Source organism: Brachypodium distachyon, chromosome 3, assembly GCF_000005505.3.
Source record: "Brachypodium distachyon strain Bd21 chromosome 3, Brachypodium_distachyon_v3.0, whole genome shotgun sequence".
Lineage (NCBI taxonomy): Eukaryota > Viridiplantae > Streptophyta > Magnoliopsida > Poales > Poaceae > Brachypodium > Brachypodium distachyon.
The window spans coordinates 5,538,347-5,677,805 of NC_016133.3; the positions used below are offsets into that span (position 1 = coordinate 5,538,347).

Below are 139,459 nucleotides of genomic sequence, written 5' to 3' on the forward strand. Positions count from 1 at the left end.
CTTCACGAGAAGACTACGAAGGTTTTCATGATCTGACGACCGCCGTAGCTGACGAAGAAGCGGAACGCACGATATTAACGAGGAAAAGGAGAGGGAAAAGAAGAAGTGAGGGGAGCGAGAATGAGAAAATAACACAAAAACCCTACCTCAGAAGCACTACCGCGAGGAGTCAAGTTATAACTTATCGAAGGAAGGAAAAGGCCTAGTAGTCACATTGTAATGTACTTGTACTGAATTGCAATGCAAACTTTGTACTAAGTGAAATTATGTGTGATCGATGTACTTTTGTGTATGCATGTTAGTACATGGCTTTATCACTCCTAAAAAGTCAATCCAAAATTATAGGTATTATGTGATGAATTTTTTAAATTAAATTTAGCACAAATACTAGACAAAATGCATTAATTTATTCATCAAACTTTCACTTTTTTGTTTCATCTGTTGAATGTGACAAGTACATGTCTTAAAACACTCAAAAGGACAGGTTTTAAAACTTTAAACGTTCCTGTAATTTAAATTGGTACAAAGCTCAACAAGTATAGATGCACATCAGTAACGGTCGGCTAGTTAATTGCCCGTTACTGATGTGCATCTATACATCAGTAATGGTCGTGTACTTACCAGACCGTTACTGATGTAGATCATCAGTAACGGTCGCCTTGCGGCTCGCCCGTTACTGATGTATAGATGCACATCAGTAACGGTCGCGTGGGAAGGCGACCGCCACTGATGTACTTGGTCATTTAAAAGGAAGTACCGAAACCCTAACCCGTTATTCCTCTCGCTTGCGCGTTGCTTTCACAGCCGACCAGCAGTGGGCTCTCTCCTAGCGCGGGCGAAGCCCTGCCGGATCTCCGTGCCGCCGCCGCCACCGTCAACCTCCTCTGCGTCGAGCCTGCCACCGCCTCCTCCCCCGAGCCCGACGCTACCGTCGACCTCCTCCGCGCCGAGCCTGAGCCTGCCGCCGCCTCCTCCCCCGAGCCCGTCGACCTCCTCCGCGCCGAGCCCGAGCCCGCCGCCGCCGCCGCCCCCGACGCCATCCTCCTACCCCGCGACACCGTCCGCCTCCTCTGCCTAGGTGCGCGCTCCTCTGCCTCCCTCTCCTCTGATTTCCTATTCTTTTACTTGTTCTAACCCTAATTTGATTTAGGTTAGTGTTAGAGTTAGAGTAATTTAGTTTAGTGTTAGAGTAATTTAGATTAGTGTTGCAGTAATTTAGGATGCAAACAGTGCCTAATTTGATTAGGTTTAGGATGCAAACATGCTGGTATTAGGGTTAGGATGCAAATAGATTTTGATTTTGATTACGATTTCATCCCTGCTGTTTAATTAGGGTTAGGAATTATATACATCAAGTCAAGAACATCAAGTTTGTTTAGGTTAGTGTTAGAGTAATTTAGGTTAGTGTTTTGCTGCTGTTTACTTATGTGAAGTAAATCATAAGTTTAGATTATACATGCTGGATTTTTTGCTTTGGAAAGTGCTTCATTTATGTGAATTGTGGGCCCGACCATCGTGTCGGGTCATTGGAGAAGGGGCCGGCCATCGTGTCGAGGGGGTACTATGCGGGCTGGTTTTTTATGCAGGTTTCGAGCTCCTAGTAGACAAAATTTGCTAGTTTTTTGGCATAGGTCATGCCGAAATTTTCGGCCGATATATATTTGATGGTTTCGATGGCATAGGTACGAAATTGGAAAGAGTAGCCAGAAATCAGTTCTTGAGGACGTAGCTCCTGATGAGGTAGATCGTGTCGATGAAGAGTCTTCATCAGGAGAGCAAATTGCTAGCTCTGGCGACGGTAGCTCTCGTTCAGAAGAGCAAGACAACGAGCGACGGATGGAAGAGATTAACCCGCAGCCAACTGCTTCTACGGCTAAGAAGCCAAGGAAGAAGACGCCGAGGGGGAGCCACAACTTGAAGGAGTTTTGCTACGTGGTCACCCGACACTCTGACAGAGGCCGCCCGGAGTCGCCTGAGAGGGCACAGAAGGCCTTCGCAACCACCTGTGAAGCCGTTGCACATAAATATTGCAAGATCACCAACTAGTGGAATGACATCTCCGAAGTCGTTAGAAACACGTGCATGGCGGACGTTGAAAAGAGGTTCCAAGTCACTGACGAGTGGCGCGAGCGATTCCGAGCGTCCATCAACATAGCAGAGCGGAATGGTCTTGCTACTTGGAAAACCACCGCTAGAAAGTGGATGAACAAACCCTATGAGATCATCAAGAAGAAATGGCCGTCGATAACTGATGAGGCCAATGGGAAAAATTCAAGAAGGAATCGTCTGACTCTGCCTTGATTGCGAAGAGTGAACGTATGAGGGCGTTGCACACGAGGAAGCCGTTGAACCACAGGCTAGGGAGTGCAGGGAAAGAGGTGGAAAAGGAAGGTCTGGCGCAAGCAGGACCGAATTCTCGAGGCATCAGGCAGGGTGCCTCCAGTGCATAACATTCTGGAGGATAAACGTGCTAGAGAATATGCACGTCAGCACATGACACCAGAGGAGTGGGCGGGCATTGAGCCAATGCAGCCGCCTGTTAATTTTTTTACGGTAAGGGTTCACGTGCATTAAATTTTTTTGGCGTTAATTATGACACTCATGATCCATATATATTCACGTCCTGTGTTATATGATAACAGGAAAATGCCCACAAATGGGAGGAGAGCAAGAGTTTAGAAACATCCGCCGACTCCGTGCAGAGAAAGAGGTGGGAGTCGTCTGTGACCGCCGGCTTGCAAAAGGCGGAGCACACGGGCCGTGTTCTAGGGGAAGGCGAAGGGGCCTGCTGGGATGATTATTACCCGCCTGCTCCGAGGCGAAGCAGGGTCCAGAAAAAGCTCCCCGCTTCTGCTGAAATAATAGAACAAGTTAAGGCGGAGGCGTGAGAGCAGGCATCTATGGTGTGTCAAGAGGTGTCAAGAGAATATGCAATGCAAGCCGTCCATCATTTGGTGTTAGCATTGGCCAAAGACCACCCCGCCCTTGACGCCATACTTGGGGGAGGAGTGGACGGTTTGAGGAACCTCCCTCCTCCTCTTCCTCCTCTTCCCCAGCGAAAGAGCACCCCGCTGAAGAGCAGTGCCGTCTCCGACACACGTATGGAAGACGATGACACATACACCCCAGGTTACAGCCCGGCTCCTAGCATGGACAACCCCCCCGCTAGCCAACCGGACCCAAGCGAGCGCATTCGGGATAACGATCCGGGTCCGAGCGACAACATCCTTGTAAGCATACTTTTCAAACTCTTTTTCACTCCTTACCTTCATGAATAAAGATCTTACACACATATGCCTTCTTCTTGTTACGCGCAGGCACCGGTGAAGTGTCATTTTCATGTAGACAAGCCTGGGAAGCCTGTAGGCGCCATTGGCCGCCTGATGCCCAGACAATCACCACCACTTGTGCACGGCATTCTTATGAACGACACACAAGTGAGTGTGATGGTGGACTCCGTCGTCGAGGAGCATCGTGACTATGCTATCCCGTTACCTCCGGAGGAAGGCGTGGATATCATAGGCGGTTGTCCAAACTACCGCATTATGTGGCCTAGGAGCATGGTATCTCTCTACAACCAGCGCCTGCCCTCTATGATTCCATCTCCCTTCGCCCACAAAGGTGCTTCTCAATTGCCGCTCGGCCTTTCCCCAAGGATACTGCCTCCTGTCGATGCCGGCGGAGATTAAGAGCGGGCAATGTCGATGCCTCCACAACTTAAAGATAGCCAGACCACAGCGTCGGCACAGGCTGGAAGTGTCCCTCCTACCTTCTCTCTCTTGGGTGCTGCTGAGTCCATGGGTGGCCGCAAGATCGATGACAAGTACAAGGCAGAGGAGCAAAATGATTGGGACAATAAGAGGAGGCATAAAAAGAGGGGGCGTGGCGGCAAGACCATCAAGGACTCCTCGAATGTCAAGCAAGATGAGATGCACTATGTGCCTGACATAACTGGAGCGTGGGAAGACAATTGGCCTGACATTCTCATGAAGAACCCCCGTCAAGGCCAGAGATTCGAAGACGGATCCTATTTCGTGGCTAGGGAGTTTGACCGGGTGTTTATTTACTATCCAGGAAGACCTATGCTCACCGAAGATTCCCTGCGTGCCGTGTCCAGAGAGATGCAAGAGATTCATCAGTTCTACATGCAAGCATCAGCTGGTTCTCAACAGCATGCCCAACAAATCAATGTTCGAATCCCACAAGACTATGACTTCTTTGACCAAGAAACTGGGAGCATTCAGAAACGTCCTATCATCTTTGGTGTAGAGTTCAACGAACTAATCCACCTCTTCAACCGCCAAAAGCTTGATATCAACCTCTTAAGGCTGTGGTCTGCCTACCAAATAAGAGAAATGCGGCGAATGGAGGTCAAAAAAGTAGCCATTCTAGACCCCGCGGTGTTCAACTACGGTGACATCGGTTTTGAGCCAGAAAAGGATTCCTCAAGAACCCTGACGTTTAAATACTTGGTGGCATGTCTGGAGAAATACGTTGACCGCGACTTTATTCTCTTCTTCCGTAATTTGTAGTAAGTTGAATTTTATATATGAAACCGTTTGTTTTTTTCTAATTCAATCTTTCTTATACACCCTTAGATACTAAAGTTTGTTTCTTTTGAAAACAAAGATCATTGGGTGACACTACTCATTTGTTTGCCTTGGTCCGCGGTGTACTGTTTCGATTCACTACTTCCGAAGAAGAGTGTTCGAGGTCGTTACTGGAAACCCATCAAATCACTCATTAACACTGCCTGAAAAGTTGCGACCAAGGGAAAACTAGATGGTAAAAGCTATAAAGACGAGCCTCACCACAACCACAGGTTCCCTTGCTAGCAACAGCCGGCTGGCTGTGTGTACTGTGGCTACTACTGCTGTCACATCTTTATGGAGAATGCCAGCATGTTCAAGCCTGAGTGGAAGGGGTCAATCGCGGCTGTGGAAGAGTACTGGCGGCCCCGAATGACAATGGCACACCGACCTAAATGGGTCGTGTATAACATTCAAAGAGAGTTCGCCCATCTCATCAACAATGAGGTCATCAAGTCTAGTGGGGACTTCTACGAACGCGTGGAACAAGTGGTGACTAGGGTTCACCCACAACAATAGGTTCAAACTTGATTTTGTTATGAAATGTTGACACTTTGTAATCAATGTTGTGAAGTGAGATACATTTGTATTCTTTATATGCTTTAAATGATGTGGCTCTGTATTTTTCTGTGCTGTGCTGTGCTGTGTAGATATACGTGCTGTGTTTTTTTCTGTGTATAAATGCTGTGTATTTTCTGTGGTCTCAATTTTTTTTTAATTACTGAAAATGTATCAGTGTCGGTCGCTCGTCCGACACTGATGTGGCAAAACGACCGTTACTGATGTACCAATCATCAGTGATGGGCGCGAAAACGTAACCGTCACTGATGGTGGACGGTCGCAGCGACCGTTACTGATGATACCCATCATTACTGACAGGAAGTTAGTAACGGCGGCCCGACCGTTATTGATGTCGTTTTTCGACCGTTAATGATAAGTTTTTCTGTAGTAGCCAGGAAGACGAACCTCACCTTGATATGCCGGCCATGGGGGCTGCTCGGCAGCATGTCATGGCTGCCCAGCAGATCCTGCGACGCGCACTGCTTCGTGAGGCGATGGAGCTACCGAGCTAGGTTGGATTGAAGCACGCCGTGGTGTCCTTGGCGAATCTGTGATGTGCCTCGAGAACACGCGCGCGGCCTCAGGACATCCAAGTATATATTCCCTCTTTTTTCATGAATGTTTTGCATTTGGTTTCCTTAAGGCATGACTTTGTCCAATTATATCTTTATTAATATGTGATTTATTCTCTGTCTTTTAAGTGTGCTAAATTAGCACAGAACAAGCGTATGTTCCGCACACAAAAAAGGTCAGCATCTCCGCAGCACCGGCCGTCCTACAAAACGCAGCAAAGGACCGTACCTTGTGACAACCCGATGCAAGCCCCGGTTGCCAGCCTCGATCCCGCCAATACCGTCCTATGAGGCGCGCCTACGATCATCTTATTTAATATCGTAAATGTTAATATATTTTGTATAAACTTTGTAACTTAGTGACTTAGAAAAAACTAGAACATCTTATATTTAGAAACTGAGATAGTACGAAATAAATGACATGCAAGTAGTTTCGTTTCGACTCAATGAACTCTCTTGATCCCAGTACACACGACGGCGATCGCAATGTATGGCCAGAATTGAGACCAAAATATCATTAGAATCGCCTGTGCCGGCCTCCACCATGCCCGAACTCCGCCGAGCCTCTTCACCAGCATCAACTCACTGGTGAAAACTGTCACCATGAACCAGACGGTATCGAGCAACACGAGAGCTGTGATCGCGCAAGACGCGATGGCCATCGTGCGCGCAACAGGAGGTAGCACCACGTATATCCCAACTGCGAAGGCAGCACATAGGCTCCTTTCAGCGCTGGCCATGAATATCGCGGCGTAAGCGACCGACAACATGCGGGAGGCTATGTCAATTACGACGATCCTCGCGTATATCAGACTTGTGATCGATAGGCTTGACAGGACGAAGGCGAGTATGTCGGCGACGATGAACACGTCGAAGGCGTAGTGCCCAGCGAGCGTCGGAGAGCCACCATTCTCATGGTCATCGGCACGGTAGCCCCCGGGCAGGGTAAAGGCCACGGCGAACGCCACCGTTGTAATCAGAACAGAGCTGATGCCGACGGTCTGCGTGGCTTCGGTGATCTTCTGTGCTGCTTCCTTTTCGTTTAGCCCCCTTTGGTGGAGTAATTTGTAAATACCATGCACAGCACCGGCATCTCGTAGCAACTCATCTATCATAACTCTTCCATTCTGCAAAAATATATGGGATCAAGAACACAGACAAGAAAAAAGCGAAATAACGAGTATAGGTCAACGAAATTACATGCTGTGTGCATCAGCGAAATACTGAAAGAACTACATGCATTTAATCAAGAACAATTAATTTCTTACTAATGCGTATTGAATCCCTAGGGGCATCAGGGTCGATGAAAGATCACGCGGTGTTTGCCCCTTGTTGTTTGTCAGATCGAGCTTGACCAACCGATTTTCCATCAGAAGATTGAAGATCCATAGGTTCCCGACCTGCACCGCGAGGTGCAGCGCAGTATTGCCATCATTGTCCTGCATGTTCATGAACAAGGATCCAAAATTCTGGTGCTTCGACCTGCAAGCATATCTAACAACCGGCTGGCTTTCTTCAACAACGGCGACATGGAGGAAGGTCCGGCCGTTGGCATCACGCAGCTCCGAGCAGTCATGGCGCCCGTCGAGCAAGACGGAGACTGCCTTGACTTGCTTCGTGAACGCGGCCACATGTATGGGAAACGATCCATTGCTGTCTGGCTGATACGCCAAGGATGGGTCGGCTGCTAGCAGCAAGCTGATCGCCTCGTGCAACCCCCAGGATGAGGCGAAGTGGAGAGCGGTACTTCCAGTGGGTCGCTCTGCTTGTTTGATGAGATCCCTGTTCCATTCCAATAGCATTTTGGTCATCCCTGCAGTCGATCGCTTGCAATGTTCAGCGGGTTCGTCACGAAAAAAGGACAAGCAATTAAATGGGTTTTTCCTTGAATTTGTATAAGAACCCATGCAATTCCACGTGAGTTATTTTGGAACGGAGTGAGTACAAAATTTAACGATAGGTCACGCGGTGCTTCATGACAGTTTATTCCGAACTTACGTGGTTTCTGCAACTTTTGTTTGAAACTTTGTAGAAATGTTACCTACGTGCGGTGCCTATGAATTCTAGTCAATTAATTTCAAGTTGAAGTTTCGTAATGCGGACAAATTGAAAACTAAAATTTTGGAATTTATGTAACTTCAGTTGTGCTCAAAGTACTTCCATGACTTAAATTTGAACAGCAATTTTCTAATGGACCTAGCACTAGTGCAAAATGGGCCATTCGCGACCCCCATCAGTGGCGTGTGGAGCGGACACGACTTTGATAGCAAACTATCAGTGGCGGGTACACCTCCACACGCCACTGATGGGACGACGATGGCCCATGTCTCGTCCCCCGGGGCAACCATTAGTGGCGGTCAACAAGGAAACTGCCACTGATACCAGACTATCAGTGGCGGTTAAAATCTAGCAAACGACACTGATAGGCAGGTTATCAGTGGCGTTCTTTCAAGGTGTATCCGCCACGAATGGTTGGCGAGCATCAGTGGCGAGTCCTACGTTGCGTCCGCCATTGATAGCTTGGCCATATAAATAGGCCGAGCGGCGGCCGCTGGTCGCACGCTGCGCGTCTTGTTGACCAGCTGCGGCCGCCATTCTCCTTCTCGACGGCGGAGCGCTGCCGTGCCGGAATGGCGCCGGCCACCACTACCAAGTAATCCTTCTTCTTCTCCCGGCCCGGCCATCTTCTTCTCCTTCCTCCCCTTCTTCTTCCTCTCCCCGGCCCCCTTCTAGATCTCCCCTGCGCGCGCGTGGCAGGCGAGAAAAGGTGTGTCTCCAGCTCTTTCAAACAAGCGAGCTCCTTCTTCATCACCTCTTGGCTACTCCCCAAGCATGCCGTCCCCTGTTGACCCTTCGGATTCCCAAGACTCTGAATTAAACTCGTTCCCTGCTGACGTCGATGGCGCAAAAAACACCCAAGTGTCACCGCCATATGAGAGAGCACGCCTACCCACTAGGCAACCAAGCCTCCCTCCACCTCAGATGGAATCACTGTTGGGGGCCGCAGAGTCAGCGTTTGGCTGCAAGATCCCCCAGGTCTACAAAGATGAGTAGATGAAAGTTTCCAAAAGCAGGCGAGGCAACACAAAGAGAGGGAGTAAGGAAAAGGGCTGCACAAAGGACACCGAGGAGAAGGGCAAGGATCCATTTCATGTGCGAGAAGTCGATGAGAATTGTGAAACAAGGCCTGATATTTCAAGCTTGGACCGCTTGCCTCAATATGGGTCTAGATTGGATGATGGGTCCTGTCTCGTGAGTAGAATGGGGGACAAATATCTCATTTACTACCCTGGACGACCGATGGTAGGGCCCAATAAGCTTCACGAGTTTTATATGAGCCAATCGAGGGGTTCTGCACAACATGCCTAGCAACTAAACGTTTCTAGTGCTAGAGGACTATGGCTTCTTTAACCCAGTAGAGGGGGCCATGCAGAAAGGTTCCTTCACCTTCGCACTGGATTTCGTGGATATGTTTTACCTTTTCAACCGCCAGAAGCTTGACAACAGCTTGCTAAGGCTGTGGTGTGTGTACTACATAAGGGAGACCATGCGGATAAAGAAGCACGATGTGGTCGTACTAGACCCATTACCATTTTCCTACCAAATGATCGGTCCTGGAGAGCATAAAGATGTTTCAAGAGATATGTCGCAATTGTACCTTCAGCAAGCAATGCTCAAATACCGAGACCGCGACTTCATCCTTTTAACCTACCATTTGGAGTAAGTTTATTTAATAACATATATCTATTTGTTGATCCACTACATTGTTATCCTTGCCTATAACTATTTGTTTCTTTTCAAAACAGGGAACATTGGGTCGTAATAATCATTTGTGTACCGTAGGGCACGGTCACATACTTCGATTCACTCTAAAAAGGCAAAGATGAACCACAGCGCCATTGGGGACCCATCAGAAATCTGATCGATTCGGCTTGGGATTTAGCAAAGAAGGACAGATTTCCTACCTATGGCAGGCCTAGGCTCCAACACAATTATAGGTTCCCCTGCCTGTAACAGCCTCGAGGCACCGTGTACTGCGGCTACTACTGCGCCCACCACATCGAGAATTGGATCACCAACTTCAAGCCCGCATGGAGGACGTCATTGAAGGAGCTGCACAAGAAATGGAATGAGGAGATGCGGGATATACACGTCAGGTTGGCTTGTCTACAACATCCAAAGGAACATGGCCAAGGTAATCAACAGGGAGGTGATTGATGACGCGGGCGATTTTTACGCAGGACTGGTTGTTCGGTCATATCCTGCTTAAACTTTGTAATCCATTCATGTAATACGATGATTTGCATTTGTTGCCTCTAAAACTTAACAATGTAGTGCTGCATGAAGGTTTTTTTTATGCATATGGATGTTGTTCTGATATATATATATGCTCTGGAATGAACTGTGTGATTTCTGTGTATAATTCTGTGCATATCTGGTCTATTGCTGTGTATATTAACCTGGAAATTAAATAAATTAAACAAAAAAAATTCAGTGCCGTATACCTATCAGTGCCGTATACCTATCAGTGTCGGGCGCTGACCGCCACTCATACTCAACTGCAACCGTCACTGATAGACTATCTCGGCCTGTCGTGCGGCTCGCCGGGAACCTATCTCTGTCGGGCCGTACGGCCGATCAGTGTCGGTCAGGTAGACCCGACACTGATAGGTATCCCTATCAGTGGCGTGTATTTGACCCGCCACTGATAGCTGAGCTATCAGTGGCCAGAAGTCAGTGGCGTGCGGCCCGCACGCCACTGATAGCCAATTTTGCACGACACTGATAGTCTGTTTTGTACTAGTGTAGGTCCAGCATCAACTGTCAATCACATTTTGGGATGAGCAAAATTTGTTTTGTTTTATGTTTCTGATAAACAATTCGCAATTGCTTAACGGGGTTAGATATTTAATTCGGCAAAGTATCCGGTGAAAACCACCTCTACGGTGCAAACTGTGAAAATTCCACCGAAAAAAGTTCAAAAAACTCTCAAAAAATAACATATGTTAGAAAAGTGATGTTTTATATATGTGTAAAATTTCAAGTCCGAACTCAAATTAGTTTGATAGCAACGAACAAATTCTGCATGAATAGTGGTCTTTCAGTGTTTGACACTATTCATTGTAAATTTTTCTTTTTAATTCCTTCCAAATGCTTTTGCAGGTTTGTAGAACATCACACCCCCAACATATGGTATTTTTGTAGAATTTTTTGAAAGTTTTAAACATGACTTTTATGAAGTTTGCATGATTTGCACCCCATTTAGACACAAACGGACCATTTAGTACTCTATCCCAAATTAGACCGGCAATCAAGGTTATCTCGTACATATAAAATTATTATTTTCTGTACACATAGTTTGAATAATTTTTTTTGTCTTTTTAATAATTACATTACATTTTCACTCGCAAAACATAATAATAATTACATTACATTTTAGAATATATTTTTTTATCTTAATTACTCTAATTTTACTCCTAAGTCTACACGAGTTGAATTTGTATTAATTACTCTAATTTGATTTATCTTAATTACTATATTTTTATTTATCTTAATTACTCTAATTTTAGAGTATGTGCGTGCAGGTACCATAGCACATAGAGTATGGTGTTAGGAGCACGTACTCTAGAAAATTATCCAACATTATTAGAGTAGCATAAATCTATATAATCTATAAAATTGATTCACACTAATTGAAATTGATGTTTGAAAGCTTCACATGCAAAGTGTACACATCACCATTCACATCATGCACAACATGAGCATGCAAAGTGTCCACATCACATCTTATTCATGTGTTGTAAACCACTAGAAATCCATTTTGGTGGTCCCTTCAATGATTTAATATTTTGACACATTGGATTTTTCAACTTCACGTTGTCTATAACTAGTTCACCAAGTACACGTATTTTCATGATATGTATGTCAATCTTTGAAGATCTGCACAAATTCAGGTTGACGAAGCTTCACTTTTTGGTTCCTCGAAGTTGTTAATTTTCATGTACATCAAAACTACTCATATTGTTTTGCTGCATATGCGTTATGAATGATAAATTTATTTGTCTTACAATATTCATATTTCTTTTGCATTAAATTATATTATTACCTACCATCATATCCATATGTGCATATAAAAATTTTCACGGCAACACACGGGGAAACACCCAGTTGCTCTAGAAAATTGTGCAATAGGCTCGTATCTCGGAAACTCGAGGTAAAAATCAAGCTAATTTTTTTTAAATAATACGAATATTTTAATCATTTCCGAAAATAATACGCGTTTTTCAAAAATCTCAAAAATAATACGGCCTCGGGCTGGGCGAGGCCGATTGGGCCCAGTCGGCCTGGCCCAAGCCGAGTAGGCCCAGTCAGCCTCGGCCAGGCCGACTGCATGTCGCCGGTCTAGCCCGAGGGGCCCATTCGCTCCAGTCGGCCTGGCCCAGGCCGACTCGAGCCCAGTTGGCTTCGCCCAGGCCGACTGGCCCAGTTGGTTTGGGCCAGGCCGACTGGATTCAGTTAGGCCAGTAATTCCATTCTTCCTGCGCCGATTCGAAGTAATTCTTTTTTTTCTTCGGATCCTTCCGGTCTTTTGAATTAAAATACTCGACAACATGGATAAAAGCAACACGCCGAATTCGATTGGAAGTAATTAGTCTTCGCCGCTAGTTCGTTGCATGAGCAACGCATACACGACCGAGGCCCATTTTTTGTCTCGAATCCTTGCGGTTTTTTGATAAAGAGTAACATATATCGATAATTTGCTGGACAATTTCCGTGTCGATTCTTTGCGGTTTGTTTGAACTGAAAGACTTGACATTTGGATAAATTAACATACATCGATAATGTGCTGGTTATGGAACCAAGGCACGACTAAATTAACATACATTGGTAATACCGCAATTGAACATAATTAAAGATAGCAAATACATTAGAAACACAAGCACTACTGAGTCCACTTAGGCCATTTTCCGCTCGTATCGCCACGTTCTTCTGCAGCCTTTGCCACGGCGGCCTTTTCTCTTTGCCTCTCCCTTTCTGCCTCACGAGCATCCTTGCGCCTTCGTTCCTCCTCTTGCATCTCAAGCGCTTTCTCCCTGTTTTTCCTTAGTGCTTCGTCAATCCAACGACGTTGTTCCTCCCTATGCTCTTTCATCTCTCTCTCTTGCTCCTCCTTCTCCTGAGCTGCAGCTTTTTCCGCACGCTCCTCCGCGTGGAAACGCTGCCATGCATTTCGGGACCTTGTTTTGATCTCTTCCACCGCCCAATCCGGCATCTTCGTGTCAATCCAACGATACCACATGCATAGGGTGGAGGAGACTACAAAAAGGCCTACTGTTACAAATCCGCTATGACACAGAAAACATGTTTTAGAACACCTAAATGTGCTTACCGGACGCTTGTCGTACGGCGAAACCGGGACAGGTGGTTCATACTCATAGTTCGCGCACATGAAAAACCTCATGCTCAGCTTATCTGAAAAATCTGTCACCTCCTTCACCTTGCATAGATTGCCGCACCAACACCTGAGATGTTCCTCCCCCCGAGGCAACATCGCATCTTTCATCCTCCTCGGCCTCTCGCCCTGGTCCGAGCAAGGCAAACTCATTTGGGGACACTGGAATATTGGAAAAAACAGTAGTGGGAAGAATGCTTGGATGACTACCGGAGATGAGGTATTTATAGGCTCTCAAACTCATTCTCCCGCCACCGTTTCCCTCCTCTTTTTCCCGCCTGGTTTTCCCGCCTCCTTTTCGCGCCAACGTTTCCCGCCTCATTTTCCCGCCAGCGTTTCCCGTCTCGTTTTTGCGCCACCGTTTCCCGCCTCCTTTTCCCGCCTCCTTTTACCGCCACCGTTTCCCGTCTATTTTAAGTTGTCGGTTTAAATTTCAGTCTTTCTATTGCATATGTATTTCAGTCCTGCCGTTATTTATATGCAAATGTAACTTGAATAAGAATGCGAAAATTAGTAACATGTCTCTCTCATACATAGGACCTACATCCAAATATCAGGCACGGCGTCTGGGACGGCGTTCCGAGGGTGCCTGTGGCGTGGTCCAGCCATACCTATGAGGTGGCACTACGTTGCGCGGAGGAATCACGGACCCATCCTCAGGATACTGTGTATCCTCCTGTGTGGGGTCTGGTGGCGGAGCACTGAACATCCAGCTGTGTTGGACAGAATAGTCCTCTCCTTGAGCGTGATCCTGCTCACTACCCCACGAGGGTTCGGACAACGACTACTGATGCCCGTAAACTGACCCAGATCAGCTCTGTGCTCGGTTGTTAAGACAGTACCAGAACCGTAGTAAAAAACAAACTTCACTACACCGGACATCTCTGATGCCTAAAAAAATGTTTAGACGCGTCAAATACTAAGCAGTACGGCATATTAAAAATATTAATACGCGACAAATACTAAACAATACGGCATATAAAAAATGTTTAGACGCGTCAAATACTAAGCAGTACGGCATATAAAAAATATTAAGACCGTCAAATACTAAGCAGCACGGCATATAAAAAATATTAAGACCGTCAAATACTAAGCAGTACGACATATAAAAAATATTAAGACCGTCAAATACTAAGCAGTATGGCATATGAAAAATATTAATACGCGTCAAATACTAAGCAGTACGGCATATAAATGTTTAGACGCGTCAAATACTAAGCAGTACGGCCTATAAAAATTGTTTAGACGCTCAAATACTAAGCAGTACGGCATATAAAAAATATTAGAACGCGTCAAATACTAAGCAGTACGGCATATTAAAAATATTAATAAGCGTCAAATACTAAGCAGTACGGCATATTAAAAATATTAATACGCGTCAAATACTAAGCAGTACGACATCAGAAAAAATCTATTCTATCAAAATATATTACTACCGGCCATAATATTTAGACGCATCAAATACTAAGCAGTACAACATTAACAGTTGTCCAAAATAATGAGCTCTACAAAACGCTAAAACATACTTCTATATATACATACACACGTATCCTCATAAATATATACATTATAGGATAAATACGTGAGAGATTAGGATTTACCCTTGAAGCGTGTGAACCCCAACCTCGAGCAGCCTCACAGTCACCGGATGAGCACCACCACCACCTCCAAACTCCTCCAAACCACCACCATTGCCCCAACTTAGCAACATGAAATTAGCTCAAAATGTTCAACGAAAAGATTAGATCAAGGTGTCATTGGGTGCTAAATAGCAAGGGGATGCAGTTTTGTGGGTTAAACGGGATCAAAAATCACTCATTTTGGCAAGAATTTGGGGGCATTTTTGAGGAAGAAGAAGAGAAGAAGAAGAACGCAAGGTGCAGCCAGCAGGAAGAAGAAGAGGGCTCGGTGGACTGGGCTCGCACGATGGGAAGTGAGGAAAGGAAAGGAAAAAGAGAAAAAGAAAAAAGAGAAAAGGAGTTGCGGGAGGCCTGTCGGCCAAGGCGAGGTCGAGTGGCCAGTCGGCCTGGGCTAAGCCGACTGGGCTCAGTCGGCCTGGGCCAGGCCGACTGGCTCGAGCGGGCTCCGCGCGCACGGCAGCCGCCTGTAGTCGGCCTGGCCGAGGCCGACTGGGCCCAATCGGCCTCGCCCAGCCCGAGGCCGTATTATTTTTGAAATTTTTAAAAAACGCGTATTATTTTCGGAAATGATTAAAAAATTCGTATTATTTAAATTTTTTTAGCAAAAATCAAGAGCTTCTGCGCTTGGTCTAGAAAAATCCCTATCGATTTGAAACAAGTACTCCTAACTACTCACCTTCGCTCTTAAGAACAGCCGCATGTAACGCACTTCGCCCGTCCGGTCCAGAGTAGGAGAGGGCATTGTCTTTCTCGTGCAGCTGCCATGCAATGCTGAAGTGACCCAGCGAGACGGCCAAATACAACGGCGAGGCGCCATCGGCCGGGGGCACGCGAGCTAGCTCTGGGTCCACCGCCATGAGCCGGTCAACCAAGTCCCTGCTGCCCAAACGGACCGCTTCGTGCAGCGCCGTCTCCCCCTGCTCGTTTTGCATCCTGAGGAACTCCTTCGCCTTCTCGCCGTCAACGTGGTCACTCACAGCACTTGCAAGAGCTATGAGATGAGTGACCATTCTACCCAGTCCTGCCCGGGCGGCAGAGTGCAATATCGCCTTTTTTGTTGGTGGAGAAGAGGAGGTGGCTGGACTTGCAATGGATCGCCGTCGCGCTCTGAGGAATTCCTCGCCGTCTCCCCTCGAGGCTACCACATGGAGAACGGAGTCCCCTGCCATCGTAACCGCCTCGCCAGGGGTCATTGCATATGACATCTCCACATGGACGGCGCCGGCGACAGCTTCCTCGATGTGCACGACGACGTCATCGTGCGCCTGAGGCGCTGCCGCTGCATCTCCTCTTCTGCTAAGGAGACGCTCTATCCTCTGCCAATCACCGCGCTGGGCGGCCATGAGCAGTTCGGGATGCGGCTTGAAGCCCTCATCTTGCTTGCTCTGCAGGTTCGGCCGGAGTTTGATCTGTGTTTTCTGGAGCAATTCTTGCTGCTCTGTACTAGTGGCACTCATGGTGGCTGATCCGGCCTAGCTCTCACACCGTCGTTGGACGTATGTATGCGTGTGACACCGTATGTGGATGGATTCAGCTCGACTAGACTTTGTGCGGTACTCCATCCGTCCCATAACTAGCTCTAGCTAGTTCATATTCGTACCAATTTTTATGGTACGGAGGGAGTATTTGGCTACTTGGCTGACTCAAAGTATAAAGAGAGAATGCGCTGACCAATGCAGCCACCAGAAAATGAGATTCTTCCTCAAACTTCACGTAGAGGACGGTGAGCTAGCTTGTGCGAACCAGTGGGAGCAGTTCGCCTTCCTGTCAGGGAATAGGATTCCGCCAGCAAAAGTTCAGTTCTTTGCCACAGGGAACACGCGATCATTCTCTATGTTACTCTCGTGTAACTGCACAGCAATCACCAATCAGAGGCCGGATCAATTCTGGCCACTTTAATGTGTAGCCACTCGAGATATTTCGCTTCTGCACACGTTTGCATTCCATTTCTGAGATGGGCACGGGCCATTGGCTCAACAAGACAGCAATTCGTGTCTTTCAGCTTGTTGGTGAAACACGCAAGCCCCTCTCCATGAACCATAGGAGGATACGATCCGAACCATTGTTCGTCCCTCTGTGATACTGTCCCTGAATTTTCCAAGCACTTCGGTTCACTTGGGCTAACATAGTAGTCAAAACATGCCAACTGAAAGACTCAGATGGCAGGCGACAATAGAAGCATTGGAAGTTTGGCAAGTTCCGACCGTGAGTCAGAAGGAAATATGTGGCGACAAACTTATTTTCCACCTCGTTTTAACTGCTACTTCTACTTGTCAAGGCTCAGCATTAAGCTGGTAGATTTTCAGGCGGCAATGGCAGTACCAACACACACACCGCACTAGAAACAGCATGAATCTAAGCAAATTTCAGATTTTTAATCTCGTATGAGCAGTGTCCTCAAGAAGAACCGTGCATACTGAAGTTTACAATATAATTCTTCTGAACACTTATAATTCTACACGCCCCCCTCAGACGTGCGAAAACACAAGGACGGCTGCGATTGAAGCGTGCCCCTTCGGCCGTTAGGTCAGTTTTGTAAATATCGCGGCCGTACAACCCAATGTATCACCATCGAAAGCCCATCCGGGTCACAAGGGGTTGTAGGCGTATACGTACTCGCATGGCGTACGTCTGTTGTGGCATAAACAAGGCAGTATCGATCCACGGACCATGCCCTCTTGGCGAAGAAATTGATTGTTCCCAATTGGAATCAGATTATCGCAAGAAAGGACAGGCCATGGGTCCATGAGGAGGACGGTGATTGGAGGGGTCGGCCGATGGCCATGGATCCGTCAGAGGGCAGTTGGGAAGAAGGAGGCGGCTTCTGGGCCAGAAAAAAATAACATCAGAATTAATCTCAGCCGTTAAATTACAAGAAGCACGGATGGGATGTAACAGCCTGAGAGCAACACTTTACTTTTAAGCCCTTGTTGGACCTGTTTGTAATTTAATTAATGTTGCCATGACATTTACATTTGCATCCATGCCATGTCATATCCATCTTTGCTATGAATTTTAAAATCACCACTTCAACTTGTTGTTTGAAATCTTGTTGTTAGAATTTGCTAGAAGATTCAAATATGAATCTTCCCTCTTTCTCTTTTGGGTTTTAAATTCCTTTTTCCTAAAATTGCAAATGACATTTGAATGGGTTTTGATTTAAACCTTTACCCCCATTTGAATATTTACAAATTTGAATTTCTCCTACTCCTCAACTTTCAAAATGGTATTTGAAATTTGAATCAAGAAAACAAAGTACAAACAAAACTATTTGCAAAAGAGAAAACAGAAAAAGGAAAAGGAAAAAGAAAGAAAAACTTACCTTCTTACCTTCGGCCCGAGTCGGCCCAGGCCACTCGGCCCAACTTCTCGCGCGCAAGCAGTCCAACTCGGCCCACTTCCTCTCGGCGCGCCCAGCGTGGCCCAACTTCACCTGCGCGCGCCGCGTTACGCCTCCCAACAGCGAAGGCGTATTTCGGACAGCTTCTTCCTCTACGTTTTCTTCTCCGAGCAGAGGGGGCGCCCGCGCCACGTTGACAACGACAGCGACGGGGGGGCTCCGCGCCGCCTATTTAAGCAAGCCGCGCCTCCTCTCAGCCCTAGCGCAAGGAAATCCTAGACGGGTCCTCCTCCCTCCTTTTCTGCGAACCGCCGTCGCCTTCCTTTCCGAGCCGTGGGCGCCACCGCGTCGAGCCGCCGTCTCCGTCGTCTTCAAGCCCGGCCGACCGCGTCATGAGATCCCCGACGTCGACTACTTCCTTGGGGCGTGAGGAATTCCGCCGAGATCGACGTCAGCCATGCCTAGCTCCTCTTCTTCGTCTCCGGCCGCCGACGAGTCTTCTGCAAATTCCGGCGAGCTCCCTCCTCTTCACCGGTGAATTCTTGCTCGGTGAGCTTCGCCACGTCCCCGCGCACCCGTGCCCCCTCTCCTTCCTCTCTTTAGCTCACCGTAGCTCTAGGTTGCGACGACCGTGCCCGGGACGCCACCGGCGAGCTTCCGCTCCATGCCTTGCCGGTGCTCCAGGGAGGCTTGCGTGGTGGCCGTCGAGCCACCTTGCCTCTCCCGGTCTTGGAACGATGGAAAGGCTGAGCCTTTGCTCCGCCGTGCCGTGTGGTCGCCGCCGACGAGCCTTGCCGTGGCCGCCGCACGCGCCCGCAAGCCACCGGCTCCCTTTGGTTTAAAAGGGTATGCGCCCTATAGCTATCGAGATCCGATTCGTAGCCCAAGTGGTAGCTTGTTCCGTCCGTTCGTTCCAGATCCGCGCGTCGCGGGTTCGATTCCTCGCCGGCATGGGTTAAACCCCCCCCCCTTTTTTTTTGGATTTCACTGGTCACTGACAAGTGGGCCCCATGGACCCACCTGTCAGCGACTTGGTGCACTGCTGCGCCGGGTGAACCGAGTCATGCGCCGGAACCGTTTTTTTTTTCGTTTTAGTTTTGTTTATTTGCAGAAAATGTGTTATCTTATTTAAATCCTAGTAAATGCACGCTAAATCCAAATTGGGCAAACCATATATGTTTTGGAATCAGAAAAATGGAAGGAATTTAACTGTGCAGCTAGATTTCCACTTTGAGGTTTCGAATTTCAAATCTGTCCCAGATTTGAAATTCAAACTTATAAACTTGTGTAGCTCCTAATTTAAAATTGGTAATGCTTTTGAACCTTCTGTAAAGATGTAAATTATTCCTTGGAACTTGTATTTTATGACCATGTTCACTGTTTAGAACTTTTGGGTGAAGTATAGCTACTGCTATCATCTATCTTACTAGCTCATGGATAACCTAATTCACGAAATGCCTAGAACTCTTGTTAAAGTTGAATGCATCATCTTATCACATGCCATGCATTCTTGTTTGCGTATTGCACTCTATGTATGCTTATTTATCGTACCTTGTGTGTGTTTGGATCTTATCGTTAGCGTCTACGCCGCACTTCGCCGACGAACCAGGTTCCCACACCTACTCGGACCCCCTCTCTCGGTGCCCAGCGACCGAGGATCCAGGCAAGCAGCCATTCCTTGACCATGTTGTTTATACCCAATGCCTCTCTCTCATTCTTGCATTAAGTTACGTTCTAAGTCTTGTCACGTTGCCTCTAGGATTGCATAGCTTTTAGTCTGCTCTACTCAAATGCCTTTTGTCTTGTTACTTGTCCTATTTGTTTTATTGCCCTACTTGGTCATTAGAAGTCTTGCTTCGATTGCTAGTCTAGTTTCCTTATTTGGGGTTATACAATTGCTGCATCCACATGCTACTTCCTGTATTTAAAATTGCAATTATTAAACTGTGACCTGTTATTACCTGCAACAACGCAACGATGGGAGGCCGTGCTCACGCGTTGGTGATTTGTTCCATTTGTTCCATTTTCGCCTAACCGCTCGTGGGTGAAGTTATGGCTTTCCCCTCGGCCTAGTACTCGTTTCGTAGCTCTTCCAGGGACCACATAGTTCGGGCGTTCCTTTGGCATATCGCATATACACTGGTGTGGTGTTGGAGATTTATTGGTACTTTGCATTCATATAGGGCTTGCGGCACTAGTCTGGAGTGGTTATCTTGCGGGCTATGAATCGCTACCAGCTGTCCTCGCAACTCTTGTGTCCGTACGACGCTTCGGCCGGGCTCTCGTTTCGGATAGACTCAGTTGGGTGGTCCCCTGGATTAGTTGTGGGGCTTGGAACCGCCGTGTTGCCCAATCCTGCCGACACACGCCTTCGTGTGTTCCTTCTCGAGTGGCAATAAGGGTTGGACGAACGTGTACGGGTAAATTGGTGCACCCTGCAGGGATAAATCTTTCGGAAAGCCGTGTCCGCGGTTATGGACGACTTGGTTGGTCATTACTTGATCATAGAGAACTTAATCCAACTTAATCTCAAAACTTGAGTAGTAATTAGCCTTAATCTTGGATATGATTAAAACTGCTTGAGTGTGAGTGCCTTTGGATCATTTCCTCACAAGGGGTTGAGGGGGTGATAAGAGGTTGCGTTTGATTGGTGTTAGTTATTAGAAGATCACCTTACTTAGTAGACGCTTCTTATCCTCTAATTAGACGATGTCATTGGTGTGTCTCTCCAGATATATTGCTGCTGCATAACCCACCATATTTATCCATCCTTTGAAACTTGTTGCATAATTAGATTAGTTCTCCCCGTAAGTCTTGCGAGTACTTTGTACTCAGTTGCCTTGCAACGTTGTTTTCTCCAGACTTCCCAGAGGAGTAGGTGAGTGGTTACTTCGTGGAGTTCGACGACGACAGCTTCGACGTTTAGCCAGCAGATTCCAGAGCAGGGTTCTGTAAACTTGTGGCGGGCTCTCCTTTCAATTTCAGCCTCTTAGACAATAAATGTAATCTTGTTCGTACTCGGGCCTAATTTGCTTCCGCTGGTGTAATGATGATTGTGGACATGTGTCCGTGAGTTGTAATAACTTGGTATTTCACTCTTTGTATGAGCTTAACTTAATCTTGTGTCGTAGAGTGATGTTATGATATCATTTTTGTTCCAACCTGCGGTGAACACATTGCTTGTATGTTGTGAAGTGTTCATCGTAGGGTGGCACTGGGGCTTAACTTATGTGCGAGTTAGCATTTTGGGCTAAATTGCATAAATTCGGTCCCGGAGTCTCACATGGGATTACAGGCAAGCCGCGTTGACGGTAACCAAGGCAGATTCTCACCTCGCACGCGTCATTAATTAATAGCAGCCTTAACAGAAAAATTACAAAAAAATCTAGTATTTGCCGTTTCTACTCCCGAAGGAATTAATGGCCCAGCGTAATTGTAGGGGCAACTAACTATATATTCATTTCGTTTCCTATCCGGCAATTAGGCATGCATGGCAGTTAACTCCACTAAAGAGCCGAACTCCTGAGTTAGATGGCCGCTTCAGTTACGAGAAAAAAAAAAGGAAACATGGGGCTCGTACAAGGGAATCGGGGAGATCAGCCCATCAATTTGAAGAACGGACCAACACGGAGGAAATATATGTGACTATGTGGTTATACAGGGCTTGCATACGGATTACGATAAACAACGGAGGACTTGAACAAAAAACATAACTTAAACACAAAGACATACTTCATTTATTATGATAGGGTTGCAAAGATTACAGTCCTCTGACAATCTGCCAGTAAAATCAGGGATCTGTTGCTAAAAAACAACCATACAAGGCTGTCATCGCAAGGCTCTTGTGCGCCTTGCGACAGCCAGATCCCCATGAACACCAGGCATTCCGAGGAACTGCAAGTAAAAAGCAACCCTACATGACTCCACACAGACACTACAGAGAAAACAGTACACAGGACTCCCACAAACCCAAACTCAATAACCATACCCACTAGATAAGTCGACAGACACTCCGGGCATCAGCAATCCTGGACACCAGCGTCCAACGGCCGGCGATGCCAGCAGTCGGGGTCGTGAAGCTTGAGAGCAGCCATTGGCGCCTGGACACTAGAGCAACCTAAAAAACCAGGAAAGCAATGAAAAATGACACTGGACACTAGAGCAACCTAAAAAACCAGTAAGGTCTATAATGGCAAGGAACGGTTCCTGGATGGAGGGGCAGGATGCCAGTGATGGCAACCAGATGCTCAAAAAACAGATTACCTCCTGAGGGGTTGTTTGTGAAAAAACGAGCATTTGGCTAAATGCGCCCTCCAAAAAAGACCGGACCTTGAACAAAGTTCGAAAGCCCACCACGGCCCTTGCACGAGCCAAAAAACTGGCTAATATGGGATAGACGGTTGTGCTACCGCTGCTAAGGACGTATATCTGCATATGGAGGCGGCTGACCCATTCAGTGTACACGAGTCCAGCCAGCAATGAAGCATCTTTTTTTTAGGAAACCACACTCTGGTGCGCCTATTTGTATTGAGAAGAAAGGCCTAAGCCGACAAATACAATGACCGAATCCAGTCCACAACAGAAAGAAAAGAAACACAAGAGGGAGAAAAATCCCTAACAGCAAAACTAACTACTCTCTCAGCAAACCCACAGTCATCCACCTCTTACGGTCCTCGTCGATGTCCTTCAGGAGCTGACTCTGCGGGAGGATACGATCATGGAGGATGCGATGGTTCCTCTCAAGCCAGAGGCTGCGAAGGGTGAGGAGAATAATGCCCCCAAACGACTTACGGGAAACGATCGGCCAAGCCAAGAGAGTTCTCTCCCACCAAGACCGAAGACAGTCGGAGAAGGAAGGGGAAAAAGACCCCAGACCTCTGGCAGACAAAACTTCGAACCAAACTTGGCAAGACCCCGGTAGAGCCGACGTTCGCCTGTCCAGCAACAATCGCGCAGGGCAGTCCAAGCGAAAAGCTGATATTTTAGGGGAGCCTTGGAAAGCCACACGAAGTCGAAGCGCTCAGCCGAAGCACCAAGGAATAGGGCCCGGTAAGCCGACAGGGAGGAGAAGGTCCTGTTCAAAGTCCACTTACACACACAGGAATCCCCCTCCTGAGATAGAGGAGGCATGAGGGAGAGACGCTCCCACAAGCGCAAGAACTGCCCAATCGCAATGAGCGAGAGCCCACCACGAATGTCCGAAACCCACACGGCCATGGCCAAGCTAGACGCCACCGTGCGCGAGAGAATCGCCTTGGGCCTAATCAAACTGTAAAGAGACGGGGCCATGTCCTCAATGCACTTGCCGTCAATCCACCGGTCCTTCCAGAACAAGGTTGAGAGCCCATTACCCACCTGCGAGGAGCAGGAAGCATGGAAGAAGGAGAATTCCATACCTCCGCCTCCGACCAAGGAGAATCCAGCGAAGAGAGATCCGGAATCAGCGGTAAAGCCGGGCCAGATCAAGAGAACGACACCGTAGAGCGCCCGGCCCTAAAGCGGCAGCAAAGAAATTATGGGCCGCCTCTTCTGAGGCCTATTGATCAGACGAGACCACACCACAAATAGACAACCGATGGATGAAATTGCGCTTTCTATGCATGGCAGCATGGGCATGGAAAAACCAGGTGTTAGCATCGCCCTCTTTGAGCCACAGAAGCCAGGATTGCTGGCGAGCAATGGTCCGCTCAAGGGAGGCAAGAGCAAGGCAGTGCCACTTCAAGAGCTTACGGAAGTTCGCCTCCTCGGACGAGAGGGGACGCTGATCTTGAGCCGAGTCAAAATGCAGGATGAGTTCATGCGCAAGACAGAGCTGCAGCTTGATATTCCCTACATTACGCTCGCTCCACTTGCGGAGGCCGCCAGCTGTAGCACGCAGGCGCCGATCGAGATCGAGCAGCGGCGTAGACAGGCATGGCGGCACCGAGGTCCACAGATGAGCAACCTCCACCGCAAAACCGGGCATAGAAGGTCAGAAACTTTGAAACTGAAAACGGCGCTTGAGCGACGCAGCCGGTGCCAGGCTCATGAGCAGGAGTGGTCCGAAACGGAAGGGGAGGCCGCGAAGAGGATGTTGTCAGGGAAACGCAATTCCCATTCCACAGATCCAAACCAATGGTCAAGCTTCTCCCAGGTGGGGTTATCGCGCTCATTAGACCACGTGAACGAGCGGCCAACAAGCAGCGCATCCTTAAGGGCGAGCTCATTGACAAACAGCCTGAAGAGGCGAATCCAGGAGCGACGGACATTAGGGTTGTTTTTATCTTTCGGATCAAGCAAGAGATTAAAATCTCCTGCCACTGCCCACGCACCCAGAAAGGAAACACGAAGCTCACCCAGTTCATCAAGAAAGACATGCTTGAGCTCGTCGTCTGTGGGGCCATAGACCGCCGAGAACCACCACGGAGAGCCCCCACGCGGACAAACACGCACAGAAAGAGAGAAAACACCTGGAGAGAGGGAGTCGAGAACCACACGAGCAGACTGCCAAGCAATGAGAATCCCTCCACGCGTCCCAACAGCCGGGAAGTAATCAAACCCATCGAAATGGGCATCAATTAAGGAACAAAATGTCGAATGCAGATACAAACTCGAACTTGGACTCGATAAAACAAATGATAGACGCATTTGATTGAAGAACCACAGCCCTAATGGCTCTACAGCGGCTCGGGTCATTGAGACCCCGGACATTCCGCACAAGAAACGAGAGGTTAGTGTCTTCCATGAGAACGACCCTACATCCACAGAGCAACACCAATTAAGCTGGTGCATCCTCCACTGCAACCCAGATTATAAACAGAGTAGCAAGCGCCTCGATGTCCAATGGCGAAGCGGATGAGAGAATTTCTCTTTGTAGTGTTGCAGATCAACGTTCGTGAAGGAGTAGCTTGCGTCGGATATGCCAAACTTGGACATTAAGACACCTTGTGCTTTGCGGACCGCCGGGCAGGACGCCATGGGGTGGCGTGCAAGGCGAGGGCTGTGACGAGGCGAGAAGCTCGGCGAAAGAAGCTGTCGACGACGCTGGATGACCGAGACGGAGAGGATCGGCTAAGGCGCAACAGCCTGCACTGAGTTGACGAAGGCCAGCAAAGGCTGGGATGCAATCTCCGCAGGCATGGGGGCGGCGGCCACACAATCTCAGCATTCATCGAAGAGCTCCGGCCCAAGTCCACCACCTAGGTGACGGCCTGAGCAGGAGTGGAGTCCCGCACAGGAGCCAGCAGGCCTGGCATGACAACAAATGGCCCAACAGTCGCAGCGGCCCGTGCCGCGAGGGGTGGGAGGCCCACCACCGCGGAAGGCGAGCATGACAACCACAACGAGGGGGACGTTTGCGTACCCACGCACAGACCACCATGCAGAGCAACCACGCCGACGTTAGAAGCCCGAAAACCCGACACGCGTGGACTAGGAGGGTCAGAACCACGCGGCGGAGATGGGCAAAAGTCCCCGGTTGGGTGTAGGGGCACAAGCGGTTGGGAGGAAAACTCCATAGCGTGACCATCCATGAGCGATTCCTGCAACAGGGCGACACCATAGGAGTCCGTGATCCCCGTGGGCCCGGGAGGGCAATGCCCCACTGCAGCCCGCGCAGGCAGGGAGCAATCCAGAGGGGAAATCGCTACCCGTTGCCGGCGACGTGGGACAGGCCACCGGAGAAACCAACAAAGTGGTAGGAACCACCAACGACGGAGGAGCCGCCTGCAAGTCCACCGGCGACGAAAGGCGCACAACCGCGGGCGCCGCCGGCTCCTCCACCAAAGGCGCAGAAGGCTGGGACACCACCGACCACCACACGCGTTTCGTGGGCTCACGACCGCGGGCGTTACCACGTCTATTTCTCTGATGCTAACGCTTGTGCGAGGGCTGCTGGGCTGGGATATGCGGCGGGCACTTGTCGGAACCGTCGTCATCGGATGGGCGGCCGTTGTGACCGATGTTGCCATCGTTCCAACGACCGTCCAAGGAGCGATCAGAACTGGGCTCCCGAGACGCCTCCACTTCACAGACCGAACCGAGATAGGCACTACTACAGAAAACCCCATCCGTGATCTCCCTCCAGTGGCGGTTAAAACGGACCAAAAAACACACCACCATTGGAGGCCTCTCGAGGCATCCACGAGCGCCACCAGTGGCGGTGAATATTGTCCTGAAACAAGTCACCGCCACTGGTGGTCCATCACCAGTGGCGGTGTTTGTCACCGCCACTGGAAATGGCCATGGAAACCCTAACAACCCTCGGTGGCGGTCGTAAAAAAGACCTGCCACTGGTAGGCCACCCGATACATGATGGTACTACTCAGTCTCCGTGACCTTCCCTGAACCCCTTAAGCACGCCCGATCGTTCGTTTAGTACTCAACCGAACGGGGAACGCACTGAGCACTGAGTAGTAACCACCGGTAAGTGGGGCGGCAGAATCCTTTTTATGCTGGTCGGAACTCATGTAAACTAGCAAGGTGGGACTAAAGATGGGAAACTGGTGGGAGAGAACCAGCGGCGGGCCTCAGGTTACCCGCTACTGCTAAGGCCTCCAGTGGCGGTTTATTTTTCCGCCCGCCACTGGAGGTCACCAGTGGCGGTTTATCCGTACACCCGCCACTAGTGACCTTCCTATTATATAAATATTGTGCGAGCCCGAAGCAGTTCGAGCTCACGCGTCTGTCTTGGACAACCTGCAGCTCTGCTCCTCACCGGCGGCGAAGCCCTACCAAAATTGATGGCGGCGGCTCGAAGGTAGCTTGCCCCCCCCCCCCATCTCCTTCTTCTTTCTCTCCCTTCTTCCTCCGCTTCTTCTTCTTCAATTTGGCCAAAAAGCCATTAACGGCGCGGTGGCCGGTGGTGGCAAATCCGGCCCCGATCTCTCTCCAGCGGCTCTCCCGGGCTGCCCCCGCTTTCTGTGGAGCTCCCCCTCACCCTAGTGAGGGCCCTCCCTCCCGGATCCCTCTCTCTCTCTCTCGCTTTAATTTTGCTCCGATGAGCTCCCTCTCTCTCTAGCTCTCTCTCTTTGCAGCTCTCTCTCTCTAGCTCTCTCTCTAGAGTCCATGGCCGCTGCTGCTTATGGGGGAGCTTAGCCCTTGGGGGTTAGCCCTAGGGTTAAGCTTAACCTCGGGACCGGTGTACGTGCATGTTAAGCATATTAAATGTGTGTTGACACCGGCCTTCGTGCCATGTATTTCTTATGTGATGTGATATCGGCCGTCGTGCCGATGTGGGTGGGGGTAATTTGTTTTTGATGCAGGCATCGAATTTCGTAGTGCAAAATGCTAATTTTTTTAGCAAAGGTCATGCCGAAATCTTCCATTTTTGTCGATCAAGCTGATTTGTTTATTTTTTAAAAAATTGTGTTGTAGCTCGATGGGCCGTGCTTGGATGTACGAGGACAAGTTACGTGTTGAGTGGATAGAGCGGCTGAAGACTTTTGTCGATGCTGGCGTGGAAGGTATGCATAGGAAAGGGAGTGATAAGATGTGTTGTCCCTGTGTGAGATGTCGGAACAGCAAGCTGTACGAGCCAGAGGATGTCGAGATGCAGTTGCTCATGCGGGGATTTGTGTCTGGTTATTCAAGGTGGACTTCTCACGGGGAGGATGGCATTGAAGTCGATGACGGCATTGAGATGGAAAACATGGAGTCTGACGACCAGCCTAGTGAAGAAGCATACTGTGGCGAGGCTCTAGTACAGGACGTTCCAACCGGTAGGATGGTTGAAATGCTGGACGATCAACATCTGCAAAATCAGTTGGATGACCCCGAGGATGAGAGGATGTCCCGTAAGTCCCAACTTTGCTTCGCGGTGAGCGCTCCAGCAAATGGCGCGATCGTCCATGACCGCAAATCAGTGGGCGGGCCTGGAGCCTATGTCATAGAAGCAAGAGGCTGCACTCGTAAGGCCTCATCTTTTATCAGTTGGGCTTCTTATACTCACATATAAGATTAACACCGAGCATGTTGTTTTTTGTATACAGGGTGCAATGGCAGAGTGGGAGTCGGATGGCTCCCACTCATCTATCAACCAACAGTGGGATGATGCCATCAGCTACGCTTTGCAACGAAATGAGCACGGGGGCCATATGCGAGGTGTCGGTTCCGAGCCCTTTCGCAGGCAGATGGCGAAAGAGCAAGGTTCCTGGAAACGCAGAAGGGCGTCCAGAAAAGAATAGAGCTCAGAGGAATTAGATGAGAAGATCCGGGTGTTGGCGAGGGAGGAGCTCAGGAAGCTCATGCGGCATGCAAGGGACCAGCGTGACGTCGACAACTTCATTGATCACGGTGTTTTCCCGCCGACACCCATCCAACCAACCCCACCCACACCGGACCCGTCCCCGCTACCCAATAAGAGCACTTCATGCTCCGGCACCAAGTGCCAGCTTGACCCTCTTGGGCCATCCGACGAGAACCTCACGGTAAGCGTCTTCCCGCGCTACGAAAAATAGTGAAATACCACTATCATGCTCCAATCTATTAATGATGTTGCCATGTTTGTCATGCGAAGAAGGGCGTCAAATGCCGGCTACACATGCCGACGGTGGGGAATCCTCTGGGCACACGCGGGTTGCTGATGCCCCGTACGGCCGTGGTGCACCACGTGACCCTGCAAGACGACATGGTCAGGGTGCAGGTGGACTCGATGCTCAAGGGCTTCGAGGACGAACTAGTCCCTTATCCTCCGCACGAAGAGGCGACGACCCTAAGGGATTGCGTCAACTCTTGAGCCTTCTCCGTCTCCATCTCCATCTCCGTCGCCACGCCTCGGTCCGTCTCCACTCACCCGGCGCCTGACATCTCCGTCGCTGCTTGGCGCCTCACCCGGTCCTTTGGACTACGAGCCCGCGGAACGAGACTTCTCACCTGCGGCAGAGTGCAGCAACGACAATGCAGGCCAAAATCCTCCGTCGCCGCCCAAACCCGAAGCTCCGAAGCCATCCGCACCAAGACCCGTCCCTCGGAGAGCCGCAGCACAATCGGCCCCGTTGGAGCCCCGTCCAAGTGCCCCATCTGGGATGCAGGTCCCCCATAAACCAGATAGTTCTGATTTCCTGAGACGCAGGAAAAACAAGAGGGGGACAGGCGGCAAGGCAAGCAAGGGCTCCTCCAAGGAGGGGAAAGAGTCGTCTTCTAAGGGAAGAAAACCAAAGACCGCGCCGCAGATAGAAGGGATTTGGGAAGAGCGACAAGACATTCTGCAAATGCCCACCCATCCCCGTGTTGGAGTTAGATTGCCTGATGGATCTTATTTCGTGGACAGGCGATTCTCCCAATTTTTGTTGTTCCACCCCGAACAACCGATGGTGTCCCAGGAGACCTGTATCGCCTGCCACGGGAGATGCAAGAGCTCCATGAAAAATACATGAATGTGGCATCATCAGGTGCAGACCTAACAAATTTGGAAATTAGGGTTCGAGTGCCAAAGCATTATGGCTTCTTCGACTCCAATACGGGGGAAATTCAGAGGGAAAACGACGTTACCTTCGGCATTGACTTTCTCGACTTGTTTCACCTTTTCAACTGCAAGTGCCTCGACAACGCCATATTAAGATTGTGGTGTATACACTACACGAGGGAGGGCTATAGGGTGAAGCAATATGGGATGGCCGTCGCCGACCCCCTTCTCTTCAACGCCACTTTGCTTGGTCCAGACCCATTGTAGGCCAAAAGTAGAAGGTTGGCCATTGCATACCTCACTCAATTCATGTTGAAGCACAAAGACTGACGTATTGTATTGATATTGTACCATCTACAGTAAGTTGTTTTCAATTCGCATGAATACATACATCTTTTTCCGTCGGAAGACTTGCTTGTTATATTATTTGGCTAATACAATGTGCGTCCTTTTGAGAAACAGCGGCCATTGGGTGACAATCGCCATCTGCCTCGATCTTGGAGGGGTCACATATTTTGATCCACTACGACGCAAGGAGAATGAACCACAACGTGACTTTGAGCCGATCAAATATGTCATCGATGCAGCCTATCGCGACGCGGTGAATGGTACGCGATGCCTAGTTTCAGCCGCAATCGTGACGCTCCCCTCAGGCACACTTTCAGGTTCCCCTACGAGCAACAGCCTGAAGGATCCGTCTACTGTGGTTACTACTACGCACACACTATTCAACAGTTCAGCAACAACTTCCAGCCGAAGGGGAAGAAGACTTAGGAAGAAGTGAGGAATTGGTTTCTGGCCAACGCCGAGTTAGGGCACAACTCAGACATTCTCGTGTACGAGATCCAGAAGGACATCGGCGAAATCCTCAACAAGGAGGTCCTCAAATCGAGCGGGGATTACTACGGCGGCGGGATTGTCGCCAAAAGTGGCTAAATTGTGTGGAACACTTCTATTTGTGGCTCATTCTTTCAAACACTTTGTATACATGCATGTGACTTGAATGTTTAACTCGTGTGGAACTTTGTAATATATTTGCTGCTATTCTGTTTCTTTGGTGCTGTATACTGCGGTGCTGTATACTGCGGTGCTGTATTTCTGCTATGTGTTGTATTCCTGCTATTTCTGTGCTACAGGAATAATTATTTTTATAAATAATTCATTTATTTATTTTCGGCAAAAAACAGTACCAGTGGGTATCTTACCCTTCTTGAGTCCAAGTCTCGAAGGGCGCTTAGTCCACCCAATCTGTTCCGATTCCGGATCCGAATCCTGATCGCGAACAATCGTGGAAATCCCTATTTTGTTTTTAAAATCCAGCCAAACCTGGAAACGAGCCCAATCCAATGCCCGAACCAGCACTCTGAAAGCAGTTGCTCTACTTTACTGGTTCCACGACAAAACTCAGGAAGCATGCAACCGTGCATTTCTCGATTGGCACGTGTAACCGCTAGACCTGACAAACCGAAAAGTGACCCATCCCAGAAAAACTGGATAAGGGAAAATTACTCCAAAGACCGCCACTGGAAATGTCCAGTGCCGGGTAATTTGTCCACCACTGATGTACTCTACGCACTTTTCGGGTGGTGCCTGAGGAATTTACAGTGGCAGTTTGTAAGTCTTCGGTGGCGGGTATTTTACCCGGCATCAATGATTTCGGTGCAGCGGTGGCGGATATTTTACATGTCGGAGCGACTCGAGGTCGCAAAGTCGGCGTCATCCACCCAACAGTAATCCTCGAGAAGAGATTCCGCCAAACGCAATTCCCAAGCATGCGCCGGGAGGCCACGGAGATCGATTTAGACTTTTCTGGTGAAGGAGACAGAACTGCCATTTGCATGCCGCGACCAAGGACGAACGCGGATGGAGAAGCCCTCCGCCCGAATCCTCCCCGACGCCGCCACATCCCGCATGATCTGGCCGGAGCGGAAGATGAAGTAGGTTCTGGATGGAATGCGCACACCGTAACATCGGCAGTCGAGAGGGAGAAAGCGCGTCGGACTGCGTCGGCGGCGTCCCAGACCTTTGCGAAGCCACGTTCCACAACCCCCACCAGCGCGCACTGGAGTTCGCCCTCCAGTCGCACCATCTCCGGAGTAGGATCGATGATGCACCTCTTGGAGGGGGCCGGCCGGGGCAGCGGGGCAGCAGCCGCGGCCAGGGACTGGTGAGCGGCGAACAGAGCGGCCAGCCCAGGACTGCGAGGAGGGGAAGGGTTGCGGGCCACATCCACCCACGAGCGACGCATCCCGGCGCCCGCGTTGCCGACGGCGCTGGGGGCGGAGGGTTCAGGGAGGAGCCGTCGAGCCTTTGGGCTGTTACCGTGCTCCCCGTGAAGAATTGTTAGGAATACGAGCGCAGTGCAGCGGGGAAAGAAATCCTATACGACCCACGCAATGAAGCATCTTGTCTGGCTAAGCAAGAATGTCACGCCACCAGAGATGCAATGTTGTGGTTGCCAATCATGTTGCAGAACTGAATATTAAGGCCCTCCAACTTCCCCATGTTGCACAACTTCGCTCGCAACTTCTTGTGAGTACGGTTAAAAGCCGCGCTCTTCTTGTGAGTAGGGGCGGCAGGATAGGCACAACTTCGCTCACAAGAACAGCTGCGCTCTTCTACGAGATGGGTGACCATTCTACCCTGTCCTACTCCTGCCCGGGCGGCGCCGTGCAACGGGGTATCGCCTTTTTTGTTCCTGGCGACGAGGAGGTGGCCGGACTTGCCGTGGATCACCGTCTCCCCTCGAGGCTACCACATGGAGGACGGAGTCCCCTGCCATGGTGATCGACTCGCCGGAGGTTAATACAGCAGCTTCCTCGATGTCCACGACGACATCGCGCACCGGCTGAGGCGCTGCCGCTGCGGCAGCAGCGTCTCCTCCTTTGCTAAGGAGATGCTCTAGCTGCTGCCAATCGCCGCGCTGGGCGGCCATGAGCAGTTCGGGTTGGGGCTCGAAGCCCTCATCTCGCTTGCTCTGCATCTACAGGTTCGGTCGAAGTTTGATTTGTGTTTTCTGGAGCACTTCTCTGTGGCCTCTAGGGGTAGTACTCGTGGCTGATCCTATAGGAGCGGACTTGCACTTGCCCAGCATGGAACGAGCTCCATGTATTTATCCCACCGTCCTCCTTCCACGAGGCTAGCATATCCGCGGAGCGTTTTTTTTTTTTTTGACTGCACTCCGCGGGGATTTGCCAGCATAGAACGAGGTCTATATAAAGGAGTACACATTTTCTCGAATTTTTTTAAAGGAACACACACTGCTGGAAAGGTTGGCTGTAAAATCTACTTATAACACCAGTCTCGATGCAAAGAAGAGAAAATGAAAGTTTCAGATAGTACGGAGACCCCTGTTACGCCGGGCAATGGCCTTTTCCCTATCCCACACCACGGAGCCACAGCCCGCAAGTCGCCGGCTCTGAGCAAAGCCAGGAGGACGGGCGCGCAGACGGAGGGAACGCCATCGACACGATGCTTAGCTAGACACGTGCACGCAGCAACATGTACATCAAACAAGCAAATGAAGATCGAGTGCATGCTGCATTCGCGCACGCAGGACTGCCAGAACATCAGCTGGCTACATACACATGCTGCCAGTACTCGACTGCTCGGCAACCGAGATGTTGTCGCTCACTGGACCTCGACCTCGGTGACGTTCCTCTCCTTCCCGGCCGCCGGCGCGCGCGGCACCGTGACGTACAGCACGCCGTCCTTGACCTCCGCCGCGATCCCGTCCGCCCGGGCGTCGTCCGGGAGCAGCAGGCTCGCGTGATACCACCCGTAGCTGCTCGCCGACCACCACTCCTCCCCATCGTCGTCGCCCCGCACCTCATCGACCCTCTTCTCGCCCCGGATCACCAGCGTGCTGCCGCCGTCCTCGACCGTGACCCGCACGTCGTCCTTCCCCAGCCCCGGCACCTCGAACCGCAGCCTGTACCGCTCCTCCTCCTCCCGCACCTTCCCCTGCAGCGGCCGCCACCGCTCCAGCGGCCGCCGCAGCGCCTCCGCCGCACGCGACAGCGCGCTCCCGAGCCCTGCATGTTTGCACGTGTTAGTTTAGTTTGAGAAGATTAACTCATATGCTGATGACGATGTTGTCAACTGTACTGTGCTGTACCGTTGACGAGACGGAACGGGACCAACTGCCGGAGGTCTCTCCAAGGCCAGCGGCGCGTGGCACCGGAGCCGGAGCGGTCCTTCACGGCGACCTCCCGGCGGTTCTCCTCTCCTTCTGATGGAGCCCTGGCGGCGGTGTCTGTTGCCACCGACGAGAGCAAGCGGCCGTTCAAGCCTCCAAGAGAAGCAATTCCCTCCGGCGCTATAGCATACGCCGGCCTAGCCAGAGCCGGTGCGCGGCAGGCAAGGGCCTTGTTGACGCACAGGCGAGCTAAAGCCAGAGCCGGTGCGCGGCAGGCAAGGGCCTTGTTGACGCACAGGCGAGCTAAAGCCATCTGCCGGGAACAAACTCTGCTCACAGTGGAATCGCACTGCGTTGGGTCGCCTCTACTTGCCGGTGCCACTAGCAGGTCGAAGTGCTTGAAGAGATGGAGACGCGCCGCATTATAAAGGAAGGCAGGCAGCAAACAGGAAGAGAAGCCCAGAGAGACATCTGGGATTTCTGGAAGGAAGACGAACACATCCGAAACCTTCCAGCAGCGCCCAAGGAAACAAAGGAAATTTAACACTAGCATCTTTGTGATACGACAAACGAAACCGACCATAGATAAGCACACGGATACCACTACACAGCCACATATCGGGGGAAGACCACAAAAGGTTAAACGAAAAAGGAACACGATTAGGAGCATATAAGAAATTTATGTTACAGTTACTTAAAGAGAGGGATGCCATCCTGTCCCCAGGACAATCCATATTCATCACCCACAAGCTTGACAACCAAAAGTTCCAAAGTACTTTCCACGGATTCACAGCAAGATTTTAAACGACAACAACACCCTTAAATTAAGCTGCTAATCATACAGGCCTTCCTGTTCCCAGCCATCCACGAGAAAATCTACCATTTCCTGCCATTGCAAAACCGAACATGCAGGTAAATATGTGGTTTTATTTATGCTACACAAATGCAAAAAAAAAAAGTAAGATGGTAATGCAGGTTTGCATGAGATCTTACGCCAAGAGGGATCGGCCGTGCAAATGCCTTGGTGCTTCCTAGCAGGCTCTCATATGTAGCATTCCAACTACAGTCAACAGGCACAGACGTGATAAATGGACCAGCGTCAAGTTTGTGTTCAAACAGTGTAAGATAAGGACTATCATTGGGAACTATCCTAACTGGTTAATTCATAGTATTAAACGAGATGAGTTCAAAACAGATATTACACAAGATTCTGCAATTTCAAAGTGTCGCTAGTTGCTACCACATTGATAACCAGGAAGCCAACTAATGTTTATGGATATTGCATATGGTGGGAATCATAGTGCAGAACAGCTTATGGTAACCAGTCAAAGAAATGGCACAAAAATTAGTACACGTTGTTTTCTAAGCAGGTACTGAAAAGGGTACTTCGAATGCTATGGCATACTAGTAGATTATTTGGGTTATTTCAAACCCTAAGGATATTCCAGATCTTTGAGCTTCCATTACAAGAAATAAAATGCAGGACAGTTACCCTATTTTTGGTTCTCGGGTCTTTTGACGCTGAGAATGAAGCATTCTGTTTCCAACCCACTGCTGTCTAGTCTGGTTCCATAGTAGAAGGCCTGTATTGTACGGAAAGGAAAAATAAATGATCAGTGAAACTAGTGGTTTCTATTGGTTTATCACAAAAAACATAAGAAGACTGATGCGGCCTGTCCACTGCCAGATCTCCTTCAAGATCATGATTTGAGAGGCCTGAGAGGAAATGGTTTACCACCTGGCTGAGTAGCCACTGTCAGCAGTTTGGTACGCTTATCTCAAGCCATGAATTTAGTTAAACAATTTCAGTGACTTATGTTTCCAGATCATAAAGCACATGTCACAAGAGCAATCGGTTATCAATTAGAGTACCATTATTATGAAGATGGCTAAGATTATCATTTGCAACCATGTCTAGCATGCATCATCTATTCAAGTTGTAGAATTCCATGGTCATCATTATTAAACAAAAAGATAATCTTAAGCACAACCACACCATGCTGAGACACAATGTAATGAAAGTATACAGGACGGACATTTTGGATGATTAAATGTGTTTACCTTGATTTACAAACTCTTTTGGGTTGCTGCTACTTCCAGCTCCATGCTGATCACTTGATTGTGCTGCTGTGCTGATGGAAGACACACTACGCTGTGATTGCAAGGCACTGTTCTCCATTTCTGGTGGGCTTGTACTCCAGTAGTCCCCAGACAAAGTACGATGCTTTATTGAGCGCCCTTGAATCTTTAAACCTTTTGAAGGCTCATCAACAGCTATTATTGGAGTAGGCTTCGCACATCCAAAACAATTTCTGCTCTGTTGCAAATCAGGATTGACCAATAAATGATTAGAACCAAGTAGTTGAGGGAAGTTACACAAAGAGAAGAAGGGAAACGCTTGTGTGAAACCTATTGCGAGATCAACTACACTGCTGGACCATTAAAAGTTTTTGCAGCAGTCTCAGATTTCTCAACGATTCTTTTCCTTTTCACATTGTACTTACACTAAATGTACACACAGAGCCATAAATTGAGGCAAGCTAGAGCGTATAAAACGGAAATTCAAAACAAAGTGAATAAATCATTCGATATTATCTACAAAAGAAGACAACTGTATTCCCCCATCTGCAACAGACCAATAAGTTAAATCCATACAGATTAAAGTAGAAGTTTCTCGATATAAACTGTTACTGCAGGCATCTGCCTGGCCCAGCTATGAACACCCAGTATCCTTATCCAAACCATAAGTTCAGAAAAGATAATACTTTTTCTGCAAGCATGTAAATCTACATGCCTAATTGGATCACGTGGGTGACTGGATTACGTGCACACAAAATGGGATTAACAATTTTCTATCCAAATACAGACTTCATTATTGCCGACTGCGCCATACGACAAACTTCCCTAGAAAGCTCCGGTTTGGAAGCTTTCGGGGGGGTAGGCAAGAAAAAAGAACTAAAAGGAACCTAGCAGCAGACCAAAAGTATCAGTCTGATAACCAGCATTGCTAGAAAACCGACAAACACCATTTGAGCACATAGTAGTTACGAGCAATAAGACATGATACGACATCAAGCAACCATCATCATCGATTCCAAACAACTCAGCCCTCTCAGTAACCGTTATTGATAACCAGCATTGCTGGAAAACCGACAAACATTCTTTGAGCACATATTGTGACCACGAGCAAACAGACATGATACAATATCAAGCAACCATCGTCGATGCCAAACAACTTACCCTCCCAGTAACCGTTAACGATGTCCGGCATGAGCTGGTCATCTATGTGGATACGGAAACCTTAAATGCACGTGTAAAACCCACCTATAAACAATAAAAGCAGATACCATTGCAGATTGACCGGTATCTCTAACCAGGACAAATTCCATCGAATCAACCGCAGCACGCGACTGCCTACCGCCAATCAAATCACCTAGGTCTCGTTGCGTGACCAGCTCCGAGAATTCGACCAATCCCAATCAACTACCGATCATCACTCAATCATTCAAATCAAACGGGGGCATCAAGCCATTCCCCGCGTGATATATAGACACCGGCCAACGTCTCCTCCTCTAGTCCCAGGCACAGCACAACACGCTCAATTTCACACTACCAATCACGCCGCCGCCGCAGCAGCAGCAAGCAAGCCAGCCGAGTATCAAGCGGAGGAGAACCCCGAGCTCGCTCGGGGTGGAGGGAGTCATACCCTACGCAGGCGACGAGGCGACGCACCCACGAGGAGAGGGACCCGCAGCCTAGCAGCATAGCATCCGGCTCGCCGTCCAAGGAGGCGCAACAGAGGGCAGTCCACCAAACCCTAACCCTAGAAACCAAAGGTCTGGCCGGAGGGGATCGGCTGGCTGTCCGTCCCAGACTCGCAAGCGCCGCTGCTCTCGCACACCCCACTCTGTCACACACACTCACCTTCCTTTTTCGAATTCGATCGATGATTAAAGGGGGCGGGCGGGGGGGGGGGGGGGGGGGGGAATTAGGTGGAGGAGTGCGGTACGGTAATGGCGGCTTCTTCTTTCTTCTTTCCTTATCTGCTTTTGGGTTCCGTCCGGGGAAGAGGAAGAAATCATTGCGCTTGGTTGGGGGCTAGGCGCCGAGCGTGCGTGGCCAGGTAGGCCTGGAGACTACGGGGAAAGCAGTCCATGACAGGTGGGGCTTCCGGCTTGATCCGGACCTGGATTAGTTTGCGAGAGCTTGTCGTACCGGCTTAAGCTAATAAAGCTTGGGTTCGCAAAAATCCGTAACCTGACGTGCAAGGTGCAAAATCAGTTGCCTGGACTTCACGGTGGGCTTGCGTGCTAGCAGGACGATTAGGTTTGGTGTTGGCTTATCGGACGGCGTGCCGTGGAGGAGTCCTTTGGAGGCCCAAATAAATCCAGATTTGAGCATGTCTCGTCTGTGTTCACGGTTTGATATTCGAGTTTTTTTTTTGCTGAAAAAACCGCGAGAGGATATAGAGCTTCTGCGATACGACTGCTTTTACATCTCATTGACGCGTACCGTACGGAAATTCGGACATCGCCGCTACACTACTCCACAAACAACCTTCACGTGTGATCCACCAAACGATGCGTATGACGCCCCTATCTTTTCCGTTCCGTGAGAAAAACAAGATCAGTTCACCGATTGTCAAGAAAAAAATTGTCAAAAAAAAATCAATAGTTCACCAGGTTTCATAAAAAGAAAAAAAAAAGGATCGCCGGTTTTTTTTTGAGGGAACCGTCACTTTATTAATGAGCCAACAAATGGGGGATACAATGGGGATCAGGCGATTCTACTAGCCAAATATATCGGCCTTCCTGTCGAGAAGTCGATGCCCTCGCCAGCGTGTGCGCCTCCATGTTTGATGCTCTGCCTTCATGCACAAACTCAACGGAAGCAAAACGAGGATAGCATCTCTTGATCTCCTGCAGAACTAGGGCGAACCGGCCCAGGTTGTCACCCATCAGAGCCATGATGACCTCGAGGCAGTCCGAAGCCACACGGAGGTGAGCAAGCTGTAGATCTTCAGCAAGGGAGAGGGCTTCCCTACACGCTAGCGTCTCCAAAGTGCCAGGATCGTTGATTCCAGCGATGACCTGGGCAGAAGCGCCCAGGAACCGGCCATCCATGTCACGGCAGACAGCGGTGATAGCTCCAGCACACACCTGCTTTGCAACGGCCGCGTCAACATTGATCTTGGCATGATCTACCGGTGGGGGTAGCCATCTCTTGGTCGGCGCCGGAGCCCCCGCTCCCCTGGTGATTTCTCGACTGGGTGTCGAGATCTTTAAGTCATGGAGGAAACTGTCGATGAAAGCATGAGTTGACAGTGGGCTCTGATAGCGATCCTCATGAAGAACCTTCCTCCTAGCATACCAGATAGCCCAGAGGGTTACGAAGCACCGTGTCAGCTCTTCATGTGGCAATGAATCAATCATCGTGAAGATCCATTGTTTTGCGTCCGGCTCTGACGTCCGCTCCATATGCTCCCAAAGGCTCTCCGGCGCAAGTGCCCAAATGCACCTGCTCATGTTGCACTCAATGAGGGAATGGCGCCAAGAATCTGTTTCTCCACAAATTGAGCACACACTTGAAGCAGCCATATTGCGGCTATGGCGGACATCGCCAGTGGGGAGCGATGTCCGACCCAGGCGTCACAAGAAAACCGGTAGCTTGGACGGAATCTGAGTTCGCCACAAAGAAGTCCAGCTCTTCTCCGTTGCCGTCTGGTTAGAGGTCGTGACATGCTCGTCCAGCCACGCTTCTCGCCTGCGCTTAGTATTCACCAGCATGCGGTATGCGGATCTGACCGAAAACAGGCCAGACTTCTCAAAATTCCACGCCAGAAATCTTCCATGTTGCGGGTGCAGATCGGGATGGATCGGATCAGCTCCACGTCCATAGGTAGGAAAATTTCATTTAGCTCATGGACATTCCAACGAGCTGAAGTAGCGTCGATGAAATCTGACACTCGAACCGGTGCCTCCTCCGATCGACACGCCAGCGGTCTCATAGCAGTGCCACGAGCAAGTTGACCACGACACTGTAGCAGGCTAGCAGCCCAAAAGGAAAAGGGTACTGAGCCTCCATGGACCATGCTTTCTTCTCAGAGTTATATGGGCCGAAGTTGTCCTGACAATCTAGCTGTCTCCTGCGGAATCGGCCCGCACAGAAGAATAAACTGGGCTGGCGCGCCAAGACGAGGGCAGGCATCGTCACGGCCTGTGTAGGCTTCCTGACGGTGATAGCGAGGCCTGCTCATTCTGAACACGCATCGGTTTCTGAAACAAAGAAAAAACTGAACATGCATTCATCTACTCTTCTACTCCGTAAGTCCGTATATTCCCTAAAAAGAAAAAACTTCATACTAAAGGAAAAAATGTTTCGATAATAATATTCTGTCGCTCACGTATATATTTGGTTGGTGCTTATATGATACTCGCTCCGTCCCATCTTAAGTGACTTTCATATTTAGACGAGCTTAACTCACTTGACATGTGACAGTATTCCAGTATACTCCAGCTATACTATAAAGAAACGACATGCCGGAACCAAAGAAGCAAAACGGCGCATGTGTAGCCCGTTTTCTTCTTCTTCTTCTTTTGCTTGGCCGCTGAATCATGAGTTGGGGACTAGCCCTATCATATCACCCAAAAGAAAACAAAGAGACCACCCAAATCTCCAAGGATCAATCTGAACAAACAAAAGAAGATTCCAGCCTCTGCATATGAGTGATCGGTGCTCTACGTAGCAACTGCCCCGCTAACATGGCTTTTGGTCATAAGGAAAGGAGGAAAAAACCCGAAAGAAATACAACGTCAAGTACAATGGAGTACAGAACACTAGCTGGCTGGCTGGTCCTAATTTATTTTGCTCCTGATTCGCATGCATGCTTAGCATATATACTAACCCGTATACAGCTACATAAGCAACGCACCTACTAGTCAGAGCCAGAAATGGATATGGGAATCTTCTCGCCGGCTGCGAACGTGCCCTGCCTGTCCTAGCCCGGCACCAACCCGTTTCCGGCCCAAACCGACCAGGATCACATGCGCAACGCAGAAACGACCAACCCATCATCCTTGCAATTGCAATTGCATATGCTCCGTAGTTGCATGGTTCAACGGCTACGCGCAGGCCGTCGCCGTCGGGGACCGATCGTGCAGTGCAATCAATCCCGTACTTGTTTCACCATTCTTTCGTCAGAGGCTTCCTGTTCTGAATCATGGGGTCGGTGGTGTACCCGGTTGTGCGCAACGTGTAACACACTTTTTCTTGGACTTCTTTTAGCTGATTTTTTTTCTTGGACTTATATTACTCCCTCCGTCCCATGTTAAAGTATCGAGATATTACACGTATCTAGACGTAATTTACTATATAGATGAATGTCCAGTTTTAGACAAATTTGAATCATTTAATACGGGACGGCAGGAGTACTTAAGACCATGTTACCCTCCATAAATAAACATAGAACAGCTGCTCCTTTTGTTCCTTAAATTAAGACGTATTTTTATTTTTTGACCAAGGATTACCCCATGAATGTGCGGCTTATGTGATAGAAATCACCATAAATAATTATTTTTTAATACAAATGCAATGATATCAAATTTATTTCACAATAAAATACACTGATAGACTACTTATTGGTCAAAGACTCGGTCAAGAAAAACAAAATAAGCCTTAATTTAGGAACAAAGGGAGTATATGCATAGAAATTGTAAGGACTGAAGTGCAAGATGTGAAAAATATGAAGGTGTTTTACGCAAAGTTGTGATGTCATTTTACATCCCAGCAACCTAGAACAATGGTCCCGACATAATACAATTGTAGAGAAAACTCTCCGTTCTCATGCCTTCCATGTTATTATTTAGAAAAGACGGTACTCCTAGGGTCAGTAGTATCTTACAACGTTTGACTAATTATATACCACCTTCGTTACTAAATATAAAATGTTCTCACTTTGTTTTAAGTCAGATTTCTTTAGTTTGACCAAATTTATAGAAAAAATGTACCAATATCTGCAACTTCAAGTATACTGGAGTATATTGTGGTTTTAAAAGTTCACAGGTGTGCTCTAACCGGTTCTAACTTTAGATTCGCCACTAAATTTAGGTAACACGCACTCATTGTTTATCGTATCGGTTGACATATTCTGTAGCTCGTAAAAATATGATTAATTGTTGCTAAAAACCCCCACCTAATGGACAAATAATCATATTTTCGTTCTGAAATTTCGCAAGTCATGTTGTACCACGTGCTACGCCTACGTTCTCAATTTGTGCATATTTGTCTTTGATTTGTACTATAGGGGATGTATCCCAATTCCTCGTCGCAATGGGAGGGGAGGAGTTAAATTGTGAAACCGGCGACCAGACGCATGCCGAGCACCTCAAAACGACAGGGTGGCGCAAGCTGCGCGCAGCGGCAACACAGTTGACTTTGACTCCGTCCGTCCGTCCTGCTCACGCAGTCCCCGTTGCCTGCCGCTTCACGAACGAAAGCAAAGGAGCCGTAGATGTTTTGTTTCACACGCGTGGCCGTGAAAATTCGCAAACCCGTTCCGCCACCCAACAACAATCTTCTACAGCGAACAATTAATCACGGTTTTCAAAAGAAAAAAGGAGCATTTGAATCACAAGGTTTCCATCATCTTTTTCTTACGAGAAAAGAAAATGAGACCGGGGTGGATCTGTATGTACAGAGGAAACCTTCCCGGGGAGAGAAAAAGAAAAGGTGCAGATCTGGTAGCAAATCTTCTTCCGCTACTCCTAATAATCACCTACTCCGTTGTACAGAGACCCATGCCATGCCAGGACAGAGTCAACAGCCTGCCTACCAAAGCAAACCAAAGCAACCAGACACCAACGGCACAGGCAAAAAGAAAACAAAAGAAGAAGGAAGAAACAACAACACGGACGGACGAACGGGTTGCCCTTGGAAGACTTGAACTCTAACAATCTAGCTTTGCAAACTAATCGAGTCGAGCACGGCGACTCGCTACTGGCCGCCGGCGTTGGGAGGTCAGTAGGAGTAGGCGGTCCTGTGCACGGAGCGGTCGCGGAGCATGCCGCGGTACAGCGCCTCCCGGTTCGCCGGCATCCGGTGGTGGTCCCCGCCCGCGCTGCCCCTGCACGTCGGCTCCGAGGGAGACGGCCTGGCCGACGACGACGACCTGGCGACGGGCGGCGCGGCGCCCTCATTGTCGACGACGCCCGCCGCGAAGCGCACCCGCTTCTTCTCCCCCTTCCGCCGCGGCCGCCTCTCTGCAAAACACGAACGGAAAACCAGGCGAAGCGCTGCACACGTCAGGATCGATCGATCCCCGTAATCGGAGACGAAGAACCGAAGCAATCAAGCATCGGGAAGGAGGGTCTCGTTAGTCGTCACCCACCTGAGTTGGAGGAGGAGGAGGAGAGGCAGGGGCGGAGGGACGCAGGCGAAGCGGGGACGTCGTCGTCGTGCTCGGCGGGCTTGGCGAAGCGGCGGAGCGAGAAGAGGACGAGGGATCCCGAGAGCGCCATGGCCGTGGCCGCCGCGAGCGCGAGGGAGGCGCCGATCGAAGACGACGAGGAAGACGAGGACATGGTCGCGAGCGCGGTGGGTGTGGTCTGGAGGCCGGGGGTTGGAAGGCAGGCAGGTGGCCGGTTTCTGTTCTTCTTTCTTGCGCCTTGACTCCTGGACAGAGTCCTCCGTTGGTTTTTGGGCTTGGGTGCCTGGTTTGGTTTGGTTGGAGCGCCGTGGGGTGGCTGGCAGGCGCTGCTATATACTAGCGGGGCTGCTAGCCCCGTGTTTGGACTGACCGCGACGACGGGTTTCCTTCCTTGATCGGTACGATTTGGGTGGATGTGGGGCGCTGGTAAGACTGGTAGCACTTAGTGACCTTCCATAAATTGTGAAAATGTTGCCAGCTCCGATGAACGTTACTGAAAATATGGAGTATCAAACTTTAGCCAGTAAAATTATGCTAGGGTAGCGCTAAAAATCTGAAGAGCATAGCGTTAAATTCATCACATGTAACATTGTTTCCGATCTAATTGATATGACATATCCGCACAAGGCAACCGATATGGTCTGGTGATCCGCATGTAACTGGGACTTTTTGATTTGCCCTTTTTTTTAGCCGATACGGTATAGTATAGCTAGTTATTCGCATGTAAATCGGACTCTTTGATTTGTCGTTTTTTAGCCGATACGGTTTAGTGCAGCCTACTTATCCACATGTAACTCGGACTCTTTGATTTGTCTTTTTTTAACCGATACAGTCTAGTGCAGCTACTTATCCGCACGTAACTCGGACTCTTTGATTTGTTGTTTTTAGCCGGTACGGTCTAGTGCAGCTACTTATCCGCATATAACTCGAACTCTTTGATTTGTCGTTTTTGAGATAATATATTTAGTTGAAAGTTTTTTTCTCCAGTGACTACTCAAAAAATTGAATTAAGTATGAGCTTTATTTGTCCCACAGAATGAAATGCGAAGCCCGCTGGTATACTCCATCTGGTTGGAGACCGTGGTCAATTGGTCATGGACGCATGCGCCAACTGTTGCACAATGCTGCTAATTATTTCCCCTAGTATGGAGTAGCACCGAAACCGATGGCTGCAAAAGACTCTGCTGGCTAACCACAGCCCACAGGGTTCATCTTCTTCTGTTCAGGAAAGTTCAAGATCTTGCTGGAGTAATAAATTTCACATAAATTGCATGCATGCTGGGCTTTATTCGTCTTGGTATGGTGAGTGCGAGTTACCCACACCCCCACGTTTACACAAAAAAAAAGTTACCCATACCCTGTGTCTTCTAGTGGCACTATGGAGTGAATGACATTGGAAATAGACAGGCTGAGAAGTCGGCAGAAGTCATGGCAGATTGGCAGTCATTGTTCATTTCTGAAACAAATGAAGCAGGCTCTAATTATAATACGCCAGTAGTACTATCAGGGCATGTCAAATGGTAGAGAAGATTATCTTCTCTCATGTGTTTCATGTTATTTAGAGAAAAAATAAAACATGTTGCATATTACTAGGTTATTTTCTAAGGTCTTATGGAGTATACAATTAATGTTTAAATGAATAAAATTAATTAAATAAATGTGAAGAAAAGATGAAATCTAGTACTCCTCCTATCCAAATTAGTTGTGCAATTTTGTTTGGATGCGAAGTATCTAGATGCGTTTCAGTGTGTAGGTAGATGCGTATCTAGACAAAGTTGCGACAATTAATTTGGATAGGAAGAAGTATAATGAAAATAATCGTCTCATTTTCTTTATGAATAGATCATCTCTTAGTTAATAGAAGGCGTTCTATGTGGTATTGTTAAAAAAAGTCCGACATTATCCCATTTTATATGCCTTTATTTATTTATAATGTTTAAAGTTTCAAATTCTAACAATTGTACTCTTGATTTTTTTTTTATTATACCACTTCTTTGTTTAAATCTGAATGCCCAAACCCGTCCTCGCGACCTTCATCACCGACCCGTCCCCGTCTCCGTCCCCGTCCCCGGTCGCGGGTTTCAGTTTTCTCCCAGCCCTGTCCCCATCGGGTTTTTCATCCCCGTCAGGGAACCCAAACCCACTAGCATTTCAGCACCAAACCAAAGTTGCAGGAGCAACTTGAATGAAAAACAACCAGTTTCAGCACCAAGATAAGACAAAACATTATAATTTAGGCACCATTTCACACATATAACAATATCATATACTAGTTCTCACATATAACAACACCTTTTGGGATAGAAATATGGGCTGTATCGGGCCATTTTTATGGCCCACATTGAGTTTTCGTGAGTTTCATGGGTACCAGTTTGGGGAGTGCTAGACCGGGTTTCAACCCGTGAAACCCGCTGGGTTTCACTTTTGACCCATGAACAAACCCGCGGGGATTAAATTTGATCCAAACTCGTCCCTTAATGGGATAAAAACCCGTGGGTTTTCGGGTTTCGGGGCCCCATTTTCATCTTGAAGCATCCCCGACTGTGAGTCTGTGACATCTTATCGATTTATCAGGTGACGCCATACAGAAAAGCAAAATAGTCGTGTAATAAGGCTATTGTTGTTTCTGAAAAATTTCCGGACCATATAGAATGACCTCAATAGCAACGTGCTCTCTTTCGTCTCTCTGCTAGTTCTGTAATCTCTAGTGATAAATCAAATAAAATGACTTGTCGAAAATACCCGTTAGTGTTCGACGTGTAATCGTATATTTTCTCCGATCCTAAATTGTTGTCGAAATGTTACGTGTATCTAGATGTTTTTAAAAAATAGATACATTCATATTTGGACAAATTTGAGTCAAGATTTTAGAATCAGTAGTATTTTCTGTTCTTAAAATCCACTCGCCTGGCCCGGTACGTTCCATTTCGCCACGAACGTGGACGCGACACCGTCTCAGATTTGTCACGGTCTATGTAACTACGTTCACGCGCTGTGTATCTGTACGGCCCCTCTCCCAGTCTCGCGTATGGAAGGCACGTTTCCTGAACATCTCTCTCTCTGGATCGAGACTCTGAACCTGTTCAGTGAGGACTAGCGAGAAAGGCACGATGCTTTACACCGTCTTGTACCTGTCAAGACCACTTCTCGACTAATGGTTCTCCTTTGCGTTCCGACCCTTTTCCGATTTCAACCCGTGTCATGACCAAGAGCCAGATTAGCAAGTGCACCAATCAGGATGCTTTATTACCCGCGGTGCAAGGTGACGTAGTAGTACTTTTTTTTTTGTGTGTGGCATGGCTAAACCGAGGTTTGTTTGTTAATCGTCCGATGATGAGGTGGGCAATGTTGAAGCACAAGAAGATTGGTACAAGTGCTTGACCAAAACATTCCCTTGTCTAAATCTGAATGAAATAATAGGACTGGCTTTTAGACATCTAACGATAACTCAGAGGTGAACATTACAGCACGTGCTACTGTGCTAGCTCCTGGGTATTTTGTAACGTAAAAAAAATTGCATGCAAATGTTATGACTCGTAAGTTTTTCATAATTGTGGTGTTCCCAACACAATTGCTTAGAATCTAACCTCGAATGAAGCAGGGTTTATTCATGTTCTTGGGCCTACCATGCCCAGTTCGTTTGAACTGCTCGATCTGAAATTGGCCGTGTGGTGTGCAAGGCATGGGCTCCGCCAAAACGCAAAATATGGTTGGTCAAATTGTGGCCTTTGCCTGCTTTGTAGGTAAGTCTAGGAGTCAACGACTCACCTTCTTTTCTTTTTTCTTTTTTAAAAGAAGAATGTGTATTAATTGTAGCAGGTTTTATTAAAAGGGCCGACTCGGCCCATCAGAACAGTTCCAGGGACAGAATCGGGCAACACACCCGAACTCACACAATTTCTAGCGAAAGCGGAGATGCCATGGGCAGCACCATTCGCGGATCTCGGCGCCTTGCTGATGGAGAAGTCTTCAAAGGATCTGAGTAGAGTTGCCATCTCCGCGGCAAGCATGGAGATCGGTGACCGACCCGACGTAGGAAGAGAGATCTCTTGAGCGAGGGACTGGCAGTCGGTCTCGAGACAAATCGGCCCCGTGACAAGATGGCGGAGGGCCAGCAGGCCTTTTCGAGCTTCGAGAGCTTCTGCTGCGTCGGCGCTGCAGCAGGAGAAGGAGCCCGCCCAGGCCGAGGCGGTAGTGGAGCCGGCGTGGTCGCGGAGGATGGTGCCCCAGGTGCCAGTCCCTCTCTCCTTGTCGAAGCTGGCGTCGACATTGAGCTTCAACCATCCCCGTGGCGGTCTCGCCCAGGACACGAACTGTTGCCGGGGCCTGCTGGCGAGGTTCGGCAGGGGTTGGGAAGGCGTCTTTCCCCTGAGTTGCGCCGGGCAGGCGGGAGACATTGGCAGCGGCTAGCTCAGACCAAGGAGCAGGGAGACGGACGCCTGGATGGGGCATTCCCCTTTTTCAAAGATGATATCATTCCTGTGGTGCCAAGCTCGCCACCACAGCATCAACAGTCTTGCTCTGGTTTGTTCATCCACAGACGAGAGGAGAAGGAGAAGACCATCTTTGCCTGAGAAGTGAAGGTTCTTGTCCGGGGGGAGCTTCCAGAAGCTTCTCATTGCAACACGGAGGGCACGGGCACGGGGGCATCTCATGACAGCATGCAAGGCATCTTCATTCTCGTGTCTGCAGATTTGGTAGGTTGGGAGCTCGTTTGGGATGCGCCTAGCCTTGTTCTGCTAGACGGTGAGAGAATTTGTCGCGAGCTTCCATCCAAAAATCTTGATCTTGGGTTGAACATCAGTGCCCCAAATGATATCCCACAACGGCCGGCTTCCGTCAGGCTGATTGCTATTTTGTCCGGCGGACAGGCTCTCACAAAGGTCAGCAAGGGCCAGCCTGTAGGTGCTGCGCACCGAAAAATTCCCTGAGGGTTCATGATGCCAAGCAAATCGGCCCGCCACTGCAGCACTTGGGAGAGGGATACTCAAAATAGCCGCAGCATTAGAGGGGATGAAGATGTCCCTGATTCTGTTCTCCAACCAAGTGCCCGTGGTCTGGTCGATGAGGTCTGACACTTTCCTGAAGCGGGAGCGTTCGAGGTTAGCAGCAACTTTGAGATTTCCCCTGGGCACCCAGTTGTCACGCCAGATGCGGATAGACCGGCCGTCTCCCCCTCGCCGGATGAGGCCTTTTTTCAGGAGTTCCAGGCCATGTTCGATTCCCCTCCAGCAGGGCGAAGCGTTTTGGATGAAGGCAGTGTCGGTGAAATTCCCGCAAGGGAAGTACCTGGCTTTGAGGAGGCAGGCGCAAAGGCTATCCGGGGAAGTGATGAGGCGCCAAGCTTGCCGCACAAGGAGCGCTTGATTGAAGAGGCGAAAATCTCTGAAGCCCAGGCCGCCTTGTCTCTTCGGAAGGATGATTTTGTCCCAGGCGAAACAGTGAATTTTTCGCTTATTCTCTTCGTCGCCCCACCAAAAGTTTCGAGTGATGTGCATAAGGTCGTCGCAGAGACCAGCCAAGAATCTGAAAACACTCATAGCGTAAGTAGGGAGAGCTTGAAGAACAGCTTTCACCATAGCCTCTTTTCCCCCAGCCGACAGGTTTTTTTCATTCCAGTCGGAGCAGCGCTTCTGGAACCGTTCTTTGATGTTCTGGAATTTCCCATTTTTCACCTTCAGGAGTCGGTAGGCCCAGCTATTTTTCATCGAATCCCTTGTTTGTAACATTGAGGATTGCATCGACAGTATCTCCTTGAGTAGGGGGGCAAGCATTGCCGAGGAGGATTGAACATTTTTCCGGGCTGAGGAGCTGGCCTGTGCCTTGTTCATAGTTGTTTAGGATTCTTTTAATCGTGTGCGCTTGGTCAGCAGAGGCTTTGAGAAACAGCAGGCAGTCATCGGCGAAGAGGAGGTGGGGAATACCTGGGCTCGCTCTGCAGATCTTCAGTTCAGTCAGTCTGTTCTCGGTGATCTCACGTTTGATCAGGGCTGACAGACCCTCTCCAACGAGCAGGACGAGGGAGGGCAAGAGGGGGTCTCCCTACCTCAGGCCACGGGGCGGACGGAAGGGGGGGAGCAGCGTTCCGTTGAGCCTGACGGAGTAAGTGACAGAGCTGACACAGGACATGATCCAACGGATCCATTTTTCGCTGAAACCCAACTTGCGAAGAGCTTGTTCGAGGAAGTTCCAGTCGATGCGGTCGTAAGCTTTTTGCCATGTCCAGCTTGTAGGCACAGAACTTTCCTTTTTCGTCCTTGCTTTTTTGGACCGTGTTGAAGCATTCGAACGTGATGATGGCGTTGTCTGAGATGAGGCGCCCTGGGATGAAGGTGCTCTGCGTTTCAGAGACGATGACGTCGAGGAGCGGTCTCAGACGATTCACCAGGCATTTGGCGACGACTTTGTAGACGACGTTGCACAAGCTTATGGGTCTGAAGTCTTTGAGCTTGGTTGGGTTTTTTGATTTTGGAATGAGGACGATCACTGTGCTGTTCACCCCTTCAGGCATGATCCCGGTGTGGAAGAAATGCTTTACCGCTGCAATGATTTCGGAATTTACTGTGTCCTAGTGTTTCTGGAAGAAACGGGCAGGGAAGCCGTCCGGGCCTGGGGCCTTGTGAGGCCCGATTTGAAAAGGAGCATTGCCGATTTCTTTGTCAATGAAGTCGTCGCACAGCCTCACCTTATCGTCTTCGCTGATTTTTGCTTCCATTGCACTGAGGACCAGGTTGGGGGAAACAGAACTGTCTCTTTCATAGAGCTTGCTGAAGAAATTGTTCACCAGGGTTGCAAGATCGTCCTCACGATCAATGATCATGTCGTTGTCACATTGAAGCTTGGTGATTTTGTTCTTCTTTGCCCTCCAAGTAGCTTTCCTGTGGAAGTACTTTGTGTTTCGGTCTCCCGAATTTATCCAGTCCGTTCTAGACCTCTGGTTCCAGTGGATTTCCTCCTTATCTAGCAGATCATCCATTTCAGCGGAGAGCTTGGTGAGTGTTCTGTGGGAGCTAGCGTTGATGGAGTTTCGGAGGCGGCCGATTTTCCCACGGAGTTTTTCGATCCTTTTAGAGATGGCGCCGCAGGATTTCTTCCCCCCAGCTCTGAAGGTGTTCCATGGTTTTCCCCAGCTTCTGGCCGATATCACCGAGGTCGCCGTACTGGATTGGTGGTCCCCACGCGGTCTCAACCTGGAGCGCGAGATCCCCTTCCCTTTCCCAAGTCAGCTCGTACCTGCGGCTGCGATTAGCGAACATCACCGCAGGAGGGGTATCACAGGAAAGGAGAATAGGGGAGTGATTAGAGCAGGTGCTAACGTTGTGGCTGACCTTAGCAGTAGGGAAGACGTTTTGCCACTCCGAGCAGGCCACCGCCCGATCGAGTCTCACCCGGACATTGCGATGGCCCTGTCGGTTGTTGTCGTATGTCCAGTCTGTGCCCGAGAAGCCCAGGTCATGGAGATCGCAGAAGGACAGGATATCGCGAAAGTTCTGCATCTGTCTCTCGTTTCTCTTGGCGTTGGAGAGATGCTCGTGTTGCCACATCGTTTCGTTGAAGTCGCCTATCATGCACCAGGGCGCCTGCCCCATAGGTTTAAGGCGACGAAGTAACTCCCACATGAGGTGATGGAGATGAGCCTGAGGCTCGCCATAGACAAAGGTGCATCGCCATGTTATTTCATTTTGGGTAAGGGATACAAAGACATCGATGAAACAGTTCCCAAGCTTGTTCAGAGAGACATGGACGGAGTCGTCCCAAAACAGCGCAAGTCCGCCGTCCTTGGTGTCGTTGCAGACCTTGATGGCATTCTTTAGACCAAGACGCCAGCGTAGGTTCTCGGTCACATTCTTCCTTTGACAGGTTTCAGAGAGGAAGACGATCTTAGGCTGATGCAGATGGACCAAACGAACCAGATCCTGAACTGTCCGTGGACGGCCCAATCCACGGCAGTTCCAAGCGAGGATCGTCATTTCTCCTGACAGGCACGGTCCGTTGTGCCTGTCAGGTGCCGGCGGCCCCGAGGCCGGCTGCCTCCTTCTCGGCAACCTTGCCGATCTACTCCCCTTCCGTCTCTCCCTGTCCCTCCTCTAACCCTTTATCGGTAACAGAGAAAGAGACATTTTTAGTGGTTTGTTCGTTTCCCACAATGATGTCGAGAGACTCAGAGTTCTCTGTCGCATCAGGTAGCGGATTGGACTCTTCAATTTCTCCGTACTCCATGTCTCTCAGTCTCTGCAGGCCGTCGGCACCAAGGCAATCTTCTAGCGATGGCCAAAGGCTAGAGGTCCTCTTGGTGGCTGGCTGCAGGATGGCATCTAGGACTTCTGGCCTTTAGCAGTGTTGGTGGCATCCTGTGTGGCTTGCGTCGGGGCAGCCGGCGTCAGGGGCGTCCTGTCCTGGACCCAGAGCTTCTCAACCTCGGATGCCACCAGGTTGGCAATGGCATGCTGGCGAGGTGAGTGTAGTGGCGGTGGTTGTTGGGAGTGCCCAGGGAGGGCAGCTTGGCGATGGTGCTGTCCAAGACCGGTGGATTCCGGCAGGAACCAGCGTCTGGGGTCGTCCAGTCGGGTCGCATCAACGCCGAGTTCGAGCTTGTAGCCGTCCCTCTTGAGGTTGCTTGGGATCGTGTAGGTGTCAGCCTTGTGCCCGATGAGGCCGCAATGCGCGCATAAGTTGGGGAGTCGCTTGTAGAGGACGGAGACGACGACCTCCTCGTCGGTGATCTCATCCAGCAAGGGGATCCACCTTTGAAGCGCCTTGTTGATCAGAAGAAGAACTCTTGCCCTGACAAACTTACTGCAAATATCCCCACGAGCATTGTTATCGATGGTTAGCAATGTGCCGATTTTGCGGCCCAGGTCTCTGGTTAGTTCTTTGTAGATGAGATGAAAGGGGATGTCTCTAAATTGCACCCAGATGGGGACATGGAAGAAGGTGGTAGCTTCTGGGTCGTCGCCGTCCTTCAGGGCCTCGATTAGGACGACGTCGCCCCTGTATCTCCATGGTCCATCGTGAGTGACATGGGCAAAGTCACCCTCCTCGGTGAACTCCAGGATGAAGCGCCTGCTGCTCAGAGGGAGAGAGTCGATGTTGCTGCGAATCTTCCAGACCCTTCTCAGGTTGTTGACGATCTCCTTCGAGGTAGCGGTGAGCATCGTGAGGATGATGCCCACAGCCAGGAGGCGGGAGCGCCTTGAGCTTTGCGCCTTGGTCATGTTGATGACGATGGCCTTTCTTTCTTCTTCAGTGCCGAGCTCCAACATGAGCTCCTTGCCCTTGCGCCGTCGGGCGGCGTCGTCCACTTCCTCCCTGGGGAGGCGAGAGGTCCGGAGTGAGTCGCACCATCGCCGAGGTTCAACAGGGTGGAGCTTCTCCCCGCCGGGGGGGGGGGGGGCTCGGCGGGGGAACGGTTGTCCCAGCCGATCTCACCGGGGACCAGAGCCATGGGGTTAGCGGTCGAGCAGGTGGAGGGCAAGCTGTGGAAGGTGGGGTGGTGGCTTTGTTCGGGGTGGGGGGGGGGGGATAAATAGTCCGCCGGATGGTGGCGACCATCATCAAGAGCAGTAATATGCGAATCAATCGCCAGAAACGGGCGGGTGCGTGGGGGGATGGTAAAGGCTGTGGTTAATGTGGTGGGGGGGGGGGGAGCGCTCGGCGGGGGTTTGAAGGAGGGGGTTAAGGCGGGATTGGAGGTGGGAAGGCCAACCGGCCTTTGCGTGGAGGGACTGGAGTTGGCAGCAGGGATCGATGACTTGAGCACTTGCCTTTTCAGGCGAGTGAAGGCAGCGAGCAGAAGGGGATCAATCTCAGGGTCGGGATGGGTGCAGGCTGGGGATTGGGTTCCTGGTAAGGTCGGGGGAATCTGGGTGATTTCAGGTGGGGGCGGCGAGGTGATTTCTCTCTGGTTCCGGCGGGATTCTGGGCGGTGGTTCTGGGCGGATCGCCTCCGGCGTCGCCCGGGAGCCAGAGCGTCTCCATTCCCTTTAGACACCGGGAAGGCGACTCACCTTCTTTTCAAGCGTACATTCTCCATCTTTTTTTGGGCATGGTTTTCAATTTGTTTGGCGTCGTTTCCTCGCAATGGGTCACTTGGAGATCTCGGTCAAAAATTGGTATATGAAAATGAGTAGTCAAAAGTTTCGGCTTCCCATACAATGCTTGTATCCTGGGAGACTTGGAATGAGAGAAGTGTGCCTCGATCATGCTGGCAAAGATAAAGCTCGCCGCTGCCAACCCGGTGTCCGCAGGCGCAAAACGGTTGGGTTCTTCGATGTCGAGAGTAGGCATTTTTGTAGACGCTGTTTGTCGTGCTTTTCTTTGCCTTTTCGTGCTTCTCTGGTCAGTTGCACTCTCGCTATCTTTTAATGAATGGATCGCCTCTGTTTCGAATGAAAAAAAAAATCACAAAGAAAGGATTCGGTATTGCGTCCCGTATAAGAAACACATTTCTGGCGCTTAAATGTTACTGATCCTCCAAACAATTTGGCACGAAAGTGGAATACGTCATAATCGGCCTTGAAACATTTTTTTTAATACACTCGGGATCGTCCTTGAGACAATTAGGAAAAATGTTACTCCTACTAAGCAAATCCACAGAAACTACTTAGGCAAATAACTCGTGATTTCACCAATATATCGCCTGAACCACGTCGCCTCCATAGCATCTGTGGCATGATTTAGTAAGTCAAAACGCGCTGCCCGGCCGAATATAAAGAAAGTAAACAATCCGATCCATTGGTGGTGCCGGCAGGCATGAAACCGGACGCACGCCCACTTTCTTCTCCGTGGCTTCTCGATAAAGAACTCATGGAAACGAAAACAAGAGATGTCGCTAGCAGCAGCGTGCCTACGCTCGCACGCACTCCAGCCAGCCAGCAGCTGCTATGCTACGCTATGCTGGCCAAGGGATCCGGCGAAAGTGACACCCGAAGGTTCGGCTCAGCTTCCTAAAACTAAAACATCCATCAGCATCAGCAGCTCGGACGACGTCACGTACCCGACCGAGACGACCAAAGCCCGACCGGACCAACCAAAAACCCGTGGCTCGCGAGCTCTCTCTCCCGTTCACGCTTCGCGCGCGTCTCCAGCCTCCCTTTTTTTTTGGCGTTGAATTTTTTTTCGGCCGTCCCGTCCCGCCGCGGGAGCGAGGTGGCGTCTTCGCGTGCCTGCCCTGCCCGCCGGAGAGCCGTCGCCGTCGGCCTCGGGGACACTTGTCTCCGTCTGGAGCCTCCTGGTGTGCCACCTGGCCGGACAGAGGGACACGTGTCCGCCGCGAGGAGTCTCTGCGCACCCGGCTTCACGCCACCTGGCGCATCGTCGGTCGGTCGGTCGGTCGGGACACTGATAAATCGAGCGAGCAAAATCTTGACCAAACTTGGCCACTGCAGGTTAAGCAGCTAAAAGAGCACGAGGCAGGATTGGACTAGGGGGGAGAAACAAATATGCAACGTGACGGGAGGAAGCGAGGAAGAAGCCAACCGGACCAGAGAGGACCTTTTCACATTCTCTGTCTGGTCGGGTCCAGGTCCACCGTCCACGGCTGTTTTTTAGACATACGGTCATACGGGGAGGGGAAGGCTCTGGTCTGGCCTTGGCTGAGCTTCCAGAAGAGGTCTACGAAGGCAGAGACGGGAGAGCTCCAGATTGCAGAGGGGTTGTTGGTCTCTTCCTGATGCTGCTTCCCAGCTCCAGCCATAAAAATCGAGTCGCGTAGAAGAAACACGTGACTGATGACAATAAAAATAAAAATCGAAGGCCTCAACGAGTCAGGGAACCGGAATTTCACCCTCGATGCTCAACAGCAAATACGAGGAAGCATACAACGTCAAAAAAAGTTACTCAAAAGCGTAGCAAGCAGACCAAGAAACATATCAAGATCTTCGAGAGGAAAAAATAAGCTGGGCAAGCAACACGCTTGGTTCAACCGCTCTGATTAGACAATGAGACTTGACAATGTTCACAAAGGAAGCCCACGAGGTTTAACCGGCCTGTCACAGATAGCTTTTTTTTTTTTAGAACAAACCTGTCACAGATATAGCTTTCCGTCTCAGAAGGTGTACGTCAGCCCAAACACGACCCAGGCCCAATATACTAGTGAGCTCCGTGCTTCCATGAACCAAGTTTGCCCCGGCCCAATATAGCACTGAGCTCCGTGCTTCCGTGAACCAAGTTAAACCGGACAGGATTTGGGCTAGGCCGCCGCTTTAAAAGTTCGAGGCGTTAAGGCTTCATTTCCTCTCGCTCAAAGTTCGAGGCGTTTTGGTTGATAGCATTCGGCCTTCCCTTTGTCAATCTAGTCATCATAGTTATCTGTTGAAGATTTATGGAGAAGATTTTTTTTTTGGAAGATTTCAATGTAATTCTTAGTTATAAGAGTTACTTTGTAGTTTTGCGGAATTTTATCTAAAACAATGTACCTATAATGGACGTTGAGTTTGAATAAAATTACAGGTGATTCTAAAAAAATACTATCAAAGATTTTTCCATCTTTGTGTACTTATACATATCTAAATATTCAGAGGTAGCCTTTTCCAAACACGCAGAAACCCTAGCCACCACGAAAAAATCCTAGCCACCGTTTTTGGAGGAAGTTCTACTAGTATTTCTATCTTTTTGTTAGATTTTTGTGTTATGTTGCCTAGAAGATTGACGTCTTGATTCCCTAGAAGATTGGCCAGTTCTTTTTAGCTTCCTGAACCGGCTTCTCCGAGAAGCTGCCCTCCCCCAGCTTCCTGGAGAAGCAGCGACCTAAATTTAATTACGCTACCAAACTAGGTTGGTCTAAACTTGTTTGGATGCCTGTCTAAATCTCAGATGCGACTTCTGCAGAAAACTAGGTAAGGGTAGCTTATAGGAGAAGCCGGTTTTAGAAGCCAAAAAGAACGCAGCCTAGTCTTGTCTTGCATAGAAGTCGCAGGTCATGGTGTGTTTAACAATCTTAGCTTCCCATTATGTGAGGTGGATAGCTCATGCGGCTTTTCAAAACCTATAGGGTTAATCTAACTTGTGCAAATATGGTATTCTACAATTTCGTCACCACATATACATGGAGAAACGTCAAGAGGCAAAGGATGGATTTAGAGAAGTTGACTTCGAAGTACCATGATATGGATCTAGAATTTATATGCACGGAGAATGTCACATAAACTACATAATCAATACTGCCTTGACTTGTTTACGAGTGATTTCATAGTTTCACTGTGTTCATTGAATCAAACATCCAAGTCTACAAAGCACCCAATTTAAAATGTGCTATCAATTAGATTCTATAAGAAGGAAGGTTTCACTTCCAAAAGAAAATCATAAAACTTCAACCTCGATTTTCAAGAGATTACAACATAACTAAACCAACTATTTACTATAAGAAAAGATTCACATGGTTTTTTTTTTCAATGTGATAGCTAAACATAAGAGTTGGAATTAGAGCTTTGAAAATCAAATCGAGCTCCTATATATTCAAATTGTAATGAATGGTGATGCACCAGTTAATCCGAGTCATGCAAAAAAAAGCACTAGTCACTCCGTTTCAAAATGTAAAGCGTAGAACTTTTATTACCTATCAGACTTTCTTTCAAAGTGCCATGAAATTAAATACATTTCACAGTGCATCTAAGAGCAAGAATAATAGTGGGCTATAAACTGGTTACAAGAATTAAATATTATTTTGATGCTTAGTTGGAGGAAAGAGAAGAGGAGAGAGAAAAAAAGTGGGCTGTTAACTAGTAGCCAGCGGCAACACGTGCTCCTAGGCACCTTGTGAGACTGTAATGTGAGCTTGCTACTAATAAAGTAATGTTTCTTATAACCAACTTATTATACATGCTAACTATTATACTACTTAAAGATGACATGGCAATGCTTACAGCCAGTAGCAGGCTATAACTATTAATCTTGCTCTAATGATCCTCATTGACACTATAAATGTTGATATTTTTGTTACTACAAGAGAGTCAATAAAAATTGTACACCTTGTATTTTGAAACCGAGCGAGTGCTACGAGTTTGCGCAAGGCACTGATCGGTCGGCCGTAACATGAACCCATAGACCTAGATGTAAAGACCATACCATTGGGCTTCCTTCGATCCATATTAATTGTCTTAAATTTGCCTAAATATAAATGTATCTATGTTTAAAAAGCGTTTAGATACATGTAATATTTCGACAATTAATATGGATCGGAGCTAGCACATAATAACAAGTGTTACTCCTGCGTACTGCTCCTACGTACCAGCCGTGGAAAAGGATATATAGATTGATCGATAATGACAGATGGATTAGCTAGCTAGAGGTAGACGTACGGAACGGGAAGGGGAAACAAATGGGGGCTCGAGCGATTAATTCCCGTATGAATATGACGGCTTCATCATTAGATTAGAGCCCAGACTAACCACCAAGGAGACAGCCGTATTAATGTACGCAAGTACGTGTGCGCGTAGGCGTAGCCTAAGTAGGAGCAGTACCTAGCTACCATGCAACCTTCAAATTCTGCTTGCAAGGCACACATATATGTGTTGATGAGAGTAAAAACCATCCTCTAACTTTGAACTTTTTTTGTATGGAGTGAGAAATTAAGTATATGTATAAACGAGAAAAAACAGCCGTGTTTTTACCTCTCAGTCGATCCGGTTGGGAAAATTAGTCGAGTTTAACCAAGCACATTCCGCCGCAAGTGAATTCCATTTTGACCTCAAAGGTCCTCAGCTTTTACCTAAACTTTGTCATATTTTATATTCTTGAATTGTGTCTAATTTGTGATAACTTTTCTTGAAACGATAAATTGGACCTGTCTACTAGGATGGCACTTGGCAGCTAGCTTATATATACTGGCCAAACAAATCGAACACATAACATAAAAAATTGTGTTAAGTTCATGTTTGATCGATCGTTTGGCCACTTCGATGTTAGATTTATGAGAGAATGTAGCAAAGTTTAAAAGAACTTATAGAATTTAACATGATTTAATGGTTGCACGTATGAGTTGTCCCCCTATCAGTTATCCCATAAGCAAGGTTCCAACTAAATAAAGTTTTTGCTCTTCATGTGGTTAGCACGTTTCACCATGATTCGCCTTGTGGTACTAGAAGCAAGATCGACATCAAACTACTCAGGGCCGGCGACCTTTCTTCTTGGACCATACACCAGCTCGATCACAGGGCAAACGGCCAACGAGAGCCGGCCGGGGCTGCCATTGGACACAACCCAACGGCCATGTCGAGAGGCCGGGCCGGGGTCACATCTCTCTTAACCTCGATCTCTCCTAGTTAATGATGATCGTTGCATCGAACATCGATCATCGAATTGATTAATTAGGAGAATTGAAGGTAGCTATAGCATACGTACGCACCTATCTGCGTGCTACCGCGCGTCACACCACACTCCACGTGTACGTACTTGCAAATTAATTCAAGGATTATGCGTCGTGATCAGGTGCATGGTCGTTTTCCGCCATGACACGACGCATGACAGTCGGCATTTGCCTGACGCCGACCTTGTACCATATGAAGGAGCTAGCAAAGATGAGAGACCGAGCTAGCTAGGGTCAGTCGAATTAAGAGGAAGAACGGCGACGACGTCTGATTGGGAAATGCTTGCTTGTTGTAATTAATCTCTCTGCTCTGCATGGACGCATTGATCGATCAGCATCTGAGCATCGTCGATGGAATCGAGAAAACGGCCGTAAACTGCTGCATTGGATGCTCTAGCTCTCGATCGAATGAGACGGACAGGCTAACTAACTAGCGCGAGCATGCTGATCGAATCCGATATCCCCTATGTACTGTACGTACGCAGTACTGCGTGTGTGGTACGTAATTAAGGTGGGGTTGGCGGGGTCGATCGCCCCGTCTAATCTACTAGCTAGAAATGGATCGGCTGAGATCTTACGTACGTAACGTTCAGATGCACCTATCATATTGTACGTGCACGGGTGCATGCATGCTGTATCCACTTATCTGCATGGGGGCTTTGTCGATAACTCCGATGTGCAGGTCTTCCGCTTCCACTAAATGTTAAGGGCTTGTTCGGTTGCAACGTTTCTTGCCAGGGTCGAGAGGGATTTAGGGAGAAACTGAACTAAAATTGCAACAATCCTTGTCAATTGAACTACTCCCTCCATTTCGGTTTAAGGGGCCAATCTCAACAAAATCCGATTTCAGATTATGGGGCCAATCTTCCTTCCCTTTCTTCGAAGCCATCGAGCGTGCCTTGACTGCTGAGAAAAACTGCAGCCCATTAATTACAGGAAGTGGAACGGCCAGCATGCATACTTCCCGATAAAAGGAGTAAATTTCATAGAACCACACTTTTTATGTCCGTGGTATCACAAAACCACAGTTGTTGCTAACAGTCTCACAAAACCACAACTCTTGGGGCAGAGAGTCTAAAAAAACCCTAATCTCAATGAATAGCGGCTTGATGGTGTGACCCGGGCCTACAAGTCAGTTGCCACGTCAGCCTTCCCGACCCGTCTCCAATGCCACCCGGGCCCACAAGTCAGTTGCCACGTCAGCCTCCCCGACCCGTCTCCAATGCCACCCGGGCCCACAAGTCAGTTGCCACGTCAGCCTCCCTGACCCATCTCCAATGCCATGTTGTGGGCCCGGGTTGTCAGAAACACCATCAAGCCGCCTAATCATCGAGATTAGGATTTTTTGAGACTCTCTGCCCCAAGAGTTGTGGTTTTGTGAGACTGTTAGTAACAACTGTGGTTTTGTGACACCACCGTCACAAAAAGTGTCGTTCTGTGAAATTTACTCCGATAAAAATTCCCTCCTCTCACGTACGTTGCTCCTTATTTCCACCAATCGTTAGAGACAGTTGTGGGGCTTTTGGGCCGATTAATACATTGCATGCGAACTGCCAACAATTAAAGCAAAGGAAATCCACACAATCGGGCTTAAAACAATTGAGAGACCAGAACAGCCTTGGTTACGGTGAAAAATCAGATCGGCCCGGTATATCGAAACGGAGGGAGTAGCTCTAAAGAAATGCATGTTTGAGGAGAAGGGGTGGCTAGAAGTAGGCCTGTCATTGATTTAAAGTCACTGGAAAAATTGCCTCCGCAGATGTCTCCAAGGTATTTATAGGCAACCTCTAAATACCACAGCGGTGCAGCCTGCTGGCTCTAAAACCATCCACAGTCTTTAGAGCCAAATATGTCTGTAAGTTGGAATTCACAACTCGCTTAACGTAGAGGCAACCTCTGAAGAATAAACACCAGTAAAATAGAAGAGAGAGAGTTTGAGAGCGAGATCATGAGAGAGAAGAGAGGGGGACAAGCTTTTTTTTTTTTTAGTAAGATGTGTCTAACCTCTGTTGCATTTTGTGACAATCTTAATGCATGAGATGGGTCCCAACACAGAGCAGAGTTTCCTCTAAAGACTGTGCATGCCCTAAGTGGGCACACTCGCGTTTGTCCGTGGGCTGGCTGTTTCTACTAGCATAATTTATACGGGATGCTGCCCTCTTAACTTGTTCATACATATGCAGCGTCCATCTGCCCACACTGTAATAATGTTTCATACATGCCAAGTTGTTTTCCTCATGTTGAGCATGTTTCTTCCGGGGTCAAAGTCTGCAACATCGATTTCCTGTTCTGCTCTAGCCCAGTGAGATTTTGCTTGTACTAAAATATTATCTTAGTATTGAAATCTTAGTGCCACCAAGTTAAGTGTCGGCACGGCCGGATTCTTGTCCATTCAAATCTTCGTCGGGAATGTTGAGAATATAAATACGTCTAGCCTATTTTCATCAGTTCAGACTTTTGGTTTAGTTGGCTAGCGCATCAATTTAATATGGTATCAGAGCCAAGAGGTCTCAAGTTCGAGACCCTGCTCACACAGTATTAAAAAAAAAGATTCTGCGGCCTACACCGAACCCACGCTAAGGACTAAAATAGACTAGACGTGAGAGAGAGTGTTGAAAATATAAATATATTGCCTAGGCTATTTCTATCAGTTCGGACTTTTGGTTTAGTTGGCTAGCGCATCATTCTAAGAGGGAAAGATGTCTTCAATCCAATAGGACTGAGCTTCATGCTGGAGCTACCAACATTAAGTTGTTTTCGCCACGTGTTCTTAGTTGAAGCTGTTGATGTTAGTCCATTCCTATTCAACGGGTTCGTTGTATCGAAGTTAAAAGTGCTGATTTAAGTTGGCAGCATTGAGCTGTTTCAGATTTGAAGTTAGTCTGGACCAACGACTAGTTTTCTAGGTGTTTCCTATAAAGGTATCTCGGCCCCAATTCATTTGGAGACTTCTGCTCAATTGTTTCCCAACTCCCTATGTTTGCATACACCCTTCTCAAATCCCAAAGTTTATCTTTTTCAGGAATCCCTTCAGAGTGAGATTGAGTCTTATCTGAGCTTCAAGCTAGCAACACCGAATCCAAGCCAAGCTTTTGAGACATGCATGTTACTCATGGCGATTGTCCTCACCTAGCTAGATGACTAGGAGTGTCGCTTGAGAGCCACAAATTGTGTGGATCCACCTCAACATGGAAATTGAAGGACAGAGATTCCCCCGAAATAAAAATATACCACAAGTTATTGTGTCATGGAACGTGTCCAAAGCTCAAGTTGAAGCGGGTGGACCAACCCCCCGGAACAAATCCAATCCTCAAGCCTTTGGTCATTTCATTCTTAGATCTAATTTTAGTTTGCATAGATCACATTTGCTTCAGTTTGCTTCGTGCTTCATTTTTAGGAATAATTTTAGTTAGGTAGTTAAATCAGAGAAAAAATAGTTAGAAAAATGGAGATGGAGATTATATCAGTTTTCCTTCGGTTAACAATTGTTTCTTGAAGATAGGGATCAGTCCTTAGACGTCAAAGTCAAATCTTCTGTATAAAACAGAAACCAATATACTGCATGTTCCCCATAAAAAGGAAACCAATATACTCATTTGCTACCACCGTTCTTGATGAAAACAAGTCCATCGTGCCGATTTTTTTTCTTCCATCATGTGAACTGAACTTTTCATGTGAAGTTCCAGTAAAATTCAAGTGTTTCCAGCCGATGCATGCATTGAATTCACTATCAAGGAAAGTATAGCTATTGTGCAAGTTAATGGCTCTTGTTTCAAATGGTGAGCTTGCTTACTTTGCTCATACTGTATTATGTATGCGATCAGCGCACACGAAAGAGAAAGCTACCATTGGAGTCAATAAGAGTGCTTAATTAAAGCCAGCTTTATTGCATTGTCTCCCAGATTTGTCCTTTGGGCAACTTTATTGATAGAAGAAAAAACACGATCGCCATATATGTACTAATGCACAGCTACCCTTATCCTACTTACCCTTATTATTTCCTTCACGAACAGCACTTTGATGTTCAGATCTCAGCGTGCGACAACCGTCTCCTAATTGCGTCCAGGTTGGATATATAAGCAGCGAGATTAATGCCAAATGTAAAACTGGAAAGTGCCCAACTACTTAACAAGGTCTGATGATCGTGTAAAGACTGGTGATACCAATCCCCGACTTTGTTTCAAAAAGCATTAGTCTTTGTAAATCACTGTCTAGATACCTCGCATTTCTTTTCACTCTCATAACCCACAATTTTGGCAGTTATAACTTTTTCTCGGCATATTTTGGTAAAAAGTAACGTAACTTGACATTACATAAACTGTTTTGCTATTTCTCAGACGACAAGAAGATTGGCTACCATGTCGACCAAGAAAAATAACCGTTTCTAAATCACCTGAGCTATAGGCACTCCTATTGATAATCTGATGGTTGCACATTTTCTTAAACGACGTATAACTCTCTCTGAAGGGGCAGGCAGTACAGAATGCTTCGTCTAATAATGATAACAAGGAAAAGAAATGTGCAACACGTATGCAATTGATAGTTTGACGGCGGTCGTTCTTCCTTGTGCACAAGACAAGATAGTTGAGCAGCTGGGGTGTTGTGAAACACAATAATGATCAAGAAAACAATGGAGGCATGCAGGCCAGACAGATTCCAATCCGGCCGGAATCCCGCTAAGGTCCAGAGTTCTGCCGGAAACTAATGATTTTTGCAAGCCGGCTCTCACCACATATGGTCCCAAGACCCAAATCTACTCATACACTATGCCAGCAAAAATAAATAAAGAAAACAAATATTATGTGTGCGACGAGACCATAGAAAATGCTTGACACACACCTTTTTTTTTTCAATAATAATGACGTTTTCTGGATAAAAGTCCATGGCAATAATGTATATTAACTGAAAGTAAACAAAATAACAATATTTTTAAGAGTACTCTCTTAACAAATCTATTGACATTTATTTTCATATACAACCCAGCTAACTTAATCTAAATCTAAAAACACAGAAATACAGACGACATAAATTTGAGATTCATGGCTTGTTGAATTCTCCAGAAAGTCAAAACACAAGAAATCCCCAAAACATTACTCCCTCCTTTTCACAAAGGTTGGCGTATTTTGTTTCGTTAAGACAAGTCTTTGATCAAGAAATACTCTATCACTATGTAAGTTATATAATAGGAAATCATGATCATTAGAAAAAACTTTTAAAGACAAATCCATCGATATAAATTTCATATATGAAAAAACACATATCAATAGAGTTTTCATCGACAAAGCCTTGTCCTAACGAAACAATATACGCCAACCTTTGTGAAATGGAGGGAGTAGTTCGAATGCTCCACGTGAATTAAAATTTAAAGAGATAGAAAGCCCATGCAAGACGCGCAGTATTCTTCTACAAAGTTAGAAGTGCTATGAAATTAGGGTATAACAAAGAATTCCATATTGGAGAGCCTCATTCTTTTTCAAAACGTCTTTTGTAAATCACTGAAGGAGCGTCAAATTTACAAGATCATATATTTATAACAGAAGGACTGTGAAATGGTCCTGATTCTTAGACTTTATGTACTGCCGCCAGTTTAAAAGTGATCTGCATGTACTTGCCACGAGGAAAGGGGGATGTGAGGTGCAGACAGTGTCAGAAGAGGAGATCAGGTAGGCACAGAAGCTTCCCACCCAGCAGAACCTGACACAGATGTCTGTGGAGACCCTGGCAAACCGCAGGCATTCTGCACTGCACATACCGCCTGTTCCTCATTAACTGAGTCGACAGGGGCAACAGACTCCAGCAAATCTGATTCACCTTGGCACACACAGAAAATAAAATAAAATGGGAGGACGGTTGCTTGGTGAAATATGATCACAAGGCTACCAATTATTGCGGACTAGCTGTTGGACAATTCAATGTGGATATCAGCACCAGACGGCCTAGGGACGGGTGTCCACGGCCTAGTACTCTTGCCGTGCACATGAAACTGCAAGGGAGCAGAGGCTTGGCACAGGGCATCTCGTCTCATCAGCCAATTTATGGGCACAGAACTAAGAGCAGTCCATTCAAAGTTACTGCACTGAATATTTCAGATTGTACATACAAAAAGACAAGAAGGCACATAAATATATCAATAGCCAAACTTCAAAGCTAAGCAAGATGTTTTGAACGAAATTGCCAATAATAATAAATGATCACAAATTCGTAAACAGAGTGGCAACCAGTTTAGGAGAAGTGCTGACTACGTCAAACAAAACAATCAAGCGTACAGTCTGGCAACCAAGCATTTTCAGTAGAGTCCAAACCACTAAAATTATTAGGAAATGGCTAAAATTAAACAGAACTTCGGGCTCAACCAAAGCAGATTTTTTTTGTTTTTGTTTTTGTGTGTGCACAAGATCGCTAGCACAGCTAAATCAAGGAGGAAAAGCTGTGCATACAAACAGAACTACTGCTCCAACCGTCTTCCTGTTTCAGCTTCCTGACTTAGTCTACTCCTGAAAATACTACAAAGGTGTGAACTTTAATACATTAGCACGTTCTCCACCGAGCAATGAATTAACTATAACGCAACAGTCAACAATATGTCAGAACTTTTAATTTCTTTCATCGGCAAACAGCATCAACTAACAATGACCACACATCATCGTCATCACCAGGCTGTACATGGAGCTAACCTTAGACAAAGCTTAAATGCCAACCAACTCCAAGCAAGGAATTCCAGAGCTAAAATATCAGGGCAGAGGGAAGCTTTGCCAGTTCTCGAGCAAGTCTTACTCGAAACCACTCCATAAAGTCTAAACGCGATCTACACTCACTTAAGAGCAATATTTTGCTGGACCTTTCCATCCCAAATCCTATCACCCAAACAAAGCTGGGTGTTGAAAGACAAAGAAGGATTCCAAATGAGGCAAAAGAAATTTGAAGACGCCAGTGCACACAAGCACAAAATGCCCCAGCACACTGTTTTTCCATCACAAGTCTTGCCATATCGATAAGCTAAAAGGTCTTACCATATCAGTCTTCGTAGTTAAGTACCAAGTCCATGCGTCCGATGGCACTCAAACAGATGATTGGACATTTGGACCACGGTCCCTAGCTAGAAAGGATCAAAATAATCAAAAGATCATTTTTCTATTTATATGGTTCCACTTTACTTACACATGCCCTGGATGTTAGTATCATTGTAAATTTTCTTTTAACTCGAGGCTTCTTTGAAGTACTATTTGTACTGCTGGATCGTTAATATAATCGCAGGATCTTTACCTTTCATACGAAGAAGAAAAAACTACTAGCTAGTTATAGGAGCTTAGGTGAATCAAACTCAGGGTTGCCCAGCCCAAACAATAAATGTGGCTGCCCACGGGCGTAGGTGAGCGTGTTTACTACCGCTGTACTAGCAGGGAAGGTGGTTATGCTGTGCAAGGCTATGCATCTACTCAGTTCACCGACAGTCCACTGCAAACCCTGCGGACCCCCGTCAGTTGCCCTCCCCTGATTTCGCTCTTCGTCCCTATCTTCTGCCTTAGTTTCATCTTATCCCTAGACGCACGCTTGCTATACTGGTACTAGTGACCCCAGCAGCAAATACCCCTACTCTCCAGTGTATACGTTCCATGACGGCCAGTGAAAACTAGGCCAATCATCTCTCTCTTCTCTCCCGCTTCAGTGCGAGTGTGTGGGCGCGAGACACTGTGCTATGTACTATTTGACTACCTACGCATCTAACCACATTTAACACGGCAGTGCAGAAGCAAGTACAGGCTGGGCAGTTTATATCAGTCAGAGCAGACCTCTCCTTCCACCCACAACACACTGGGTGTTCAGAGGTTCACTCCCTCCTCTGACAGACAAAGACAAATGGTGCAACCCAAGAAGAAGTTTCGTGGAGTCAGGCAGCGCCACTGGGGCTCTTGGGTCTCCGAGATCAGACACCCCCTCCTGTAAGCCCCGACCCGTAGCTTCAATTCCCTCTAGGTTTCTGTTAAGATAACTGTTTTTTATCCTTAACAAGTCTAAATGCACGACATGTTTTGCAACTCGTGAAGTAAAAGGAGGGTATGGCTCGGTACCTTCGAGACGGCCGAGGAGGCTGCACGGGCTTACGACGAGGCCGCCGTGTTGATGAGTGGCCGCAATGCCAAGACCAACTTTCCTGTTCAGAGGAGCAGCACTGGTGATCCTGCCCCAGCTGCAGGCCGGGATGTCCGGGGTGGCAACGGTGGTGGCAGCAGCTCCTCCTCAATGAGCAACCTGTCCCAGATCCTCAGTGCCAAGCTCCGCAAGTGCTGCAAGGCACCATCTCCATCCCTAACCTGCCTTCGCCTTGACCCTGAGAAGTCCCACATTGGTGTCTGGCAGAAGCGCGCGGGGGCCCGCGCTGACTCCAACTGGGTTATGACCGTGGAGCTCAACAAAGGGGTGGGGCTACCCAGCGATGTTGAGGCGCAGTCCACAATATCAACAGCAACAACTTCTTCATCGGTGAGTACAATGGATGATGAGGAGAAGCTCACACTGCAGATGATCGAGGAGCTGCTGAGCAGGAGCGGTCCAGTTTCACCTTCACATGGAGAAGACGAAGGCGACTTCGTCGTCTGAAAAGCATGGATGAAACAGCATAACAAGGTCGCCATCCAAGATCAGGGTCCCGTAGGCTGGTTGGTACAAAGGCAGTTACAGGTTGCTTCAGTAAGATAGATATGTCTATTACTCAAGCCAAGTGACAAATATTATATAAGTTTGCAATTGTGTGCAGCTATATATTACTTATATTGTTATTACATATGCAGTCACCATCAAGATACTTTGTTACACATCAATGTCAGTTATATAGTTTACCATAAAAGGAAATAAATATTAGTATATTACCTTTGTTCATCCCTTTGTTCAACTTCAGACACCAACATTGGACTCTGTAGAGAAATCTAAAGAACACGATAAAGGTGATATTTGTGAAGGAGACATCAGCTTTATATGACATAATCATTTCTAAAGACCATGACTCTGAAGTCTAAAGGTTTGTGTATACAAGAAAAAAAACTATTTTGGTGTATTTAAGCCAAGTGTGTATGCTTTTATTGTGAGAAGATGCATAGGTCAGGCATTAAGACAAACCAGCAAGCAGCCAGGCAAACAAATGCAATTCAGTGAGAAGAATTAGATGCAAATTACTTCAGAAAAAAATAAGGATCCATCAGATGCCTACACCTTGGCATTGTGTCTCAGCTAGGAGACAATCCAGTCACATGCAGAACGAAGGTAATATTTCTTAGCTTTCACTTCCACACCTCCAAAGAGACATGAGAATGATATATTTCAGAAAGCTCCCTTGTGCCAGTTAACATTAGCATATTACAACAACATTCTCAACATCATATATTTATACTAGTGTATTTCTGGAGGGGAGTTTTAGGATTTAGTTCATGATTCGAATTAAATCCTAAGAAATCCACCTAAAAAAAATCCCTTGGATGCCTGACCCAATCAAGCCTTTAAGGGTGTGAGCGATCAGCCCAAATGCATGGACCAAAGAAACATAACTTGTGGACAGGTCCACAAAAAGACCTTGAGAGTCGTATTTGTCATCATTCATTAACTAAATGCAAAAAATAATAAGTGATAATTAATCATTCTATGTTAGCTAGGATGAACTAATGCCATAATGACCAACAAATTTTTTGCCTTCAGACTAGGAACAACTGATAGTAGTCTTGGAGTCTCAACTAATAATCAAACAAAGAACAAAATCAGTAGACAGCTCCAGCTCACGTCAATAATGCATTTAAGAGGCAGCGTCATACAAGGTGAGTTAGCGAAAATAGTTTACATATCGGTGGCGGTGGTCATCCATCAAGGTGATAGACTGATAATAAATCCCACAAGGAGCAGTCATTGGCAATTTAGCAAATACTGAACTGGAAGAACCTTAATGACTAGGGCTTGTTAGTTTGGAACTTTGGATGCTAACTCAGTATTGACAAGTCAAAAGACTTTATATATGCGTGTAAAATGAAAAGATAGACACAATCAAGAACGATGAGCAAGATCCCTCACATTCGTTTTCTTTCCAAACTTCGGAACATGGAGCAGTGACAAAAAAAGAAGAGCTCTAAGATGAGTCTAGAGGTTGGTACAAAGCATGCAGTCAATGCTTAAGGGCCCAATCTGTTAGTTAGCTAGTCATTATGTACGAGTACGATTGCATCAGAAAGGAAGAAAATAATAGCACATAGATGGGAAATACTCCCTCCGTCTCATATTAAGTGACTTAAATTTGTCCAAATATAGATGTATCTATGCCTAAAAAGCGTTTAGATACATGTAATAGAAAGTCACTTAATATGGGACGGAGGGAGTAGCTGCCAACCATAGTTTCTGCATAGTGAGTGTTTAGGTCATAGAATCATGGCATTACATGAGTTTGGGTTTTTAAGATATCGTTAAGTTGCTTATTTTTATCATGTTCCTATACATGGGATAATAAATGAAGACTCGCTGTCTTTTATCTTACCTATATATTTGCCTCACTCACACATTTTATACGAAGTCCTGTTTGATGACTTTTATTCGTTCAGCGGGCTGTAGTACTCTTACCTTTGAATTTCCCAAACTCTTCTGCGTTACTGCCACAGTTTCCATCCTCACAGGGACCCTTCTTGCAAGAACTAAAAGCTTTTTCCACCTGCTTCTTTAGCCAAGTGCATGTAGTATTTTTTTTCGAAGTCATTCGTCTATACTTTGCCACAAGTCCCAATCTATTGGGTATGCATCACTACATAGTACATACCACTCTTCAATCTTGATGCATAATTATAAAACAGAAGCACTTGAACCTAACACAACAACATCGAAGGAACAGCTGTACCGGGATTTATACCCTAACTTGCTCTTCTTTCATCATTCATATAATTCACATCGGCATACATAACATGCATGTGTACTACAGGGTCAGATTTGTATGCAAATTTGGACCACTCCGCCATCAATATCCAATAAACAAGTTACACAAATCAAGAGATAATAGTGAATTATAACATGAAAAATATAGTGCAGAAGGCATCAAGGGTAAGTGAATAAGTTTGGTAAGTCTAGCCTCATTGTTCAGAAGAGTGAGAATATGACCGCCCAATTTTCCAGTATTATGTGTTCCATATTTTGGTACCACATTAGCAGGTCAAGGAACTTTCATGTTGCAAAAGCATGAATTAAATATGTCCAGCAAGATAGCTGTGGTGGTCCTCTGACATTAACTCTACCCTTTGCTTCAATACTATTCAAACCAATCAGTGATGTCATCTTAGTTAAGATTGTAAAGCATAGTGCATTAAGTAACTCTTCACTCTTGTCATGGTGATATTTTCATGTCCTAGATCTACCTAAAATGGTTTAAATAAGACCACATGTACATATGATTCGAGTATGTACTACAGGTAGTCGTAGTTTCTATTATCAACAGTCTGTTGGTTCCACATGATGGAATCGACGGAATAAGTTGGTGAATAGAATTACATACAGGACAGATCGTGTTCTAATTAGTCTAGTAGACTCAATGAAGCATAATTTGCATTTGGGTGACTGTTAGTCTCAACATCATGCTTAGTAGAATGTCTGTTCAGATTGTAACAAATAATTATTGTTGAACTGAAAGAGCAAATGGAAAATAAAGGAAGCAGTCCATTTAATCAGATGGCTAGTTTTTTTCCTTGCAGTCATTCGTAATAGTAATTAAAATGGAACCTCAATCTAGTTGTAAAACAACTAGCAGAAGGATGTTTAATTGTTTATATTGCAATTTGAAGCAAATGTAGAGAATTCTATAGTACTCGTGATTCCACTAATTTGTTTTATACTGCCAGTGTATCGTTGGAACTATTGCACTAGTGAATGATTTTCTCAATAAAAGAAACAAGCATATGTTAGTATGTTACCTGAACATCAATAAAATATGCAGGAAGCAAACTGAAAAAAAAACAGTGGATAGGATACTCTCAACAAGGGTGTTAGTCGGAGATGTGAAGAAAATCTCTAAATTAGCGACATTCATCAGAACAGTTACTTATCATCAAATGGTAAAATTTTGGACTGGAAGATTGAAAGGAGCATCAATATAGAGACAGTTTACAACCCATTCTACACCTTTGGTAAGGAGCAAGGACAACAACTGGAGTATAGAACCAAATTTGCCCCTTTGAGTAGGTCTAAGTACCATAGAACAGTGGTCCTAGTATTGTGCTTCGCTACTGATAATAGGGCCTATTAAATTGTTTGTTGACGCTTGATGTATCCATATTGTGATATGTTAAATACCCTCACTGCTCTTGTAGAAGTGTTCACAAATAAGAACGAACCTGATATCACAATACTTATTTGAGTATTCACTGTTTAGCCATTTTAACCATATTTGATTTCGTATTTGAGCTTTCCTTCATTCAGATTATCCAGAATCACAGAACAAAACAAACTAGAACCAGCAAACCATTAATGCAACATTGACAAAATGAATCGAGAGAAATGTAAAATCGTAAATCATACCATTTTTAGTCGATTGCATTTACACATATGGTAGCTTCCTTACATTCCCACATGAATTTATTCCAGGCACTTGCCCAGAGGAATCATCTTAAACTGTTTGGTTAAGCTGGCCTAGAAAGTGCCTGAAATTTGAGAAGTTCAGAATTCTGACTTCCGAGCTATCCCAGGAAGGATGAACAGATGCACTGTCTCCTACAGATTTAACCTTGAATATTGAACAACAAAGCCATATAATCATAAAATTGTCTCATTTAAATAAGATTAACTGCCTCTCATTTATGCATCATGGTCAAGAGCGGGCCCTGGAACTCAATTTTCTCTTCCTATCAATGCCAAGAGAGATGCCACTTGTGTAATTTGAACTTGCGAGTTCCCGGGGAATGGGAGCCCCTGCTGTCTTCAGAACCTGAGCAAGCTCTCTGAAAAGTTTTCTATCCTCTTCATTCACAAAGACAATAGCCTTGCCCTCCTCACCCATTCTAGATGCTCTTCCAACTTGGTGAACATATTCATCAATTGAATTTGGCATGTCAAACAATATCACTTGGCATACTTTCAGGAGATCCATTCCACGTCCCAAGACCCCTGTACAAACAACAACAGATACTTCTCCTGTGAGAAACCTTCTCAATCTTTCTCTTCTCTCTTTCATTGTCTTCTCACCATGAATAGAAATAACCTCCAACCCAATAGCAGCAGTAAGTGCTTCAGACAAGAGATCAGCACCAACTCTGGAACTCACAAATATGACAGCAGGAGGTTTGAAGTGCTGCTTGCTCTTCATTATCTCAAGTATCTTCTGCTTCTTCTGCTTAGTCTCCACCCAAATGACCACTTGTTTAACTGATTTGTTTGGTCTGTTTGGGTTCCCACAAGAAATATGTATCATATTGTTAGCCATTGAGTTTGACAGCTTCTCGACTTCAGAATGTATTGTTGCTGAAAACATCATAACCTGCGGACGTGAGAGTGCCCGAAAGATCTGCATGGCCTGATCTCTGAATCCCCTCTCTAGCAAGCAGTCCACTTCATCCAAAACAAATACTGAAACATCATCAAGGTCAACATTGTGTTTCATGAGGAGATCAATTAGTCTCCCAGGGGTACCAACAATTAACTCGATACCATTTTCAATTCTATATATCTGCTGAGCCAAGGGATCCCCACCAACGACTAAAGCAGTTTTAAAAGGTAAACCCTTTCCTAGCACTTTTGCTTGCTCTTCCACCTGCAGGCATAGCTCTCTAGTTGGAGCAAGGACTATAGCCAGTGGCCCTCGCTTGCTCGTACATTGTTCTGACCGTCCCCGTGAACAATGTGCAATTATAGGAACTAGAAAAGAAACTGTTTTCCCTGAACCAGTATCTGCAGAGACAAGTAAGCTTCTATCACTTAAAGATGCAGAGATGACTTGCATCTGCACTGGAGTAGGCATAGTATATCCTGCTGTCTCAAGATTGTGCACAAGCTTTTCAGGAAGACCACAGGAAGAGAAACACATTACTGGATCAGGAATAGCCTCACCCTTTACACAGATGTCAAGTTTAGTTCTCAGGGAAGCGATCTGGCTGGCGCGCAAACTCGGTATATCAGGAAAATTGTTGTCCCTGACACAGAAGCTCTCATCACCAAAAGGAACATCTACCCGTACTGGTGCTTTTACTGGCGGCTTTGTTTTAGCAGCGATCCTAGCAAGAAGAGAAGTTTTGCATTCCACACTGCAGATGTCGTCATCAGTCTGATCACATATATATTCACCGTATCGACCACATATCACGCAGCGAGGCTCCCCAGGAAGAGCTTCTCTCTGCTCAATGCATCTTTCCTTCACTCGTAGATCTGTAAAAGTAACAAATAGCAGGAACACGATGTTTTGATTCTCAGATTGGATACATGGAGCAACAGAAGGCGAGCATTTACTATTACATGAAAGAGGCACAGCACTGCAGGTGATGTGTCAAGAAAAAGGCTGGTCTTATGTTCGCAAGAAACTATGGCTTGAGAAAGAACATCTTTTTTTAACATCAGCTACTAAATAAAAGGCCATAAATATTGTCAACACAGACAAGAAATTCAGTTATTGGATTCTCAAACTTCCAAGCACCAACTACTGAGAGACTAAATCTAAAAAAGGGACATATTTCCTTGGTAATGCATTCTGTGAGGAAAATCTTGGTTTTACTTAATTTATTCAGTTTGCCAAAAATTGCTATTCTTATTTTTTGTAAGACCTCGCCAAGAGGGCAGGGTATCCCTGCTGATTCATATAGAAGACTGGCCTAATTTATAAGGAAAAGTAGATGAAAAACTATAGAAGAGCGTGGTTGCTTAGAGAGCAGCGTGCAAAACCCTGACACCTAGAACACTACCCAACAAAGCAATTACGCTGGCATCCCTGCGTTGCCCACCTGCACCCCCCCCCCCCCCCCGCCCCCCCATGCCGGCAGGCACCATATTTTTTCAATGCAATTACCTTCCAGCTCTTTACTAGCATCAGATGGAGCAACCAAGTTATCAGCTGAATCATTTTCCACTTGCCCCATCCAGTCGATGGGGGAAAGAAGTACCAGGAACTGCATAGACAAAAAAGCACAAAGGAAACTAGATCAGACACCTTCAGCCATAGCTACAGCATTAATTCAGAGCATCATCAAATCCCGATCCTGATCGGTCTAGATCGGGGTTCGAACTCGCTGTCCGGTTCACTACAGGCACAAAGCAGGAGACATACCGCAGTTATAATCGATGCCGTAGTCACAATGGACACTCGATAATGCTGTCTCCAGCACTGCTTGATCACCACCCCACTACCATTGATGCCACTAAGGGAGGGGCGTGGCACAGCGGAGATGTGCAGGTGGATGGCAGGGTGGGAAGGAGCAGAAGGGAACTTTAAATCCAACTTGAGCCTGCAAAACATTCAAGGAATTTGAACATAAATCCTGAAATTCCTGCGTACTTGACACACTGTCCGCTGTCCGCTCACCTCTCGCCTGGGCGCGTAGTGAAGAGGGAGGCGAGTATGAGCGAGAGACTGGAGGAAGCAAAGCTACTTCGGCGGTGATGCGTACAGGATCCACGGGCGGAGGACCCGGTAGGGCAAGGTAGGGCGGTCCTTGATTTTTGCCTCGGTTACGAATTGGGGGTGATTAAGGAGATGAAACGGGGGGCTAAAGGGCGTAATTCCTTCGTGAGGTGATGGGAGGAGAAACGGCCGGGAACGAGAGAATCCGAGAGATCAACCTGGTGGCGGGCGCTTAAGCGAGGAGGAAGACGAGAGACGGAGCGGGGGCGCTGGGGCGCTCGGCAGTGGGATGGGGAGGGAGGGGTGGCGGCGCTAGCTCGAGGCGGGAGACGAGCTACGGGGCTGGGGCGCTTGGCATCGCGACGGGGAGGGAGGGGTGGCGGTGCTCGCTCGAGGAGGAAGACGAGCGACGGGGTTGGGGCGCTCGGCAGCGAGATGGGCCAGGGCCGAGGGAGGGGAGGTTGCCGAGGAGCTGTAGAGCTCTCTCTACAGTTTGCATTGAAACCAGATGCACCTCTTTGTTTTCATGCAAACTAATAGCGCTACAGTTGAACAGGTCGGTAATGACTCACTACTTGATATACACATACTCACAAGTCACAACACATCTGATTTTTTGAATTTAACTTCGACATTTTTTTAATCTCCTCTCAGAGAAGCACCAATTTGATCAGAAACAATATTAGAATAGTTACCACACATTTAAAAATACATTGATGCAAAAAGTACAAACATGCATGAGATGTCACAATTATTGTGTATGAATTGTTTGTTATTCAGATTAGTCCAACACAAGTTAATACAGCATTGTTAGATGTTCATTTGTTTGTGCCTTTGGATTTTTATCTGTGTTTATGATAAGCTAAGATAATTTTAAATATCACCTACGATGGCAATGACTATGATTGATGACAAAAATACTTTTCCAAAAAAATTAAGTCCGTGATGTTTCATTTATATATTGTTTGGTGTATCCCTTTGCATAAGTTATTACAATTTTTTTCTCCTGTACGAAATCATTTCATAAAAACTAGGTGATTCCCCGCGCGTTGCCGCGGAAAATTCTATTTGCATATCTGTAGAATTGATGTTGCATGATGTGCATATTTGTAGCCAAAATTGATGTTATGAACACATAATAATAAAATGATCAAATTCAAAAGAAATATGATGATAATAAAATGATGAAATGCAAACGAAATATGAACATTGTAGAACCATAGTACTTGTGAAATTTTTAGGTGAAAAGTCTTAGGTGATAAAAAATTAAATTGTGTAAGGTGCCACCAAAATGAATTGCTTGTCGAGTTGCATGACGTGCATGATGTGGATGCTGATGTGGGTGAAAAGTCTTAAGTGATAAAAAATTGAATTGTATAATATACCATCAAAATGAATTGCTTGTCGAGTTACATGATGTGCATGATATGGATGGCCATGTGGACACCTTGCATGTGTAGTTTGCAAACATTAAATGCACCTTAGTGGGGATGTGGATGCATGGTGAGGTGGATGATGATGTGGACACCTTGCATGTCAAGTTTGCAAACATTTAATGAAAATAGTGGGGATCAACTTTATAGATTATATAGATTAGCAGCGGAGTGGCTACTATAATTAACACATGCATATTTGTATTTGTAACTTTACACCCGAGAAAAAATTGCAGTAGATGTATTATTTGATAACTCTTGTACCGTTGTTAATGTAACAATGTTTATGTTGAGAAAGTCTGTTTATTATGCCAAATATCTACAGGTGTGTTTATATTTCAGACGTCAAGTTTTTAAACAAAAGGTTTAAATCTGAGTTGGTAGTATAAAAACCGTAGAATCAGTATCTGGACGTCATCCCTACTCCCCTCTCTCCAAAGTTCGCTCTGTATCTTAAACACAATCTAGATCCAACGGCTGAACAATCTACTTATCCCTAAATAAAAATCAGGCGCTTAGATCTAACAAACCCAAATATCGATTTGATCTTTTAAATATGTAAGTATAGAGATATTTCTAGAAGCAAAAAAATATAACTATATACTTACTCTTATAAAGTCCTGACTTCATAATCCACCTTCATGTGTTTTATTCTTGTGCGAAACATTCGATTCTTTAAAATGTACATGTCACCAGGATTATTACACAGTTTATACTTGTATGTGATGCGACATTATACTTGCATGGGACGTAGATAGTATAAGAGAACACATTTCAAATATAAAGTGGATCCCAAAAAACAAAACAAATCTATGTACTAAAATATTAAATGTTTAAAAAACAACGTTATAAGAATTATTACAAAAATACAGAACAACGTTATAAGAATTATGTTGAGAAAAATCTATTTATTATGCCAAATATCTACGGGTGTGTTTATATCTCAGATGCCAAATTTTTAAACAAAAGGTTTAAATCTGAGTTGATAATATAAAAGCCGTTGGATTAATATCTGGATGTCATCCCTACTCCCTCCTCTCCAAAGTTCGCTTTGTATCTTAAAACACGATCTAGATCCAACGGCTGAACAATCTACTTATCCCTAAATAAAAATCAGGCGACTTAGATCTAAGAAACCCGAATATCGATTTGATCTTATAAATATGTAAGTGTAGAGATATTTTTAGAAGAAAAATATAACTATATATTTACTCTTATAAAATCCTGACTTCATAATCCACTTTTATGTGTTTTATTCTTGTGTGAAACATTCGATTCTTTAAAACGTACGTGTCACCAGGATTATTACACAGTTTATACTTGTATGTGATGCGACATTATGCTTGCATGAGACGTAGACAGTATAAGAGAACACATTTCAAATATCAAGTCGATCCCAGAATACAAAACAAACACATTAAAATACTTTTTTGAATTAAATAATATTGAATGTTATATGTCTGTTATACAAATTCGCCCTAACTCAAAATATTTTAGTCCTTCGCCCATGACAGATCTCCGTGTCATGCGAAATTAAAAGGTTTGTTACAAGCTAATCATTGTGGGGGTTTAATCAAGAGATTATCAACTCGGGACATTCAGACTACACGAATCGACTCGATGAAGGGGAATTCTACTAACCCTAGAAAGGGTGCCGCTCGAACCCCACTCATCATCAACACGTCAATAAACAAACTAGTCGAACCATAAACAAGGAAAGAGGATAGGAAACGCACCCACGGATCTACCTAGAACAGCACGCGCTCGGCACAGGCCCGTCAGCGATGGCGGAGGCAGCGGGGAGGGAAAGGGAAGGAGCACGTCTGCGGCAGTTTGGCGACCTTTCCAGGCGCCGCAGAGCTGCGAAGGGTTTGAAGCGGGCGAAGCAAAACTACGGCGTGCATCTGACTTGCCCGGAAGCGGGTGGGTTGTCGTTGTGCTCGTCCGTGGACCGTGGCTCCGTTGTCCGTGTTTGTGCACATTGGGCCTTGCTGCTCCGTGTGCCAGTCGTTGTACCACATTTGTGATGGGCTGGTTCACTAAGGTTTTGTCAGGCCTTGAATCTTAGCGGCCTGAATCCATCAAACCTTGGAGCAACTTGATTCTTGTTTTTTGGAGCATTGGTAAAAAAAAAGGTTTTCCACCGGAGCAGTGCCCTAGCCGCTGTCATTGAAGATTTGTTGTTCCCCTCGCCTCTGGCCGCCTCTTGGCACTGCGAGGTGGGGATAACCTTGGTTCCTTCTAAGAGTATCTATATGTGTTTGCTTATATCAATTGTTAGTTCTGATCGACAACGCAATGGCGGAGGTTGTGATGCGTCGCGAATAAAGGTTCTCTGGTTCTTCCTCCGTTGTGGTGGTGCCTCAATGGGCGTTGCTGCTGTGTCAGAGTTTTTTAGTTCCCGGAGGTTTAGTGTACTCGATATTGCGGATCTTGGGTTTGTGTACTCGCAGATCCATTTATACGTATCTGTTGAGTTTTTGTTAGTATTCATGGTGCTTTGTTGATTTTATCTTTTGTAATTTTGGAATCCTTCTCTGACGTTCCGGTGAAGATCTTGCAGTTCGATGACCTGCACTAGGGGATCATCCTTGGCCCAAGTACGTTCAACTTCACGCCTTATCTTTTTGGATGAGCGACTCAAGGGGCTTATCGAAACCTTTAAAGGTAGCTGAGTTTGTGCAGGGATACCAGTGACGATGTTGTTACTCCAGTCTGATTGCAGTCTATGCTGAAGCCTCGGTAGTATTTCATGTTGCAAAATATGATATTGCGGAGAAGATGTCTTTAAGAGATTTTATTATAATTCTTAATTATATGAGTTACCTTTACTTTCTTCGTTTGGGTTTATAAGGCTCCTATTAAAATTTGTGCCACACCGTGACCAATAATTATTCAAATTATATCTAATATATGTATACAAAAGCTATACCATTAGAAGAATTTTTCAATAAGAATCCAACGGTATATCTTTTGTGCCGCAATAATCTCATATTACCAATGTAATTTTTGGTCAAAGTTTGGCATAGAATTCTGCGTGGGCCTTACAAACCCAAACGGAGTGGGTATGATTTCTAGAGTCTATTATCCAAAGCATTATACCTGTAATGATTCTAGTGTTTGAATAAAGTCATGTTATTCATTTTTTTAGCATACTGGACCAGAAAAAGAAATATATTTTTTAGCATGCCGGAGCAACTAGAACACACCGAACCTCCTCAACAGTATGTATCAAAAAGAGCATGGCATGAATCTATAAACTCTATAAAGTTGAAGCCCACTAAGTGCAGTTAATTTAGCAAGCTGCATATGTAACCTATCCACATCAGCAACTTGCCACCTCAGCATTATCTTCTATATACTGAGGCCACGTCATCCCCTTTTTTCCGCTCGGGCGCTCGGGTTCTCGCGGGTCACGGCCCAGCCTGCCGCATCAGCTCTCCCCTGCGTCGCTCCCGGCCCCCTGCGAGAATGCGATCAATCAGATCCGTAATATGAGCAGCACCTTAATTTCTCCCGCTAATGCTCGCGCTGTTTTCCCTTCCAGTAACTGGTGTAGCCTAGCGGCCAGCATCGCGCCTTATTATTTCCCAATACCACAAAGATCTGCTGCTGGCTCAGACTAGGCGGTGAGGGAGACGGCAGATCACGGATGACACAAGGCGGACAACGCGCCTCGGGAGGACACAAGCAGAGGTGCGACAGCACGGCAGCACGGCAGGGAGAGCAGAGGTGCCCAGTGGTGGAGGTGGCGAGGGCGAGCCGGTGAGGATCACGAAGATGAGAGGTGGAGAGGAGGGGTCGGGTGCCACCACGCGCGGAGTCACCTCGAGCAAGCCTACGGGTGGCACTATCCTAGGGAGGAGACGTCGGCTGGGTTGTGGCAGGGAGGAGGCTGCGACTGCAGTGTGGAGCGACGCTGGGAGGGAGAAGTGGAGAATGCCGGCGGATGTACTCCAGGCGCCCAAGACGACGCCCTTTAGATCGCCTACATTTTTTTGCAGGGAATTCAGATCGCGGCAACTTCATTTCCGTTTAGATTTCTTTTTCCCCTAGGTGGCTACGAACTAGCACAAGTCATTGGCTTCTTCGAATTGAGTATTCACACCAGGCCAGTCACTGTAGGCTGACTGGACGGGGAATCCCCTTTCTGTCAGAGCATTTAATGTTTGCTTGTGCTTCACTCCTCGCCCTAACGAGCCCTGCGCACAGGGAGCCCGCCGAGCGGCACGTGGCATCGTTGTCCTGCCCGCTTGGTCCCGCTCCTGTAACGGGTGTCTACGCCCGGGAATGCCCTTCCCGGCAAGTGACCTCCCCGGGAAGCGCCCAGGCGGGAATTCTCTCGCTGCCCTCCAGGGCAACCCCCGCAGCCCGGCTAACCCTGCCGGGCTGGTGACTTGCCGGGCAGCTTGTGCAGTGCTGCCCGGGGTGCGATCCTTCCGGGGAGCAAGCGAGGTGGCCCACGCGTCATGCGGCGGTGGTACCCCGGGTGCCACTGGTGCGACAGTAGCCCCCGGGCGTGGGCCGGCAACGCCTGTTCCCGGGTGTAATCTTCTCTGTCGGTTGCCGAGCTACGCCCTTAACCGACGCGTGGGTCCCGAGCCGTTTCGGGTCCCTGTCTATGCGCTGCTCCAGGGACTCTGCCGTTACGGGCAGAGTAGTGGGCGCGAGATTTCCGTCCTAACCTCCCCCTTAAACATGGGTGGTTAAAGCCACGCCCTGCACTACCCTCTTGAAGCGTAGTTATCCCCAGTGCACCCGTAGGGTGCGGATGTAACTGTTGCTTAGCCTCGGGGTGTTATAAGACCCCACCGCTGCGCTGAGGAGCAAACACTTAGCCCCCCAGCCTTTCCTCCTCGTCCCCAAGCTTCCTTACACACCTGAATCCTGCTAGCTTCCGCCCACGTTCCCCATGGCGCCCACCGCTACCAGGAAAGTGAAAGGCTCCAAGAGTTCCGCTGCCGGCAAGAGCGAGAAGGCTCCCAAGAAGCCCATCTCGGAGAAGGACTAGAAGAAACGGGTGCTGAGGGCCATGCACGCCTTCTTCCGTCCCGGCTACAATGGCGAGGGGCTGGACAAGGTCCGGCACGCTGTCGCCTCTCGATTCAACTAGTACGGGGAGACTCTCATCTTCCCCGCCGGCGCCGACCACCAGGAGAACGACTTCCGGGTGTTCACGTGCTTCATCCTTGCCGGGTTGGTGCCTCCATACTCCTTGTTCCTCCACGCGCTCATGGAGGCGTACCAGCTTCGGGTGGCGCCGCTCCATCCCAGCTCCCTCTTCCTCCTCGTCGTCTTCCAGTTCCTCTGCGAGGGGTTCATCGGAGTGATGCCGTCGGTGGCATTATTCCGGCACTACTTCTACCCGCGCGTCGAGCAGGCGGAGGCGATGTCGTCGGGGGTGGTGTTCTGCGCCCGCGACCAGATGAAGTCAGAGTTCATCGTTCAATCGGAGAAAAATATCGAGAAGGAATGGCGTGCGGATTGGTGCTGGGTTCGCGTGGAGGAACCCGAGGAGTTCATCGACGCGCCCACCGAGCTGCCGGTGACCAACGGCAGCTGGCGGGACCGTTACAGCCATGACACCGAGCTCCTCCCCATCATTGAGAGGATCAAGGCCCTGCGGCTAGCGGGGCTCACCGACCTCGACGTGGCGCGCACCTACATCAGCCTGCGCATCGTGCCGCTGCAGCTGCGCTCCCTCCCTGCGTGGATGTACACGGGGCCCGGGGACACCACCCGCCTTCAGAACGGGGGCGTGGCCCCGGATGCGATCCAGGCGTGGGTGAAGGGGATCACCGGCGAAGATGCCCCCTTCACGGAGCTGCCGCCGGGGGCTCCCTCCCTCCACGCCGGCGTCCAGGGGCTGCACCACATCATCAGCAGCTACCCGCCCTGCAATGAGGGGGGGCTGATGTCGGAATCCCCCGCTCGGACCCCGCGACCCCTTCCACCCGCAACCCGTGGGAAGCGAGTGGTCGAGGAGAATGAGAGAGAGTCGGAGCTCAGCTGGCCCGACCTCGAGTCTTCCGGCGACGAGGCGGGTCAAGTTGTCGGGACCTGAGCGGTCCTCCCCGCGGCGGAGGAGAAGGAGGACGAGGACGATGCACCCCTGATCCTGCGAAGATCAAGAGCGTCCGCAGCAGTGGCCATCTCCGCAGTGACCGCAAGCGCCGTGGCGGCTTCCGCGGCGACCGGGGGTGCGGCAACCCCACGGGCGCCCACGGCCCCGCCCAAGCGGGGGCTCTTCCGGGGCTACGAGTTCAAGCTCAATCCCCCGAAGGACGGCATCCCGACGGGAGCCGGCAAGAGGGGGAGGGCCGACTCGCCACCCGCCGCGCCGAGCAAGAAGCCGCACACCCGGGCCAGTGCCAGCGCAGGGGCTGGCGGCGCCGCTAACACGCCTGCCGCCGACCCAATCCCAGTGGAGGAGGAGCCGGCAACAGGTACTGATCCCTCTTCTGGTTCCATTGTTTATGTTTCCTCTGCCCACTGACCCGCAACCGTACCACCTCCCTGACCCGTAGGCGAAATCCAGCTCGTGGCGGGCGGCCCGGCAGCAGAAGCCGGGACAGAGGGGGAGGAGGCTCCTCCCACAAGCACGGCGGCCATGCAAGGTACTCTCTCAGAGTTTCCTCGCATCCGTCGCCGGGTACCTCAATTTAGCTTTAAGTTCTAATTTTTTCTTTGTCGCAGCCCCCACCGCGCCCGCAGCGAGAACGGGCGATGCGGTGGTCGACCTCAGCTTCGATGTCGAGGATGCGAAGATGAGGGAGGAGCCGGAGGCGGCTCCCATGCCAAGCTCCACCGTGCCGGACACAACGGTGGTGGTGCCCAATGTCGCTACCAAGGCAGGGCTCGGCGATGCGTCCCTGGCCACGCAGGCCGAAGGCGCGGATCCCGCGGCCACCCCGCAAGAAGCGTCTCCTGCCGGGGGCACGGCAACTCCACCAGCCCCGCAACCTATGGGCACGGGTGTGGAGGAGGCTGCGGCAGGGGAGCAACAGGCGGCTTCGCTGCAAGGGGACGACGCTCCCCCGGCCAAACCGTGGCGGCGGGGGCCTCGTCGTCATCTGCCGCTACCTCCGGCCCAGACCTCGGCATCCTTGCCGGGGCAACTTGGGACCCAATAACCTGGGACCCAAGCATCTACGATCGGGGGCACCAGTTCTTTGACGCCATGGGAGCAGCAGCTGGCGTTCGTCACCTCATTCAACCAGGTGAAGGAGCGCCACGAACTCGCGAAGGGCTAGCTCGACGAAGTGCGGCAAGCCGTCGAGAGGGAACGGCAAGAGCTCTCCCGACTACGGGAGGAGACGCCCCTGGCCCGGCAGGCCAGGGATGAAGCCGCAGCGCCGGTCGTCCCCGAGGCGGAGCTCCATCGGCAACTGGAGGCCCAGCATGCCGAGCACCAGCAAGCTCTGGACTCGCTGGCCGCGGCGCAGGAGAAGGCCAACAAGGAGCATGAGGAGGTGCTCGTTACGGCCCAAGCTCGCCTCAACAAGAAGAGCGAGCTGGTCAGCAGCTACCTCTCCCAGCTCCAGGGGCTGCGCACCAAGCTGGAGGAGCAGACCAAGGCCACGGAGGACGCGGTAGCGGCGTTGGCACGGCGAGAGAAGGAGCTCAATTCCGCCAAGGAAAAGAGCGCCCAACTCGAGTCCGAATTGGCCACTGCCCGGGGCGAGCTCGTCAAGATGGGCGAGGACAAGGTGGCCAAGGCCACGGAGATCTCGCAGCAAGCGGAACTCCTCCGTGAGGCCAAGCACGTTGTGGCGCTGGCACGCGGCAACCACGCCACGCTGGTGGAGCAGCACCAGAGGGAGACCGTGAAGCTGCTCGGAATCGCCCGGGCGGTGCGCGACCTTCTACCGCGGTTCGAGCTGCAGGCCGCGCAGGCGGACGGCACGGACATCAGCACGCTGATCCCGTTCTTCTCCGACATAGTGGGGAAGCTTGGGGCGCTCGACGTGTGGATCTCCAAGTTCTGCGATGGGGAGATAGCCACGTGCGCCAGGGAGATTGCTGAGACGATCCTCCCTCGGGTGTAGCTCGACGGCCCTACTCACTGCAAGGCGGTGAGCAGGTTCATCGATGAGGTGGTGGACCGGATGCAGAGGAAGCCGGAGCCAGAGGCGGAGCCCCCTGCTGAAGACCCCGGCAACTAGTCGCCGCAGCCCCCTGCCGGTCCTCGTTTTATCTTTGTGTCTTTGTTCTTGATTCCTGCAAGTATCGCGCTTGGCGCCGTTGAACAATTGATGTTTTATTAGTCTATGTAATCGTTCACTGTTTATATGAATTTCGGTTTCTGGTTCTACTTGGTACTTGCTTCTTGTTCCCGGAATTGACTCGCGGGGTGGATCTTCCGACCTTCGTGTGTTATGCTTTGTGTTGCCGAGGACTCGCGCGCCACACACTTAACCGGACCAGGGACCCGGGATGGACCCGCAGTGCCGACCTGGGGTCAAGTATCAGAGGCGAGCCACTCCGCTTGCGGGATAGCTACTCCCAAGCACGCGCCCATGGGACGGACCCGCAAGCCGCATGAGGAGCGCACCCCCCCACAAGCGTCCTTCTAACACCCCAGCGACACGCAGGACTCGAGCCACACCAACGAGCCAATGTTAAGTGTCAGAAAGCTAGGTGGCTAGGATCATGCACTTAGCTGTCTGTTCTCGCACTTGGAACGCTTGCTGGAGGGATGCGGCAGGAACGCTGTGGCGGGGCCGCCGTCGGCGCCAAGCACGGATGGCGGCTCCACCACAGCGTCTCCGCGGCAGCCTCGCCTCGGAACCACCTTAGGAACACCCGCTAGAGGGATGCGACAAGGGCACGGCGGCAGTGCACCCATCAGTGCTGAGCGCTGATGGCATGCACCCCCACCGTGCCTCCGCAGCCTCCCTCGCCTTCGCGGCTATCTTCTTAGCTTCGCTCTGAGTTGCTCCATGGCCACCACGCCCTTTTATAGGCGCGGTGAAGAATCTCGCCACCATGCACACCGAGTCACCGCGGCACCCGTGGAGACACCCTCCTGCAGCAAGAACCTTGAAGTGCGGTAAGAACCTCGAAGCGGTCGCCATGCACCATTGGCTACCGCTAAATGACACGGCCCGTGAGCGCTCCACGAGCATCACCGTGCGCGCAATTCCGTCCTTGTCCTGCATGTCAGGTTCTTACCGAGCCCAAGATGCTGCAATTTTTTTTGAAATGCACGAAAAAAGACGCAACACAGATAGAGCACAGGTAACCCTCCTGCCTCCCAGCCCCCGGGCACAGAAGGGTCGATGCCAAACTTGGGTGTGAGCACTCTTCCATTCCAAGACGCAGCTTCTGCGTGATGCCCATTGCGGGGAGCCCGGCAACGGCATGGGCCCGTGCCGGAGCGATCCGGCAATGGGTTTTTGGTTTCGAGGCTCCGGCACCCCCCCTACTCGCAACCAAGGATGGAACGAGACTTCTGTGCACCTAAAGCAGGAGATAGAAGAAAAAACATGCAAATAATCGAGACAACTTGAAACTCAGAGTAAAGCACTTATCTTTATTCATAGAAACTAGCGGTTTACAATCGGGGGTTGCCCGGCTACACTAGTTCGAGAGGCATGCTGTCGGAGCATCACCTGTGGGTCGGGCTCCGCCGCTTCACGGGTAGAACTTACGCAAGTGCTCAAGGTTCCAACTGTTTTGCACCGGCAAGCCTTCTTCGGTTTCCTGGCCTGGTTACCTTCACTACCCGGAAGGGGCCCTCCCATTTCGGAGCCAGCTTGTCCTGGCCTTCGTTCCTTGTATCCGGCGCAGGACAAGGTCTCCGATCTCGAGCTCCCGGGGACGGACCCGCCTGTCATGGTAACGACGGAGTCCCTGCTGGTAGTGTGCAGCCCGCACAGCAGCCCGGCATCGAAGTTCTTCGATGAAGTTTAGATCGTCAACCCTCTGCTCGTGTTGGCTATGGTTGCCGTACGCGCGTACCCGAGGGGATCCATGCTTGAGCTCGAGGGGCAGCACTGCTTCTGCCCCGTAGACAAGGGCAAAAGGGGTTTCACCTGTTGCCCGGCTAGGTGTGGTCCTGATGGACCACAGCACGGGCTGGAGTTCCTCGACCCAGTGCTTCCCGTGGCCTTTGAGCTTGTCAAAGGTTCTCGTCTTGAGCCCCCGCAGCACCTCTGTGTTGGCTCGCTCCGCCTGTCCATTGCTCCTCGGGTGAGCAACAGAAGCGAAGTGGACCTTGGTGCGCATGCCCTCACAGTAGGCTTGGAACACGGCGCTCGTAAATTGTGTGCCATTATCGGTGATGATTATGTTAGACACACCAAACCGGCACACGATGCCCTGGAAGAACTTAACATCCGCCTGGGCGGTCACCTTCCCCACTGGTTCCACTTCTGCCCACTTGGAGAACTTGTAGATGGCCACGAGCAAATACTCGTAGCCGCCAACCGCTCTCGGCAACTTGCCGACGATGTCCAGCCCCCAGACCGCGAACGGCCAGGCGGATGGAATGACTTGTAGGGCCTGCGCCGGCTGGTTACTCTTCTTCGCGTGGAACTGGCACGCCTCGCACGTCTTGACTAGCTGCTCAGCATCGGCTAACGCTGTAGGCCAGTAGAAGCCGTGCCGGAAGGCCTTGCCGGCTAAAGCCTGGGAGGCCACATGGTGCGAGCATGAGCCTCGGTGTATGTCTTCCAGGAGTGCGTACCCTTCGTCTTGGGGCACGCAGAGGAGCTTCGCTCCATTTGCACGCCTCCGGTAGAGGTTCCCGTCCACCTGGGCGTACATCTTGGCTTGCCGAGCTACGCGTTCCGCGGCAACGTCATCTTCCGGGAGGGCTTCTCCCTTCAGGTAGCGGGCGATATCCACCGCCCAATGCGGGGTTTCCCTGCTCATGCATGCCGCTACATCAGCGGCATGGATCTCCGCTGTTGCGGGGTTTCCTTTGGGTGCCAGGGGGACTTCCCCGGCAGCCGGCTTGGGGGGCAACCGAAGGCGCAGTCTGCATATGCCAGAACACCCCTGCCGGAACCTTCCGGCGCTCTGCTGCCAACTTCGACAGCTCGTCAGCCGCGAAGTTATCCTTGCGCTTGACGTGCTCGAACCGCAAACCCTTGAACTTGTGTTCCAGCTTGCGGACCTCATTCACGTACGCTGCCATCAGCGGGCAGTTATAGTTCTTGTTAACCTGGTTGATCATGAGTTGGGAATCCCCGTGAACAGCCAGGCGCTTGATATCAAGGGCGATCGCCGCCCGCAACCCGGCGAGCAACCCTTCGTACTCAGCTGTGTTGTTGGTGGAGTTGGGGAAGTCGAGCTGGATGGCGAACTTCAGCTGGTCTCCTGTGGATGAAGACTCTGGCGCCAGCTCCCTGCAGGCTGAACGCGCCGTCGAAGTACAGGATCCAGTGGCCTTCGTCCAGCTTGCCAAGCAGGTTGGTCTTCAGCTCTTCTTCTTCTACACCCCTCGAAGTCCACTCCGCAAAGAAATTAGCCAGAGCCGCACTCTTAATGCTCTTGGTGTTGGTGAAGTGCAGGTCAAACTCCAACAACTCCATCCTCCATTCGGCCACCCTTCCGGTGGCTTCACGGTTGGTGAGGGCCCTCTCGAGGTTGAATCCCGACACCACCGTGACGCGGTGCGCCTGAAAGTAGTGGCGCAGCTTACGTGATGCAAGCAGGATCCCCAGCAAGAGCTTCTGCACTTGCGGGTACCGCGTGCGGGCGTCGCGCAGCACCGTGCTGACGAAGTACACCGGGTGTTGCACGAGCCGCCTGCGGGGTGTTGACGCTGCCGGCTCGACGGCAGTTCCCGGGTTCGGGGCGGTTGCCGGGGCTAGTTCAGCCCCCTGCCCCGCAAGCTTAGCCTTCGGGAGGTCTCCCTCTCTCTCGACAACTAGCACCGAGCTGACCACTTGGTCAGTCGCCGCTAGGTAGAGTAGCAGTGGCTCGCCCGGCTTGGGGGCGACGAGGATCGGTGGCGACTTCAAGTACTGCTTGAGATCCTGGAACGCCGCCTCAGCCTCGGCGGTCCAGTCGATTGGGCCCTTCTCCTTCATCACCTTGAAGAAAGGTAGGGCGTGCTCACCCAGCCTTGAACGTCCCAGCGCGGCTACGTAGCCGTTGAGGCGCTGCACGTCCTTCACCCTGCGGGAAGCCTCCATTTTCTCGATAGCTTCTACCTTCTTTGGGTTGGCTTGAATCCCCCTGTGTGAAACCAAGAAGCCCAGAAGCTGCCCCGAGTCTACACCAAAGGTGCATTTCTCAGGGTTCAACTTGAGCTTGATCCTGCGGAGGTTATTGAACGTTTCCCGCAGGTCATCAATCAGCGAGTCTCCGCGCTTTGACTTGATGACGATATCATCCATGTAGGCCTCAACGTTTCGGCCTAGCTGGGAGCCCAAACACTCGCGTAAAGCACGCTGGAATGTTGAGCCCGCGTTCTTCAACCCGAATGGCATGCACGTGTAGCAGTAACAGCCAACCGGGGTGATGGACGCCGTTTTTTCTTCGTCTTTGACTGCCATCTTAATTTTATGGTAGCCAGAAAAAGCATCCAAAAAACACAGCAAATCACAACCGGCAGTGGAATTTACTATTTGGTCAATGCGAGGTACAGGGGAAAGATCTTTAGGACACGCACGGTTAAGATCAGTAAAATCTACACACATGCGAAGTTTATCCTCCCCCTTGGGTACTACTACAGGGTTAGCTAACCAGGTGGGGTACAATACTTCTCTGATAGCCCCCGCAGCTTTAAGCTTGTCCACTTCTTACTTGATGAAATCTTTGCACTCCTGTGCTTGCTGGCGGATCTTCTGCTTGACGGGGCGGGGCGTCTGGGCGCACCGCGGGTCTATGCTCGACCACCTCCCTAGGGACCCCGGGAAGGTCTGACGGTTCCCAGGCGAACACGTCGGCGTTCTCCCGGAGGAAAGTGATGAGGGTGCTTTCCTATTTGGCATTGAGGTTCGCACCGACGGTGACGGTGCGCTCCTCGTTGCCGGCTTGGAGGGGCAGCTTCTTCACCTTGGTGGCCTCCTCCTTGAGCTTCTGGCCCTTGCCGGGGCGTGAGCTCGAGCCTGCGCCTCCCCCGGCAGGGGGTAGCGCGGGCCTTCTTCGCTGCGGGGCCGTCGCCCGGCAGCGAGCTTTCACTTCCGGCAATGCCTTCGTCATCGGAGTTGGCTGAGGTGGCGGCCCTGACGACCTCGCCAACACACCAGGCTGCATCCTTGAGATCGCACCTGATGGAGAGGACCCCGTATGTGGACGGCATCTTCATCACGCCGTAGGCACAATGAGTTGCCGCCATGAACTTGATCAGCGCTGGCGGAGCAAGGATCCCGATGTACGGCAACGGGGTATGAGCCACATCGAACACGAGGTGCTCAGTCCGAAACGCTTCCTGGGACCCGAAGGTAACCGGTAGTGTGATGCGTCCCAGGGGGCGCACGATCCCGGGGTTCACTCCCCGGAACGAGTCGGTGGGCTTCAACTGCTCCACCAACTTGGCAGACAGGAGGTTCAACCCCGCTCTGTTGTCCACCAGCACCTTGGTCACCGTCACATTGTTGATGATCGGTGAGACCACGAAGGGTACAACCCTAGAACCCAGCTGCCGGGCTGGGTGATCGTCGGCGCTGAAGGTGATTGGCACGTGCGACCACTTCAGCGGCTGCTGTGCCTTCATGTCCGGCAACAGCGCACACACCCCCGGGGTGAGGCGCTTCACCGCGGCATGGGATGAGAGAGCGTAAGCTCCCCCATTGATGCAGCCGACACCGCGGGGCTCCTGGAAGCTGGGCTCGTCGCCCTCGCTGTAGTCGGACCCATGCTGCTCCTCAGCGCGTGCCTTGTCTCGTCCCCGGGGAGGCCGCTCCCTACCAGCACGGGCTTGGCTGCGTCCCCCCTGGGCTTCTTCTTTGCCAGCGTCCCCGCCGGCAGGCTTCGGCCCCATTCTGGGGTCGTTCGGGCAATCCCGGGATAGATGCCCGATATCGCCGCAGTTGAAGCAGGCGCCGGCCGCTCGGCGCTCTTCGTGGCGCTGCTCGCGCCTCTGCTTGATACCCTGCAGGATGCGGCAATCCTGCGTGTCGTGGGTAGCGTTGGCGTGGATGGGGCAGCGGGACGCGTCGCCCGGCTTGCAGCCAGACCCGCCGGCAGGCGAGGCCTTCTTCGCAGGCCTCGAGGCAGCCCCTGACTCCGTGGCGAGGACTTGCTTCCCATTGCGCTTGCGGGAGCTCTTCTTCTGCGAGCCCTCAGCGAGGCTCGGGGCAGCGTTAGCTACAAGTTCGGGCGCTAAGCGCCCTTCCTCAGCCATGGTGCACTTGTGCGCCAAGGCGTAAAGCTCCTACGTCGTCCGGATCCGATGCGTGCTCAGCTTCTCCCGCATCTTGGGGTCGCGGACGTTCATGGCGAAGGTGTTGATGATGGTGGCAGCCTCCGCCTCTGGAATGGAGTAGGAGAGGCTGGAGAAGCGGTTGACGAAGCTCCGCAGCGTCTCTCCTGGCTTCTGCACCATGGTGTGCAGCTCCGCCAAGGTTCCCGGGCGCTTCTAGCCGCCCTGGAACGCGCTCACGAACTGCTCGCGCGGGTCCGCCCAAGTGGCTATGGACCCGACAGGTAAGTTGAGCAGCCAAGTTCTCGTTGATCCCTTGAGGACCATCGGGAACCAGTTAGCCCTGACCTTGTCGTCGGCGCCGATGGCGTGCATCCCCAATGTGTAGGTCAGGAGGAAATCCTTCGGGTTCACGGTCCCGTCGTACGTCCCAAGCGCCGGCGCTCGGAACTTGCAGGGCCATGTTACCCAGCGTAGCTCGCGGGTGAACGCGGTGCAGCCGTCCTCGGCGCCCATGGGAGCATCCTCCTGCTCCTCTGGACGCTGGTGCTCTGCCTCACGCTGGTGCCAGCGCTCCAGGCGCTGGCGGAGGTCTTCCTGCTGGCGAGCGTTCAGGACGCCCCGCGCGTCACCCCGCGTGACGGTAGGTGACGAATCCGAAGACCCCAAGGGATCCTCGGCTCCCGGCCCTCCCTGCGGGGGAGGGTTTTCTCCCTGCCCCGAGACGCGTGAAGTCCCGGGTTCTGCCCCGACCCGAACCGGCCGAGGCGCCCTCGCCTTGCGGCTATTGGGCCGAGCGCGAGGAGCCCGTCCAACTCCACACCCCACGCCTCGTGCGCCAGCGTGCCCTGCTGCGGCTCGTAGCGCACCATGACCCGCGCGGCGATGATAGCTTCTGCCGGGGTTTGGGCTGGAGGCAGCCGATTCTCCGATCGGATGCCCCCCGCCCTGTCCCCCGGCGCACCCGGGTGGGCAGGGTGCGACCCCGACGGCGTCGCTCGTGACGCGGTGTGCTCGTGGCGCAGCTACCGCTGCGCGTCTTCAGCCCGCGAGTAAACTCGCTGGCCGGCGGGGGCGGCGTCGTGGCTGCTCGCGCGACTGGCTCCGGTGCTGGGAGCCGCCGGCCCCCTTAGCCGGTTGTCCGCCGACGGCCGAGGAGGTTGGGGTGGCAGCTACGACTGCTGCACCCGAGAAGGCTCAGGGTTATCCTGGCCCTGCGACGCGTGTTGCGCGTCATGTGACCGCGGGTGCGCCGCTGGGGCACCACATGGATCAATCCGAGAGTCACCGGCCCGCTTGGGAGGCATGAGGGTTGATCCTGTCGGTGAAGAAGACGTTGCCGATGTAGCTGCAGACGACGGCGCCGGCGATCTCCGGCGAGCTATCGACACGCGCCCCTACCTGGCGCGCCAGATATCGTAGCCCGGGGCGTAGACACCGGGAGTGAGCGGCACCCCCTTTTAGGTTCGGCAGAGGGCGTCGGGGATCGCTCCGGCGATCGTCGACGAAACCAATGTCAAGCGTGAGGATGCACACAATCGTTTTTATTCAGGTTCGGACCACGCCGAGGTGTAAAACCCTACGTCCTGCTTCAGCGGTCTTATTAGCCAGTGAACAAAGGTTTACAAGTTGTCGGGGGAGTTCCCGGGCGTTTTCTCCTTTTCTGCTAAGAGCTACTTGCTATTTCTGGCCAAAGCTAGTAAAAAAAAACCCGAACCTCCTTGATCGTTGGCAATGGTCCTTCTTTTATACTCAAGGGGAGTTTTTTTTTTCTGCTTCCTCATACTGTCTCCGTGCAGAATTATAGTCCTAATTTGCTTCAATTACGTATGTGCAGATAACTCATCAGGTGTGTGATGAAAGTAATGCAGAACGATGGACACTTCACTCTTTTGTGTTTTGCTTGATTATATTAATCAGATGGTAGTCTGCACAAAGTTGATAACATCATTTACTCAAAAAAGCATGTTCTTTTAGAAACTCCAATTATGAGTGATCTCCATATCTTACTTTTTGAAATGTAAGTTTTGAAATAAACAATAAATTTCTCTCCGTATTGTAGGTTTTGCCAAAAATGGAGATATCCCACCTAACGTAGTCTTGCTTGATCGGCTCCTTGGTTTATTTTTAAGTTCAAGAATTGATATCACAATTTTGAAACATATGGCTGAGTTTAAAAAAAAAGTGCATTTGTCATCCACAACCCAAGAACCAGAACATGGGCACACGGTGGGGACTTGAGGGACGCAAATGTAGCTCATAAAGTTTTGACTCAAATACCGTTTGATATTCATGTATACATTTTTAGCATGTTTTCTCTATTCATAATAAAAGCATTTATAAATATTTTTAAGCACACAATATTTTCTCACAAAACTATCCTGCTCTGGTATTGATTTTTACAAATAATTTGGTATTAAATTCCGCGCCAAGCACGCGGGGTATCACCTAGTTATAATTACTGAAGCATCGATAGGGGCAGCAGTGGAGCTTAGGTCACGGATGAGACGAAGCAGTGAGCCAATAGTTTGGATGCGAGATGGGCGAATTATCGGAGAAAAATGGATTGATCGAGAAGAACTTATGACGTGAACAATGTCGTAAACCCCCTCGCTCCGTCAGCCGGATCATGGTATGGACGCGCGGGCGGCGGCTAGCTGTCACGGAGACGGTGGATTAATCAGTCACTTGGCTTGAGAGGATCAAGCTATCACTTGGCTGCCTCCGGAAAATAAACAGCAAAAAATACACTACTTGCTCTAACTCCTTGTTAAGTTTTGAGGGGACCTCCTTGTTAAGTCGAGCAAGGACTTGCTGCATAGAATTTTTTTTTTCTGGGCAATAGATTTGTCTTTTCTACACACTGACACAAAAATGTTCATTTTTCTACTAAGTGTAAGCAGACAACTAACAATACGTTCTAGAATCGTGATGTACTCTCTCCATCCACAAATAAGTTTAGGTTTAAAATTTATTCACAAAAAGTGTATTTCTCTCTTTCCAAAGCACTTCTCCTCTCTCATTACACGAAAATCAAGCCCAATAGCATTTTTTTCATGCGCTTAACTCATTGGAGGTAGAAGACTTAAAGAGGAGAGATGGTGGTTGGCCCATTTTCAATGCATTTTCTAGTTCAATGCTTAAGTTTCTTGAAAAATTCCAAATGTACATTCTTTCACGAACGGAGTGAGTACATTTTTTTTTCTAGAATGCAACCCAGCGGTTGTATCATCGATTAAAGAAGAAGGGCCAGAAGATTGGTACAACGCAACGGCAACAACAACACCAACAAGTGGCAAAAGGAAAAACCCACTCCGCCGACCCTATCTAGTTGGGACCAAAAAACTCAGCTGTGGGCACAACACACTCTCTACACAACATCAAATCAAAAAAGACAAAGATACTGCACACAAGACCTCACACCCGCCGCCAAGCCTCTCGAAGAAAACCGCAACATCAAGACCGCGGACGGAGTGAGTACATTGCTAATAGTCAAGCCGCAACGCCGCACGTCCCAGACGCTCACCGCAAATTTAGAGGTGGGTATGACTTTCAATTACTGTAGACACATGCATTTCTAAATCATCAATTTAACTGACATAAAATATAAATTAAATGATTAAGCATTTATATCATTAAAAAGTTCATCAATAACAAATGTGTACGTTTTTATCTAACGATCTAGAAATGCACGTGTACCTCCGGGATGGAGGGAGCTCTCCTCGTTCTTTTTTTTTTTTTTTGAAAGGGGAGTTCTCCTCGTTCTTGAGTTTCCGAAATCCGGTGAATAGCGCGTAACAGTTTGTCTTTTGTTGGTTTCATTGGGAGAAACGAGAGACGCGAATGGCATCTGGCGCTGCGGTGGCATATCCGCTTGGATATCCGTTGGCCCGTGAGGAATTATGCTGGGGATCTTCCTCGGTGCCGTGCCCCGTGCACCAAACCCTCTGCTTCCTTGATTTTTAATTATGCTCCAGTTCGTGGCCCCAGCCCCTAAGCTAAGCAAGAAAGGCCGTATGGTGCTTCCTCCGTATATTAAAAATTCCGTCGACAGCCTAAAGTCAAAATTCATAGACCAATAGGGAAGCTAGGCATTTCATGTTGGGCGCTGCAAGTTGGAAATCTCGTCAAAACTTTCGGCTTGATCCAGCTTGTTTTTAAAATCTCAAAGAACTATTTACAGATCACACCCCTTTTAATCGGCGGCGAAGAAACGTGGTGCACCTACAAAACTTGTTTTGCTTTGAGAAAACTTATTACTTGAGGAGCTGCATTCCCATTCGAACTTCAATGTCGAAACCAACCAAACAAAAGTAAGACATAGATATATATACATATATAAATAGTATAGATACAAGCATGATCTTGAAAATGGTTCACTTCTAGTTTAATTTTAAATTTTCTATTCTAATTTGATCCAAAGTTTAAATACTTCCTCCGTCCAACAAAAGATGTTTAAACTTTGACTAAATTTGAATCCATCTATACACTAAGTGATGTCTAGTTACATCCAAATTTTGACAAACTTGAGACATGTTTTGTTCGACGGAGGGAGTAAAAGATTTGATAATTGAAGTAGAAGAGGGTCATTTGATGGATCCCGCTTGCATCCCTAATAAAACAACATGGCCTGGATCGTCATGCGCCTGTTTGAACTTCTTCGTGAACCACTAGTCTAGAGCCATTCTTTCTCACCAAACCATTTTTTTCTTCTTGGCTACCTTTATTTCTGTTTGCTGTTTCTTCTTTGCCGGTGACTTGCCATGGTTGTCCGGTATGATAGACGTCGAGGCGAGGCGTCTAAACACCTTGACCAAGCATCCCTTAATCCCAAAAGCACTAGTGCTAATTGCCCTGTTTGGCAGCAGTGACTATGAGCCCTTGAGGGTGGTGACTGAATTCGTCGTTGAGCTCGTCAGCCCCAGCAATGCCAGTGTTCTAGTACTACGGCCGGTTTCTCAGCACTCCAAAGAGCATCGCATAATCAGGGTAACTCATGCTTACTTTAGTCATCGTGATTCGTGATATGGTTCTATTCACCGATGAAAGCGTAAACACAAAGATAACTCTACTTCCATTCATTTTGACTGCTTGCGCTAACACTAAATATGATCGTCTGAAAAACGAATCAGGTGATAAAACCCACCCAGACAACACAATAGTACACCCTCCGACCAATATTATTTGTCGAAATATTACATGTATCTCGAGACAAATAATATGGTTTGGAGTGAGAACCACTTTTCATTTGTTGGCTCGACTATCTGAAGCTACTCTCTGGGGTACTCATATCATTTCTCTCCCTTTCGTCGCGCCGTATAAAAGTCTCCCACGACGCGAGAAATCCCCGTCGCGAATATTCCCTCTTCCGGGTTCCAACCGCATATCCTGATATCCTATTCCCCGTCGCCTTCTCTATTTCTCATCACCCCCTTCTTCGATTCTCCTCCCCAATTCCCCATTCCACCGCAAAATCCTCGGGCGGTTTGATCCAATTCCGGTTCTCTTTTCCTCCCCGCGGGCGATGAAATTCGGCAAGAGCCTGAGCAGCCAGATCGTGGAGACGCTGCCGGAGTGGCGCGACAAGTTCCTGTCCTACAAGGACCTCAAGAAGCGGCTCAAGCACATTGCCGACGCCGGCGCGGGCGAGCGGCAGAGCAAGCGACAGCGCGCCGGTGACGGGGGCATCGACGGCTCGCCGCCGCCGCCGCCGATTGTGACGCCGGAGGAGGCCGGGTTCGTCTGCCTCCTCGAGGCGGAGCTCGAGAAATTCAACGCCTTCTTCATCGAGAAGGAGGAGGAGTACATCATCCGGCAGAAGGTGCTTGATTCAATTCGATTCCAGCAGTTTCTTCTTTCTCACCCTGTTTCGTCGTGTGTGTGGTTGGATTAATTGGTCTGATTCATGTGCTGTTGGCGGATGCAGGAGCTCCAGGACTGGGTGGTGAGGGCGGCTGAGATGGGGTCGGCGGAGGAGCTGATGCGGGTGGGGAAGGAGATCGTCGATTTCCACGGCGAGATGGTGTTGCTCGTGAACTACAGCGCTCTCAACTACACCGGTGAGTTCTCCTTCCGTTCCATCTTTTTTTTACTAGATTGTGTTTCAAAAGAACAGGCTACTGCCTACATCCGTTTATATTTTTGAAAATTTGAACATCCAGTAAGCTGCAAATAGGGAGTGGAATGTGGTTCCACATGATTCAGCTAACTGTGTTTTTCCTTACTGGTCAAATTTTTATTCTGTCCGACAAGAGTAGTACACTAGTGTAAGTGTGAAATAGCATAGTGCACACAAGTCTAACTGGATAAAGTGGCCACTTGTATTTTATTGGCCACTGGCTATACGCCAAAAAGGTGTGGTCCCCGCTTAAGTCTTTAGGATTCCTTCCACATAGATATGTCAACGTGGAAGTCCTAAAGATAAAGACTACCATGTCAACCGGGACCATAGGACCGGTTTGACTTTCGTGGTTAGACACCTTGCTTTATATTATTTCCACCGGGCTATTTTTTTTAATATAAGTAGTTTTTCCTTTCTTTTCTAGAACGGGTCAGACTAAACTACTGGTGTATTACTATGGCTACTTGGATTTGTGTATTAGAACTTGAATATTCGGTGATAATGCTTAGACTTTGTGATGCATCAGTGGCGCTTACAGTTCACTTAAAGTAAATTCCACACATGGGAATCAATTTCGGTACCCAAATAAGTGCTTAGCTGATGGTTTTTGTGGATAGAATAGCATATGTGCAAGCTTGAATTTTTGTTGAAGTTCGTTCAACAATATAATGCTATTTCCTTCTATTTGATGGGATGCCTGTAAGGTGCAGTTGTTTGTCGTTATCGCTGGTTAAAGTTCCATACTTTCTGGCATGGGAAATTTTCAAAAAATGTTGGTGATTTCTGCTCCAAAGTTGTAGGTCTTTTTCTTGATGAAAAATGTGGTGCTTTTCTGGACTGGGGATAAGTGCAAAATCTGCGAATTGTACAAAAATTTAGCAAAAATTTATTCCATGTGAAGAAATTTAGTAAATGCATATTGTTTAACATTGTGAACTTTGAAGAAATAGTATATGCAATGGTGCTGGGTTGGGTTGTCACCATGGGCCCATGAACTGATGAACACATTCGCCATTTAGCAGGCTTATCTTATTTTTTGTGTTTCGGATGCTATAATGGGTGATTTGCTTGCTAGTGTTGCTCTTTGAAATTCTACATTCTGAAAGTCAGTTCTCACATTCTTCATGGTTGTAGTAGTGAACTTAAAGAGCAAAGTTAGGAAGTTACTCACTAGTCTCTGCTATTTCCTTCGTGCTAATAAAAGTTGTAAGGCAACAGTAGTTTTTTTTCCTTGGACTTGGTTGATGTTTGTTGTTTGTGTAAGGTAGATAAATGCTTTAAATGAGAAAGATGCTGTAGTTACCCTGCAACCTTGCTGGGTATAAGTTTTAAGATGCACATCTTCATGTACGTATGGAAGATGAAGGCATGCAACTATTGTTTGGTCGTAAAGCGCTCATCATATTCTGATCAAAATTACTATTAAAACACGGATAATTAAGTGAAATGAGCGAATAAATGATCTTAATGTGGGGATTATTATAAACTTCATAGGTTGTGGTTGTTGTATATGTGGGGATCTCATTGAGGGTTACATCACCGAAGCCTCAAAGGCATGATAATTAATAAAGATGAAGTTATTTTTATCAATAACCCTCTTCTGAATGTACACCTCAGGATGGAGTGCTGCTCTGTTGGACTGAAATGCTTAGCTACTGTCCTCATTAATCATCTGCAAAGAAATTGCTTCACATGTTTAAACATTTTCATAATTGTAATCACCAAATATGCTTATGTTACATGTTACTTTTCTGCAGGATTGGTTAAAATTCTCAAGAAGTACGATAAGAGGACCGGTGCCCTGATCCGCCTCCCGTTCATCCAGAGGGTACTGCAACAGCCCTTCTTCACCACTGACCTCCTTCATAAGCTTGTGAAGGAATGCGAGGTGATGCTGGACCAGCTCATACCAGCAAGCAAACCTTCTGTACCAAGCATGGATGGAAAAGAAGAGAGCGACAGTGACGAGAAGCCCACAAAGCCCATCTCGTCCTTGGCCAATGGCGGCAGGGTCCTGGAACTGGACGAGATTGAGGACATGAGGGGCATGTACATGAAGAGCACGGTGGCCGCACTCAGGGCGCTGAAGGAGATCCGGAGCGGGAGCTCGACGGTGAGCATGTTCTCCATGCCTCCTCTGCACGGCAGCAACGGTCAGGAGGAGCAGGAGAGATGAAACAAGATATCTATCTGGGAATGATTGAGCAGGAACATGAGAGCTGGATTTGGTTCTCCTCTGGGTCATGTATAACTCAGTATTTTCGTGTTATGTGTGCTTCAGGAATGTTGTAAAATGAGGGGGCAACAGGGTTAGTATACATCGATAAACCATAAAATTCTGAATAACCATAAAATCTGAATATGCAGCCTTAATTCTTTCTGTTTTCTTAATGTCAGGATCATGAACGTCGGATGATTTTGTTTCTGTTCTTGTGTCCGTTAGCATGTTTATGTTCAACCCACGAAGTGAGTGTACATCTCTGATTATCATGCTGTTGTGCTGCATTGTCTGTAACTTCTTTTCGGATTGCTGATCCCATTCTGCAGTATTATGTTGCTGCCAGGGCTTTTCTCTCTTGAAGCGTCTACATAAGAGCTTTTGCATTAAAGACATTTTTACCCTCCGATTCTCTTAGTAGTAGATAATAGAAACAAACAATTCGACACGACTTCATAAGAGAGAAAACAAAAACTGAAAAGAAAGAAGCCCTATTTGTCATAACCCTGGAGAAACAATCCTCTCAACGGAATTGCGTATTCGGTTTTGGGCCAAAAAAACGGTCCAATTAGATACCGAATACCGGGTCATCCTGACAAAAAGGATTCGGGTTACCGAAATGAGCTCGTATATCTACGGCTTGGAGGGGCTGTTTCGGTAACAAATCCGATCTTGCGCCGCCGCCGAAAGCCACCATGCCGCCGCCCACCACAACCGTTCCGCTGCCCATTGCGGCGGCCAAACCGCTTGCCCGCCGGGGCAGGGAAACCCTAGTTCCCCGCATTGGTGGGGAAACGGGACCGCCGACGCCGACGCCGTCCTCACCCCCAACGAACGGCACCGCCTCGGCGCCCGCCGACGGAGCATGCTGAGGTGGTACCACCACCGCCACCCCAGCAACGATGCCTGCTGCCCGTGTGAGGCGTTCATGGTGGAGTCGAAAGGGCGGCGGAAGCGGCGGCGCTGGTTCTCACGGGCTTGCCGCGCCGTCAACGCCGCAGGAGGAGGCCGAGTCCTCCGACGCTACCGACCGACGCGGCGGTGGCCCTGTTGTGAACAGCTCCGGCAGCTCTGACGAGGACTTCGACTGGGGCTCCGACGGCTCCAACGACTCCATCACGCTCGCCGTGAAGGAGCAGTCGCCGTGGCGGACCGCGAAGGAGCAGGCCGACCTCGCGTTGGCCATCGAGATCTCTAAGACTCCGGTGGTCGTCATCTCCGACGATGACGAGTAGGTGGAGATGGCGGAGTAGGCGGAGGTAGATTCCGATGCGGCATGAAGATGGCGCTGATGTCATTTTTGTAGGATTTCGTATTTTCATATGCAGAACATGATGGAAATCATATGAAATGTTTATGTATTCGTCCAAATTGTGTTGTTTAAATATTTTGCGCCATGTTTGAATTTGAAAGTTCAATTTCCAATTCGGTATCTGATCTGCGGCGAGCTGGGCAAAGCTGAATTTCCGTGGTTCGGTAAACTGAATCACGAAAGTTCTAGAAATGTTCTTAGGCCTCGTTCGGTTTACCCCATCCCTGAAATCCCAACAATCTCTACCAGTATCATCAAAACCGAACGAGACCCAAAGGATGGCATTGACGGTAAACGGTTAGCGAGACTTGCAAGAATGCAGTTGTGTTTTCTGTTTTTTTTCTTGTACATAATCTATGTGCTGGTCGGTAGAATGTTTGCCAACGAAATACCACTTCCTCCGTCCCAAAATAAGTGACGTGAATTTGTATAGATTCTTATCAAATTAACATCACGTAGACAGTATTACATATTGCTACATGAAAAACGAAAAACATGAGAACTGCCAGGGCAGGGAGCGTCAAATTGTCCTACTGCCAGATGGATGGATCGGCTGGGGTAGAAATGTGACTGGAGACGGTCTGTCTATAGCAACGGACCCTACGGACTGCCGGATTATGTTAGAAACCGACACTGGTACAGAAGCTCTCCCTGATTGTCACCAAGACTCAGCGCCGCTCGCAATACGCCAACATAAAAACAAACAAACCGTCAATTAATTAAGATTATCAAACTAAAATTGCAGAGCCACTATTTTTTGGATAACCTCTTGCTTATGTACAAATTCCAACCGACTTGAATAATCTCTCGTCATGTGTTACTAAGGAGAAAGACAAATAATAACATGGACATCAATAACTCTAACAAACCCTCTTCTCACGTGTGTTCAATTTAGACGAGAGCCTGAGATAGTGAAATTCATTAATTAATTGCCTAGCCTTTACAGATCAGTTGTGGTCTTTTCAAGAAATAATATATCATCTTTCTTGACTTTGAATTTCAAACACCATCTTCCTCATGAACAAGGTTACACATTTTAACCAGGTGTATGTCACTTTCTCTAAGGAACCATCTTGTTGCAAAATTTCTTATCAAATAATTGCACTGCATGTAAGAAATTGTTGAGGTTTCATGTTGGTTATATCTCAAAGCATTGATGTATTCTACTCCCTCCGTCCCATAATTCTTGTCGCTGAACTAAAACAACGACAAGAATTAGAACTAAAACAGCGACAAGAATTATGGGACGGAGGGAGTAGAATTCAGGGAATGCAGGAACAGCATTGATGTATTCTGTGATCAGATATTGTGCTGGACTGCAGGCAGAAACAATAATATCATTCCTCGTGTATATTCATAACAACATGTAATTTGAAGTGATTCAGTGAATATGCAGCACACGATGTATGGATGTCAAAAGAAACATGAGATTGGAAAGCTAGGCAAGTGATCTATATAGTCATTGAAATATGAATCCCAATCATAAACCTTGTAAATCTAAAGATCAAGATGCAGGAAAAAAAATAGATACAAGGAAGATCAAGATACAGTAAAACCATGACGCATCAACAACAATGAGAAGAAAGCACAGATTACAAATATACGCAAGGTAGAGCCAGAATTTGGGACATATGCATTCACCAAGTAGAAATAATCAAATCCAAAGTAATAAAAATGTACGCCTAAATCTAAAAAAACATATGTATAGGAAAAGTAGTATCAACCAAAAACATATGCATTCACCAAGTAGAAATAATCAAATCCAGAGTAGCAACATGATAACTTAGCAGAGTTGGTTTTAATCGAAAAATAACTTAGCAGAGTTGCTGTAAGAATCTAAGAATAAATGTTGGCATGCAAGTTTCCACATAATATGTGCGCCTATAGATCCAGACAACTTACCAGTGTCATCGTCATCGTAATCCAATGCAGTTTTCTCAAGCAAGTAGGTATCCTTTCTTCCCTAGCTTCTGCAAACTCTGCGTACATTTGATTACAAATAATGATGGAACTACTACACAAACGCTAGCTATCTAACAATATATATGTGGACAAAATTGTTTGATTAGAAATCACTTCATCCAAGAAATGTTACAATGGCCAAGGTGTGCTGTTCTGTGTCGGAAGTAATCTTGCCTCCATTCCTATTTTAATCTTGCCTCCATTCCTCAGAAAAAGAAGTTATCTGGCATCAAAAAGAAGAAGATTCACAAGTGCAAATACCAAAAGGATATATACAGTACTAAGAATACATGAACACGAGAACATTTGCTTGTTTTTAAGCATTCAACATTAGTTGTGCCGCAAACTAATTTATCACACATAACAATAACAAAGACCAAGTAGCACGAACTGTGGGCTGCACATCCACACAGGCAAAATATAATTTACCTTCGTTCGTTTACATGCAACAAATTCTAAATGCAATCCTTATTAGAAATATTAGGAGAAGAATTACCATTAAAAACTTACTTGGAAGTCCACTGTGTCTTTCTCTTCCCTTCTTCCCTCTCTTTCCGCTCAGGCACCGCGTCGCCACAAACCATGCTTTTTATCTCATCGCCTATAAATATGTAAGCTATTTGGAAACAAAATCTGTCATGTGAACACAAATAAATAAATAATGTGGCCAAATAGTCATGTACTCCCTCCGATCCTAAATTATTGTCAAAATATTACATGTATCTAGACGCTTTTTTAAGAATAGATACATTCATATTTGGACAAATTTGAGTCTAGAATTTAGGATCAGAGGAATATCATGTTTCCTAAAAGCATCAGTAAATGTGTCAATTATTTACTTGACACGCGCTGTGAAAAATGGTAACCATGCTTTTTATCTCATTAGCTGCATGCCTGATCAGTTCCACTGATCGAAGGCTGAGTCAACTAGAGTTGAGTTGTGGGCACATGCATGAAGCAGTACAATTGCACCTGAAGAAGCTGAACTATGAAAGTATGGAACCAGCAAAGAGTTACAGACATGTTATGGGCATAATTCCTCCTATGGAAGCACAGCTAGTCTTCCCTCGCTTAAAGTAATGATATATATAAATAGATCGCATGCCTTAAGAATTGAGATATGGTATATATAAATCATAGAGGAATAACATCTATAAGTACCAAGTAATTAAATGTTGGCAGAAATCCATCTAATCGACCACCAAGTAAAAAGTAAGAAGCATAATCAATAGGGAGTGGAAAGGAAAATTGTGTAAAGTACCAAATAATTCTGGAAAAGGAAGCATAATATGTGGAGGAATAGCTTAAATTAAGATTAGAGAATAAGAATGGTAACACAAAAGAGGACTGAAAATGGCAAGTGCAAGCATGAAGGCTGGCCTTGGTATTGTCGACATAACACAAATCAACAGTTCCTTGATTCATCATCTTAATTTAAGCAGCAACAACAACACTACCTGACTTATCCGTTCCTTCTTGTTGCAGAAATGACTCATATATGCCTTCTCTGTTGGTTGATCTCAACTTTTTCAGTTCCTGGACATTGTCAAAATAGACAGTAGACAGTAAGAAGAACATAATCCAGAGGATAAGATCAATAATGAGAAAACCCTTGATTGTCAAATTACCTGTCAATGTCTCTTTGTTCAGCGTAATACTCCTTGAATATAATAACTTTTGTGTCTACAGCCTAAGAAACCTGCCCAAATTTGAATCGAGTTACTTGGGATGCTGCAATCAAGATCAATCGAGCATGGAGAAATGAATTGAGTATCGAAATCGATCGAGGAGGAGGGTCGCATCCTGGTGGGGTACTCGTCATGTGCATTTCATCAAACAAATGGCAGGCACACATAGATGCTACTGCTACTCAACCTTATAAGAAGGACATGGCCAGGGCGTGGATGGTGATGGTGCAACGCGGCGGTGTCGGCACGGTGGTAGCTTCGCGAGAGAGCGCAGGGTATGATGGCGGCGATGGACGGACGGTGCGCGGCGGCGGCGTCCTCCGCGATGGCGTCCCAGGCTGCGACGAACGGCAGCGCGGCTGCGGGTAAGGGAGGCGGGCGTCTGTTGGAGGCATCCTCCGCGGCTAAGGAGGGCGGCGGCCGCCGCTGCGTGGGAGACGTCATCTGCGGAGAGGAAGAGCGGCGTGACGGACATCCGGCGACGCGGCGAGCGCCCTCCCTCCCCGAACCCAAACTGGTGGCGGCGGCAGACTTCGGAGTCGCGCGGCGGCAGCGGATTTGATCTCCACGGGCATCAGAGATTTGGGGACCGGGGGTCGGGGCAGCGGCTCCATGAGGAGGAGGACGGCGGTGGGGGAGGCGGCTCGATGAGGAGGAGCGCTGGGGAGGAGGCGGCGGCACGAGCAGATGGAGGGCTGCGGGTCAAGATTTTTCCGACGGGGCTGCGGGCGGGAGGACGGCGCGACGGTTTTCTTTACGTGGAGGCGGACAGCGGCTCAGGCCGGCGCCATGGCCCCAGCGGCGGGTGGCGATGCCGCTGCGGCGATCCAGATCGGGATAAGGGGAGAGCGGAGGGAGGCGATCCAGATCGGGATGAGGAGAGGGAGGGAGGCGGCGATGGAGATCTCATCCGTTGGCGCTGGCACTGGCGGTCGAGTCCGACGGCGGCGGCCCGTCCCTTTCCTCTGTACCGAGCGCGCCCGTGGAGAGAAGGAGAAGAGAAGCGGTGGCAATCCACGGGACGACGTGCGAGACTACAGGCTGCCACGGACGCAACTGCAAATCAAGGAAGACTCAGCACCGCTCTCAATACGCCATTTGATCCAGGATTCCAGGGATTCGTCGACTGTTCGCAGCCTCACATGCAAAACTGTTTTGAATTCTGTGAGCTATTCCTGGCCAATCTGGAACGGGTAACACCCGTACCATGTGTTGGCTGCGTCATGGGCCTGGTGGTATCCATGATGCTGTAATATCTGATTGCCCTTCTGATTAATGCAAACTTTTAACCGCAAAAGAAAAAAGAGAACATTAGATTTTGACAAGGGGCTCGCACTATTGAGACAGGTGCCCGGAGATCGCGGTGACATATGGCTGACTCCAGTGGTACAAGCAAAACGAACTACCGACCGGTGATTTGATCCTGATTGACTACATTTTGGCCATTGTGTAAAAAAAAAACTACCAGGATTTTAATTTTTTTCAGGATGAATTTTTTTTTGTTGAATCTTTTTTCATGGAACAAAGTTTTCATTGCACAAAATTTTGTTACACGGAAACAATCTTAATTAATAATTTCGTAGTACAACTTTCATGGTGCATCTGTAGACAAATAATATTGTGTTAATTCGAGTTTTATATTTCCTTTAATTTTTTTTCCTTCACGACTTATTCTCACCGCGTCTCCAAATTTATCCACCTCTTTATTATAAGATTGTGTCAAGATATTTTCTCAAACCCTAGTTTCTCTCCCTCCCTCGGCGCCGTCGCCCTCATCCCACCTTGCCTCGCTCTGCGCACTCTATAAAAGGATGTCGTAAGTACGGCATATCAAACACATCGGAGCAATCGGAAAGTTTTGTGTCTACTGTCCATCACCACTAGATACATGATTATCCCCCTCCCCTCCTCGTCCTCAGTCATACCTCACAATTTATCTCTCCACTTTGCCATGTCTCTCCGTCTTCTCGTTAATCCACCTCATGTGGCCTACAAAGCCGCCACCACCAAAAGCGGAGCCTGCGCTCTGGCAAAGCCTGAGCACAGGACAAGCTAAATGTCCAAGGCCTGAACAAATCAACGACCAACAGAAGAGCCCGCGTCGCATCATAGACTATGTGGTAAGGTATGATCTAAAGTTGTTGTAAACATTGTAGGAACCATTGAGAATTTGTGTTCGCTAACGGGTCATGGTAATTGGAGAAGGGTTCAGTGACGTAACTGCACGTGACTTTTGGATGGCTGACACATGGGTCCCACGGCACGTTGGCCCAAATGCCAGCCAGCCAAAGTCAAATCTACGTCCATGGTAACTATCTTCCATACATTTCTCGATTAGATTTTTCTTACTAGAAATGTATTCTGCTTTTTGAAAAATGAGAATCGTAATGTGACAAGGGCGATAGGACTTCCTGCCGTGACACTGTTTTCCTATGTATCCAACACAAAAAGCACTACAAAAACATTATTTTGTACTCCCTCCAATCCAAACCAATAGCCGCAACTTTGTCTAGATACACACGTCCTGAGTTTGCAAAATCGCTTGAGTTTCAACGTTGAAACAGTGCGTACGTACATGCCTAGTTTGCAAAATCACTTGAGTTTCTTTCTATGTATGGCTATAATAGCGCAGAAGAGTTTTCGCAGCTTTTCTTTCCATTTTTCGTCCGATTTTATCCTGCTAATAGCCATTAATGTATATTTGGTCATTAATACTTAAAAATTCATATGGAAAAATAGGAAAGGTTTTAACATATGCCATTTTATTCTAGTTTTTTTTGTTGATATCTTTTTGGTTGAGAATCGAAAAGATATATCCAATACACGGGAATTTAATAAATTTCCATTAATTTACAGGAACTTTCTGTAAATTATTGGAAATCTATTTCCCGTCTTTTGGAAATATCTTTTTGATTCTCGACACAAAGACGATATCTACAAAACTAGAATCAAATTGCATATTTTAAAACCTTTCCCATTTTGTATGGATTTTTTTGTATTCATGACCAAATACGTTATGCATTAATGGCTGTTAGCAGCATGGAGCCGGGCAAAAAAGGGAAAGAAAAGCTCCGAGAATTCTTCGAGCGCCAGTGCACACATACATGGAAAGAAACACAAGTGGTGTTGCAAAGTAGGCCCTGGACCCGGATAAGGATTCAGTGACGTAACTGCACGTGACTTTGGGTGGCTGACACGTGGGTCCCACGGCACGTTTGGCCCACATGTCAGCCAGCCAAAGTCAGGGGCGCGCAGTACTTCACCGATTCTGCATCCCCTGCACCCACCGCTTCAAAGTTGAAACCCGTCCACGATCTAGTTTCCATTTCCTTCACCTCTCCGTCCCAACTTCAAAGATGATTATTATTATTATTATTATTTTCACCACGTGGCAAATGTGGTTAGCAATTAAAAAATGCAATCAAAAAAATTATTATTATTTTTATTTTATTTTTATTTTTGCGGGGCAATCCCAACTTGAAAGTTGAAACCCCTCCACGATTTTGTTTCCATTTCCTTCACCTCTCCCTCCCAACAAATAGAGCCGAACCTCAGCCCACAGATCTGCAATCGATCGTCCGCCGGAAAGATCCACCAGGTACAGCAGCCGCAGCATGCAAATGCATTTCAATATCCATCCTACTACTGTACATTGCTAGCCATAGCTCTTCTCATGCATTTTCCTTTCCTCGACCGACCGATCTTGTGCACAAGCTAGCTGATATACTTTGTACTAAATCTCTGTCGGGTCTTTGTGTGTGGCTAGCTTGGGTCGAAATGGCGGGGCCGAGCAACTCCGGCGTGGAGGTTTCCGCGGCGGTCCCTGCGTGGCTGCTGACGCTGCTGGGCGTGGCCTTCTTCCAGCCGTGCCCCGCGCACCTCGGCGTGCCCAGGAACGAGTGCAACCACTACTGCATCGACTGCTCCACCGCCGGGCCCGGGAACAACGCCGTCTTCTGCTCCTTGTGCCTCCGCGACCACGCCGTCCACCACCAAGTCCTCCAGGTAAATTAATCACGCACTTACTTACTCAATACGTGCTCTGGATCGAGAACTAAGCTAAGCTAACAATGCATTGCAGATCCGGCGGTCGTCGTACTCCGACGTGATCCGGGTGGCGGAGGCGGAGGAAGTGGCGGACGTCTCGTTGGTTCAAACCTACGTCATAAACGCGGACAGGGTCGTCTTCCTCAACCCGCGCCCCACGGCGCCCGGCCACGGCAGCAAGTGTGTCGGCGCCGCCGGCACATGCCTCGAGTGCCCCCGCGCGCTCATCGACGCCGCCTTCTGCTTCTGCTCCCTCGGCTGCAAGGTCCGCGTACACATATTAATTTCCTGCAAATATAGTCTAGCTATATCTATACTATACTTCGCTGACGGCTATCTGTTTTTTTTCCTTGGATGATGTGTGCAGCTCAAGGGAATGGGGTCGGACCCGGCCCTGACGTTCGCGCTTGAGCCGGACCGCGAGGGGGCCGCAGGGCCATCGGGCCAGCAGGTCGCCGAGCCCAGCGCGAATGAACACCCTGAAGCTACGACGCAAGGCGCGGCCCAGTTTCAGAGGCCCGGACAGACCAGCTACCGGAGGCTGCCCAGGAAGGGCGTCAAGCGTCAGCCCGAACGGGCGCCATTCTTCTGATGTGTCGTGCCGTTGCGCCGCACATGCATGGCATGCAAAAAAAAAAAAAAACAATATGTACCCCATATAGCCATGCATGGGCCATGATTTTATATCATCTATGAAATAAAAGGTTTTGCCATAATATATTTGGAGAGTACTCTATTCCTGGTTTAGATGGATCCAGATTGATACTTGGATTGGTTTTCATGCGTGTCATTTTCGTTGGAGACACACGCGCTCTCCTTCTCCCATGATCTATCGATTAGTTGCAACAACAGTTGTTGATACATGGATGCGGAGGCACATGTTGGAGATCGATCGACACGCTCTCAGGCACATGTTGTTGATACAATTCATCTCGTTTTTGCGGATTGCAACATATATGATCTATCCGGCGCTGTAAAGAGACACTGCCGTAAGTCGCTAATGATCCCAGTGACGGCCGATTAATTTGTTACCGTCTTTGAGCCTAAGCCAGGCCAAGACAAGCTAGCGATCCCGCACATTCTGCATTTTGGTATTTTGGGATCGATGAACTCCCACGCTGCTGTTTGGCAACCGTTCCACATGATGAAGATCGAGGTGTCTCGATGCGCTTCCGGCCAGAAAAACCGTTCCACGTGGATGAACTCCCGCACCTCTTACGGTTCCCCTACCGTCCTGCTAGTACATGGATGCGCTTGCTGTCAGGAAAACGTCCCGGTCGATCGTCTTACAACATGTCACCATGTCGCGGTTTTACATGACATGTACCCATACCCTTGACAACACTCTTGTGGTCATGTAATTCCCTTGGAAAAAGTACAAATTATGATGAAGAATATATGCTCTTGATTTAAGTTATTTTCATTAATTAGTTTGCTTTTGGATTGAACTCCACGTGGTATACATCTCATCCATCAATTGGATGTCCGATGAACAATATTGAAATTTCATTTTGCACAATTAATTTCATTGTATTTACATTACGGAATACATCGAAATTAAAACTGAATTAAACTAAAGGATAAACAGAGTAAAATCAACTAAAGTACCATAAAACATAGAATTTCATCAACATCTGGATTTTTTGTATATATCTTATTTATTTTATTCTTTTGTATCTAGCAAAATTGTAAGGTAGAAACCAAAAAAGATCCTGGATTCCCATTTAATCCGAAAAAAAAGAGATTCTTGTTCGTAGAACATCGATAAAGAAAAAAAAGCAGACTATCGGATTTGAACCGATGACCTCGCATTACAAATGCGATGCTCTAACCTCTAAGCTAAGTGGGCTTAGATACCAGAAATAGTGTAACAAATAGAAATAGGTATAGTATAGAAATCCGTAAAATCTGAGATCTTAGTTATTAATCCAAGGGGGGGAACTTTGCACAGAGTTCCATTACGATTAATGGGTGGCTTCGAGGGGTACAGATCCATAATAGACATATAGAGATCATTATACGCCAAGTGACATCAAAAGTGCGGGTTTCCGAAGATGGAATGTCTAATGTTTTTTCACCTGGGGAATTAATTGGACTATTACGAGCGGAACGAGCAGGACGAGCTTTGGATGAATCGATCTATTATCGAGCAATTTTATTGGGAATAACAAGAGCTTCCCTTAATACCCAAAGTTTCATATCTGAAGCAAGTTTTCAAGAGACAAAGGGTCGCGATCTCGCGACGGTGAGCTAACTCCAAAAACCCGTCTCGCGTGTCTACCATTTCACCATCAAGGCATCTTGAAATTGTTTTTGATGTTATTTATTTCAGTTGGGTTCAGTTTTGCTATATCAGTTGATGGATTGAACTCCAGTGTGTGGTATGTCAATCATCCATTGCATTTGCGCAAAAAAAAATCATCCATGGCACAATTGTCGTCTTGCTTATGGAAGTATTATCGCTAACCTAGTTCTTGAAGAAGACGCTGAAGATGATGAAGCAAACAAGCTCGATTGTAAAGATGCCTATGACCATGCAAACGACCCGGGGCCTGTATCGTGTGATTTCATCCGGTATCCGCATAAGAATGTGTGGCTCCTACATTTGAGCACCATGTGGGTGGCATATCATCTCGAAACCTAAAAAATCAAGTATCGAGGTTACATATTTCCTAAAGAAGCAATAAATAAATTCATCGAGAAGTGTCATGCAGTCCCCGTCATTTCTTTCTCCTGGTCCCACCAAGGCGGGCCCCTATGGGGTAATAAAGAAATGGATTAAAAAGGGGACTTCTACTACAGTCTATGCCACCCATTCTTTATGAGGGAAGTATTGTCCGTCCCATCGTAAACTCCTACAATATCATGATCAAACAGGTTTATTCTTTTTTGGTAGTTCAACAAACGGTCGCCCCTCCAACAAGAAAAGGTAGAAATATGGTAACTTTCTCTGACATTTAGATCGGAGAATTTATAGGGGACATCGTGTTCTAAATTTCTAGAAACCACGCAATTAATTATATAGCCAAAGAGAATTAATACACCACGCCTAAAATCATCGCAAGCGCAACTAATGGCTACTAAGCTATTTCTTTGTAAAGCTCATACTAAGATTAGAAATTCCCAGTAAATTAAGCTGCTAGTGCTGGGTAAACTCATACTGGCTAAAGTGGAAAAGAACAATATGGTTGAGAAATTCGGCATGGTGCTCACTAAACCTCCATAATATCATAATATCTAACAGGTCGACACATTCCCTTATCGCTACTGCTACATTTATGTGTGAATTATCCGTAGTAACCACCATTGCTAGCATGGTACTCCCTCCCTCCGTTTCAGTTTTTTGGGCCGTTAGCTAGTTTTCTCTCGTTCAAAATTGGCTGGCCAATCTCTCAGATTTGTTTGTTTTACGGATCCTTGACCCTCCTATTAATTACCAATCCAACTAACTGTCCATCCTCCGTTCAAACTGACCACTAATTTCACGAGGCCATTAATGTTAGAGGGAACCTAGCCCACACGAGGCCTATCAGGAGCAAGCCCACGCAAGGCGTATCGGGAGACGTCAAAACTGCTGCAGAAAGGACCAATATTATTGCGATGATAATTACCGGAGCCAGGGTGGAAAACTTCCTTGGTTAAAGTGAAATTGGAGAACAGCCCGGTATACCGAAACGGAGGGAGTAGAAATATGGCTGCACAGTTCTTGCTGGGGCATGAACGTTGTGGTGTCGGTGGTTGTAATATGCGGCACCCTCCGCACTTGGCTAGATGTTCCTTTTCATGATCGTAGCCCCCCATTGTTGTATGGCTCCGAGCCTGTTACATCACGAGGATGCCCATTTGATGAGTACTAGAGAGCTAGCGTTCAGGACAACGCTACACCGACAGTTTTGGCAGGCAGCTGAGACGCAATGTTACTCCCGTTCGATAATGGTATATATAAGAATGACAATCCTTAACATGCAATGATTTGGACTTTTGATAGAGAAATTTCATTGAGTAGCTCTCAAATGTATAAATGATTTTTGGTTCGCTTTAAAGATGCATGATAGGAACTTGGCACCGCTTATGGGATTGCCAAGGATTTGGGTCCCACTTAAGGCCTGTATGGTACTGGAGTTTTTGAGGTGTTTTCTAGGGTATAAACCACTCCAAATTGAAAAACACTACAACCCTCAAATGCTTGTTTGGTAGGAAGGTTTTGGAAGGGATTATCCCTAGTTTTTCCAACAAAACACTTCATTTTTGTACCAAATTAAAACACTTCTTAAACTAGTGTTTTTAGAAGAAGAAAAAACACTATCATTTTGGGGTTTTGAGCGTGGTTCACCCAAAACCTTCAAATACTAAGACACTAGTGACTAAAAAATACACTAACACCAAACAAGACCTAAGGTGATAGTCTTTCTAGCGGTATATGCATTTTTTATCTAAAAAATGTGACAATTTTGAACTTGCAATGTATAAGGTTCATTAGCTTGCATAACATGACAAATTTATATTACTACCTCCTTAGCGCTAACCGGTATACAAGGGTATGATCTCCAAAAATACTACAACCAAGAAGGGCTTAATAAATTACTGAATCAATCATTAAATTTCATATATTAACTATCCATTTTTTTTTCATACACTGGCTAGTTAAAAACATAGCAACACATGCATTGGGTAGTTTGAGGTGAAATTTGTTGAGAGAATAGAATCTTGTATATTCAGATTTTAAGATTTTGAAGACAGGCCTTGCATACCGCAAAGTATGTACCTATTGTTCACGCACAACATAACCTGAAATGTGGCCACAAACTAAACCATCTATATACCCCCCCCCCCCCCCCCCCCCCAGTCATGAACATAGTGACTGAAAATTGTGGAAATTACGCTATTCTTATGCTCCACCATGCAATTGTACAAAAAAAAGTTACTATTACAGCCAATACAGAACTAAAGAAATGCAATACACAAGACTGTAATTGCACAAAAAATAGTTCAACTGAAATATGTAAATACATACAGAAGTAAAAAAAAGTGACTGAAACTTCACAAAATTGGTTGAAACACCAATTCACAAAAGTGAATAAAAGCGACTGAAACTTCAGAAAAATAGCTGAATCATCATTGACCGAAACTCCAACAAAAAATGTTTCACCCATTCCATAAAAAAGATGGAGTAAATAATCATGGGCACAAACAACTAAAAGGAACTTCACATTTGAAACACCATTGAAGCGTGACTAGAACTTCAAACAAATTCTGCGTTTTAGTAATTCCAAAAATCAAAAGACTAAATCATAACCAAAAAAGTAAAGTTTGACTTTTTTATAACAAATCCTGAATCCAACCAGTCTTTGAACAGATAAATTTTTAAGAGTACAGATTTACAGCTTGACCAAACCTACTGAATTCACAATCAACACCCGGACCACAAATCAGCATGAAAACTTGCATGTAAAACACATGTCACTAGAGCAGTACAACAAGTGTTACACAGTTACAGCATGTGACAGTAAATTGACCTTATATAACAATAATGTTACACAGCTAGAAATCTAGTAAACTGCACTTTGCTACAAATCATGTATATTGTGTACAGCTCCCCATTATTCTTCATAAGGACATGCTTCTGACTGCCAACTCTTTCAGAGTGGTCACAGATCTGTGGAACAACTTGAGATTACGCCCAACTTTGTCCTGCAAGGGCAACAGAAGTTCTCTGTCATGCCAGCGCACACTATCCTCGACAAACTAAGCATGAATGCAAAGTAGACATCAAAGTTCTCAATAAGCTCAATTAGATTATATTATATACCCGCTTGGCCAAAATTTGCATGCATACATTAACTGGAAGCTGTGTGAATGAAAAGAGACATTTATATGAGTTCCATACCTCTTTTAAATGCTCCAGCCTCTCCAGTATAGGGAGTAGTTCATCAGAAAATGAAGACATGTCTTTTGCACAAGACCTACAAATATAGAAACGTAATGGTGTTTCAGACTTTAAGACCAGAATAGCAAGAAAAAGTCTTTATACAACTGATAAATATTCATACTCGTCGTGAAAATGAACGAGGAGAATAGTGATGGCACATTCGCCGACTTGGAGTAGAAGGGTAATAAGCTGGTCTCGGTTGCCAGCCATGCAACACAAATCTATCATTGCAATGTACCTCCTGCAATTAGAGAAAGAGATTTATGTTACCTGCTAAAATACAATTGATGAGGGGCAGATAGCATGGAACTCATCAAGATCACTGCACAGATTATTGCAGGATAGCTACACTGGTGCATGACGCAACACCAGGTGATAACTTGATATGAGATGATGAAAACAACTTCACCCGCATGGGACAATGAAGTGTTCATAGTTGTTTGTCCATGTCATGCGAAGCAAAATAAAGAAGATTTCGTTGAGGGGTCAGAAATAAATTCGTGGTTTTTCCCTCCCGAATATATGAATTGTTGTCAAAAGGAGACAAGGTTAATGCACAAACTTAAATGACACGACAGCCTTCGTTGGAAACCAGAACATCGAAAAGAATATTCTATAAAACAAAGCAACATGTACCTTTTACGGATGTTATCGTTGGGCGAGATGCAATCTTGCTTCATGCATACTTTTATTATCTCGTCGACCTCCTTCCTAGATAACTCATTCAAGTCACGAACCTATACAGCACAAAACAAACAAATCGAATTAACAGTTACTGAATCAAAGCTTGAAAGCACACACTGACACACAGTTACTTTCAAACGCAAACTAAATTGCTCAATAATTTCCCTCAACTTCAGATATGTGTATTCCAACCTCCAGGTACAGATTTACTTGTATTCTCCATACACGAAATCCACTCAAAATAAAGTACTAGATGTGAAAGTGATTAAGCAAATTAAATACCTTATTTAACAACAAGTATTTTTCTTCGCCTACTCTCTCCAGAGCAAGTGTTACAGAGTTCAAAAGATCTGAAACCATTTGCAGTGTTGGTTGCTGTTGACCGCGTTCGCTGTTATCACCATATGAAATCTGCAAGGTCACATTGCAATTTTGAATAAAAGACCAAGCATCAAATGATTAACCTTAGGACGAACCAAGGATTTACCACCTCAAAGAGGTAAACCTGAGAATTTGCTACTCCCTCCGGCCGGAATTACTTGTCACTCATTTTAGTACAACTTTGTACTAAATCTGGGACGGTCGGAGGGAGTACATCATTTGTCTAATTAGCCTAGAAGCAGTTAGGTTTGTCGAAATAAACTAATCCCTCAGTTCCAAATGTATGCAGTCATAATTTCAACCTTAGAAAACTAACCGACAAAGTTATTGAGATTGGTATAATTTGTATTAAAGGTAGGATGACTGCACCCAACTACCAGACTACCACAGGACAAGACCATGAACAACAAAATGAATAGAGTTTTTTTTTTAAAAAGAACAGAGTTTAAAACTACGTTACTTACCTCGAAGCGCATGTTCTTCTTTGTAGCCAGAAAATATAGGTAAGAGAGCAGGCCAAAGCAGAGACCGAACAATACCAGTTCTGACTTCTGATTCTGGTGAGCCGTAACATTTACAAGCATTAGAAGAGTTCCTGGTGCATGACAGTGCATACATAGAGGACTAGGTCTTACCTCAATCATGTTTGGTGACTGAATGACATTCAGAGACCCAAAATCAAGACTAAAAAGAGAATGCATCAGGGAAAATAGATCTTGGACATAGCTGCATTCATCGTCTTCCTCATATGCCCATACCTATAAAGTATTTGGCACAAGTGAACCACCATACGAAAATGACCAAAATAAAATGAGAGCAGTGTAGAACCTTGCTGAGAATAGAAACCGCCATATTAAGCTGCTCCAAGGTGAAGGCATTTGCTCCAGATATATTCTCTCTCAAAATGCTATTAAAAATGAACTGATGATGCTTTGCAAAATCCACTATCTCACGTACAACTTTGTTCTTCACCTGAATAAAAATATAATTTTTTCTATGAAGAAAAACAGAAATACGAATTTTCTGATGAGTATTAATTAAAAAAATGCATCTCAGGTAAAACTCATCATGATCAATAGCCTTGGGGTCTCTATAACCTTGATAATGGATACACAATGTTACTTACATGGCATTGATATTTAATTCAAATACTCCATCCGATCGGTATTACTTCGTCTCAAATTTGCCAAAATACGGATGTATCTATGTGTAAAAAGCATCTAGATACATGTAATATTTCGACAAGTAATTCCAGCCGGAGGGAGTAATGAAATTGCATTGCAATGGTCGGATCGACAAAATTACAAGGCTACATCAAAAACTGGTAGGGTAGCACGTCCCCTTTTATGAGGCGCGCACGTGTTCCAAGACCATCGATTTAACTATTTAACTAGCAAAATGTAAGCTATATGACTGAAAAAATATATCATTCAAAAGTTCATTCCACTACGAATCTACTGATATAATTTTGTGCAATATAATACATATTTTGTTAGTTAAATTGGTGACCTTGGAACAAGTGTGTGCCTCTCATAAAAGGGGACAGAGGGAGTACCTGGTCATCATCATTAAAAATGAAATGATATGCAAATACTTAGCCAGCAGTGATATTTACTTCATATCAGCTAAATAGCTAATCAGGGTGTTAATTTTATTTTACAACGGAATCATCCATGGAGAACTACAAGTAAAAAAAAATCTTCATTTACATTCTCCCCTTCAACCACAGATAATACAATATGGTATCAGGCTATCAGCACCAAGTTAGGAAGTATGTTGGCACTTCGCATTAATCATTCCAGTCACAAATGTGGTATGCTCAAACTGCAGCTTTCAGTTGGTTAATGCGACAAGAGTATTTCCTTCTAGTTTCTTCTTTTACTTCTTTTTATTTAATGAATTTCTGTAGGGCACTAGGGCTTACCCCTGCTCTGCACGACTGGGTCAGAAACAAGTTGATCGTATACCAAATGACTATTCAATCTCACTTGCGTTGTTGTCATTTTGTTTGCTTATGTTTTATGCATATAACATGAAAAAAATGTAGACCACAAATATTACCAAATAAAATTTGTTTCCACATGCAGTATGCATATGATATGAAGAAAATGTGGGCCCAAAAATATTAGCTAACCTCTAAAAAATCATCCGAGTCCACAAGTGATGTGAAAGATGTGACTATCCGCAGTACTGGTGCAGTAAGTGACCTCTTCTTATCAACTTCCCCAGCTCGTTCCTTCACAACGTTGGAGCTTAGTTTTGAATTTCCCTGCTAATATACTAATACTGTAAGTGCATCTGCGCAAAGGATGGACAGTTAAAGGGTACAGACTCCAGAGCGCACCTTTTTCTGATAACCTATGAGGTTGCACGATGAAAGGTTTTGTAAAGCACCCATGGACAACAAAATCTGAGAGCCGTGTTTACCATAATGGTGACTGATTCTCAGAAGTAATGAAAACTGAGAATCAACAGTGCAGAACCGCTGTGAAAACTCTGATGAGAATGACATGTCCTACAAATGCAAAAGAAAGTTGAAGACAAAGCAGAACAGAGGAAAAAGCTAGAGAAAGAAATATCAGCAGTAATATTCATTGCTAAACCTAACTACAAACCACTGAAAGCATTGAGGCATAAAATAAAATATATCACAAGTTCACAACAAACCTCCCTATGAACTTTCACACACAAAACCCCGAAATTAATGTGCAGTAAATTCAACTGTTCATCTTTAATACTCACGAAGTGTACTAAAGGCACAGAGCATAGAAATTAATGCAGATCTCAGGCTAAAACAACAGAGAAACATGAGCATACTTGAGTTCCTCGTTTCAAAAGTAGATTAAAAAATGGCATCAAACAATCAGAGGTAACATCTTAAAACTCTTTACAGCAAAGCATAGTGTAGCCCTAATCAATTTCACCTTAAAATTCCTATCCTCAAACCTTGCAGAAGAAAGAAAACGCCCATAGATGCTTGATTTGCAACATCCTGATATGGCGGCCTAAACTGTTCGCCTACTCTCCTAATTTAGTAGTTATTCTTAGGTACATTCCCACACTGTAATACTGCCACGCATAGAGAACAAGGAAAGAAACTCCACGACACAAGCACATTTACATTTTCTGGGAGATTAGCAACATATGGCAGTTGCATAATAAAAAAAAAAAATTGTTTATAACTAGCCAGAAGATTCTCATGAAAAACATTAGAACAGTAGGAATCAAAGACTGCACCTTTGACAAATAGTTGCTAACATCACTTAGACATGATCTAAGAATTCCACGACTTTGAAGCTGGTTTAAGAAAAACTTGTCATGGTCAATACTTATCAATGAATCAAGAACATAGAATGAAATTGCTTTCCCAGCTTCGCTCCCATGAATAGCATCCTTGGTAACCTGTAAATGAACAAAAAATGTTGTATGTCATTCAACTATTTCTTGATTAATTCAATTAGCTTACAATATCTATATGTTATAGTTAGTGCTCTAGTGGAGAACATTAGTATATAGCACATTGCACACTTCAATTGATTATAATTGGAAAATGTTGTATGCAAGGTTCAGAACCATGTCGCCATCCACAACTCTGACCTAGTGTGGTGAACAGTGAACTGGTGATGACAGGCAGATGGGTAGTGCATATGAAAAATCTGCACTGCCTCTTTGATTGAGATTTGGTGTTGCTACACATCCACGTCACAGATGTGCTGCACACTTGCAATACATTACACTCTCTTTATGAAATTCACAAGGATTTTTGCCTACAATAGTAATGAAAATATATAGCCAAATCTTCGAAAAGGAATACTACCCAATATCAATCAGAGCCAAATCTAGAGCGTGATAAAATACTCCATCCATCCCCCCAAAAAAAAACATCGTATTAGGTTTTAGAAAAAAAATTCCCAGATTAAATGTCGTGCTAGCGCTGGCTAGAAAAAGGCGCGCATTAACAACCCAGCCAAAAAAAAACGCACCCAGCATGAGGTGAGGTGGGTTGCATGCGGCTAATTAAGGCTTATGGGAGCTGATTTCGCATGCATGCAGCTGGCTCTTTGCGCGGGCCCAGAAAGGCAGGATACATGAGCGGCGTGATTCATGGAAACAATGCATTTTCAGCCACACATGTACTCCTATTTTCCAGTGTTTTAACTGCTGCTTGGTATTAGAGAATTTGCTAAAACGACACTTAAATTGGGAAGGAGGGAGTACATAGGAGAAAAACTATCACCAATCTATCAAAACTATCTGGTTAGGATAGCAAACATTACAACCTAGTGGCAACTGGATAGCATGTCCGTTATCACTACAGCAACCCATCCTTATTGCAGCGGATTGCAACGGAACGTAGAGTGCACTGAACAAGGTTTGACAGAAATATCCTTTCTTTTGCATCAACATAAAGAAGTAACTAACCAAATCGATGACCGCTTGAGCTTCCTTCCTTATGATGGCAAAGTTGGAACGCGCTAATTCACTCTGTTCCTTCAGAACCTTTAAAGAGCAGAGCATGCAGGAAGGACCATGAAATACTAAAATTAGAAAAGATCAACAGACAAATGTATTGCAGTAGAAAATACCTTTTGAAGAGTGAGTTCATCATCATCTCCCTCCTGTTCTTCAAGTAGCAAGAAGCGAATAACTGATGGAGGAACATCAGAGTCAAGAACACTACCACAATACTGGAAATAACTCAATAGTAATGCATATTGGCTGCAAAAGATAATCCAAAATTAGCATTTGTGTACATAAAAGTCAAGAAAAAGTTGAATAAAAAAGATTCTTGGTGTTCTAGTCACCAAAGATGGTGGAATTACCGTCTTCTCAAATGTTCAGACGATTCACTTCTCAATATTGCCATAATGAGCTTAAACAATAACGAGTTACAGGCTGCATTTGATAACTGTTTTGCCGAAATAATGTCAAGGCAAGTAACTGCATCAGAATCTGCACCAGTTGGGCATATGAATCTTTCATCCCGCAATTTAGCCATACAGGTCAATGCTACCTTGAAAATGACAGCATGAATGGATTTTAAGAAGTTTAAAGAATGCATGGTACTTGATTAATAGATTGATAGTTGATACATGGAAATTAACAACCAACTTACATTGGTCAAAATATACGACATTTTCACTGAACAGTCTGGAGATGACGTGGCACCCAATGAAGCATCAAGCAGCCTGCAGCATTGGTTCAATAAGATTGCTACAGTTATCCAGAATAAGAGTATAGTATATGATACGCAGACTCCACTCACTCAAACAATAACTGAGAACGATCATCAAGTAATGACATCCTCCTAGAAACAGCTACCTGGAATTAACAAATAGCAAAAGATTATATAAAAGTTCCAGCACAAGGACGTTAAGAGAAGCAAACACACAACTTACTTCAACAATTTGAGACCAGCTAGTCAACATGTGAAGCTGGGCTGCCTGTTCTTCGAGATTTTTGTTATATTTCCAGGCCCATTTCAGAATATGATGGAATGATTCTTTTAACTCGCCTTTTTCAGACTCACTCAACTGCGGGTTCAACTCTTGTGACATCTGAATATCAAGAGAGGTATAACATATCAAGCACAACAGTCGTAAAAAAAATTGAACAAGACTGAACACACAACCTGGAGAAGTTTTTTTTATGGAAGCAGAATATCAAAAGAAGCAACTCATCAAGCACATCAATCTTAAAAAATAACAATACGAACGAGTCTGAACACACAACCTGGAGAAGTTTTTGATGGAAGGCATCCAGATCAATCAGTCGATCACCTCTCTCCGAAAAATAATATACACCACCAAATTCAGACGTTGCGGAATTCCTTAGGATCTCCTCAATCTACGACCACCAAAATTTTAATGAGAAAATAAAAATAGGAATAGGAATTTGACAGGTTTAAAGTGCACACCTTCGATTCAACATTCAGATTTGAAAGCAACTGAGGGTATTTCATCGAAGTGTCTGGACATCTGAACTGTACAACTTCAAGCAAGTCCAAAACCTAGGTAAAAAACAACACATAAGCTTTTCCAGCATGTACAAATTGACAAGACATCTTACCCTGACTAGCAATGAATCAAAGTGTGGCAAGTCTGGAATAGTTATGAAGTTTTGTGCTGCCCTAAATGGTGGACGATCATAGGGCACGTGCAGCCATGAGTAACTATTAAGGCCCATGCACCATTTGCACTTCCAGCAACCTCTCACTACGTCGTTCAGTGGATGCTTGCTAGGACATCAATACCCAAAATATGATGGCATACAAGGACAGAGATGCTTCCACAAGATGAATCTCCTCCAGAGGCGCTGGCCTTTGTGCTCCAAAATTCAATCAATTGGAAACCAATGTTTTGGGTATTGAGCATCCATACTGCTCCACTTGTTTGGTAAGAAAAAATGTTCATGAATAATCTTCTAAATGGATGTAGTTAGCTAGATGCACTGGTCCTTGGAAATTCAATAGATGCCAAATTCCAAGCATATGCTAACTAGTGAGTAAAACATGGCCAACCAGGATATGCTGTACTAATTTGGACAATGCAAGTCAGCGGCAAGAATTATATCTTCAGATGATGATCAACCAGTAGCAATCATATTTCCAGCAAGAGTTTGGTGGTTAATGATATGGGGACGAATAGGTTTCTAGGGGCTTTTATTGAGAAATACAGGCCCTGCCTCTTTGTCACAAGCTGGATAACATAGCACATATGTAAGCACACAAATCCAACTGAGTGTGGAAATCAAGTTCCTTGAACTGATTCTAGTTTCTGCATAATAATCTGTAAAGGTGGAATCGAGTTCAAAGCTCCCATCATCAGGCCATTCTAACAAGCTGCATTTAGTGTGGCTTATCTTCAAGATTCCAATCACTGGATGAAATAATTCAATACAATCATGTAAAATGCTGACATCAGTCTACACACAAAATCACAGTCTACAGACACTATAACATATAGGAACAATTGTTTCTCTGTCCATTAAAAAAAATCATGTCAACAAACAACAAAGCATTACCTTATTTCTATGCATTGGTCCATTGCTAGTGTAAACCGGAGTGCCAGGAGATTGAAATATGGTTGCACTCTTCATGGTCTCAGCACAGTGACCAAAAGTATCACTAAGAATAGCCAGACAAGCTTCCCGATACACAGATGATGATATGTCGGATACATGTAGTGCCAATGCTAGCATCTTAAGCAACCAAGCCCTCTGAAACCAAAAAACTACAGCTTAACAGAATAAAAAATACCAGCAAAATTATAATAGAAATTGAACATCCGGAAAAGCAATTAAATACATTAAGCAGATCAGATATGATTGCCTAGTACTACCTCTTTTCCAGTATACGAGGCCTACGCGTATCACTATGTGTAAGATCTAACCAATCTGACATGAGTTTATATCACAAAAATTATATCATTAGAAATTTCAAATGTTCTATTTTCTAATGGTATAATTTTTATGCTATAAAATTCAAATTATATTGATAAATTAGCGATCTAGGGATACGCGTAGGCCCTGTATACCGGAAAACGAGGTAGTAGGACAGTTTCAACATCTCCAATAATCCAGTTATTTTGCCATATTCAATCAGATAAAAGAGATATGCTGTTCAACACGCCAGCATTATTCAATTTGCAAGTATTAGCATTCCAGCATAAGTAGAACTAAACAGTGGCACAAATATAGCACATTGCATGCTAAAAGAAGCACCAAACATGTTTCGAATTACTGTTTTCCAGATTGCTTCCCTGCAGTTTATTCCAATCCATGCTTCCATATATTATGAACAGTTCAATAGAAGGTTTAATTGCACATGATGGATTGACGTAATAAAGTTCTGACCTAGATTGGGTGTCAGTTTTGTCAATTACTAAGGAGTTTCAAATATTGATGAAATCAAGAAAGATCAACGTGAAGAGAGTTATACCTCATGTAGCATGCTGATGCGAAGAGCTTGATTGTTGTTCCTTTTGGGGAGTGGTGAAACAGCAATAGTTCCAACATGCTGAGATCAGTAGGCACAGGAAAATATGAGTTCCATTCAAGCATTCAGCTATGTTAATTTAACAGAGAAAAAGAAGAAATTATAACCTTAGAAAAGAACTGGTACTTTGTTGTACTCAGGAGATCCATTACAGGTCCGCAAGTTAAAGGATCAAGACACAACTCATACAGAAGCTGGATTGACATGAGACAAATGAAAATTTTGGTAACTAAATAGTACAATATAAACTATCTGACTTCTATTCCATGATCAAAGAACAAACCTGAAAACTGAACTCATGAAGTAAGGCGTTTATATCTGTCTTCGCCACCTTTTCAAGGTTGTCAAGTATTATCTTTAAACAACTGCAGTATAATGACAGTCAGTTATCCAACAAAGCATATCACTAAATATAAGCACATGGCATGAAGTTTACCTGTAGTGGGATTTTGGTTTCAGAACTGTTCGTTCTATGGGCCCATTGACATCAAATTTTAAGAGTAGATGAGTCATATTTGGGGCTGGGCGAGAAATGTTGTCAATAAGTAGCTGCATGAAACATGTCTAGCATAGTTAGACAAGCATATTAAGTTGTCCGCAAGAGAAACTCAGAAAACTACAAAGAGCAACCAGCAACCTGCAATATTAGAACACCAACGTCATCTTTCGTGTTCTCTATGACCTGGAAATCATCAAACCGGAACTCCAAGCAAGCAGCGTAATCCTCAATTACAGATTTAGCTGCATCTTCCTTCAAGAGCAACTGGACAAGCCCAACTATTCTAGAACTGCCATCGCAAGAAATAATTAGTGAGCAGATTGGCATCTTTCTCTTCAGTACACTAAATGTTAGTATGGAATAAAAGGTAGCCCCCACAAACTAGAAGGCTGAACCAAGCAGCCCACAGCAAAAATAAAATTACTTGGATTCCCAAGGAGAAAAGCTTCAGAAGTTTCTTCAATCAAAATATTAGAGAAAATCAATTACCTCAGGATGCCCATAATTTTTATTGAACATTGTTGAATTTGAGGAAGGTAGTCATATCGTACAAACTCCAGCAAAGCAACAATCTGTCTATGATTTTGAGATAATACAACGTCCAAGGGCTGTATAATTCAAAGGGCAATGTAGAACAATCAGTTTGAATTCCAAGGGCTTTATAATTCAATGACCAACAAAAACTAGAAAATAACATAACAAAACCTGGTAGACTGGACGGTAGACATCAGCAAGAACCAAGTCTCTCTCCATTACAAGAATAAATATTTCAAGAGAAATGTGGACAGTTTTCTCCAGAAGAATCCCATAAGTTTGGGTTGCTCGCTCATTAATAAGAGTGTCAACACCCACTAATACGATGTTCATAATATTACGGAAAGCAACCTTCCCACACATGAAATCCTGCAGTAGTTTAACAACCGTGAATTATACGATATAAAGAATAAGGAAGCAATTACCTACTGGGGCAAAAAAACACAAGTTCTATATAAATTGAATAGCACTGTATATGTATACTTATCTGTCTAAAACTATTGGCCTGATGACAAGTATGTGGTCAGGTAAATAACTCTGTACACTATACTTGACGTAGATAAGAATGATAACTGAGAAATCAAATCAGGTAAATAACTCTGTACATTCCTAAGAGAGTATTTTCCTGAGATTGTAATATACATGGAAAGGAATATCACAGCAGCACGTCTGATGACAAGTGTCAGAGACTATCTTCCAGTAGAGCAGTATGCTTTGATTATTTATTTATTTGTACTTTTCGTAGGGTACTCAAAAGTGTTACCAGTGATGATAATCATGAAAACTATAAGCTGCATATATAACATGCCACCAGATAGCCATTGACCAAATGAAGTGAAAAGGCTACTGCAGAAATATAACAGGCCAAATTACTAGAGAACATATTATCTACCAGATCAATGCATTTATGCAGTGTCCACAGAAACAAATCTGAATGGTAACAGGGTTGTAATAAAGTCCAAGGTAATACTGATATTGGACTTGCATAAGACTAAAGGGCGAAATATGTGAACGTACTTTGACCAGTTCTAGCACCGGGAGCTGTCTCTCGATTGAAGCATGTGATGTTGAAGGTCCAGATGTGTTAAAAGCAGCATAAATATCATCATCCTTTATGTCGTACATGCGCAAAACCCTGTATTTGAACAATTCTTTTAATAGTGACATTACATTGCAAAGCAGTAATAGCCAGTAAGGAGTATATTGGAAAGGTTTATCAGCGGTGAAATTGATTGGTTCTCTTGTTGAGGCAGATATTTCCCGCTGGCTAGGAGCCTAGGATAACTCATTCCATTATTTACACTTACATTTCTTGTATATAACTTGCTTACAGTTGGTCTTAATTCTTAAATACAATATTGAATCTCCTGACTGTTTCGCATCCAAAATATTTTGTAGAGGAGATATATCAATCATTATACTCACATGCGGAAGTGCTCCAGGCAGGCAAGTGCCAATTCCCACTTTTCCCGCGGATCAGCGTAGGCTCTCTGGGGAAAAGGCCCAAAGACATCCTCATATACAAACTTAAAGATACCCATGAACCTAGAAAAATAGCTTTTCATCCTTCAAAATGTTTAAGCTCAAGCATAAGTACTGAATAATTAGTAGTTATTACCTCCGCCCTTTGTCACTTATGTTTCGTTCTTCTGCAATGAGAGCATTGACCAAGTTAAGAAATGATATGGTTGACGGATAACTTTCCCTCCTTGCTTCAACTTCATTCAACTCAAACCTCATGTCATAGACCTAAAAACAATGCTTTCGTCAACAATGTAGAACATTAACAAAGATACTCTATACCTAGTATATGGGAATAAGTCCTTCTGACCCCACAAGTTCTCAACTCTTTCCTATAGAGTCCTGAAATCACACCTCAACTCCAAAGTAAGCCGTTTGACACACTCCAACTTTAAAACCCACAGCAAAATCAACCACAGGCTTGCTTCGTCAGTGGAGGTTTTTACCATGTTAGCAGCAAAGCTGACCTCCTCTCCTTCTGCCTCCCACTTCTCTTTACCAGTCTAGACTTGCCAGCTACCAGAATAGTGCCCTTTCCTTGCACTTCAAGACCGAAGCACTAGGCTCCCTACCTCTTTTTCCAAGCCATCGTATACAGTGTACGTCCAGCTGATGGTGAGGCAACAACTAGGAACCATGACTTGACTATGTTAGCTGGTCAGGTGCATTGGACTTCAAGTAGTCAACTTGGGTTGGAGAAAAGAGGAAGGTCAGCACAGATCAATTTATTCTCTTAAAAGGGGCAGAGATAAGGGAGCACCAACTAGGTTTTTGACTCGGTACATGTGAAGGAGGTGGCCATGACAATGGCAGCCCTAGATCCTCAGCTGTCCTCTCCAGCCTCTCCGCTAAAACTCTTTCCCCTCTCTGACCGTAGTAGGAGCAGAGTAGCAAAGGGAGGAGGTCACAGCCTACCGATTACCCATCATCCCGTTGTTCAATCTATTGGGTGGCAACTTGACTCAATGACTTGAATGCCTTGATTCTTACACCTGCGTTAGTGTCCTACTCTCCTCCAAGAGGTGGGGATGCAGCTGGCACGCGACTGACTCGTTGGAGGTGTTATCTCGGGCAAGAGGGTTATCTGCAAATGTGATATTTTGCTGGTAGTCAACTTCCCATCAAAAGGGAAAAAACTTTTGACTTAGGTTTTTCTTATCTTGGATTATATGTAATCCAAAAGTATTTAGGTCAACAGATTTTAGTTGTTCTTTGCTAACATTTCAGCCTTCCAGAGAACAGGTACCAGGCCTTCTGGCTGAGTTAGTTACAATATATAATCAGACCCTTCACTAAACAATAAGTCTAGTCATAGAGAACAGCTAAGGATCTTAAAAAAACTGTACTCACAGAGGATAAAGCCAGGTAAATGGAAGCAACATAACCATAACGAAAGATAAATCCAAAATATTTAAAAGAAACTGTACTCACAGAGGATAAAGCCAGGTAAATGGAAGCAACATAACCATAACGAAAGATAAATCCAAAATATTTAAAAGAAATTGATATCACAAAAACTCTAAAAATTGGTTGTACTAAATATATTTATTAAACAACTCAGCTACAAAAAAAAATCAGAAAACTAAGATGCTAAAATAACACCAATAAGAAATGAGCAAAGGTGTAGTAATTAACAAGAGCATAATCCATCTGATGTATATGTTAGTTTGGTAAACAAAATTTCTGTTTAGAGCAACGCCCTTCATAACATATACAAATGCAAATAGGATTAATTTATTTAATTTATTTACTTTCACCTTGTATTGCTCCATCACAATGCATAATTAGAAATTAATTTGCTAGAATAGCAAATAAAATCCATGCCAGTTGAAAGAAGATCAATGTTAAGTTGAACAATGGAGTTACCTGTGTTGCCATGTGCTGGCCAGGTGGAACTGTAACCACCGGAAGGTCATATTGTTCAAGATAACTCCAAATTGCATCTTTCAATAGGGGTGAAACTTTGATGAATGCAGTGATTGCATTTCGCAAAGCCCCCTGGACATGAATTGCAATACATATTATTGAAAGAAAAATCCAGAAAATTCCAAAAGGTACATATGTAGATATAAACAAAAAGTGTGTACCTTCAAATATGGGGGCACATTTTCATAGCTGAGAAGCTTAAACAAAGGCTCAATGTCAGGGAACCATTTCCTTCTTTCAGCCGGATTTCCATTTTCAACCACCTACAGTGTATCGTATTGAGTATGCGAAAGTGAAACAAAAATGAGTATTGCTTCATATGGAAGAATATTAGAGGCAAACTAAGCGAGCAGCAGGCCCGAAACTCCTTCAGAAAGAGACTAGAAAGAAAATGACTAAGAAGCCAACTAAAACAGCAGAAACAGATTAAATTGGGTAACATATGCATGCGCGCAAGTAACAAAAACGACCTTAATTTATAATGTTCTTCCAAGAAACATATTCTTGCAAAAAAAATTACAGGTAAATGCATCAGCGAGAAAAGTAAACAAGACTACACAAGAGACATCTAGCTGAAATCCTAGATAAAAAGAGGAACACATGTCAGACTGAACAATAAGTCTCATCCATATGCAGTGAGATAACATATAACTAAGAAAAAACCATATAACGAAGACAAAGTAATAACGTAGCCAAACCAAGGAGTTAAAAGAAAAGAACAGCTCGAATTTGCTAACACAGTTTAACTACGATTTATCTACTTTAATAGGAAAAATATACACTTGAAATGTGTGTTCACAACTAGAGAATTACAGTGTAAGTGATATATAAATCAGGAAATCCACCAGATGATGTGGTGACCATGTTACTTGAAGAAAATGAGGATTGAAGGGGTGTTTGTGCTACAATAAATAAATTCCAAATTTTTCTAACAATCAAAGATGGGAGTGTGTTGCTTGTTATTAAAATGATTAGGTTGAAGGGACAGGGAAAAGAGGCGAGGGAAATTCCAGACCTTCCGAAGGACAGCCAAATACGCAACAAGCGCCTGTGCGTCCCCTTCTGGAAAATCAGGCAACATGCTTGCGGAAGATTGAATGGATTTCTTGAACTTCTCTTCATAAATTGATAAGCAATCAAACAAAGTGTTCCACCCAACTGAGCGGTAAATTTTTCCCTGGAGCAATTCATAGACTTTGGCAGCACCAACTTCATTGGAAGCCTGGCAGGTCCAAATAGTTCAGTCAGAGCAAAAGATAGAACATTTTAATAGAGCAGTGACCATTTTTGCATACCAGAGTACTAAGAAGTCCAAGGAAGGCCACAAGAGTTTGCGTATTGGTGTGATCTTCACCTGCATATATGACAAAAGTCCACAGTTCCTCGTTTCCATGCACTAGCTCAGGCTCTTTCTGGGGAGAATACAAAAAAGATTAAATAATCATAGAAAGAAGTTGCCAGACTTAGAGCTTAATGAGAAGCCAAGAAAGTGATCATATCTGCCCATATTTGGATGTCCTTCTGTTGACAACAATTTATTACTTTGCGTATAAAGTGATAACAAAGCAAATCAAGCATTTTAATTTTGAATCTAAATGGGATTTTCATGTTAAGGTCAAGCAAATCTTCCGTTGCAGAAAAATTAAATGCAAAAGCATCGATCCAGTGGTCACAATTACAATGGCTGGTAGTTAGTTGCAAGAGGAACCAGGCCAAGAACAGGTTTGTTACAAAACGGTGGCATCAGTGCACCATTGAAGCCAAAACCTAAACTCAACTGAGGGAAACTGTTGGTTAAATCAGTTAGTACAAACAGTGTAGGAACTAAATCATGGCAATTGACAAAGAGAAATTAGGGATCTTCGAGCATTTCTAACTTCAGTATACATTAGCTGATATATATTTGGGTTACCTAGATAGTTGTACAAGGAACACATGTGATCTTTACAACTATGCACAAAATTTCCCCGAAATTCTTCTTGGTATAGAGCTGTTTTTGTAGCTTTAGCAAAGAAACTGAAATCACACATCATTTCATATAGTACACATGATAGTTAGAGACTCAGAGTGGCCCTTGTATCTTTGGGAGGCACTGAAATACTATCAGCAGCTCACACAAAAGTTATGGCACATAACGAGCTAATTAGACAAATTATCATAAATCTAAGAAAATGAGGTCAACTCTATGAGGTCATCATGTAGAATGTCAAATAAAAGAAGCAATACCTGATAGATCTCTCCAACTAGTTCCAGTAAAGATACAAAAGGCTGGTTAACAGGCTGACCAGTCTGTTCCCCACTTATGCTAGAATCTTCTCTATGATCTCGTGCTTGCACATATGGACTGAGAGCATTCATTGCTTTTTCCTTGATTTCCTTTATCTGTTTAAGAAGATACTATTACTTAGCACACTATCCGCACAGTAAAACTGTAACTAAAGTGATCACATTTAGTTGTAACAAAAGAATTTAGATATCTTGGTGTCAGGTGTCAACATAACGTGAGGAGCTATTCTAACCTTGTCTTTAGAAGTTGGATGGGAGAGAAAACACATCATCAACTTGTGTGCATATCCAGTATACATGTAAACAATGTCATCATCGTCATTCTGCATCAAATTAGAAGAAACCATGGTACCGAGAAAAGTTATATAGTAACTCCATATCTAAAACAGATGTTTGGTCTTCTTGCACGACAAAATTTGACTAATAATACATGAAAACAATCAAGATGGACCACAAGAAGTATTGATCTCTCTTTTCATGTGCCTCATGGCCCAAATTAAAATACTTAATGCATACTCTGGTGCTGAGCTTGGCCAAATTATGATACTCCTTCCGATCCTAAATTGTTGTCGAAATATTACATGCATCTAGACACTTTTTAAGAATAGATACATCCATATTTGGACAAATTTGAGTCAAGAATTTAGGATCAGAGGGAGTCTTTGATAGGGAAGAGGTAGCATTGTGTCAATGAAAATTACTAAACAGTTACTTAGCATGTAGTGATTGCCTCAATTGTCCGGAGTATAACTACAGATGGACAGAACATGTGACAACAGATAAGAGAAAGAAAAACTGCGAACGAAAAGAGAAAAATTGATCGCCCAGGCACTGAGCACTAGTCAGGAAAAAGAGCAGCACCAAATCAGTCCCAAAAGTTCTAGGTGGTGCTAGATGCTAGTCAGGTAGCAGAGGGCCAACTAACAACCAGATCGACTAGGCAGGTGACTAGCTAAGGACGCAGGAGGGCATGAGACAGGCAGAGAACAGCCATCCTCAAGCTCGGGACGACAACGTGGCCTCGAACTCAACTGCGATGATGCCGAGCTCTTTCTCGTTCTGGGCCAGCTGCATGTGTGAAAATCCTAGAGGCAGTTGCAACATCTATCTCCTCTCTATCGTGACTTAAGCCACATATCCCTTCAAAACTGCTGCATTTTTTCCGAGCACGGATGCATCAAAACACATGTTTTGGATATTTTCTGTGGTTCCATTTTCTGTAGGTCATGACACACAATTCCTGTCATTTTCCTATTCATGTGATCTATATTTCCTGTGCTCTGAAGGACCCTAGAGCAACAATTCTATGTATAAACAAAATCACAGAAGAAAAATATTTCGGATTTACAAAACCAAACTTCCTGTACTCAACCAGTAGCAGTCATCATGTTCAGTTGGGTATAACCCTTATCGAATCAGAATATCAAATAATCTAGGAGTTCAAAGTTGCAATACCTGGTAGGCAGCTGTTTGTATAACTCGCTCCCGTAAAAACTCAAAAGCATTCTGACGACAGATAATGTCCATACATGACCAAATATCTGTCATCAATGTGGAGGAAGCATTAATGATTGAGTCTCTTGCGCTACTTCGATCTTGTGTTAGCATCAAAAGAACAGTCCATGCAAGCCGCACAACACCAACAAATCCTTCAACGGTGGTATTGTTACATGTCCTCGTCACCTGGCATTATAAAAAATCACAGCTTGCAATAAGCATGAATTTTGTTGTATGTTCCAAATAAACACAGATTAGTAGGTACACAGATTTAAGCTTCAAGCTTACTAGCTCATGAAATTCATGTCTGAATGAGGAATCAGACGATGGCAAAGATGCCTTCTCATGGGAAGTACTTAGCGCATCAGAAACAAAAGTTATTACAAGAGAGAACAGAACGCCATATGTGATCTGCAATGGTAAATGAGTAAGCATTGCGTAACAAGTTGACGACAACAATTCAAAATTGCACAAGTACCATTTCTATAAATATCAAGTAACTGGTCAAACTTCAAACCTGAAGCTCCACACTAGTATTTTCATTTACTTCAGCTGCACAGTCTTTCAATATTGCAAATGCATCCTTAATCTCCTTGGGACCTAAATGAAGTTGCACAGTATTAGTGATGATTCTCGATAACTTGAAGGGAACAAAAGGAGATACCTGCATTTGCATTCCAGGAAGGCTAATAGAATAAGAATGTTTCAAGTCATTATGTAGGCCTATGAGAAGATCAAAACAGGTGATATGAAAAATTCACATAGCATTTAACATACCCATTAGTTTGACGAGTGCAGAAAGAGCAAGGCAGTGGCTCAAGCTTAGTCTCTCTCTCGAGACAATGGCACGCCTTTCAACAAGAGCTCCTCTGAAATCAAGCACATAACGCTCAGAGCTTGGTCGGCCAATGCCAGATGGTTCTTCTCGGTTAAGCTCCTTTATGGGAAAAGAGATGAAATTGTCAGTAGTTATTTATTTTTCAAGAAAAAAAAGAGAGATGTAAGAATGCCAAATGCATCCTGGAAAAAATAAAGAGAGATGGAACCTTTGTGAATGCATCGTGGGATGAAGTTTTTGCATGTGGTACTCCTAATGTTAAAACATATCAATGGTTTGGATATGGCAGTCCATCGTATTTTACTTAGACTGTCTATTTTTATAGTATGCTGACAAAATAAAATAAAAAGGTAGCAGGAATGTATTCCCATAAGGATAGCAATATCGATCTAATTAGCTCTAAATTTGTGGTCAAAGTGCGGAAAAATTGGCTGCACGTTTTAAAAGGAATATTTTTTTCAGGGAAGGAGCAGTTGCTAAGTAATATTGTTGTTATGCAAATATCATATTCCTTCAAGAACAATATGGAATGGACAATGCCAGCAAAGCACCAAGGGCCTCCAAGGTTATGCGCAAGTTGGTGTGAAACCCCCCTGCTTTGGCCCATCATTTTTTTATTGAATTTAAATTTAAATCAGCTTGAGCTCAAAGGGTAAACTTCACATTCCTTGTAAAAAAATAAAGTGGCATGGAGACAGCAAGTCTAGCTTGGGTTCTCCTGCTGCCACTGGAAAAAGATTACATTTCAACAAAAATCAAATAGATTCTCATGCAAATGCTTGTGTACTTTGGCTCAGTTTGTGGTTGCTGAACTGTGCTGTGCTTAACTTTTTTTATAATCTGTTGTGGACAAATACACATGAAAGAAGGGAAAAGTTGGTTAGCCAAACGGAAAAATAGGTTAAAGTTTGTTGAAAAAGCTGGATTATCATAATCCACCTCAATGCCAAACTCAGCCTTTGTGCACATGCAAATTTGTGGAGAAAAAATTTGAATGTTTCTGTCCTGTGCAAAAAATTAAAAAGCTGAAAAGGTTAGCAACATTTTGCGCAAATTCGGGTTTTCTGCACCAAGTATTACATGCTTTAATATTTTTCAGATTTTTCTGAACTTGCAGATGCATTAAAAAAAACTTAGGCTAGGAGCCAAATCTCCACATCTTAGCCTCCCCAAGGTTGTTCTTTAGAATATGTCTAAATTGCTCGGTACCTAAGAAACATGAAAGATGCATATGGCATATCAAGTACCATAAAGTCCAACCTTTACAAGGGTAATCATCCGCTGCTGGAGACCATCACTAAATAGAGCCTCCATTTGATTTTGAATTTCGTACATCAGATCAGCATCAAGCCCTTGGTCGAGTACAACCGACTACAGAAGATAAGAAAACCAATGAAAGCGTCCTTCAAATCTAAAATTAGTGTATAGCAGGAATGGACTTGACCGGTAGACTACCCGTAACAAAATGTACAGAGAAGTTATAAGATCTCTCCTCTCCATGTACCAAAGACCAGCCGCAAGCCTATATATTTCCAGTGGCTCTCGACCATATAGAACCCACTACAAAATCACATCCATGAGTGCATGTAAGGTTAACAGTGAAATACAAGTACAAAATATAGATATTATATAACAATAGTAAACTTCAGCTCTGTAATTATACCTCTCTGTTGGCAGAAACGAGCAAACGAACACACTCAATCTCATTAAGGTTGAGTTCGTCACTCAACTTAAGGGCCTGGTAAATGCACAGGTGCAAATCTGAGTACAAATAAAGGCACCAAGAGCCATACTGTGCATTGATGATGCTGGAATATTTTAAGCATTATGAGAAGGTACAAGTTCACAGGACACATGGATAACAGTTTTTTCATAATTCTTCCATTTGACAGTAGCACAACTTCAGACCAGGAAGATATGAGCCTTAATCGTATTAAGTGAGGCCAAAACTCATAAATAGGTATGGTGTACCAAGGGCAGATCTGTCTGTCCATGCAACATTTGTCAGCTAAGCTACCTACCACCACAATCAGCATCCAAGAAAACACCAATCTATTATACCACAAAGCCCTCAGACTACCAGAGCATCAATAAGGGGAGCATTAAGTGATCAAACTACAAAGAAACACAAAAGCTGAAGCATTTGAGATACTTAGAAACAGATAAGAGTGCCAGGACAACACCAGGAAAACATAGATCATCTCAACAAAACTCATATGTTTGGAACAGCTAATCTCGTCTCAGTTACCTTACCAGAGACTAATCCAAATTTACAGCAAGAGAAAAATAATCCATAAAGCATCAAGCTGAATCTTAAGCTCCAATTAAGCACACAGCATATTGCACGGAGATCAGCTTCAGAAAAAACAACTACCCAATTTGCTTTAGTTCCTAAAATATTGGGACGGGGTGAGGAAACTTACAGTCTGCACGTCGGTGTCATCAAGAGTGATTGGTGGCATGTCCGGGAGCCGAACCTCCTTGGCCTCCACCTGAGTTCGATCGGACGCCTTCGGCCCCTGCACGCGCACACACCACAGAGACGCCAGAACCAGACCGAATCAAAAGAGCTCACGCCAAGCTAAATTCTACAACGAGGGAGCGCGGGACGCACCGGGTAAGAGAGAAGCCCGCGGAATGCGGGGGCGGCATCGCGGACGGCGTGGAGGAGCTCCACGCGCTGCCCCGGGGATGGCGGCGCGGGGCCGAGAAGCGCCGCCTCGATTACGGCTAGAAGCTCGCGCGGCTGTGGCGGCGGCATGGCCCAGTGAGCTCTCCCGCCGGAACCCTGTGGGTCGGCGGTGGTCGGCGGCGGAATGGGAGGGGACGGATTTAAAACCCTAGGCGAGGTCGAGGCGGGCTTCTGGGTTTTGGAGTTGAGCTTTGGGGCTGCTTATTAGGCAGGGCGAAGGAGATGAGCCGCGGTCGCGTGACTCCTACGAGGTCGTTACGGCATCTGAGCCGTTCGATTTTCCAAACTTCGAGTCGATTTTCCGATGATGATATAGGACCCGTTTAGAACGTCGGGAACGGAAAGGTTGAAACAAGAAAACAGAGTGAAGCAATCATATTTCGTGGAAACACGTGGTGACTGGTGAATTGGAAGACTTTGGATGACACAGGAAAAAAAATGCGGGAAAAATGATACATATACTTTTTTTTAAAAGAAAATGATACAAAAACTTGATAAGAGAGTTGTTTTATTTGAGAAATGTGATACAGAAACAGGCATACTGCCTTGAATTTACAAGGCTTGAGCAACACGAGGAAACAAGTTGTTTCCTTACCCTCCATCAACGTGGTAACAAAAATAGGTAGTCAGTTTTAATGTTGCCGTGATGCTTACAGATGCGACACCCATGGGATTTGTTGATGTAGCGGCTCTTGATGATGTTGCACGTGATCAACCAATATTTATTCATACGCAAGTGTTTTCTAAACTCCCGATTCACATTTATTGTTCTAGAGCTCAAAAGATAGTGGGCGTCACATGGTCCCAATCCTCGTGACTGCCAAATCGAGCTTATATAGTTCAGGCCAATCTTGAACTAACACAAATCATGAGCTTCATTTCTTGGTTCTAGAATAAGAAAACGACATTGCTGTCTTCCCCCATTCGCCACCTCTCTTATAAACCATGATTATTAGCACCTCATAGCCAAGGAATCATTGAATCCAATCCTTTCTATCGAGTTCATCCCTTGTATCTCGTCACATATGCAGACCAGATGCGAGTATTCGCCGTCAATGTCACAAATGCATATCTATGTTCATCTGCTTCGACTCGCAACCTCCCCTGGCATCAGCAATATGACATAGGTATCACAAAGACACACAAATTGGTTTTGATGTTTAATTCCTGATTATTCGTTACATGTTTCTTTGTGGGGTCGCGTTAATTTCTCTAGCTCAATTTTTAGCAGAACCACGGCTCATCTTTTGGGAAAACTTTGGCTCTTTTTCGAAGAAGTGTCCATCACTCGGAATTCTCTCGATGCGTTGTCTCTTGGAACATGGTAGAAATTAATAGACAACATTCCCAATGCATGACATCTTAACTTGGAACATGGTAGAAATTAATAGACAACATTCTCAATGCATGACACCTTAACTGCAATCTCATTATTTACCGCTACATGCATCTTTCGCTGGCCGAATCGAGAAACGGCAACGGCGAGCACACGAGACCCCCATCCAACAGCTTCCAAAATTAGCTTTTCTTTTTTGAAAAAAGGGAATTTCCCCGGTTTCATTAAGGAAACCCAAATGTTCTACAGGTTCATTAAACAGGCAGCTGCTAATATTACAGCTGGAAATGAAACCAGACGGAGCTGGGGGGACAAACACAAACACCTGAGAAGGCTTCCGAAATTAGCTATGCAAAGCTACTCGCCCATGCCAGCATCACGCACGGCCGCCGGTGCAAGTTTTATTAAGCCCCCACGTTTCAGCAAACGCACCCTCTGCCGTCAGCTCCAGCTAGCTTGTCCCTCACTGCTCCAAAGTCCAAACCCCTTCTTCTTCCCGGCCCGCGATACACACGGCACGCCACACCCCCTCGTTTCTGTTACGGCCAAAGCCCTTTGCAAGGTTGCTGCTCGTGCTAAAAGAAAATTTCGCGGTGCGCAGCGCTTTCGCTTGCTTGCCGGCCACCGTCCGTAGGTAGCTAGCGGCCACTGCTTTCTGTTGTTGGTCTCTTCCTCCTCCCGGAGAAGGAAAGGAAAAGGTGCCGCGAACTGCCATTTCTGTTGCATGCAGCTTGTCACTAGCGGCACGGACTTCACGCACGAATGCACGATGCAGCCCGCGCCCTTGGTTTGTCCATTGACCGGATTGCCCTTGGCGGCCCACGGATCCAGCGCCGGCGTCGGCGGGTTCTGCGGTGTGTGTGGGGGTACTGCTCAGGGGCAGAGAAGGCAAAGCGCCCCTCCTGGGTTGCTCATTGAACACGGCGGCAACTGACGGCGGAGAGGCCGGACGGAACGGGTATAAATAGGCCGGCGCCCAAGCTACGAGTACTTCAAGAAACAAGGAGAAGCTAGCTATAGCTGGCGATCGGAGTGATCGATCGAATTCGAAGGAACGAGCTCCGAATCGAACAGATTTGGCTTAGGTGCAAGCTTCCTCGAGGTATCACACGCATTTTAATTCCTTGGATTCCTGGACGTGCATGCTGTTCACATGTTCTTACTTGTTTTGATTGATTCTCACGCGTATATATGCGGCTTGTCCGCTAGAAGAGCTAGACGATGGCGGCGGCGATGGCGGCGGCGACGATGGTGACCAGGAGCAAGGGCGGCGCGCTGCTGGCCGGCGGGGACAGGAAGAGCTCGTTCCGCCCGCTGGCCCCCGAGGCCGCCTTCTTCCCCCGCAGGGCGCCGCTGTTCGCCAGCGTCGGCCTCACCACGTCCCTCGGCGCCCCGCCCCCGCCGGCACCGCGCGAGCACGACGCCGTCGTGAAGAAGGCCGCAGATCGGCCCGACAACCGCGACGCAGCGCCGCGCCTCCAGCTTGGCGCCTCGATCGCGGCGGCGGCCGAGGAGGAGGATGTGGCGGCGGTGGCGGCGCCGGATAAGGGGAAGAAGAAGCAGCAGGGGGGGAAGAAGAAGAAGAAGGGGATGATAGTCAGGGTCAAGATCGGCAACCCGCACGTGCGCCGGCTGGTGAGCGGCGCGATCGCGGGCGCCGTGTCGAGGACGTTCGTGGCGCCGCTGGAGACCATCAGGACGCACCTCATGGTGGGCAGCCGCGGCGGCGGCGCAGAGGACTCGGTAGCCGGGGTGTTCCGGTGGATCATGCGCACGGAGGGGTGGCCCGGCCTCTTCCGCGGCAACGACGTCAACGTCCTCCGCGTCGCGCCCAGCAAGGCCATCGAGGCAAGCTCAAATTTCATTCCCTCATTGATGCAAATCTATGCAATGCTCATGGGCTCCGCTCTGATTTGATTCATGCATGCAGCACTTCACTTATGACACGGCCAAGAAGCACTTGACCCCGAAGGCCGGCGAGCCGCCCAAGATCCCCATCCCGACGCCGCTGATCGCCGGAGCCCTCGCCGGAGTCGCCTCAACCCTCTGCACGTACCCCATGGAGCTCGTCAAGACCCGTCTCACCATCCAGGTGACCACACAATTCTCCAGTTCTTCTACTGGCTAGTAGCCATTGCAGCAGTACAATATGGTCACTGACATTGTCTGATGCGGCCATGGCGATGCGCAGAAGGGCGTGTACGAGAACCTGCTGTACGCCTTCATCAAGATCGCGCGGGACGAAGGGCCAGGGGAGCTGTACCGGGGGCTGTCGCCGAGCCTGATGGGGGTGGTTCCCTACGCGGCCACCAACTTCTACGCCTACGAGACGCTGCGGCGGCTCTACCGCGGCGTCACGGGGAAGGCCGAGGTGGGCGGCGTGCCGACGCTGCTGATCGGGTCCGCGGCGGGCGCCATCGCCTGCACGGCCACGTTCCCGCTGGAGGTGGCCAGGAAGCAGATGCAGGTGGGCGCCCTGGGCGGGACGAGGCAGGTGTACAAGAACCTCCTGCACGCGCTCTACTGCATCCTCAGGAAGGAAGGCGCCCGGGGGCTCTACCGCGGGCTCGGACCCAGCTGCATCAAGCTCATGCCCGCCGCTGGCATCTCCTTCATGTGCTATGAGGCTTGCAAGAAGATACTGGTTGACGAGGCAGAAGAGGAAGAAGAAGACAAGGGGGAGGTCGAAGAGGAGAAGGCTGCCGTGAAGGCATCAGCTGACAGTGCTTGCCCAAAGAATTGAACTGTGGTCGACTTCCATGAATGGGACGAAACATGAGGGGATGCAAATTTGAAGTGCCGTGGTGTGGAGCGTCTTGCATCTGAAATCCCCCAAGTTGAACGCCTTAGATTTTCTGCTTTCAATAATGCTCCTGTATGCCATATTCGGAGACGAATTTCCTTTTGGAATCTGCATCTGTGGAAGCAATAATTACCGTTTGCGCAAAAAAACAAAGGAAGCAATAGTTACCAAGGCATGCTATTGCATGCATTTTAGCAGCTTTGATGTAACGCCAAATCTCCGGTGCGCTCGCGGGTGCGTCGTCCGATCTGATCGAGCGGTCTCCCTCCACCTCCTCCTCCCCATCAGGTTCTTCGGTCCCTCCGCCCCAGCCCTCCATGCCTCCCTCCTCCCCCCGAGGTCCGTCCCGAGTGCATGATGACACCGCCGTTGGCCGGGCCTGCCGTGGAGCCCGCGGTTCCTCTTCCTACCGCCGGTAGTCTAGGTGGACAAGGACACACTCGTCAACATGTAAGCTAGCTCAGGTTCTCCTTATTTTGCTTGTTTTTATTTCCATCTCGTGTTAATTTCAGGTTGGTTCATGGGCAGGACGATGTCTCAGGGAACACTTTGGAAGTAGATGAGCGTGGCCACTGCCATCAGAATTTGGCTCCTCGAGACCATGTGGAAAGAGATACAAGGTAGTTAGAATAAAACCCGCATGACAATATCAATGATAAATATCACAGCCAGTATTAATGTATATAGCGTAATGTTTCTCCATTTCCTCTCTTAGAACAAATCGTGAACGGTGAACTTGACATTTCTTTGCAGAGATCACATCAAAAAGAGGGTTGCACTATTAAGGGGCATCTTTAGTGCTTCTAATAGCTAGGTGTAATTATCCAAGTTATTTTGGTTCATGGAACATCCAAATAAAACTCCAAGCTCAGATTGAATTTGTGGTAAGAGAAACAAAGGAGAAAGGATAAAGAAGCCACTAATCATATACGATTCCGTTGGATGTAGTTTCAATGTATGACAATTACTTCGAGTCAAGCAGATGTAGTTTTAATGTTAAGAGTTACTTTCCTTATTTCTTAGATGTAATTGTAAATGCTAAAAGTTATATCTACTCATATAGCTGTCATAACTTTGATATCGTCAGCCGGTCAATTTTGTTTGGAACAAGAGATTTGCTAATGCTCAGTTTTGTTTTTCGAATAACAGGGTCAGAGGGTCCTTTGTTTAGAATCAACCTCTATTTTAAGATGTGCAATGATTATTCTAAAGACAAACAAGTTTTTAAAGATATACAATCGTAAGTACCGATGGCATGGGATCTAACTGGACTACTGGAGTTGCGATACAACATGGTTTTGGAATCGGAGCTGTTACTTTTGGTTTGGATCTAAATTTCTACTTTTGTTGGATCTGAAGTGGTTCATGTAAGCTATACTTAGTTGTAATTCTTGGGGTTTTAGTGTGAAAGTTTTAGTGAGACGGTGATTTTATCTTCTAATCATTGTTGGATGTAATTTTGAATTAACTAGATGT

At 46.7% G+C, this 139,459-nt stretch overlaps 12 protein-coding genes, 1 long non-coding RNA gene and 1 other non-coding gene across 21 annotated transcripts; 4 read left to right on the forward strand and 10 right to left on the reverse strand.

Moving 5' to 3' along the window:
- Positions 1-6,165: 6,165 nt before the first annotated feature.
- Positions 6,166-16,370, reverse strand: LOC100829004 (ankyrin repeat-containing protein At5g02620). Its single transcript, XM_010238019.2, has 3 exons — positions 15,492-16,370; positions 6,991-7,535; positions 6,166-6,849 (listed from the first exon to the last, which is right to left on the reverse strand). Exons 1-3 carry the CDS (start codon positions 16,270-16,272, stop codon positions 6,166-6,168), a joined length of 2,010 nt encoding a protein of 669 aa, XP_010236321.2. The 5' UTR covers positions 16,273-16,370.
- A 15,617-nt stretch (positions 16,371-31,987) lies between these two features.
- Positions 31,988-34,382, reverse strand: LOC100829604 (23.6 kDa heat shock protein, mitochondrial). The gene is made up of 2 exons (XM_003571037.4): positions 33,656-34,382; positions 31,988-33,572 (listed from the first exon to the last, which is right to left on the reverse strand). Exons 1-2 carry the CDS (start codon positions 34,344-34,346, stop codon positions 33,169-33,171), a joined length of 1,095 nt encoding a protein of 364 aa, XP_003571085.2. The 5' UTR covers positions 34,347-34,382; the 3' UTR covers positions 31,988-33,168.
- LOC100833399 lies at positions 34,316-37,807 on the reverse strand. 4 transcript variants are annotated; one of them, XM_010235695.3, is made up of 5 exons: positions 37,686-37,807; positions 35,738-35,993; positions 35,169-35,259; positions 34,670-34,736; positions 34,316-34,562 (listed from the first exon to the last, which is right to left on the reverse strand). In XM_010235695.3, exons 2-5 carry the CDS (start codon positions 35,853-35,855, stop codon positions 34,509-34,511), a joined length of 330 nt encoding a protein of 109 aa, XP_010233997.1. In that variant the 5' UTR covers positions 35,856-35,993; positions 37,686-37,807; the 3' UTR covers positions 34,316-34,508. The 4 variants fall into 4 exon arrangements, with proteins under 4 accessions (XP_010233997.1, XP_003571414.1, XP_003571413.1 ...); XM_003571366.4 differs by having other exon boundaries at positions 35,738-35,988; positions 37,686-37,792; XM_003571365.4 differs by having other exon boundaries at positions 35,738-35,988; positions 37,383-37,716.
- A 611-nt stretch (positions 37,808-38,418) lies between these two features.
- On the reverse strand, positions 38,419-39,273 carry LOC104583970. Its single transcript, XM_010238020.1, has one exon. The coding sequence runs from the start codon at positions 39,271-39,273 to the stop codon at positions 38,419-38,421; it is 855 nt and encodes a 284-aa protein (XP_010236322.1).
- Positions 39,274-42,291: 3,018 nt separating this feature from the next.
- On the reverse strand, positions 42,292-43,416 carry LOC100829911. The gene is made up of 2 exons (XM_014900363.2): positions 43,062-43,416; positions 42,292-42,933 (listed from the first exon to the last, which is right to left on the reverse strand). Exons 1-2 carry the CDS (start codon positions 43,252-43,254, stop codon positions 42,692-42,694), a joined length of 435 nt encoding a protein of 144 aa, XP_014755849.1. The 5' UTR covers positions 43,255-43,416; the 3' UTR covers positions 42,292-42,691.
- Positions 43,417-50,167: 6,751 nt separating this feature from the next.
- On the reverse strand, positions 50,168-51,070 carry LOC104583971. The gene has a single exon (XM_010238023.1). It carries the CDS (start codon positions 51,068-51,070, stop codon positions 50,168-50,170), a length of 903 nt encoding a protein of 300 aa, XP_010236325.1.
- Positions 51,071-66,123: 15,053 nt separating this feature from the next.
- On the forward strand, positions 66,124-67,281 carry LOC100837885 (ethylene-responsive transcription factor WIN1). Its single transcript, XM_003571380.4, has 2 exons — positions 66,124-66,344; positions 66,450-67,281. Exons 1-2 carry the CDS (start codon positions 66,262-66,264, stop codon positions 67,000-67,002), a joined length of 636 nt encoding a protein of 211 aa, XP_003571428.1. The 5' UTR covers positions 66,124-66,261; the 3' UTR covers positions 67,003-67,281.
- A 3,624-nt stretch (positions 67,282-70,905) lies between these two features.
- Positions 70,906-74,453, reverse strand: LOC100830215 (DEAD-box ATP-dependent RNA helicase 41). 2 transcript variants are annotated; one of them, XM_024461776.1, is made up of 5 exons: positions 73,922-74,453; positions 73,667-73,844; positions 73,409-73,508; positions 72,460-72,774; positions 70,906-72,300 (listed from the first exon to the last, which is right to left on the reverse strand). In XM_024461776.1, exons 3-5 carry the CDS (start codon positions 73,476-73,478, stop codon positions 71,225-71,227), a joined length of 1,461 nt encoding a protein of 486 aa, XP_024317544.1. In that variant the 5' UTR covers positions 73,479-73,508; positions 73,667-73,844; positions 73,922-74,453; the 3' UTR covers positions 70,906-71,224. The 2 variants fall into 2 exon arrangements, with proteins under 2 accessions (XP_024317544.1, XP_010233998.1); XM_010235696.3 differs by having other exon boundaries at positions 70,906-72,774.
- A 20,622-nt stretch (positions 74,454-95,075) lies between these two features.
- On the forward strand, positions 95,076-98,296 carry LOC100842964 (SPX domain-containing protein 1). Its single transcript, XM_003571395.4, has 3 exons — positions 95,076-95,534; positions 95,640-95,772; positions 97,592-98,296. The coding sequence occupies exons 1-3, from the start codon at positions 95,238-95,240 to the stop codon at positions 98,008-98,010; spliced, it is 849 nt and encodes a 282-aa protein (XP_003571443.1). The 5' UTR covers positions 95,076-95,237; the 3' UTR covers positions 98,011-98,296.
- Positions 98,297-99,753: 1,457 nt separating this feature from the next.
- Positions 99,754-104,216, reverse strand: LOC104583458. Of its 3 annotated transcripts, none has more exons than XR_002964601.1 (5): positions 103,202-104,207; positions 102,955-103,025; positions 102,784-102,862; positions 101,837-101,942; positions 99,754-101,549 (listed from the first exon to the last, which is right to left on the reverse strand). It is a non-coding gene; the product is annotated as an uncharacterized LOC104583458 (long non-coding RNA). The 3 variants fall into 3 exon arrangements; XR_731206.3 differs by having other exon boundaries at positions 101,837-101,959; positions 103,202-104,206; XR_002964600.1 differs by having other exon boundaries at positions 101,837-102,862; positions 103,202-104,216.
- A 2,575-nt stretch (positions 104,217-106,791) lies between these two features.
- LOC100830521 lies at positions 106,792-107,653 on the forward strand. The gene is made up of 3 exons (XM_003571040.1): positions 106,792-107,019; positions 107,096-107,326; positions 107,429-107,653. Exons 1-3 carry the CDS (start codon positions 106,792-106,794, stop codon positions 107,651-107,653), a joined length of 684 nt encoding a protein of 227 aa, XP_003571088.1.
- A 1,185-nt stretch (positions 107,654-108,838) lies between these two features.
- Positions 108,839-108,910, reverse strand: TRNAT-UGU. The gene has a single exon. It is a non-coding gene; the product is annotated as a tRNA-Thr (tRNA).
- A 3,449-nt stretch (positions 108,911-112,359) lies between these two features.
- On the reverse strand, positions 112,360-134,024 carry LOC100830829 (nuclear pore complex protein NUP205). 2 transcript variants are annotated; one of them, XM_014901144.2, is made up of 45 exons: positions 133,767-134,024; positions 133,576-133,671; positions 132,816-132,890; positions 132,608-132,712; positions 132,413-132,523; positions 131,092-131,251; positions 130,832-130,914; positions 130,603-130,725; positions 130,273-130,500; positions 129,051-129,140; positions 128,758-128,913; positions 127,827-127,943; positions 127,547-127,753; positions 126,693-126,794; positions 126,472-126,603; positions 124,703-124,833; positions 124,510-124,629; positions 124,102-124,219; positions 123,256-123,453; positions 123,040-123,158; positions 122,689-122,839; positions 122,488-122,600; positions 122,335-122,416; positions 122,159-122,245; positions 121,995-122,072; positions 121,079-121,273; positions 119,973-120,065; positions 119,789-119,902; positions 119,455-119,613; positions 119,322-119,377; positions 119,172-119,244; positions 118,879-119,069; positions 118,642-118,774; positions 118,478-118,555; positions 117,293-117,457; positions 116,400-116,570; positions 116,190-116,327; positions 114,884-115,027; positions 114,691-114,813; positions 114,520-114,612; positions 113,957-114,085; positions 113,627-113,727; positions 113,112-113,231; positions 112,949-113,024; positions 112,360-112,752 (listed from the first exon to the last, which is right to left on the reverse strand). In XM_014901144.2, exons 1-45 carry the CDS (start codon positions 133,911-133,913, stop codon positions 112,669-112,671), a joined length of 5,565 nt encoding a protein of 1,854 aa, XP_014756630.1. In that variant the 5' UTR covers positions 133,914-134,024; the 3' UTR covers positions 112,360-112,668. The 2 variants fall into 2 exon arrangements, with proteins under 2 accessions (XP_014756630.1, XP_010233999.1); XM_010235697.3 differs by having other exon boundaries at positions 112,361-112,752; positions 116,190-116,324.
- Positions 134,025-136,130: 2,106 nt separating this feature from the next.
- Positions 136,131-138,119, forward strand: LOC100831135 (adenine nucleotide transporter BT1, chloroplastic/amyloplastic/mitochondrial). The gene is made up of 4 exons (XM_014900657.2): positions 136,131-136,282; positions 136,390-137,028; positions 137,111-137,272; positions 137,372-138,119. The coding sequence occupies exons 2-4, from the start codon at positions 136,402-136,404 to the stop codon at positions 137,921-137,923; spliced, it is 1,341 nt and encodes a 446-aa protein (XP_014756143.1). The 5' UTR covers positions 136,131-136,282; positions 136,390-136,401; the 3' UTR covers positions 137,924-138,119.
- The last annotated feature ends 1,340 nt before the right edge of the window (positions 138,120-139,459 follow it).

Excerpts from the sequence above, each read along its gene's own strand:
- LOC100837885 (XM_003571380.4), top strand. The coding sequence starts at position 66,262 with ATGGTGCAACCCAAGAAGAAGTTTCGTGGAGTCAGGCAGCGCCACTGG. Across the intron at positions 66,345-66,449 it reads GAGATCAGACACCCCCTCCT|TAAAAGGAGGGTATGGCTCG; the intron begins GTAAGCCCCGAC and ends CAACTCGTGAAG.
- LOC100830521 (XM_003571040.1), top strand. The coding sequence starts at position 106,792 with ATGGCGGGGCCGAGCAACTCCGGCGTGGAGGTTTCCGCGGCGGTCCCT. Across the intron at positions 107,020-107,095 it reads TCCACCACCAAGTCCTCCAG|ATCCGGCGGTCGTCGTACTC; the intron begins GTAAATTAATCA and ends AATGCATTGCAG. Across the intron at positions 107,327-107,428 it reads TCTGCTCCCTCGGCTGCAAG|CTCAAGGGAATGGGGTCGGA; the intron begins GTCCGCGTACAC and ends TGATGTGTGCAG.
- LOC100829911 (XM_014900363.2), bottom strand. The coding sequence starts at position 43,254 with ATGTCCTCGTCTTCCTCGTCGTCTTCGATCGGCGCCTCCCTCGCGCTC. Across the intron at positions 42,934-43,061 it reads CTCCTCCTCCTCCAACTCAG|AGAGGCGGCCGCGGCGGAAG; the intron begins GTGGGTGACGAC and ends CGTGTTTTGCAG.
- LOC104583970 (XM_010238020.1), bottom strand. The coding sequence starts at position 39,273 with ATGGCTGCTTCAAGTGTGTGCTCAATTTGTGGAGAAACAGATTCTTGG.
- LOC104583971 (XM_010238023.1), bottom strand. The coding sequence starts at position 51,070 with ATGACGATCCTCGCTTGGAACTGCCGTGGATTGGGCCGTCCACGGACA.
- LOC100842964 (XM_003571395.4), top strand. The coding sequence starts at position 95,238 with ATGAAATTCGGCAAGAGCCTGAGCAGCCAGATCGTGGAGACGCTGCCG. Across the intron at positions 95,535-95,639 it reads AGTACATCATCCGGCAGAAG|GAGCTCCAGGACTGGGTGGT; the intron begins GTGCTTGATTCA and ends TGGCGGATGCAG. Across the intron at positions 95,773-97,591 it reads CAGCGCTCTCAACTACACCG|GATTGGTTAAAATTCTCAAG; the intron begins GTGAGTTCTCCT and ends ACTTTTCTGCAG.
- LOC100830829 (XM_014901144.2), bottom strand. The coding sequence starts at position 133,913 with ATGCCGCCGCCACAGCCGCGCGAGCTTCTAGCCGTAATCGAGGCGGCG. Across the intron at positions 126,795-127,546 it reads ATTTGGCTGTCCTTCGGAAG|GTGGTTGAAAATGGAAATCC; the intron begins GTCTGGAATTTC and ends GATACACTGTAG. Across the intron at positions 114,613-114,690 it reads AGTCACCAAACATGATTGAG|AATCAGAAGTCAGAACTGGT; the intron begins GTAAGACCTAGT and ends ACGGCTCACCAG.
- LOC100831135 (XM_014900657.2), top strand. The coding sequence starts at position 136,402 with ATGGCGGCGGCGATGGCGGCGGCGACGATGGTGACCAGGAGCAAGGGC. Across the intron at positions 137,029-137,110 it reads CGCCCAGCAAGGCCATCGAG|CACTTCACTTATGACACGGC; the intron begins GCAAGCTCAAAT and ends TCATGCATGCAG. Across the intron at positions 137,273-137,371 it reads AGACCCGTCTCACCATCCAG|AAGGGCGTGTACGAGAACCT; the intron begins GTGACCACACAA and ends GGCGATGCGCAG.
- LOC100830215 (XM_010235696.3), bottom strand. The coding sequence starts at position 73,478 with ATGGGGCAAGTGGAAAATGATTCAGCTGATAACTTGGTTGCTCCATCT. Across the intron at positions 72,775-73,408 it reads TGCTAGTAAAGAGCTGGAAG|ATCTACGAGTGAAGGAAAGA; the intron begins GTAATTGCATTG and ends TTACTTTTACAG.
- LOC100829004 (XM_010238019.2), bottom strand. The coding sequence starts at position 16,272 with ATGAGTGCCACTAGTACAGAGCAGCAAGAATTGCTCCAGAAAACACAG. Across the intron at positions 7,536-15,491 it reads GGCTGTTCTTAAGAGCGAAG|GGATGACCAAAATGCTATTG; the intron begins GTGAGTAGTTAG and ends GATCGACTGCAG. Across the intron at positions 6,850-6,990 it reads TAGGGATTCAATACGCATTA|AATGGAAGAGTTATGATAGA; the intron begins GTAAGAAATTAA and ends ATATTTTTGCAG.
- LOC100829604 (XM_003571037.4), bottom strand. The coding sequence starts at position 34,346 with ATGCTCCTAATCGTGTTCCTTTTTCGTTTAACCTTTTGTGGTCTTCCC. Across the intron at positions 33,573-33,655 it reads CCCGTTCCGTCTCGTCAACG|GGCTCGGGAGCGCGCTGTCG; the intron begins GTACAGCACAGT and ends GCAAACATGCAG.
- LOC100833399 (XM_003571365.4), bottom strand. The coding sequence starts at position 37,441 with ATGCTGCTAGGCTGCGGGTCCCTCTCCTCGTGGGTGCGTCGCCTCGTC. Across the intron at positions 34,737-35,168 it reads ACCCGAGAACCAAAAATAGG|TTGGAATGCTACATATGAGA; the intron begins GTAACTGTCCTG and ends TGTTGACTGTAG. Across the intron at positions 34,563-34,669 it reads CACGGCCGATCCCTCTTGGC|GAAATGGTAGATTTTCTCGT; the intron begins GTAAGATCTCAT and ends TTGCAATGGCAG.